Source organism: Chanodichthys erythropterus, chromosome 12 (genome assembly GCF_024489055.1).
Source record: "Chanodichthys erythropterus isolate Z2021 chromosome 12, ASM2448905v1, whole genome shotgun sequence".
In the NCBI taxonomy this organism is placed as follows: Eukaryota; Metazoa; Chordata; class Actinopteri; order Cypriniformes; family Xenocyprididae; genus Chanodichthys; species Chanodichthys erythropterus.
The window spans coordinates 19,244,340-19,388,518 of record NC_090232.1 but is presented as its reverse complement, the minus strand read 5'-3'; the positions used below and the strand labels follow the sequence as shown (position 1 = coordinate 19,388,518).

The 144,179-nt window shown below is 36.6% G+C and overlaps 9 protein-coding genes across 12 annotated transcripts in view; 7 read left to right on the top strand and 2 right to left on the bottom strand.

Moving 5' to 3' along the window:
- The window catches only part of gtf2e2 (general transcription factor IIE, polypeptide 2, beta), a 21,294-nt gene extending 7,847 nt beyond the window's left edge, over positions 1-13,447 (bottom strand). Inside the window, exons 1-2 of the mRNA XM_067403415.1 lie at positions 13,281-13,447; positions 12,279-12,442 (exon numbers count right to left, since the gene is read on the bottom strand). Coding sequence (XP_067259516.1) covers positions 12,279-12,441 — 163 coding nt within the window. The 5' untranslated portion in view covers position 12,442; positions 13,281-13,447. The remainder of the gene's footprint in view (positions 1-12,278; positions 12,443-13,280) is intronic.
- On the top strand, positions 2,225-6,642 carry smim18 (small integral membrane protein 18). Its single transcript, XM_067405067.1, has 2 exons — positions 2,225-2,286; positions 5,556-6,642. Exon 2 carries the CDS (start codon positions 5,557-5,559, stop codon positions 5,767-5,769), a length of 213 nt encoding a protein of 70 aa, XP_067261168.1. The 5' UTR covers positions 2,225-2,286; position 5,556; the 3' UTR covers positions 5,770-6,642.
- Positions 13,448-13,733: 286 nt separating the features above from the next.
- On the top strand, positions 13,734-17,604 carry qdprb.1 (quinoid dihydropteridine reductase b, tandem duplicate 1). The gene is made up of 7 exons (XM_067404500.1): positions 13,734-13,849; positions 14,082-14,174; positions 14,751-14,847; positions 15,564-15,704; positions 16,913-17,021; positions 17,109-17,192; positions 17,288-17,604. Exons 1-7 carry the CDS (start codon positions 13,754-13,756, stop codon positions 17,388-17,390), a joined length of 723 nt encoding a protein of 240 aa, XP_067260601.1. The 5' UTR covers positions 13,734-13,753; the 3' UTR covers positions 17,391-17,604.
- Positions 17,605-33,400: 15,796 nt separating this feature from the next.
- On the top strand, positions 33,401-45,853 carry ldb2b (LIM domain binding 2b). Of its 2 annotated transcripts, XM_067403973.1 has the most exons (10): positions 33,401-33,622; positions 35,228-35,330; positions 37,116-37,288; positions 38,358-38,480; positions 40,860-40,943; positions 41,046-41,169; positions 41,968-42,021; positions 42,828-42,952; positions 44,787-44,846; positions 45,307-45,372. In XM_067403973.1, exons 1-9 carry the CDS (start codon positions 33,491-33,493, stop codon positions 44,844-44,846), a joined length of 978 nt encoding a protein of 325 aa, XP_067260074.1. In that variant the 5' UTR covers positions 33,401-33,490; the 3' UTR covers positions 45,307-45,372. The 2 variants fall into 2 exon arrangements, with proteins under 2 accessions (XP_067260074.1, XP_067260073.1); XM_067403972.1 differs by lacking the exon at positions 44,787-44,846 and having other exon boundaries at positions 45,307-45,853.
- Positions 45,854-47,312: 1,459 nt separating this feature from the next.
- Positions 47,313-67,853, top strand: tapt1b (transmembrane anterior posterior transformation 1b). 2 transcript variants are annotated; one of them, XM_067402763.1, is made up of 15 exons: positions 47,313-47,520; positions 51,697-51,827; positions 52,624-52,742; positions 52,976-53,008; positions 55,129-55,291; positions 55,380-55,515; positions 56,875-56,972; positions 57,152-57,221; positions 57,317-57,397; positions 57,477-57,586; positions 62,777-62,836; positions 63,080-63,148; positions 63,433-63,509; positions 65,075-65,241; positions 65,341-67,853. In XM_067402763.1, exons 1-15 carry the CDS (start codon positions 47,331-47,333, stop codon positions 65,571-65,573), a joined length of 1,737 nt encoding a protein of 578 aa, XP_067258864.1. In that variant the 5' UTR covers positions 47,313-47,330; the 3' UTR covers positions 65,574-67,853. The 2 variants fall into 2 exon arrangements, with proteins under 2 accessions (XP_067258864.1, XP_067258865.1); XM_067402764.1 differs by lacking the exon at positions 52,976-53,008.
- A 6,131-nt stretch (positions 67,854-73,984) lies between these two features.
- Positions 73,985-114,306, top strand: prom1b (prominin 1 b). Its single transcript, XM_067403747.1, has 25 exons — positions 73,985-74,231; positions 86,317-86,378; positions 86,516-86,542; positions 86,879-87,084; positions 95,500-95,620; positions 95,844-95,907; positions 96,409-96,498; positions 97,451-97,668; positions 98,141-98,215; positions 98,318-98,381; positions 99,256-99,264; positions 99,458-99,617; positions 100,221-100,373; positions 100,527-100,650; positions 103,620-103,723; positions 104,230-104,314; positions 104,408-104,554; positions 104,628-104,699; positions 105,258-105,350; positions 106,290-106,343; positions 106,537-106,617; positions 107,996-108,064; positions 108,177-108,266; positions 111,512-111,627; positions 114,285-114,306. Exons 1-25 carry the CDS (start codon positions 73,985-73,987, stop codon positions 114,304-114,306), a joined length of 2,553 nt encoding a protein of 850 aa, XP_067259848.1.
- A 1,847-nt stretch (positions 114,307-116,153) lies between these two features.
- Positions 116,154-123,118, bottom strand: zmynd10 (zinc finger, MYND-type containing 10). 2 transcript variants are annotated; one of them, XM_067404787.1, is made up of 12 exons: positions 122,941-123,118; positions 122,694-122,802; positions 121,949-122,065; positions 121,801-121,854; positions 121,494-121,646; positions 121,026-121,114; positions 120,776-120,867; positions 119,941-120,113; positions 119,501-119,626; positions 117,981-118,102; positions 116,733-116,858; positions 116,154-116,527 (listed from the first exon to the last, which is right to left on the bottom strand). In XM_067404787.1, the coding sequence occupies exons 1-12, from the start codon at positions 123,024-123,026 to the stop codon at positions 116,428-116,430; spliced, it is 1,347 nt and encodes a 448-aa protein (XP_067260888.1). In that variant the 5' UTR covers positions 123,027-123,118; the 3' UTR covers positions 116,154-116,427. The 2 variants fall into 2 exon arrangements, with proteins under 2 accessions (XP_067260888.1, XP_067260889.1); XM_067404788.1 differs by lacking the exon at positions 122,694-122,802 and having other exon boundaries at positions 122,941-123,025.
- Positions 123,119-124,432: 1,314 nt separating this feature from the next.
- fgfbp2b (fibroblast growth factor binding protein 2b) lies at positions 124,433-129,337 on the top strand. The gene is made up of 2 exons (XM_067404071.1): positions 124,433-124,495; positions 128,486-129,337. The coding sequence occupies exons 1-2, from the start codon at positions 124,433-124,435 to the stop codon at positions 129,335-129,337; spliced, it is 915 nt and encodes a 304-aa protein (XP_067260172.1).
- Positions 129,338-134,128: 4,791 nt separating this feature from the next.
- fgfbp1b (fibroblast growth factor binding protein 1b) lies at positions 134,129-135,894 on the top strand. Its single transcript, XM_067404879.1, has 2 exons — positions 134,129-134,164; positions 134,289-135,894. Exon 2 carries the CDS (start codon positions 134,299-134,301, stop codon positions 134,923-134,925), a length of 627 nt encoding a protein of 208 aa, XP_067260980.1. The 5' UTR covers positions 134,129-134,164; positions 134,289-134,298; the 3' UTR covers positions 134,926-135,894.
- Positions 135,895-144,179: the final 8,285 nt, after the last annotated feature.

The following is a 144,179-nucleotide window of genomic DNA, read 5'->3' as shown; positions in this document are numbered from 1 at the left end:
TTATATTATATTATATTATATTATATTATTATATTATATTATATTATATATACACACACACAATATCTCACAGAAGTGAGTCCAAATTAGGCCCAATTAGCCATTTACTCTCCCCAGTTTCATGTGACTCAGTGTTACAAGGTCTCAGGTGTGAATGGGGAGCAGGTGTGTTAAATTTGGTATTGGGGGGGGGGGGGGGTTCAGCCTGTCAGTGCTCAGACCATACACTGCACATTGCATTAAAATGGTCTGCATGGCTGTCGTCCCAGAAGGAAGTCTCTTCTAAATATGATGCATAAAAAAGCCTGCAAACAGTTTGCTGAAGACAAGCAGACCAAGGACATGGATTACTGGAACCACATCATGTAATAAATGTTTTTCTCCAAAACACGTCGGCCACAATTATTGGCACCCCTATAATTTTTTATAAGTAAAATATCTCTGAAGTATATTCCCATTCATATTTAAATTTTTTTAGCACACCAGGGAGATCATGAACCTGAAATTGTCCAACCATGACTTCCTGTTCAAACAACACATACATCCCCACATGTTGTTTGGGAGGGTTTCAAGAAAAATCCTCTGCTCTCATCCAGAAACAATCTCCAGCATATTCAGTTGTCAGACACGACTGGAACTTCAAACGGGACCAGCTTCTATGGTCAGATGAAACTTAAAAAAAAAAAAAAAAAAAAGCTTTTTGGCAGCAAACCCACCAGATGGATTTGGTGCACACATGGATAAAAAGTACCCCATGCCCACGGTTAAATATACTGCTGAATCTTTAATGTTGTGGGCCTATTTTTCTGCTGGAGGTCCTGGACATCTTGTTCAGATTCATGGTATCATGGATTCTATCAAATACCAACTGATTTAAAAAAAAAAAAAAAAAAAAAAAAACCTGCTTCTGCTAGAAATCCAATCACGGGCCATGGTTGGATCTTCCATCAGGACGATGATCCAAATCAAACATCAAAACCAACACAAAAATGTGTCACTGAGTACAAAATTAAGCATCTGCCATGGCCGTCCCAGTCCCCTGACCTGAACCCTAAAGAAAATGAGTGGAATGAACTGAAGAGAAGCAGCACCAACATGGAACTCAGAGCTGTTATCTTGGGAAAAGGAGGTTGCAAAAAGTATTAAATAAAAGGGTGCCAATAATTGGCCGTGTTTTGGAGAAAAACATTTATTTCATAATGTGATTTCCCCCCCCACTTTCAATTATTTTCCTTCAATGAAAGGTTAGATTTTTGCTAATTTTATGATTTAAAGATCAAAAGGATAAACAATGCAGATTATCTCTCTCTCTCTCTCTCTCTCTCTCTCTCTCTCTCTCTCTCTCTCTCTCTCTCTCTCACACGCACACACACACACACACAAAACATAACTTGCATGACATTAATTTAATTTAATTTATCTAATATGGTTATATTTACTAAAGGTTTACCTTACCTTACCTTATTAAACAATAGTTTATATGTTAAAATAGATATACTGTATTTCATCCCCAGTGTAAATAAGCCAGTGAAATTAGAAAAAGTCAAGCATCACTCAGCTATGTCACAAGAGAAAAGACTAGTTTCATGCCGACTTGTTTATTCGGATGGGAAAACTTTTGGTATATTTAAATGAGCAGAAAGGGAAGAGGCTGAGAAAATAAATACTGAGAATATAAAAAAAAAAATATCAGCTAGATCCAAAAATTTTATTGTTTTGTTCTAATCCATCATTAGCATGTACAGGAATGTGGTTTAAAAAAAAAAAAAAACTTTACTCTGAATCTAATGCATAACTGGACAAAAACAGAACAATGACGTCATATTTCTCAGATATTCTTTTTGATTGTCAGTGCTCATTCTGTTTCCAAACTAGCTTTCGCCATCTCAAGCTCCTTGTAACTGGTGAAAAGAATACTTTCCTCAGTGGCGTTTAGCTCTAGCATCACATCCTTTTCCTCCTCCACACCCTGCTCTCAACCCCTGGCAACGGGAGCACAGCCAGTCTCAGCCGCATCTTGGCATTGACTCATGAATGATTCATTGTGTGGGCGGGACCTAACACTGACAGCAGATGCATTACATTAGGTTGGATGGCTGATACTCTGAAAGACAGGACAACCAACCAATGGTGTCAAAGCAGAGACTCAGACCGGCCAGTGCAATACACGGTTACAGATTAAGGTGGGGCAGGGAAAAAGAGAGAGAGCGTGAGCGGCAAGAAAGACAACACAGAGAGAAGCAAGAGGCTGCTCCATCACCCTGCATCCCAGACACTCACACCCAGGTACGTCCTGCTTTTATATCACACAACACAAATGCAACTAATAATGAAATTATTAGCTCACACAAGCTAAAACATCTCAGTTTTCTACAAATTTCAAATGATTCCTTTAGTAATTGTCTCTTCATATTGAGAATATGCATCACCAAGGCATGCAGCCATACTAAAATGCAAATAAAAATTAAAAGGCACATTTTGTGTCACAAACACAAATTGAAATTCAAACATCGGATCTTGGTCATAAGTGTGCCTGTACACAAACTTACATTGCACACAGATTGCAAGATCCAGACAGTTGAAGCTGACTGTGCAATTCTAGATCTTTACACTAGTCAGCATCAAACTGATTGTACTGAATATGTAATAAGTAAATCTCATCCATTATCACCTACAATTCTAAGGACAAACACAGGAAATAAGCTTAAAAGAGATGTAGCACAGTACTAAGGGATACTTGGGGTGGGGGTCTCTGGAGACCAGGACAAGTAGAAGCCATCTGTCTGTTTCAGATAAGACTTGGTGTGTGTGTGTTTTGGGGGGGAGGGGGGTGAGTCTACAAGAGTTAATAAAAAGTCACAGGACCAGGTCTCCGAAATGAAGCTTTATAAGAATAAAATAAATCCTGTGAAACATTAGTAACAAATGAATGTGAAAAGAAGTTTAAATCTCTTGTGGAGATGCAGGACTCTCATCTGTAAGTCCTAGGTGGATTGAAAGTGAAGCTGTATTCCTGCAGCGTATCGTATGTGCTCAACAATACACACGTAGGAAATGCTTTCACATAGCTCACGTTACAGTTAACCCAATTACATCTAAATACCTATTGCATTCCTGACAAGATCCTGCTTTGGTGACCTATGCAATACAGAAAACCTTTGAAAAATCTTCAGATTGAATTTTAAAGTCCATATAAATATATCAAATTATCTGAGAAATGTTTTAAAAGCCTACATCTAAATAATGGAATATGTAGTTTTTCAGCTTCCGCTCTGCTCTAAACCTACACAACACACACAATGACCACTTAACCAAACTAGGTCAGCTGATTCATCTCAATTCATGTCTCTAGTATGGCTCCATCCCATTTTGCATGCTATTTGCCCTACATAATATGCAAGATTAGGATTAGTCCATCCCAAACCAAAGTACATTGAAAATAGTATGCTTAAGCTGCCTGGATGGTATACTATACTTGTACTATACTAAGTGGATTTTCAAAGCATGTATCTGTACATGCTTTTTGGGCTGATAATATATTTTAATATCACCAAAAGTCTTTAGTTTTATCATATTTATAAAAAGATACATACGCTGTACCGAGTCTTTCCGAAAACAGCCGAGTGCCTGGAGGCGTGTCGTTGTAAACTATCAGTTTCTATGGTTATTTTAATGACAATTATCGAGAGTACATCAATGTAATGCGCGAGAACGAAACTCTCAGCTCCACTTAACACTGGGTTCTTTGGGAAGCAAGGTTATCTTTCCCTCACAACCAAAAACACACTTCTTTGGTGACATTGTTGATTTTGTGAAGTTCTGTGACGTGTGCTGCCGATGACTTCCGTAAAGCCAAACGCCCATCTGGGAGAAGTGCCCATACAAGGAATCCCGCCCCCATTTACATCACTCAGGCCCATACGGGAAACCCAACTCTCTGATAATCCAACTCTTTAACAGTGTAAATAAGTCAGAATGCATGAAATAGCATTATAAGTGTTTGGCAAAGAATATAGGTGCGTCCCAATTTGCGTACTTATGCACTATTCTATGATGTTTTTAAGGATAAATAGTGCAAGTAGTGTGTTCACACTGAAAATTCCAAAAAGAAAAAGTACACTTTAAATACCCGGATGATGCACTAAATGAACAGAAAAAATGAAGTGTGGAATGTTGGACACTTCTAGCACTCAACTGTCGCAGCGTTAATTACGTAGCAGAGGGTGAGAGGGTATCAGACTCTGATGTTAAATGACAAAATAACCTTGTACAATTCATGCACTACATGGATGAGTACATAGTGCACAAGTACATAGTGTATAAGTGCATAGTGCGTCATTTGGGACGCAACTTATGAGTTTAAGCAACCAAAGTACATTACCGTACCCGGTAATACTTTAATAGTTTTCAAATAATTTTACTTAATACTTTTATTCAGCAAGAGTGCATTAAATTAATAAAAATTGACAGGAAAGACTTTTACATTGTTGCAAAAAAATTTATTGAAAATAAATGCTGCTCTTTTGAACTTTCTATTTATAAAAGAATCCTGAAAAAAAATGCCCATAATTCCACATAAATATTAAGCAGCACAACTGTGTTCAACAGTGATATTATTATTATTATTAATAATAATAATGTTTCTTGAGCAACAAATCAGCATATTAAAATGGTTTCTGAAGGATGATGTGACACTGAAGACTTGAGTAATCATGCTGAAAATTTAGCTTTGCCATCACAGAAATATATATATATATATTTTAAATATATGCTATTATGAATTGTAATAATATTTCATATTACAGTTTTTACTGTATTGTTTAACAAATAAATGCAGCCTTGGTGAGCTTAAGAAACTTCTTTCAAAAACATTATAAAATCTTACTAAACCTAAACTTGTGAATGGCAGTGTAGTTGTGTATAAGCCTAATACTTACTAATACTAAACTAAAATAATAATTCTTAATAATAATTAATTATTAGTAATTATTTTAGCATTAACACAAACAGTAGAAGCAATTTTATGATACAGTAGTACGTCCCAATACTTAATGTCTTTCTACTGTATAGATTTACAGTGCAAATCTATACGTTTTTCTAAGGAGACTAATTGATAAACAACTATAATAGTCGATAGTCAAATATTCTGAAGTAATTCCTGAATAATAATTATGGCTTTGGGTAAACTTGTTCCAAATAAGATGCGTTTCTTTAGAGTAGTAAGCTACAACTCGCATGGTGTACTGAAAACCTACTCTTACTCTGCAAGATACTCAAAAACAATGAGTTGCAATTGCAATGCAACGACTAAAGATGTCTGACTGACAGCTAAAGTACAGTATGAAAAAAAAATACTGTGCCTTTGAGGATGCTCTAAACTATGTCCTTTTCTCATCAACACCAAAAAATACAAATTTACATGTGGAAACCATCATTCAATCTGTCAATCACTCTGCCTCTAGCTCCTTTTTCATCTCTATTCATACCCACACATTATTCAACCCTTCCTCATCTTCCTCTTTAACAACTGACTATATTTATCGGTCTCTCTGCAGTATGAACATGTCCAGCAGTTCTGCTCTGATCCAGCAGATCTATCCCTTCCATGATGGCTGGAATGTTGCCTGCTTCATCATTCTCCTTCTCTTCATCCTCACCATCCTCTCCCTCGCCACACTGGCATTCCTCTACGAGCTGCTGGACTGCGGATGCTTCACCAAAACCAAAACTGTTCGTGATCTGCGCCGCCAGCACGAAGAGGTGGTTTAGTTGTAACCATGGTGACAGCGGACACGTCTCCAAAGGAACCGCAACAGTAGATTGGTGGAAAAGGCTGTAAATTTGGACAGAGCTCTTCGCCAGAATGGAGTCCTTTAAAAACAGGCCAGATATGTACAGAGACAGAAGCACTCTACTCCCATTTGCTCCAACAGCAATAGCACAGGTGTCTTGATGGCTTAAAATATTAAATGAGATTTACATCAGAAAGAAAGGAAATATTTGCTTGTATGTGCACGTCATGGTTTCCTTTGCATATAGTCAGTATTCCAGTACTATTGTGTAATGAGTCGACTATATAAAGCTGTTGAATATTTTGAGATGTGTTTACATGAATATTTCCCTTTGTGTGGGATGACAAACAGATTACATGTCAGCATTGTGGAATTCATAAGCTACATAAAGTATGAATTGACTACTTAAAGCAAATATTTACACACTACAGTTGGAGTAAAGGGAACGTTTATGTGTATATTTACATTCACTGTTAGATGAGATTTAATATGTGAATAATTGTTATGTATAATAATAGATCTATATTCAAAATCAAACTAAAGGCCAATTATTGCATCTTTGCAAATGCCTTAAAAATGTGTAATTAAAATTATGTAATAAAAATCATAAGCACAAAAAATGTGTAGTTTGCATTAGGTTTACAGAAGATATCATGAGCTGATAAAAGTAAATTTAAAAATTAAAATCAGGCCTTTCCTTGAGCACCCTGATCACATTCAGGACCTAGACTAATCAGTGGTGTAGCAGCTGAATATAACAGAAGAAAAAGCAAGACAATTCTACTGGCCTAAAATTCACAAATCATCATGAGAGCTAGATATAATTTGATTGAAAATTATGAATGTCACTAAAAATAACAATGTAGCTGGTTTTTGGTTCTTTAATATCAGGTGTACTGGGGAAAAAAATAAATAAATAAATAAAATCTCACTTTTTGACACCCAACAACACTATATTCACAGGTTTATTAAATATATTGTTTGGAAAGTTACTCAACTTATGTAACTCTAAATGTAAAGACCAAAACAAAAAAAAAACATCTTTGCACATTTGTATGTATATGTATATGTATATGTATATGTATATGTATATGTATATATGTGTATATAAGGCCAACAACAGCAGCAAACAGAAATCATTAGTGTTGTTATTATAACATAAAACATGTCTTAAACAAAAAAAAAATAACCATGCCAGTCCATGTTCCACTATGGATCTTTATATTTTGTTGTAGGACTATATGAGTTTTCATAACTATCTCTGCTTGGGTAACTCTATAAACAAAGGTTGACCAGACACCAGCCGGGATGCCCATGATGAAGGTTTTATAACTTGAGAATTGCTTTTAGATGTTAGGCTCACTGACAGAAAATTAAGTATCCTGACTCAGTGCTATTCTAACTATTGTCACTGGTATTACTCTGAACAGCATGAGAAGGTTGTGGTTTCTTTGTCACTGCAAGCTGAAATGCAGATATTTTTATTTCATATTTGAGAAAATAGGATTGAAAAAAAAAAAAAAAAAAAAAAAATAAGTATAATGGTTTAGATTTAGATATACCAAGGCCATTTAAATACTGATAAAATGTCCATACAGTTAATATCTTCATATTAGGGATGCAATGATTTGATTTTTTGGGGCCGATGCAGATTTTATTGGCAGATACCGATACACTTCCTCTCTTATTTGAAATTTTGTCATCAAAATAGATAGTATATTTTAATGTAGGTGTTTTTGAACTTTACTAGCAGGTTTATTGCTGCATCATCAAATAATTTTTAATGAACATGGATTGGATTAGGGCTGCAACAAACGATTATTTTGATAGTCGATTAATCTATCGATTATTAGAACGATTAATCGAATAAACATTGATTATTGCACTGATTAATCAGTAATCTTTGTTTGATTATTTCACTTTAGCAATTAGTTAACATATTGAGTTATGCTGTACTTCAACTAGTAAATAAAACAAGAAAATCACTTCAGCTTTTGAAAGTGTATTTTTAATGATTTTCAAGCCAACTGAACAGACCAATATCCTTCAGGGTTTCTTTCCCCCTCAGAAGTCATCAATAGTCCAACTGTTACAATGACTGATACTGTGTTTTTAAGTCTGGGAATTGTAATACCTTTTTAATAACAGTAAAAATATTAATGTAATTGTGTGTTTTTTTGTTTTTTTTTTGTTTTTAAATGCCCCTCTCTAGATAAAATTATATTATATATATATATATATATAGACACACACTAACTATCGAGTTTATGGTCATTGAATGGCTGAGGTAAATGTTACATTATGTGTGATATATTTGTTTGCAAGTTTTATTGACTTCTTTCTGCGGTTAAAACTCCCATTAAGTGACTACATCACAGATGGATTCATTTCAGTAAGTTCAGTAAGTTAAGTAGTTTTTGATGTTCATTCATGTCTATTTCGCGCAGTAATAGAGAGGAATAGGTTCACAAGCCGCTTGAACAGAGGTGTTACAGCGATCTGCCGCTCCAAGTTAAACAGCGTCACAACCACAAGTATTGTTTGAATCCCGTAGTAAAATTGACAGAATTTAAAAGCTGAGACTTAGTTTTATATCAAAAGTAACCTTATCTGTCGGGGCGTGTTGTCTGTGTCCTCTTTGCTCTGCGATGCATCTTTCACTGTGTGGGACGTGTGGCGTGAGAACAGTGAGTTTGAATGACAGTTGGTGGCCCTGCATGACAGTATTCTGTAGTTATGCTAAACGTTATGTTTGTTATGTTTATGCTATGTTAATCTGCCACATTTAACTGGTTCGACTTCGTTTGCACTATGTACTAAGGTGACCAGATTTCTGAAATGGAAACCGGGGACATTTCCTATTTGAGTGTTCAAAATATCACCCAAATCTCATTTGTTATTATCTATTAATTAAAAAACGGGGACATTTTTTATTTTTTTTTTTATTGTTGTGGGTTCCAAATTTTAAATTAATAAATATTATGATTTAAGGATTTTTGGTCTGGTTTTAATACAATTCACCAAAATAACTAGCCAGTAGGCCTGCCTACAAAAAAATATAAAACTATTGCACTATTTTGAAAAATCACATTACAAAATATGAGATATATAACAAATAATATTTGAAACATTTATTATTGAATTTAACATTTTTAATTTCATGAGCTATTTATACTGTACAAAATTACAACTTTTGTCCAATGACGTTTTAATTTTCTGTTAACAGCTTTACTGTCATGAAAGGAGCTTTGTTGTAGTATTATTGTATTCTAGTTTTAAGTTAATAAAATGTAGGTTACATAATTTCCCAGTGTAATTTGTAAAATGTTCTGTATACCTCCTCTAGGGGGGTCCGGGGGCATCACTGTAGACTATTTTGCTGCTTTATAAAGGCACAAAGCCATATCACGGTTTTCGATTTTAGTTTGTTGGCAAAATACAATGTAGAGACGATTTATGTTTTAAATTTTCGGTTCATTATGAAACGGTGGCTGCGCACAGTGTCATTAATGGGAAACACTGAATGAATATTTAGCTGATAAATGTGCTAAAGTTGTCATATCAGTTGTTATGTCATAACAAAAACCCAACTGGACCGAAAGAGAGTCTCGAGGCCTAGCGCTGCTGAGTGAGTGACAGGAGGCGTGTCTGTGTTCAGCTGCGGTGTGTGTGAACTCGCTGCCGGTGTATATGGATACTGTAGAAAAGCGGTATTGAACTGTTTAACATATTTCAATAAAGAGATATGTTCAGAAAAAAATATATATTTTGACAGTAGTATTAAGAAACCTCTATGCTGTAAGCTGGCCAGACTCTTTTGCAATGTATTTGTGGATTATTTTGAAGGAGATATAAAACGGGGACATTTCCGGGGACAGCTCCAGTCGGGGACAGAGCACCAAAAACCGGGACTGTCCCCGGAAAACGGGGACGTCTGGTCACCCTACTATGTACTCCAAAGCACTGACTTCTTTTGGATTGGATCCGGGAAGGCTGCATTACAGTAATGCGCTACAGCGCCCCACTGGTAACACTGCGTTATTGTAGGCAAGCGACTATTTGACAACAAAAATATTTTTCGACAATTTTTTATTGTCGACGTTGTCGATAATGTCGAATAATCGTTTCAGCCCTAGATTGGATCCATTTAACTTTCAGCAGGCCTACATAAAAACAACAGGACAAAGATACATATGAAATAAAGGTAGGTTTTTAGGTAGGTTTAATAGTTTTCAGGTACAGAAATAAAGTAAACAAATGTAAAATAGCACTGCATATATTGTGATTTATTGACTTTACACAGACTTTATTGTGATTAATCTTCTAATTTGTTTTTGTATACATTTTAATATTTTTTTGTAAGTTTAAATATGTATGAGATCTGCACTATCTCCTTTACTAAGGTGGGACTCTTATTCTGACGGGTGTTCTAGTCTACGGACCGACAAGGAGAGCAAGCATTTCTTCAGTTATTTTGCAGATTTAAAGTTTGTCCGTTTATAAAGCATCCCCTGAAAAGGCATAAGATCTGTATGTAGTTAGTTGTAATAAGTGTTTTATGTAATTCGCTGTATGTTGATGAAAATGCAATGGAGAGAGGGAGAGTTTAATGTGCACTTCTTGTGCTCTGTAATGTTTAACTTTTGTGGTGATTTGTTTGGAGTGAAACAAAACGGACACAAAATTAATAAAACATCAGTACAATTTTGGTCATCATTCAGATGGGGTCCACCACACTTATGAAAGTTACAAAAGTTATTTAGTCAAGAATAGTGTGCGAGCTTTTGTTATTTGATTAACATTAAAGCGCAGACAGCAGCGCTAGGATTACGCAACAGTCATTATACAGCCCAGTGCCTTCAGACGGTTAATTTATAATATATCTGCCTTTTTCCTGCTACAGCAGATATGCCGATGGTTGTAAATTGAGCAAAAATCGGCCGATACATCGGTATATCCCTACTTCATATGATATAAAAAAGATATACAGTACAGTCCAAAAGTTTTGAACCACTAAAATTTTTGATGTTTTTAAAAGAAGTTTCGTCTGCTCACCAAGGGTTCTTTTATTTAATTAAAAATACAGTAAAAAACAGTAATATTGACAAATTATTAAAATAACTGTGTACTATTTAAATATATTTGACAAAGTAATTTATTCCTGTGATGCAAAGCTGAACTTTCAGCATCATTACTCCAGTCTTCAATGTCACATGATCCTTCAGAAATCATTCTAATATGCTGATTTGCTGCTCAATAAACATTTATGATTATTTTCAATGTTGAAAACAGTTGTGTACTTTTTATTTCAGGATTCCTTGATGAATAGAAAGTTCAAAAGAACAGCATTTATCTGAAATACAAAGCTTCTGTAGCATTATACACTACCGTTCAAAAGTTTGGGGTCAGTAAGAATTTTTATTTTTATTTTTTTGAAAAGAAATGAAAGAAATGGATACTTTTATTCAGCAAGGATGCATTAAATCAATCAAAAGTGGCAGTAAAGACATTTATAATGTTACAAAAGATTAGATTTCAGATAAACACTGTTCTTTTGAACTTTCTATTCATCAAATAATCCTGAAAAAAAATATTGTACACAAATATTTTGTACAATTGTACACATTAAATGTTTCTTGAGCAGCAGATCAGCATGTTAGAATGATTTCTGAAGGATCATGTGACACTGAAGACTGGAGTAATGATGCTGAAAATTCAGCTTTGCCATCACAGGAATAAATTACTTTGTGAAATATATTCAAATAGAAAACAGTTATTTTAAATTGTAATATTTCACAATTTTACTGTTTTTACTGTATTTTTAATTAAATAAATGTAGCCTTGGTGAGCAAACGAAACTTCTTTTAAAAACATTAAAAACATTAGTGGTTCCAAACTTTCGGACTGTACTGTACATACACTACAGTTCAAACATTTGGGGATGGTAAGATTTTTTTAATGTTTCCGAAAGTCTCTTATGCTCACCAAGGCTGCATGTATTTGATAAAAAATAAAATAAAGAATAATATTTTGAAATATTATTACAAATCAAAATAAAAATGTTCTATGTAAATGCATTTTAAAATGTTACAATTTATTCCTGTGATGTCAAAGCCGCATTTTAGCAGCCATTCCAGTCACATAAGCCGTCAGAAAACATCTCTTATTATAAAAGTTGAAAAGAGTTGTGATGCTTTTTGCTTTTTTTATTTTTGTGGAAACCATATTAAATTGTTTTTCATAATTCTTTGATCAATACAAAGTTAGAAAGAACAATTTTTATTTTTAAAAAAAGAAACCTTTTATAAAATTATAAATGTCTTTGTCACTTTTAATTGCTGAATAAAAGAAGAAAAAAAAAACATTACTGACTTCAAACACTTCAATGCTAGTGCATTTTGATGACGCACAGCCAGAGAGTTATTGAGACTTGGTGAGGAGTGAGTCAATTCCAAAGATTACAAACACACACATGTACTTTCTGACCTGTGTTGTTTTTGGAGGATGATGATGACTCTTTGTCTGGTCTGCTCTTTTTCTTCTTGGAGGATCCAGAGGCCTCAGATGTTGCTGATCTCTTCTCTACTGCAGGATTAGATAGGGCTCTCTTTTTAAAGAGCTCTCGCTCTTTCAGCAGAGCTGGATCCATCCTACACAAATCACAACACAAACAATTATTCGACTGATGTCAATGTTATAAACGTATATAAATTATTCATTTTCACCAATGACATTATAAATGTTGCTGGCAATTTAATAAAAAAATAACAATAATCAAGGATCTACATAACTAAACAAATGCTATAGCAGTATAGCATTAGTATGGTGCAAGTCAAAACTATGAATTTGTGCACTATTAAACCAACAACTGAAAATAATACAAAATACAACTATAAATATGTGCATTATTAAACTACAAACTATTAACCGAACGTTTATATTTGGTTACCTGCTACCAATCAAAGGTTTGGATGCTCTTACTAATTATTATTATTTAGACTTAAGAATAAGAAAGCAATAATAATCATAATCAGCCTGATTTTCATGTAGTAACGTTATCTGGTCCAATTAATTCGTTTAATAAACACTTTTTTTGGTTTGTACAGATTTTTTTTGTGTGTGTATATAAGTTCTCTACACATAGTGGTGGATGTCTTCGGACTGTGTAAACATTAATTTCATCTTTCATCTAGAGATTAGACACAATCTAATGCACATTCATCTAACCTAGCAGAAATATTTGAGGTCAAATGGAAGTTTAGCCATATCTAACATACTGAGTTTAATTACTTAATTAACTTACAGCTAACGGGACAGTAAATATCTAACACCTTATAACTTTTATATTTCATAAGATATTTAATATAACAACAACAAAAATAAAAACATAATAACCACAACTAATAAATGAGCCAGAAACACCTTACATCACATACAACATGCAGCAAAACATTCAAAACATAATGAAGGAGTAACTATGAGCATTACCTGAATATTTCACTGCCTTCTCTCTCAGAGAGAAACAGTTTAGGTAAAGATTAAATATTATTTTAAGCGACCATATGCTGTCAGCTTAGTGATAAAGCTAAATGAGAAGCTTGTCAAGGAATGCTAACGACGCTGGCTACACAGCTACATGAATTTCCTGCGGAAAAGCGACCTTCTTCTTCTTTGTTTTTAATTGTGGTTCGCAAAGACGTCCTGTGCCACCTGCTGGTCAAACAGAGTATTACTTGTGTTGTGCCGAACTTGACATATATTGGTCTTAGTAAAATATTTTCAAGCATTCAGCTGGGGAAAAAATAAATAAATTGATGATAAATTCATACAAACATTTTAAAATGTCTGAACAACAACCAACTCTAGTAAAATTCTAGTTGCTCCTCTCATCTTTTCCAGTAGGGGGCGCATGTGAAGATTTCTTTGCATAACACGGTTTCATGTGCTTCTGAAGAAAGAGCATGGCAGCTACAGAAGCAGCTCATAAAGTGATTGTTTACGGAGGAAAGGGAGCTCTGGGCTCTGCATGTGTGCAATACTTCAGAGCTAAAAATTGGGTAAGTTGTCTCAACCCAAACTACAACTCACGTAATTGAAAATAAATTGCTTTTTTATTGTGCCATCAGACATGCTCCATGTGTTTAAGTGATAATTAATGTTGTTAATAATGTTGTTTGTCACAGTTACCAGTGTCATGCATTTTTTATTAAATATACCTATAAATTGCATTTCTTGTTGCCTGTCAATAAGGTCGATAATGGAATTTAAGCTGTGTTTTGTGATTTACAGTGGGTTGCCTCTATAGATCTCAATGCCAATGAAGAAGCCAATGCAAATGTTACAGTTAAGATGACTGAATCCTTCACTGAGCAAGCCAGTCAGGTACACTGTTTAAAAAAAGACATTTTATGTATGACAATTGTCAAATATGGCACTAGCAACACCAGGGTCATGGGTTTGATTTCCAGGGAGTCCATGAACTTATAAAAAGTGTATGTCTCCAACCAATGTAAGTTTTTTTGGATAAAAGCAAATGTTGCAATGCTTCTGCATGTACATTTCTGTTCATACGTATATATATATATATATATATATATATATATATATATATATATATATATATATATATATACATACATACGCACACATATGTCAATTCTTTATCAGGTTACTATATATATATATATATATATATATATATATATATATATATATATATATATATATATATATATATATATATAGTGGCAGTAACTACCATTTATTTTAATTGACTTAATGGGCATGGATTTTGAATTTCGACCCATGCAGATATTCATGTAATTCCTAAATATTGGCTGATTTCTTTGTCTGTCTCTAATCAAGGATCAACATACTTTGGATTCATAATATTGTTTGATGTGTTCAAAAATGTTACATCTCTGTCTTTCTTTTTTTTTATATATATATTTCCGTTAGGTGACAGCTGATGTTGGTGAGCTGTTAGGTGAAGATAAAGTTGATGCCATCTTGTGTGTGGCTGGAGGTTGGGCAGGAGGCAGCGCCAAGGCCAAAAGTTAGTACATACTTAGTACATGCACAAACAGAGGCCACACATGAAAGTGAAAGTAAAATGAAAGTGATGTGACGTGACGTGTAGCAAAGTATGGTGTCTGTGTCCCATACTTGGAATTTGTGTTCTGCATTTCACTCATCCAAGTGCACACACAGCAGTGAGTATTGAACACACACCTGGAGAAGTGGGCCGAGGTTTTTGCTGCGGCACTCTGGGAGTAATTGGGAGTTAGGTGCCTTGCTCAAGGGCACCTCAGTTGTGGGTAATGAGAGTAAAAGAGAGCGCTGTTCATTCACCCCCCCCCACCTACATTTCCTGCCGGCACTGATACTCGAACCCGCGACCTTCGAGTTACTAATCCGACAGTCACTTTCATTTTTCACGTTCACTTTCTATCATTTTAAATCATGCTGAGGCCCCTTGGAAGTTCCCAGTGGGCCCCGGCCTCTTAATTGAGAACCGATGATTTATGGCACACTAAATCTCAAGTCGAGAACTTTGTCACATCTTCTAAAAGCCCAAAACACTTCACAAATGCACACATTCTAGCTATGCAAAATTAATCTTTTGTTATTGCTTTCTGGAATGTATTGCATTCTCAGTATTGTCACAAGGAGGGACTAATCTCTTAAGTCTAATTCTGTCCCAGAAGTGAGCATTTTTAGTTATTATTATATTAGTTTATACTTTATATGAATGTATTCTATGTGCCTCAGCTCTGTATAAGAATGCTGATCTGATGTGGAAGCAGAGTGTGTGGACCTCCACAATTTGCAGTCACCTAGCAACCAAACACCTGAGAGAGGGGGGGTTGCTCACACTAGCTGGGGCTAAAGCAGCACTGGGTCCAACAGCAGGTATGCTTGTATTTACTCCCTGACCTTTACAGTATATATATATATATATATATATATATATTATAACATAAGCATAAGCAATAAGGTACGAGAGGACATGCTGAATTGTGTGCTGTGAATACAGTCACGTCCGAAGGGCGTTGTTAAGCATGAAGAAGAGTGCCTGCATCCCTTCCGTTTCTCGTACCTTATTGCCTTTATAAAATGGTTCCCACACAATATTACTTTTCTGAAGCAAAATCATTAAATTCTGTCGTTCCGCCATAAAAAGAGTCCCGGATTGTGACTAAAATGCAAGACTATTTTTCTAGATGTAATGCCTCATCTCATGGAACTGTTCTCATGACCAGTGTCAGTAATTTTTTTACACAATTTCCTCACATACATACATACAAATGCTTGTCTCTCAGCATGAGAAAACATCCATTTTACATCTTATAGTTCAAAGTTCACCTAAGAATCATCATTAAACGGTATACCTCGATGAACATACAGTACCATTTCTGAAACAGAAAGCTTTTAAATAATATTCCGTCCACACACACATAATTTTGCATTTTTGTATTGGGATATATTGTGACACGATGTATTGTTACACTCCTAAAAGTAAAAGTAAAAACACTTAAAAGTACCTTAGTAAAAACCTGTAATAGCTAGTTAATAATATAAAAACACCAACCAATACATTCTCACCTGTGAAAGGCAATCTCATTTCTTCAGGAATTTTAAATCTCGCAGTTTCACAACCAGAAGCTGTGCAATGTTGTGGCATCATTGATTCTCACTGTTAGTGATGACACGCTGACCGTTCCGACCTGTCTTGGCCGGTTGAATGTGGCATCTACGTATACATAACTATGCACAGATCTAGTCTTTTAAGTTAGTCATCCAAGACTGATCATAACTGTTTGTTTTTTTTTTAAATCAGTTACATAAAAAGGTAGATAATTTGAATCCAAGAAGTAAGACTGATTAGTCCTAACTAATTACTAATTGGTCAGACAGTCTTAACTTAGCGGCTATGTTTATGCAACTGGCCCCTGTTCGGTGAAGCGCATGACCATGCTTTATCATAAATAAATCATAGCTATTGACCAATCATCAATGACCAGAACTCTCTGTTTATTTATGTATGTATGTTCGTGTGTGTGTGTGTATGTGTGTATATATATCAGTATCAGTACAGTTCTCTCTCATTGTCATTGTAGGATGCATTGGTTATGGTATGGCTAAGGCAGCAGTACATCAGTTGTGCCAAAGTCTGAGCGGGGCAAATAGTGGTCTTCCTCCGGGATCTGCTGCAGTAGCAATACTCCCGTAAGGAACAACAGTAGACCAAGTAACTTATTTACATCCATGCAAATTTTTCTGGTTTTAAAGACGACTAATAATTACTCATTTTAGAGTGACTTTGGATACACCTATGAATAGAAAGTTCATGCCAGATGGTGATGTCAGTTCCTGGACACCACTAGAGTACATAACAGAGTAAGTATGTATATTTGGGAGCATCTGTAGTTTTAGGTGATTGTGTAGGTTGATGTGTGTGTGGACAAAGCCATGATGCATTTCCTGCATTTTAGGCTGTTCTATAAGTGGACTACAGGAGACAACAGACCTCCTTCAGGTACTCTGATGCAGCTTGTTACTGCAGATGGAAAAACAGAAGCTACACCGATGTTATGATCAATTTGATGTGATGTATGGTAATCAAAACCCTTCAAACCAAGCCAATAACCCACCACTGTCTCTGCATTAGTGATACGTTTTACCTTGCTGCCTTTTTGTTTACATGTAAACATCAAATCACTGTAAATCCTAACTCCTAATAGGATAGTTGCATAAAATTGATATAAAGATATTGTTTTGTAAATGTGATGGCAAATTAAACTGGTTTATTCTGATGAATGTTGTTTCTTTTTTTTTTTTCTTCTTTTTTTTTTGTCTTTATCAAATTTGACAGTCAGTCTGTTTCTCACCATTGGGTGGCGCTGATGATCAATTTAAATACAGGTTCTCCTTTGAGTCCGTACAGTCAAAAAAGTAAACTTTATGATCTGACTAGAAAAGTGAGTCAGCATTAAAAAAAATTGCATTTTGTAAGTAATGCAGATTTTTGTGATAACTATCAGATATTAATTTAGAGGTAGTGAAGTAGTTGCCTTATCTTTTTAAAGTGGACTTTATTGTAACAAAGTACAACAATAAATAGATCCTGAAATTAGCCTTTAATTTTCAGTAATTTAGATTAAATGGAAACATTAAAATGGGTTCCTGACCTACTAGAAAAGAGATGCACTTGATGATAAAGAAACAAACAAAGAAAAGGGTTATTTGAAATAAATTCCATATTTTTAGGAGCAGCAAAGACGTCATTTCAATCACCATTACACTCATAATGAGTTCATTTTGCATGTAAACAGTATATTTATTTATTAGCTTAAATGGCTACAGTTAAAAAAAAAAAATGTAAAAACTTTATGATTTTAATGTTTTTCAACACTTGACGACACATTCTCTCCTGTCTAAATCACTATAAAAACATGACACACATGAGAACAGAGATGCATTTTCCTGTTGCTATGCATGATTTGTAATGTCACTTGAGAATGCTATTCCAGGAAAGAATTTATTGTGGTTTTTGAATTTAGGGTACCTTTCTCTATAAATCTATACTAAACATCCAGATGAGTGCTGGGAAGTGCTATTTGCTGCCTGAAAAAAATCAAGACATGCCCTAATGTTTGCCCTGAAATTGAAAATTCTGTAATTTACTCACTCTCATGTTCTCAAACCCATTATATATATATATATATATATATTAGTAGTGAATGTGAACTGTTCTGTATTTCAAGCCATATGATAGCTATGTAAAGAAAAGACTCAAATTTATTCACTGGAAATCCCCTCTGCTCTCAAATGATATTCATGCAATTTGAATAATCACTTAGACAGACCAGAACAAGAATACTAGTGAGAGGCAGTTAATACACCTTTTGCATTACAAAAAATAATTTACTCACCTTTTTTATTGTTTACCAGTGTATTATTGCAGCATTTAAAAAACATTATGGTAACAGGTTAATGTATTATGTATGAATGTGGTAACATTGAAGTAACAATGAATAATTTGAATAAATATCTTTATAGCAAGTATTAATCTAGGTTAATGTTATTTCTGCATATATTAATACATTTAACATTTAATTTGTATAAATTAACATTATTTAATGTGTATGAGCATGAATTCCCTTTAAACAATAGTAGACTATATTTATTAAATGACATTAACATACGTATATGAATGCTGCAAGATTCCTAGTGAGGTTTATAGTTTCCTTTCGATACTACACTCGTACTGCGTCTTGCAAGACGCTATGAGGAAAACTTATTTTTCTCAGATAACTGAAGTCTTTTTCAATAATGTAGTGAAACTACACTGCCATTAGTTTGTTCAGTGAGATGGAAATGAACCAATGACGGTGCGGCAGAGCTGCACAAGCCTATGGCAGAGCGGCCCGCCAGAGCCCGCCAAAATGGGTGGGGCCATCTGGCTATATAAGCGGCAATTCTGCCATAGGATTCTCAGAGCAAATTTCCTGAGCAAATTTCTGTGGCGTTGATGCAAATGCCGCGCCACAGCTGTGGCTCGTGCAGGGCGCCCCTGCACGATGATGATAGGCACAGCGCGTGTGTTTCCTGCCTGGGGAAATCCCACGCTGAAACGGCACTCACTGGGACGTCATGCTCTTACTGCAAGAGCATGAGTCTCACCGCTTTGCGCTCGCGGATCACTTTCTTTTCAGAGAGCGACTCCGCTCCTCGTGCCCTCCCATTTTCTTCTTCCCAGGAGCCTGTGAGGAAAAAACACAGGGGCAGGGTATCTCAGCGCTCGAAGTTGAGTGAGCTCAGTCCCAGTGTGCCTTGCTCTCTCCACCAAGAGGGAACGCCTCGTCCGATTAGACGATTGTTTTCTGCTGGGGCGCCGTCAGGCCCCTCACCATTCTTTCTTGAAGACCACGAAGAGCTCACCATATTGTGGTGTGCCCTCTACTCAGCCCGCCTGCATACGTCCACTCACCTCCGTTGACGGCATTGAAGAAAAGGGCTACGAGAAACTGCCTCCACTGGACGAGTCCGTGGCCACGCACCTTTGCCTGCCTACCGCCATGGATGAGTTTGGACCAGACCCAGCCGCTTTTAAGGAGCTGCGCAGCGTGACGGACCTGGCTCTACACGCTACGAAGACGATGACCCAAGCTATTGGCAGGTCGATGGCCAGCCTAGTGGTGCTCAAGCACCACTTATGGCTTAACCTGACTGAGATCAAGGACGTGGATAAAATCCCCTTCCTCGACTCTGTGGTAATCTCTGTGGTAATCTCTGCTGGCCTCTTTGGACCCGCAGTAGATGGCTTTCACTTCACTGCCACCCAGAAGTCGTCCCAAGCAATGCGACACTTCCTGCCTAAGCGCTCCAGCTCTACAACTGCTGCCAGTCGCCCCAGGCCTGCCCCGATTTAGCAGCCTGCCAAAACCACTCCCTCGATGCCTTAGCCTACCTCTCAGCCTGAGCCTCTACAGCGTTCTCATTCGGCCAAACGTTACCCCTTTCCAAAACGCCAGGGGCCCCGGCCTAAGATAGCGCTGGACCCTGTGACAGGAAGAGGGGGGGAGGGGCTAAGTCTCCCCAAACCCCCTCGTTCAGTTCTCCACACACCTCGTACAGTTACAGGGTGCTGGGAACAATGTGTTTGTTGCATGTGTCGGGACTGTTCAAGCGCCCATGTGCCTTACAAATGTTGTAGCGGACAAAATAAAAAAACATACTCAAAAAGAACAGTTCCAACCCCTTGCCACATGGGCCGAGGCCTGGCAGGCCATCCCCAGAGTGTCGAGTTGGGTTTTGGGGATAATAAAACAAGGTTATTAATTTCATAGCAGCCCTGGCCCCTTGGAAGAACCCTTCATGGTTCAAACGGGGCACAGCCCTGGGTATGGTCAGCAGATGGAAAGTAGTCTAAACAGACGCCTCCAACACGGGTTGGGGAGCTCTGTGCGAGGCAATGTTCAGCCTCTGGTCAAACGAGAAACGTTGGCTGCATATCAACTGCCTCAAGATGCTGACAGTCTTTTGAGGCCTTCATACTTGCCGGACCTAGAGGGTCTTAGTCCAGTCGGTCAGTATGACGGTGGTATCCTATATAAATCGCCAGGGGGGTCTCACCTCATGCCGTCTCTTTATGCTGGTAGAGCGCCTCTTGAAATGGGCCCGGTCTACATGACGCACGCCTCTATGCCCTTAAGTGGTCTATTTTCTCTGCCTGGTGCACTGCCCATGGCAAAAACCCATCCTCTGACGAAATACTGACAATACTGTCCTTCCTCCAAGAGTTGCTGGATAGGGGTCACACCCCTTGCTCTCTCAAGGAGTATGTTGCAGCCATAGCAGCTTCTCACGCTCCTATAGCTGGATATTCTGTGGGACGAAACAACTTGGTTGTTCGTTTTTCTAAAGGGAGCTAGGAGGTTGAACCCCCCTTGCCTCTTCACAATACCCACATGGGACTTGTCTGTGCTTCTCAGGGTGCTCAAGAGCAATCCCTTTGAGCCATTGCAAACAGCTGACCTTCGGCCACTGTCGCTTAAAACTGCTCTGCTTTTGGCCCTGGCGCCGGTCAAGCAAGTAGTTGACTTACAGGAGCCCTTCCTGCCTGGAGTTTGGGCCTAACGACTCCAAAGTCGTCCTAAAACCAAGGCATGGTTATGTACCTAAAGTTCTCTCAACTCTGTTCAGAGCACAGGTCATTACCCTCTCTGCCCTCCCTTCTTCTGGGAACCACGCACTTGCCTGTGGCAGGACCTTTTCTACAGGGTTTAACTCTTAAACTCGTCCGAGTTGCTAGCTGTTAGTGCATGACAAGGACCCTTGCCTGAGGTGTCCATACTGTACTAGAACGTTGATGGAGCTGAGCTTGGCCCCAGGGGCCAGCTCGCTTCCTTTTGTAGTACTCCGTATCTGGCCCTCTGTTGTACCTGTAACAAGTAATACTCTTCAGTCATTCTCAATCATAGCACGGCGTGATTGTACTGGTTCCCCATTGCGTCTAGAAAGACGCAGTACGAGTGTAATATCGAAAGGGAATGTACTCGGTTACTAATGTAACCTCGGTTCCTTGAGATACGGGAACGAGTACTATAACTAGCCATGCTATGCTTATGCATGATTTGGATCATCACTTCAGTCGAATGAACCTGAGAATCCTATGGCAGAATGCCCACTTATATAGCCAGATGGCCCCACCCATTTCAGCGGGCTCTGGCAGGCTGCTCTGCCGTAGGCATTGATTCGTTTTCATCTCACTACACAAACCAATGGCTATGCAGTTTCACTGTGTTATTGAAAAAGGCTTCAGTTATCAGAAAAAAAGTTTTCCCCATAGCATCTAGCAAGATGCAGTACTTGTTCCCGTATCTCAGGGAACCGAGGTTACACTAGTAACCAAGTACGTTTTTGCACTTGTTTTTTTTTCCCACTGTTTCCTTGGCCAATAAATAGCAAAAAAAAAAACAATAGATTTTAGTCTGGTAGTACCATTTTTTTAACATTTGACAAATGAAAATGAGGCTTTGAGGATAGCAGTGTGTTCAACAACAACATGCCAAATGTTCGGCTGATGAAACTGGTTGACCGATTGATCAGTTTTGCTGATTAATCACTACCAATAACCGATTGTTACAGCAAATCCATACTGAGAGGTTTTTTTTTGGGGTTGCGTCCATTGCTAGAGTGGCTGAGAAGTGTGCGCTGTCATTATACAGTACGACAGTGGTCTCTAGTGGCAAAATAAAAACTATCACTGACGCCTCATGCTGTTTGTTTTGACACGTGATTCTGCGGTTATACTAAAGATGCAGATTTAAAACATAGACAAATGGTATGTATACAGTACAATTACATTATAAAGCAATTTATTTGTTGTTTAGATGCTGCATTAGCAGAGAAAGAACAGCAGTATGTTTTGCCATCGAGGCTGAGAAGACGCTATCATTAGTAGTACCTCAAATGGTTAAAACCGGGGGTGCTTCTCAATATCCCTCCTCGTTTCCTCGCTCCTCCGTCCTCCATCCTATGACCCGGAAAACAATCAAGCTCAGCCATCTTGAAGGACATCTCAATTCTTTAATTGCACCGCGAGGATCGAGGAGTGAGGAGGCTTTCTGAGGAGTTATGAGCGAGGATACACAGGTGCATCCTTTGCGGAAGTCGTTCTCATTGAGAAACGTGACGCAGGCATAAATTCTCCTCCCCCTTCTTATCTGTCACAATAATTTAAATGTATGCTTTACTTTTACAGATTAAATAAAATTTATATCTCATATATTTCAACTAGGCATCTTGCTTTATTAATATTTATTATATTTTTTTAAATAACCAAACTTTAAGAACATGTGGGTAGATCCCTCGAGTGTAGCTGACGACGCTTTGAAGTGACGCTAAAGGGAGCGAGGATTTATCATTTCACTTGATTCAATTCCTCCGTCCTCTCGTCTTTTCCTTGCATCCTTCCCTCGCATCCTGGAGGGGTGGAGCTAAGACGCGAGGAAAGGAAGCAAGGAAAGGAAACGAGGATGCACAAATAGGAATTGAGAAGCACCCCGGGTGTGTCTCATACGTCCTGAAAAGTGAAGCTGCGGGCTCTTTGATCGCCCCCTGGAGGCTGGATGCAGTACAGGTCATAAACCCCGCCCTCTCAATGCAGTCGAATGAGACTTCAGTGAAAACTTAAAAATAAATTCTGCTTCAAATAAAACTTTCTGAAAGATGGTTTTTGAAATTTGCTGTTTCAAAAATATTATTGCTCTAGAAACAGAATAGCCTATTATTTTATAGGTAGAATTTTAAATTGTGTATAATTTTTATAGTCTATTTAAAATACATGAATGATTACGCAGTCGTCGGGGCGGAAGTTTGATATCACGACTCCGCCTCCGGGCTCCACTGACGATTCCTTCTGCGCATGCCCAGGCTCCAATTTTTTTTTTGACGTATTACGTAACGCGTCAGCGCCCATTTATCTGGCCATTTTGGCTTCAGTTCAATACAATGGAAGGAAGCGGCGTCGCGGCGTCCATCTTTTTTTACAGTCTATGGTTAAAACAGTGTGACAAAAATACACACAAGTCCGACCCAAATGTTTAATGTCACGATTGTTACTATCTGTTTGCATTAGTTTATATTCAGCTGGTAATTTTTATGCATTTGCTAGCAAATTTGCATATTTAATGCTGTTGACATGAGAAAGCAAATTGATATTTTCATGCAGCCGACAAATCAGAAATGCATCAGATTTCAATTCTTTTTTTATCGTCAATGTAACACATTTTGTTATTTTGATTAGATAATCATCATGTTCTCAAATAGAAGCAAATAAAATGTGAGAGTATACTTACAATATACATGGGTCTGTGTATCTATTTTCAGTGCTATGGCCTTTGTGTAGATAAAGATGGCTATCTTTAGCAATGGTAACATTTTACAATAAGAGTCCATCTGTAACATTAACATTAAGGTTAATAAATGCCGTTCCAAACCCGTAAGACCTTTGTTCATCTTTAGAACACAAACTAAGATATTTTTGATGAAATCCTTAAGGTTTCTGAACCACACATAGGCAGCAACATCATTGCACCTTTCAAGGCCCAGAAAGGTAGTTAATGTAATGTAATCTAGGAGCTTTGTACAGTAAATGCTATTGTTAAAAACTCTTAAGTCTATCACTTACAGCCTAATTTTCATCCGTGTATATTATCAATGAAGTCAAACCTGGCAATCTTGACACATTATATTAGAAGATGTACATATACACAAAGATATTGTGTGGCATATTTTGTTTTTATAATGGTCATTTTTAGAATTTGATAACCCCCATACCACCATTGTATGTTAAAAAGCAGCATGAACTTTCTGCCTAACTTCTCTTTACATGATCTACAATGTAAATGTTGATCATTTTTTATTTTCATCACTGTAAATGTAAATTACTATGGTGCATAATGATACAATGTAATACACGATTGCACCAGTGAGAGTTTCTGGAGGTTTATTAACATAATGAGATTCCGCATGATGCAACAACTAAAAACCCTTTCGAAACATTCATGAGTAGGTTTATTTGTTGCTGGATTTTGTGTGCGTTCTTTATGCCTTCAGAAAACCTCCCATTCTACCTCATTCAGTCTTTCTGAATTAAGATCTGAAGACACTGTGCACTGGAGTGAATGTCATATGATGTCAGATGGTGTTTGCTTTTGGATCTACTGGGACTGTGCATCTGAATGCATGCAGGCTTTGCCATAAATGGATGTACTGAAACAGTATTCAAATGATGCTGGCGTTGGTATTAAGGGGTTGATTGAGTGCCAAGAAAACATGCACGACAAGCTGGATCCATTGATCAGCCTGTTTTTGATTCTACTGTATAACAGAATATATTCCTCCTTTCCTTAAATCACATAATTTTGGTGATCATGTGTCTGCTGTATCCATACGATTAGCTAAATTAAAGTCACCATAATATCAAAATGGACAATTCTTATTTATTAGAAATAATTTGTTCATGCACATTTTTTTAAATTCATGCTCTCATAATCTTTAATCAAAATAGCATCTCCCTCTTGCAGTGACATCTCTTCTCTAATGACCATTATAAAAACAAAATAGGCCTAAGTCACACAATATCTTTGTGTATATATCTTCTAATATAATGTGTCAAGATGTCATGCCAGGTTTGACTTCATTGATAATATACACATGATCCACACGAGATCACAGCAATAGCAAACCACAGCCATCCAATCTATTCCCCATTGACAAAATCAAGTAACGCCCTACTTTTTTTTTTTCTTCTTCTTCTTCGAGAAGCCGTTTCGCTCAAATATACACCACAATAAGGAAGAAAACACTATTACAAAATTCGTTTCATGCCTAATTTCAGTGGAAATACCAAGTGTGAAAGACCTGTGTCTTGGTATTTTTAGCAAGCAGCAGATGTTTTTGTACCTGTTTTTATAACCAAAAACCAATAGACTTGAGTATGGTAGCCATATTTATCACCATATTTAACAATTAAAAATTAGGCTTATGGATAGTATGTACAGTGTGTTCAACAAAATGCCAAATGCTCAGCTGATGAAACTAGAGGTCGACCAATTGATCAGTTTTGCCAATTAATCTGCACTGATAACTGATTGTTCCAGCAACTGACGATCCATACCGATGGTGTACTCTAAACATTTATTAACTGTTCTTATTGTGCATTATGATGCTTGAATTTGTCATTGTATCAGTTGCAGGCATTGCATGAAAATAACATTGTTATAGGAATCAAGACATTCATTTAAGACATTCCCAGTCTATAAAGTAATAAAGCCAGGACTTTATGACTTAAGCGGAGACACAAACCTCCCGTTTTCATTTTTTTAAACCGTAATTTGAAATACTCTTTGAATCACAAGGTCACAAATGAAAGTTAATTTATCTCTCATTTAAAATCTCATATTTTCCACCTGAATTTTATTCAGAGTTGAATAAAGGAAGTTATGAGACCACTCTGTCTTCTTTTGTATGAGCCATTCTTAATTTATGAGTTTAATCTGTTATTAATTTATTTACTTGTAATGTTTCTCTTCTGCTGTACAATTACATGAGACTTTGACTGGGACTGTGGACAAATTCTAATGCACTGCCTGCACTTGTATTAATTAATTAACTCTTTCACAAATCAAAGATTCATTCATGAATTTTGCAGTTGATTTATAATGAAACGATTATTTCATAATTTCAGAAATTACAGTATGTCATTGTATTGCAGCAAAAGCAAGAGAAACTAGGGGGAAAATGGTCTCTCTCTTTCTCTGTGCCTGTTATCAGGCTGGGCAGCCCATAATTTCAGAGCTGAAAGAACGAGGTCACTGAGTTGAGGTTGCTATGGCAACGTCACATCTAAAGAATAGTGAATGGTAGGAGCATCCAGCAAGCAAAGCTGAAGTTGTGTTTGTGTTACTCCAGAGTAGATGAAATGCTGCCAGTATTCCTTCTTTCTTTACCACTGTTTACTCTTCTTTTCCATACACCTTTAAATAACCTGACTTTGGTTGGTTAGAATCGTAGCTGCTAATTAGCTGTCAGTAACTCTTAATAATAATTCTTTTGTGTGTATGCTTGTGGGTACCATTTCTTAAATGTCCCCATTGTTAAACTGTGTGTGTAGTCCAGGTAAACCCTGTGTTATGGGGACCAAATATCCCCACAAAGATGGCAATATCTGAAATTCTTGTCCTAATTGGGACATTTTTTGGTCCCTTTGAAGGGGATAATGTAAAAATGCAGAAAGCTTTCTGTGATTTGGTAGGCTTAGGGGTAGGGTTAGAGGCTAGAATATATATATATATATATATATATATATATATATATATATATATATATATATATATATATATATATATATATACCTCCATGAAAAATATCATCATGTTATATTATTGCGGGGCACGAGATCTCGTCACACCCCTAATATATGTATGTATGTGACCCTCTACCCAGGTCCTACTCGCCCCGTGATGCACAGGCCTTGAACCTGGGTCTCTGGCTTGGGAGTCGGACGCTCTAACAAGGAGGCTAAAGGCTGCAACCTCTAGCATCAGTTGCTAGAGCGTCTCTTGACATCAGAGGAGTGAGGTTTACTCACACAGTGCATACTAGCTGGCCTCCATTACAGTCACCACCCTAAACCTCACTCCATCCGGGTTATGGCACCAATGTGACTGTGTCACTCGAAGTTGCTTTACTGGGCCTGGGACAAACACGACCAAAAGGCTGATTAGAGTACAGTGCATCGATGTTGCATGAGAAGTCAGCAGGATGAGATATTAGACTTTGCTGATTACACATTTTTACAAAGTGACCGTGAACATATAGTGGACAAAATTCTACATAAAACATACATTAAAGAAAATAAAATATAAAACACAAATACAGTCAATTCAAATTAATACAGAAAAACTATGAACTTAAGTGACCAATATTTTACATATTTTGTATAAATGAAATAAAGAGAGAGAAGAATGCAGCCTTAAAATGGTGCAGTTACACACTTCAGCATGTGCAAGAGCATGTGGCACGTGTGCTAATAGCTAACACTCATCTAGGGCTGATATTATTTTAACACAGAACATGACAAAATCGAATAAAACACATACCTGGGACAAACTGCTGCAGACCGCAGATACTTCTGCTGATGACGTAGCTCCGCCCTGCAATATCATGTGCACAAACGCAACAACCAATGGCGAGTTTTCCCAATTTATGCATAAATTAAACTAATATCATTTAAACTCTGTTACACACACACATAGATGTGTGTGTGTATATATATATATATATATATATATATATATACACACACACACACGTATATTATGTTGTGTTTCTTTCCTGTGTTTAGTTTCTGTTCCCTTTGTTCCCGTTGCTAGTTTGTTTCTATGGTTACTCATTAGTTAATTGATTATGTTCACCTCTGTCTTGTTTGGTTCCTTATTTAGCTGTGTATTTAAGCTCTCAGTTTAGTTTTTCTCTTTGTCCTATATCAGCTTTACATGTGTGATGCTGTTATGTTGATTCTTGCCTTCTGGATTGCCTTCTTTGTCTTTGTTTTGTAAATAAAAGAAATACTGCTGCAAACATGGATCTAGCCCGTGCCTATGCAAACCAAGAACCCAAAGTCTGATTAGGTGTGTGAGCCAGTCCCAAAGTTCATCCAGGAGCTCGAGCCTGAGCCATTGTTAGTCCCGGAGCCTGAACCTGCACTCTGTACATGCATGAAAAATGAACCAGAGCCCACCACAGACCCAGACCCAGTCTGACCAGAGCTGCTTTTCCACTGTCTGGCCAAACCATTCACATTGCTTAAGCATGCTGATCTGACCCAGGCAGAATGGATATAGTTTAATTTTACATCGTGGTGCTGATGGTGTCAGTAGTCGTGTCAGTTGTTGCCTTGATAACGCAAGAGTTTACAGAATGAGACGTAAATAGCAACCGTGTTGAGGATGATTTCCTGGCTCCACTCGGTCCTCTGAGGCCTGGGACTTGGCCTTTCAACCCATCATCTCCACCTTGGCTCCACCGTGGTCCGTCATCCCTCAGGCTCCATCTTGCTCCCTCGTCCCTCTAGTTCTGCCCTGGCCAATTATTACCCTGGTTGTGCCATGGACTTCCAGGCCTCTGGCTATGCCTTATTCCTCCACCCCTTTGACTTCATCAGGCTCCTCCTTATGAATATTTGAATCAGTTAATCAGATTAACTTGGTGTAGCTACATTAAAATTACAATCAATCAGTTTCATTCTGAGAACACTCAGTATTATTAATTAATTCTAAGAGAAGGGTATTTTTCATGGCCATAGAAAAATAATTATTTTTTAGCATTTACAGCACTTAGGGCTGGTAGCAAAAGGGTTGAGGCCTACAGACCCACAGGCAGAACCCTACACAGATGCAGTTTCGGTCAGATCACCAAGAGAGAGAGAGAGGGAGGAGAACTGTGCGCTGGCTTTTAACCTCTGGAGCTGGCCATTCCTCCTCTGGGTCAGTGGACCAATCATACATGAGCTCCCGACAGGAACGTTTACGTTACTTTGTCTTGAAGATATCATGTGCTTGTAACTAGATTGGTTACAGATGTAGAAGAAACTATTAAAGTTTCTTGTAATACTGATATGTTGCACAGGTATCGACATATCATATATAGAAGCATTTAAATCTTCAAAATACAAACTCATAGGCACCAAACTTGGTATATGTTGGTTTACGTTAACCACTGGTTATTATCATAAAATATGCATAAAACAGATGTCATACAAACAACAGTTTGCAAGATGTGCTGGGATGCATGTTCATTTATAGAACAGTTTGTCTATAAATTAATGCAGGAGAGTCTGTTTTACAGGTTTTGGGTCTCTTTGCCTCTGCTTTTCCATGTGGCCACATAGTTTTGGGCAATAAAACCCAGCCCTTGTCAGATGGTTGGTCTTCTCGGGGATGGGGAATGGGGACAGACCCCAGAGTGAGTTTTAAACATTATTTATTAAATATAACAAATAATTGTGTCTGATTTGTCTCAGTTGTTACGCAGTGCTTGTATTATATTGTTCTGTCTATTACTGTATATGATGAATCATACTCAGAAGGTAGAACTGAAGTGACATTCATTACAAGATGACTAGTTCAAACATTTCAAAATGCTCCTGCGTTTTGCATTTTGACTTTCAAGTCGAATAAAAGACTATTTTTCCTGTCATATATTTTGTCATTGAAGATTTCTTAAAAATATGTCTTAAAATATCATCTCATGAACCCAATATCGAGTATCATTTTCGAGTTTGACAAGGGCCAAATTGTGATGGCTAGATGACTGGGTCAGAGCTTCTCCAAAACTGCAGCTCTTGTGGGGTGTTCCCAGTCTGCAGTGGTTAGTATCTATCAAAAGTGGTCAAAGGAAGGAACAGTGGTGAATCGGCGACAGGGTCATGGCCGGCCAAGGCTCATTGATGCTCGTGGGGAGCGAAGGCTGGGCTGTGTGGTCCGATCCATCAGACGAGCTACTGTAGCTCAAATTGCTCAAGTTAATGCTGGTTCTGATAGAAAGGTGTCAGAATACACAATGCATCAGTTTGTTGCATATGGGACTGCATAGCTGCAGACCAGTCAGGGTGCCCATGCTGACCCCTGTCCACCGCCAAAAGCACCAACATGTGCATTACCTGGGGAACACATGGCACCAGGATTCACTATGGGAAGAAGGCAAGCTGGCAGAGGCAGTATGGTTCTTTGGGCAATGTTCTGCTGGGAAACCTTGGGTCCTGCCATCGATGTGGATGCTACTTTGACACGTACCACCTACCTAAGCGTTGTTGCAGACCATGTACACCCTTTCATGGAAATGGTATTCCCTGTTGGCTGTGTCCTTTGTCCGCAGGATAATGAGCCCTGCCACAGAGCAAAAATGGTTCAGGAATGGTTTGAGGAGCACAACGAGTTTGAGGTGTTGACTTGGCCTCCCCATTCCCCAGATCTCAATCCAATCGAATCTCTGTGGGGTGTACCGAACAAACAAGTCTGATTCAAGGAGAGCCCACCTCGCAACTTACAGAACTTAAAGGATCTGCTGCTAACATCTTGGTGCCAGATACCACAGCACACCTTCAGGGGTCTAGTGGAGTCCATGCCTCGACGGGTCAGGGCTGTTTTGGCAGCGAAAAGGGGGACCAACACAATATTAGGAAGGTGCTCATAATGTTATGCCTGATTGGTGTATATATATATATATATATATATATATATATATATATATATATATATATATAATATGTATAATTTGGCATCTGCAAAAAAAGAAAAGAAAGAAAAAAAAGAAGAAATCTATTGTGGGGCTTGGTTTACGTATAAAAATCAAACTGCCATTCCGTGGAACAAAACAAACTGCATTTTTATTTAAAACGGGTCCTCTAACAAGTCTTCATATGTTTTACAATTTGTTTCTCTGGTAAAATAATCAAGTTTTAAAAAATGATATTTGCAAGTCAAGACAAAAATATTGATTAAGAATATGATTTTTGCAGTGGGTTGAGTGGATTGCTTTAGTATGAGTTTGTAATATGGGAAGAAACAGTTGGAGCTCCTATGAGTATGGGTTTCTTAACTAGAACCTGTGTGTGTGTGTGTGTGTGTGTCTCCTATATTTTGTAGTCTGTGGATTATTTTTAGAGAATATCGGGTTCTATTAATATTTAATCAAAGGATTCAACAATAAAATCTGTGTGGATCTCTCTCACTTTCTGACTCAGCCTGTCTCCATTTTTCTTTCTCTTTGATTATGCGTACAGACAGTATAGATGCATATGTGTGTGTGTTGGGGGTAGGCATGCAGTAATTGCACAAGAAAACACACTCACACGTTACTTAGTGGAAATGCTTGAGCAGGGTCAGAGAGCACATGTCTACTCTAAATGATGAACAACATCTTTTGACATTCATTATGATCTTCGTCTCACTGGAATTTACCTATATTATGTTTCTGTTTTTTTTTTTTTTCTTAATGCGGCCCTCACATATGATGCATATTTCATTTCCAACATTTGTGTTTACCACTTTATTCTATAACATTTTTATTACACATTATATTATAATGAAATCAGACTGAAACATTGAATACAAAAACTAACAAAATTTGTGGTATTTCGTAAAAAAAAAAAAAAAAAAAAAAAACGGAAATAAAATAAACTGCTTTCCTGTTCAAGACAGTTTTTGGCTTTCCCAACAGTTCTGCTATTCTCAATCTTTCTGCCGTTTGCTATTAACTAAAGAGAAATCAGAGAGTGACATCTTGTGGTCATCTTTGATCAAGTCGCCATAGAGATGGGAGGAAAATTGATAAACACAAAGACATGGCTAGAGAGTCCTCTCATTATCCTGCTCTTTCTCTCTCTCTCTCTCTCTCTCTCTCTCTCTCTCTCTCTCTCTCTCTCTCTCTCTCTCTCTCTCTCAGTGGAGTGGGTAAATTTCATTCCTTCAGACCCCCCTCTCCCTCCTCGCCTTTCCCCATGAGACACAACGCACACAAAGAGCCCAGCAACCACTCTTATTAACTGACCTGAAGGGGGAGGGGTGTGTGTGTGTGTGTGTGTGTGTGTATCTCGGATCCTCTTTACTAGTATACGGTTTGCATTGTGAAGCCACATGAGCATTAAACTATCAATCAAAAATGAAGCAACAGGCACTGTGTATATGTGTGCATGTGTGTTACTTTACACTGCTTTGTAAAAAAGAAAAGAAAAGAGGGAGTGTCTTGATTTTGGGCATGAGAAAGAGAGACCAAGAGGGAAAAAGAAAGTGAAGTAAAGGAGGTGAACTTTTGGGGCCCTGCTTCCCCCCCTAAAACAAGAGGGTAATAGAATCCATATGGACTCACTCTCTCTCTCTCTTTACATGTCTGTCTTATTTGTCTCTCTTTCTCTTATTACATAAGATTTTTTACTGAAAATGAATGGAAAATGAAAAGAAAGAGTAAATTGTTTTTAAATAAGAATAAAATGTGCATATATCTCCATACAATGAGAGAGAGAGAGAGTGAGAAAGGGAAAATCAGAGAGAGAATGTGTGTCTGTATGTATGTGGGAGAGCAAGTCTCTTGTGTGAGTCATAAAGAAAGAGAGATGGAAAAATACAAGTAGAGAAGCGCGCGCACACACATACACACACACGCTGTTGCAGTTCTGCATTAAATATGTGCTATGCTGTGCGGTTTATTTACACATTATCAAACTATATTATCTACAGTAGCCAACAGTAGCACATTCTGCAATAGTTGATGAAATGTAATCTGAGCAAACATAATAAAAGCAAACAGTGATTGCATTCCATTGAATTTTGCTCTAATTGGCCAACTTGTCAGACTGTACAGTAAGGAAAGACCTTCCAATTTACAGAAGCCTCTCTCCTTTCCTCCACCCCCTCCCTCGTCTCTCCCCCTTCCCTTCGCGAAGTCCTCCCTCCCCCTCTCCTTCTCTCCTGCTCTCCTCTCTTCTCACAGCAGAGCGCGCGTGTGATTTGACAGTCGCATCTCTCCGTGTGTCCGCGAGCGCGCGTGTGTGTGTGTATGTTTACGATCGTCGTGCTCCACGTGCGGCGTGTGGATGCGCTCCTCGCGCGCTGTCGGTAACAGAAACCATGACCGGCGCGCCGCGCGACCCCTTCTACTCCTCTCCGTTCGGTCCGTTTTACCGGAGACACGCGCCCTACCCGGTGCAGCCGGAGTACCGGATGCACGAGCTCAACAAACGGCTCCAGTCCCGGCCTGAGGTGAGTGATCACCAAAAATAAAACAATAGATCAGGACTTTGCGTTTAGCGTTTTTATATACGTTCTTCATAAAGTGTAAAGTTAATCTTACAACCGCTAAACATTCATTTTAGGTAAGATAATAGATTATTGATCAATAGATTCATCACGCATCTATAAGGAGAACTTTTCTGTCTACTAAGATGATTTTAAAGGGGAATTTTTTTCCCTTCAAAATTACTTTATGATAAAATGATTAGAAAAAGTGTTAGAATCTGAATTTCTAATTTCCACTTTTCCAAAAATGACTTAAAATCAATGTATGTATTTATGTGTATAATATCATAACATTCTGTTCCAAATACTGCTGTTATTTCCATAACCTTTCAAAAAACAATTTTCAAAATATGTTACAATTTGGATATGATGGAAATAAAAAGCATTTAGCAGAATTCTAATCAATTTTATAGGTTATTTGTAAAATTATTTTTTATACATTAAAATACATTAAATAAATACATCAATTGACTACTACTTATCTCTAAAACTGAAATAAATGTCTTCAAACATCATTATTGTTCATCACAAAATGAAAAATCCAGACATCACAACCCATGCAAAACCCATGATCAGATCTTTATAATCCGACATGTTTCACATCTTAAAAGAGATGAAACATAATTTCAATAAGTTAAATTTTTTTTAACATTTCAAGTAGCCAAAGGTCCCCTAATTTAAAAAAAGTAAATTCATTTATTTCTCTTGCATTACCACAGTGTGACCCCACTATTCTGCTACAAACTGGACTTATTCAAGGGCTTTCACTGAATTTGACTGAACACAGCCCTTTGCAATGGTTTGGTAAAATACCAAATGCGCTATTGATTATATGGTGTGTTTTTTTCATGAACACAAACAGCAAGGTGATGTTTATGTGGCAGTGTGATTTATTATAGAACTTGCTATAAGACAAGAGAACGGACAAAACCAGTATCGCTGTACCATGTGTATGACGTATATTTAACATAATTCGTCTACTCAGTAGGTCCCAATTTAACCTGCAGTGCAAGCTGTTAATATTTGATTCTCCTGATGCCGTCGGTGTGTGTAAAAATAATCCACAATAAATTGTACTTTTAGAACATCGCCCATACTCAGAAAAATCAATGCGAATAAATGGGGGGAAATAAAATGGATATAAAATGCTATTCAGCACACCTGGACATAATAATTTGACAGATTTAAGAGAGACTGAACTATTGGAATAATGACCTATAGAAACACCCCTTTCTCACAGTCTAATAATTCTTATAACACGCAAAGACTGAAGAGCTGTCACAATACAGTTTATTGTGGCTTTATGTGCTGCTATAATCATGTCCAATATAGTCAAATGAATGTCAATAGCAAGCCAGCGGTAGTTGGCTGGATTTGTGGTGTAAATTGCTGCCCTTAATGGGGCGAATCAACTTGGGTGTGTGTTTATAATAAACAGTAAGCTTTGAAATGATAATCACTATGCCAGGCCTAATTATGGTCATTTTGGGTCATTCAGGGGCCAAGTACTTCTGTGCCTCTCTTCTGTCTCACTCACTATTAAATGTGTGTTAATGTGTGATCCCATAGGACTGTGATATTCTGTGGTGGGATGCATTCTGCACTGAGTTCTTTGAAGAAGATGCCACACTGACTCTCTCATTTTGCCTGGAGGAGGGACCCAAGACATACAGTAAGTGTGTGCAAAGCCATAAACTGGGAACCCCCACCCGGACCACCGCCACAAAATTCATAATATAAGTGTTTGAAATGCAGGTTTCTATGGTAGATTCTTCAACTTTTACATTTGGCCCCCTAAATATTTAACATTTGGTTAAGTCAGTGCATGATGCTTTTTTGTATTTATTAATTTATTTAAAAAATACATGAAAATGCAGTACATACGTACATGCAGTGACTAATGTTTTTTTTCATTCTTTTGATTTAAAATGTTGATATTTTTGATGGACATGAAATAAAAATATCAGGGTCATACAACTGTCCGAATATCAAGAAAAAAAGAACTATTTTTTTTTTATTATAATCTTGAATTATTATTTCTTGGGGAAAATATTTGAACAAAACTGCTGACCTGCTCATTAATAATTGTGGTGCAAACAACATGCAGAAAAATAATCATAAATCAGAAAATGATATCATATAGAGTGTCATGATTTTGTGTCAAGGTTAGTAAGTCAGCTTTTTTGACATTTTTATGACATGCAAGGTTAGTTCAGGTTGTAAAATGCAAAAAAAAAAAAAGAAAAGAAAAAGATATTTATAAATTCATAATTTCTGGATATTCATAAAAATAATTTTACCTTAAGAAATACATTTAATGTATGTATGAAAATAATGATTAAAATGTGTAAATGTGTTATTAGGTTTTACTTGTCATTTTTAAATTAATTAAATTAAAACTTTTCTTGAAAATGTTATAAAAAAAATTACAAAAACTAAAAAATACACTGAATATTCATGGCCAAGTAACAACTTGGCACATAAGTTGGTTACACTTTATTTTAAGGTGTCCTTGTTACAGTGTAATTATATAGTACTGAGTAATATTAATTAACTACAAGTACTTACTGTAGTGTACGGTTATGGTTAGGATTAGGTTTGGTTTAGGGTTAATTGCATGTAATTATGCATAATTTATAGTTATTACTATAGTAACTACATGCAACGTGTAACAAGGACACTAAAATAAAGTGTTACCCATATGTTTTAAACTAGATTTTTAAGGACATTGATCCAGTCATATCCTTGAGTTTTTGTCAGTGAATATTGTAAACATCAAAACATATTTAAATCATGGTACACTTGATCATGGTAATGATAAATGATTAATAATCAAATAAATGAGAATAAGATCTGCGAGCATATTTGTGTTTGAGCGTAAATGTATACACTTTCTTTTTATCTCTCGCTCACTCTTATCTGCCTGTCTCTCGTTCTCTTTCCAAGGTAGAGTTTGAATTTAGATTAATTTCAGCCTGTTTAGAGTTAGACAGGCACACAGTTGTGCTGGATTTCACTCATTCTCATTCATTCCTTATTCACTGTGTATGTGGTGAGATTTGATTGACAGGTCTGGGGTGTTCAAATAAATATGGGCCTGCAGACTTCACACACCTCTACTGCAGTGATTGACAGCTCCAGAGCACTAACTGTTCTGTGCGCACGCACAGCCTGCTGGACTTAATGCCTGCGGCATTCGGTAGCCTGTTTGTTTCTAACTCTTAGGGGACCACACACAGAGACACACAAACACACACATTTACGGTTTCCAGTTCAGGTGTTTGGCCAGTTCTGCCTAACTTTGAGTTTCATTCGTCATAAATAAATAATTGCTGAGGTATGGAGTCCATACCATTCTTCTCCTTCCATTTGTTAATCAACGAATGCAACTGATGTCTTCAGAATGAAATTTTCCTCTCTGCAAATGTTTCTCTCACTCTCATTCCTTCTTCCCCAGCCATCGGGCGCACCCTGATCCCTCGTTACTTCAGTTCTCTGTTCGAAGGAGGAGTCTATGAGTTGTTTTTTGAGCTGAAACAAACAAAGGAGTCGTTCAACAACTCAACTATTACTGTCGACTCTCATCACTGTACAATGACAACACAACATGGCAAACCTACATTCACTAAGGTACTGCAAGTCTGGCTCACTGAGTCTTTGCTTCCTCATTTTCAGCACTAATGTATTCCTCATTGTGAATTCTGGGCTGGAACTGCACAAAACAAAAAAGGAAAATATAACCCCCACTCTTTCCCTCTCCCTCCCGCTCCTGCTCTTTCTCGGCTTCTTCCTCTCTCTCTCTCTCTCTCTCTCTCTCTCATTCTGCCTTATCCACAAAAACTGCTTCTCTTTTTTTCTATCCTATAGGTTTATGCTTTAAAAATTTAAGATGATCTTAATAGAAAAGTCTGCTAGTTACACTATTTCTAGACCTATTACAATACTGTTCGTAATATGCTCTTGCCTCTATAATTTGTATCAGATGACATAAATACTTTATTCCCAAAGATGTCTTGTTAATAACACCAGTGTAAAATATGATTTCATGAGTGTCCTATGCAATATTCATATGGTACGCCACTATAGGATGCAGAATCTCTCAGTTGTCAATTAGAGAGAGAGAGAGAGTTTTGTCCAACTTTGCTTTTTAGTAAATGAACATTTGTGAATTAAATATTGATTTGGATGTTGTAGCTAAGTTATACAGATACAGTTCCCAAGTGTGTGTGTGTGTGTGTGTGTGTGTGTGTGTGTGTACTGGAGGCATTGATCAGAGCGTGTCTGCTGGGATTACATCCCTCCCGTTGCTATGCCAACCTCGCAGCTACCCTCCGTTCCCCCGGCAACAGAATGTTGGGGTTCAGAGTTCCACACAGAATTCTGCTTGTGCTGAAAATACTGCTTTAATGAGAGAACCGTGTAATTTGATTTGCTTTAAATTAATGAAAAACAAAAAGTCATTAGATGTAATTCTCTCGCATGTTTTTCTCCGGTCAAGTCGGTGTTATGATTTCAGAATTCACATTAACTGTAACAATGACTGGAAGATTATGTCTGTGTTCTTTGTGTGGTGTCTGTCTTATTACATCCTGAAAGTTTTAAACAAAAGCGTTAACTGAACGTCAAGCAAATTGAAGGGTGTAAGGGAGAGTCGTGCAACGCAGACCTGATTTTGTTCCTGCTTTTTTTTTCTTCACAGGTCTGTACTGAAGGTCGTCTGATTCTTGTGTTCACCTTTGATGACCTCATGAGAATCAAAACATGGCACTTCACTATCACACACTACAGTGAGCTCATTCCCCGCAGTGTCTTGGCTGTTAATGTAAGTACATTTTCATGTGAATCAATTAATCGTCCTAATTATTTCTCATACAAGATGACCCGGATGACCTTCTACATTGGCCAAAATTTGCAGCTTTTAGCACACAATTCCAATACCATTTCCCATAATGCAGTGTGCTAGACTTGACCTTTGATATCCATCACTGCAAATGAAGCAGAAGTAATAACAACAACAAATTTATCAGCTCTATCTTGATTATTAAAATGAAATAAATTTAAAAAAATGTTTATGGTTTCATGCTGTACACTGTTTCACATCCTATAAAAACTATATGCAGTATACAGTTTTTACAGTAGGAACTCAAACAGCAACTCTAATCAAGTCATCTTTATTTATATAGCGCTTTATACAATACAGATTGTTTCAAAGCAGCTTTACAGTGAAAATGGGAAAATAATGATTCAATGATGCAAACAGAATTCAATTCTGCTAAAAAGCAGCTCTAAAAAGGACAATACAGTCATTATTCAGTTGAATTCTGTTCAGTGTTAATTCATTTCAGTTCAATAACTATGTAAAGTACATGAATTATGAAATGGATTCAATTCAACTATAAAGCAGACATGCAGAAAACAGTGATGCTGAAATAATATTGCTGAAAATGAAGTGGAGAAATAGCGCAGAAGCAGTAGCTCAAACAGAGCATGAAGCTAGCAACCACAAGGTCATGGGTTTGATTCCCAGGGTATATGTTAATAATTCATTTTAGTGCAATTTTAGATAAAAGTGTCTTTCAGATTCTTTGCAAAATGTAAATGTAAAAGTCAAATACTTTTACTTTTTAAAATACAAAGACTTTTTAATCAGGCGCCTTTCTCTTTGCATCAGTAATTCATGTGACTCATACTCTTAGTCATTGTTAACAAGAGTAAAACATTATTCTTACTATTTCTGACACTGCATATTCTCACAAGTCAGTTTCTCTTCACATGTGCCAAGTGCTGCTTATTTGAGTGCAGTATTGTTGCGCTAAAAGTGAAGTTTTTAGCTTTTAGCTAAACATTTAAAGGTGCCCTAGAATTAAAAATTGAATATACCTTGGCATAGTTAAATAACAAGAGTTCAGTACATGGAAATGACATACAGTGAGTCTCAAACTCCATTGTTTCCTCCTTCTTATATAAATCTCATTTGTTTAAAAGACCCCCGAAAAACAGGTGAATCTCAACATAACACCGACTGTTACGTAACAGTCGGGACCATTAATATATATGTCCCCAATATTTGCATATGCCAGCCATTCAAGACATTACACAAGGGCAGCCAGTATTAACGTCTGGATGTGCACAGCTGAATCATCAGACTAGGTAAGCAAGCAAGAACAATAGCAAAAAATGGCAGATGGAGCGATAATAACTGACATGATCCATGATAACATAATATTTTTAGTGATATTTGTAAACTGTCTTTCTAAATGTTTCATTAGCATGTTACTAATGTACTGTTAAATGTGGTTAAAGTTACCATCGTTTCTTACTGTATTCACGGAGACAAGAGCGATCGTTATTTTCATTATTAAACACTTGCAGTCTGTATAATTCATAAACACAACTTCATTCTTTATAAATCTCTCCAACAGTGTAGCATTAGCCGTTAGCCACGGAGCATAGCCTCAAACTCATTCAATATCAAATGTAAACATCCAAATAAATACAATACTCACATAATCCGATGTATGCATGCAGCATGCATGACGAACACTTTGTAAAGATCTATTTGAGGGTTATATTAGCTGTGTGAACTTTGTTTATGCAATGATAGAGTCGGGAGGGGGCGGAGAGCGCGAGCAATTAAAGGGACCGCAGCCTGAATCGGCGCATTTCTAATGATGCCCCAAAATAGGCAGTTAAAAAAATGAATTAAAAAAAATCTATGGGGTATTTTGAGCTGAAACTTCACAGACACATTCAGGGGACACCTTAGACTTTATATTACATCTTGTAAAAAAGTGTTCGATGGCACCATTAAATGTAAATAACATTTTACATATATAACATTTACAACACTATTTTAAGTTTTACAGCACTTTCATTCCAGAATAATCAAAAACTAACTAGTTGTATCCCTAGATAATACAATTTCCTTTCATGTTATGTTAACTATGCATTTGTCTGGCATGTTAGCAAACTCTTATTTTCAGAAGAATTCACAGGTAGCAGTTTATGGTACAACAAAATGTATTTCAGCTCTTTTTTTATCAATCAAGGTGAAAGCATCCAAACCTTTTAGCTAAGCTGTCAGGATGTTGCTATGGAAACATATCCTGTAATGAATTAGAGCTCTATCTGGATGGAGCACAAAATAAGAGAGAGAATAAATGGACTTGTGTGTCCATGTGTGCGTGTGTGTCTTTGTCAGGCACAAGACCCTGGAGCTCTGGAACAACTGTCCAAAAACATCAGTCGAGTTGGACTTACCAACCTTACACTGAACTACCTCAGAGTAGGTTATAATCACAAATACACACATTTAAACACACTTTTACGGATGGTCATTAAACTGTGTCAAACAACTGAATGAAAAGATTCTTTTGTTTGTGTGCAGTTGTGTGTGATTCTAGAGCCGATGCAGGAGCTCATGTCTAGGCATAAGACATATGGACTGAGTCCCAGAGACTGTCTGAAGACCTGCCTCTTTCACCAGTGGCAGAGGATGACAACACCACCAGGTACCACATGCACACGCACACACACACACACACACACACACACACACACACACACACACACACACACACACACACACACACACACACACACACACACACACACACACACACACACACACACACACACACACACACACACACACACTCAGAGTGCCTTTTCAGTTAACGTTTAATTTATTTCAAGTAACAAAAATCTTTTTTAGGATTAATTTTTAGTTATTAACCCTGGCTCCAACATTCTTAGTTTTCAACATTTTTAATTCATTAGTTTTCGTTTCTTGGCTCCTCTTAGCTTACTTTTTCTCTTAAATACAGTCTGTCATGAAAGATTAATACAGTAACACCAGCATTGTTTAACTACTCTTTCCCCCCTCAGCGTTTCATTTCTTTCTGTTGTTCTCCTCTGTAAGAGCTACAGAATGTCATTAAATTTACAGTAGTTTGTTTCATACATTGTAAACACATTTCATATTCCTTATTAACATTTCAAAGTACTGAACAAGGCTGTTAGGGGTTTTGTGATCTGAAGTAATTAATGAAGGCTTTGACCTTGTGTTGTTATTTATGTTGTTTTTTTACTGCTCTTTTTAAAAAAATAACTACCACCTGCTGTTCTTTGACAATTTTTCCTTCACTTTGCCTGAACAATAATCTTAATGTTCTTTTCAGGCAACTCTCCCTCAATTTTTCCTCTTTACTGTTTTGCATCCTCATTATTATTTACTGAAATTATATGTTAATGTTTTTTTCTGAATTGCAGTATTGTGGTTTGACTGTTATTCATTTCTTTCATTTCAGTTGGACCCTCACCAAACTTCAAGACAGAAATATTTCCCTCTAATTCCAAAAAATGTATGTATGCTCATCTTTGCTCTTTCATTTTTTACATTTCCTTAATCATTCTAGTTATGGTTTGTTCTACACTCATAACTCTCTCTCTATCTCTCTCTCTCTCTCATTCTGCATTAAAAATGTAATCAACAGCAATGATGTAATATTTGCATAATGTATTGAGATTGGTCTTCTTTCTTATATCTGTTACATACTGAATTGTGATTGATCTTGCAGTTCTTGCATACATTTCACTGTAAAGCCACATTTTCACTGCGCAGTACACTGCACTTTGGCAGAAATCAAATAACATAATACACTTAGTATGAATTAGAGTACTATGATAGTATGCTATTCATAATTCAGCCAAAATGTTGATTCCTGTGTGCAGCTGACTGAAAAACGAGACGCATACTCAGTGTCATGACTTTCATTTACTCAAATCCGAAGCCTAAAATGTAAAATAAACACTATTCTTTTGTTGCCGTGTAAGCACTGGCGTTCTCCTCCATAAATTGTAAATAATATCATTATAATATCATTGTGACTTTTGTTTATTACTCCACCACCACTCTTTTGTTGATTTAATTTGCACTACTGATTGATTAGTGTTTTAAAGCAGAGATACAGTATATATATATATATATATATATATATATATATATATATATATATATATATATATATATATATATATATATATATATATATATCTAACCACCCATTTCTGAACAGGTTCACTCTGTTTTCATAACTTTTTTCAACACTTATTAAATGCAATGTTGATTCGATTTGCATTATGCTGCTTTTATGTTTTAAATTGACAGCAGAGCCAGCCAAACCAGCAACAAAGAGAAGGAGGAGGAGGAACTCAGCTGGTAGCGCGTCCAATAGCAGCACAGGAAACAGCAAGAAGCGCAGCCCAGCCAATAACTTCAGCCTACCCTCACAGGTACATCACACTCTCTAAGCTTGCTCTAAGCCTATGTTCAGAATGTATATATAGCATACTATCATACTACCCTCATGATTATTGCAGTATATAGTATTTATACTGTGAACAGTATGCTAATGTTCTGTATCGACAGAATACTCGGTCCATTTACATATATTAATGTACAGTGGGCTATAACAGAATGATAAAAAAAAAAAAAAACTTTATTAATCCTCTTCATATAGCAAACAGACATTAAACCCACAATGTTAAACAAGCCCACAATAAATCCAAACAGCATATATATATATATATATATTAGTGCTGTCAAATTGATTAGTCACATCTAACATAAAAACTTAAGAACTTACATACAAACTTTTATGTTAGTTGCACTTAATCATGCTTAATCGATTTGAGAGCACTTATATATATATATATATATATATATATATATATATAGCCAGGTATAAGGTGTATATATATATATATATATATATATATATATATATAAATATATATATATATATATATATATATATATATATATATGCACTCTCTAAAAAATGCTGGGTTAAAAACAACCCAAGTTGGGTTGAAAATAGACAAACCCAGTGACTGGGTTGTTTTAACCCAGCAGTTGGGTTAAATGTTTGCTCAACCTGCTGGGTAGTTTTATTTAAGTCAACTATTGTTTAAAAAATACTATATGGATGGCTTAAAATGAACCCAAAATAGGTTGGAAATTAAAAATCAGACACATAATTACTAGAGGCAACAATAATAATAAAAAAAATTAACATGCATTAATAAACAATTTAATAAACATTTATTGTTTAATTATTTTTTATTAAACATATTAATAAAGGTTCATTTCTAACAAACTGACAACTTGGGTTGTTTTTAACCCAGCATTTTTAGAGTGTATATTAGTGCTGTCAAATCTGTTAGTCGCATCTAACATAAAAGTTTGTAAATATATGTATATGTGTGTGTGTGTATATATATATATATATGTATGTATATATATATATATATATATATATATATATATATATATATATATATACACACACACATATATATTATATATTTACAAACCTTTATGTTAGATGCTATTAATCACAAATAAACGCACAAATATGTATATGTATATATATGAGAATTGAAAATATAATTATTTCTAATTATTTCTAAATGCTGCAATACTTGGAGTAACTTCAATTGAATTAAATATTTAGGGGTGACGTGACAATTGTAGTGCATCGTACTACTGTTTGAAACACTTATTATGCCTATCGCTTCACTTAACATTTTTTAAAATTAAGTATATACTGAACAATATTCAGTACATACTAAGCAAGTATTCCACTCTGAACATAGCCACAGTCACATAAACACTTGCAGAGAAGCAGTGGTCCACACTGAATGGATCATATAGGAGAGATATACTAAAATGAATATATGGAGAATGTCTGGATGTCTGTACATATATGTGTGTGTGTGGGTGTGTGTAAAGAAATAACATAAGGAATAAGCAGTATAGAAAGGAAAGGACAAAGAGAGCAGCTTAGTAAATTAACCCATCTTATTTTTTTCTATATTGTAATATTTTGTGCAATGTATTATTTATTCAAATATTTATATTACAAATCAATACCTGAATTATATTGTTTGTATTGTTTATAATAAGTAACAATCAGTTTCCAGTGTGGTTGTAATTTGTAATGTTAGAGTAATTTTTTGAATATATATAATCATTTGTCTATTCTGATTAATTTGTTTGTAATTGAGACTAATTAGCCGTAATTGATTTTGATGATAATTAGTATTGTCCGTCTCTGGTCCCCAGCCTAAACGTGTCGCCGGGGAAACGAGGGGTGGCGGGTGGCTGGAGGCGGAGCTTAGGTAGGTGAGTGACACATGCAGACAGTTATCACGCAGCATGTGCTGTCTTAACGAGCTACTTAGCAATGCAAATTTGCTTAATTAGCACATATGTTGTTATTTAGGTGTTCTCTATCTGAAAAAAAAAAATCTAATTAAAGACCAAAGAGCTAGTGACTGGAGACAAGTTTGTGTATGTGTATGTGTGTGTATGTGTATGACTGCGTATTTAACAAAGAGTGTGTGTTCGCCACATTCATCTTTGTATGTATCAATATTGATTATCATACACATTTTTTTGTAGTTGTGCACATTTTTATTGTATGCCTGCATTAGTCCTATTGCAAGAATAACAGCCATAAATGATTCTGCTTCTCTCTCTTTCTACACCCCCACCATTCTCTCTCCCTTCTCTCTCACTCGACCCCCTGCGTCTCTGTTTACGTCAACTCTCTCTCTCTCTCTCTCTCTCTCTCTTACTGTAGGATGTGATGGTGGTAGGGGAGCCCTCTCTAATGGGAGGGGAGTTGGGTGACGTGGACGAGCGTTTGATCACACGCCTAGAGAATGAACAATACGACCCCGTCAACGGTCTCCATGATGACGGTCTCCATGACTTCGCCAACTCACCGACACTTGGAAACGGCAGCTCCTGGAATGGCCAGCACCCTAGCAACCAGGACAGTAAGCCTGATACCATGGCAACGCAGCAGTTGGAGTAATGTGATCTGACAGTGGGTAGCTATGGCAACGGTGCTGTCAAGGGATGGGGGTATTTTCAACTGTAGAGAGGAGGCATTGCTGGAGAGAAGGTGTGTGTGTGCGTGCGTGTGTGTATGTATGTGTGTGCATGCTTGCGTTTATGTTGGTGTGAGACGGTGTATACTTGAGACTTACAGCTTCAACCATTTAGTTTATGTATTCAAAACAAAACAAAAACAAAACAAATCACTGCAAGCCTTGTACAGATATTAATTCATTTCATATCAGAATTTTTCAGCCCTTTTTTTAAAGCTCAGTGGATGTCTCGGCTTCATTCTGTACCGTACTGTTTGGTTTCGCTACAACAACCTGATGAAAAAAGTCCCATTGTGAACGCTATAGCGTTTTGAGCATAAACGCAGATATCTTTATTGCTCTAAAGTTTAATGCATATTGTAAAACACATGCAGATCTGTGCTGTAGTTGTGTATTTTATGTATGGTTTTCAATAATTTGCATTAATAAAATGATTCTGTGTGTTTGGTTATTGATATCAATGTAAAATATTTTCATTGTTATAATCCAAAAAGTAAAAAGAAAGAAAAAAAAAACCTTAAGTATAGGGAATAGTATTTCTATGATGTTAATGTAAAGTAATCTCTAAATCTATTACCTCCCTCTAGTGGTTTAAGAAATGTGGTACATGCACCGCACAACATTTCTGATATTATATTATATTATATTATATTATATTATATTATATTATATTATATTATATTATATTTGACCCTGGACCACAAAACCAGTCTTAAGTTACGAAGGTATATTTGTAGCAATAGCCAACAATTAATTGGATGGGTCAAAATTATCGATTTTTCTTTTATGGCAAAAATCATTAGGATATTAAGTAAAGATCATGTTCCATGAAGATATTTTGTAAATTTCCTGCTGTAAATATATCAAAAATGTATTTTTGTGAGTGGATATGCATGGCTAAAGACTTAATTTGGAAAACTTAAAAGGCGATTTTCTCAATATTTTGATTTTTTTGCACCCTCGGATTCCAGATTTTCAAATAGTATCTTGGCCAAATATTGTCCTATCCTAACAAATCATATATCAATAGAAAGTGTATTTATTCTGCTTTCAGAAGATGTATAAAGCTCAATTTCATTTTTATGACTGGTTTTGTGGTCCAGGGTCACTATATTATATTATATTATATTATATTATATTATATTATATTACATCCTGACACTGAGCAGTTTTCTGCTCTTGCTATTTTGTTCAGCTGAGCTCAAAGGAAAGGGAAGAGCGTGCACAAGCATTCTGTTCATTTTTTGGTTTGTCACATAATCCGAGTCATATGGAATTGAACCTCTGAACACATACTAATCCAAATTGTAGACTTAGAGCTAAGAACTGTCACAACTGATATAAGAAGAATAAAATCATTAAAATATGGTTTAGAAGAAGAGGAGTAGTTCTCAACAGGGGGGCGGAGGCCCACAAGGAAGCCTCAATAAGACAAAATAAGCATTAAAATAAGTTAAAACAACTAAAAATCAAGATAAGATATAAGATAAGCCTTTTCCAGGTGTGCCAAGCTCTAAAATACTTTAAGTAGAAATTGTGAATTTTTGTGGGTGGGGAGGGGGGCCTTCGAATATAGTTGTGGACAGTGGAGGCTTTGGGGTTTTAGAGGGTTTGCTTGTCTGTGTATGAAATTTTTCAGCTGCATTGTGGGAATTGTAGTCATGTCAGGTGACGTATGCCATGACGCCTGAATGTTGTGTCTGCGGTGAAGATGGCGGACTCAGTAACGGCGGGGCTTGGGGACGAAAACGAGACTGAAAATGAGGATAATGAGAAGGAGAAACGACTCTTCAGCGGCGTTAAAAAGACGGAGAAACAAGCCGCTGCGTCAGACGTTACAGAAACTCTGGGGTTTTACGAGAGGAAGGCGAAATGCAAAGAGAGAAAGAGCAATGTGTCAGGTAAGTGTGACAGACAGCGGCTCTGTGCGTTAAACACACATTGTTTTTAACCTAGTGAACTGTTTACATAGACAGCATGTATCGGTATCATAAACACGTCACGAAGATCTAGATAAGTGATGTTAGATTTAAACGTTACAACGCGCCAAAATACTGTCTAGGTAAGAAGCTCACTGGGAACGTCAGGCAGTTTTTGAAAGAGCCACACGCATCAAAACTGTCTGAAGCATCATCGGTTACTAGAGTTTATTTACCTTTAACAAGATAGTTCGGCATCTATCAGTTTATTTAAGATGCCGAACATACCAGTGTGGCTCATGTGACACCTTCAGCCGCTTGCATAATGAGACTAACTTAGAAGCACGAGGATCAAGACCGCTGATCAGGTGTGAAGATGTAAATAAAGACCCGATGTTGGTGTTGAGAATAAAGCTGATGTGTTCTTAGATCTGTTTACCCGAGGTTGCTTAGGAATAGTAACTCTTATGATCAACATTAGGCCCATGCAATCCAATATTTAGTGGTAACATGCACCATCAGAAATACCATAGGCTATACCATATAACTTTGATATTTTTTATATTACATGAATGTACATGAATCACTGATATGTTAATAGATTATTAATTGAGGTTATCATAAAGCAGGGTTCCTGCAGGAAATTTAAAAATCCCACTTTTTATTAGGTGTCTCTTAATGTAAAAAAAAAAAAAAATTTGTTAGGTTCAATGTTCATGTTGTATTTCAGAAAACTTTTGCTTCTATTGAGGTGGATTTTAGGGACAGGTTTGGTTGTATGGTAGGTTTAAAGGTGGGTTAAAGGGTTAGTTCACCCAAAAATGAAAATTCTGTCATGAATGACTCAACTTCATGTCGTTCCAAACCTGTAAGACCTTCGTTCATCTTCAGAACACAAAGGCTCAGAAGGCCCAGAAAGGTAGTAAAGACATCATTAAAATAATCCATGTGACTACAGTGGTGTAGTCTTTCCTACCTTTCTGGACCTTGAAGGTGGTAATTGTGTTGCTGTCTGTGGGGGATCAGAAAGCTCTTGGATTTCATCAAAAATATCTTAATTTGTGTTCCGAAGATGAAGGAAGGCCTTACGGGTTTGGAATGAAATGAGAGTGAGTACTTAATGACAGAATTTTCATTTTTGGGTAAACTAACCTTTTAAGGTGTAAGGGAGGGTCAGTAGTGTAATAGATGTAAATACAGAATTTAAATGTATTTACATGCAGGTATTTTTAAAAATAAGTGCAATGTAAAAACATGTATTTATCACAATAAGTGCATTGTATCAAATGATTAATTTAAATGTTACTACCTAGTAGTATAAATACATAATATAAAGTGGGTCCAAACTAATGTCCCTGCCTGGAAAATTCATAAAAATTATTAAGGAAATGAATTGCTTTATGTTCATAAAATAAAACAGTCTTTATATAGTTATCAATAATGCTGGCATTTTAGTGTGGGTGTTTGATTATATGACGTTACTTGATCGAGGATAATGCTTCTAGAATTGCAGAGGCTTTCCTTCAGACAAGACATTTAGGGTGTGTTCACACTTGGCAGGTTTAGTTTGATTAAAACGAACTCTGGTGTGATTGTTCTGTTAGTGCAGTTCCTTTGATTAAGTGTGAATGCTGTCATCTGATCCCTGGTATGCACCAAACAAGCAGGCCGAGTCAAAAGGTGGATCTTGGTCCACTTCCAAATGAACTATGGTGTGGTTTGACAGAAATATGAACGCAACACGAACCAAAAACAGGACGTGTCACAAGATGCGACCCTAAAAAGAACAGAATGCTGAAGCATACCTGTTTTTTCTCATCATAGTCGTGATGTTGCCCATCACAGTTCAGTGCAGGCGTCTGAAGCATCATCTCCTTGCAGCAGATCTTCGTTTGTGTGCAACGGAGGAATTCCTACTGTTTTGACTCCTTTACACAGTTTATAAACTCTTCAGCAGTTCTCAGCTAGTCAAAATGCTATCATACGTATGCACATACAGCAAGTGCATTTAGCTCAGCACACATCGTTGTTTTGGATTCTGTCGCAAAATAATTTTTTACAAATATTTTTTTATTTGTTTATTTATTTATTGTATCTTTAGATTCATTCTTAAAAATGACAGTGTAAACGCTAAGCGAACCAGGACTAAATGTATTATTTTCTTTTTTTTTGGACCAGACCAAAAGAACCAAGAGAACAGAGCAACAAATGTGTGAACACACCGTTTGCGAGTTGATGAAATGCTAACGATTTATTATTAAATTTAAATAATAAAAATGTGATTTAAAATAATTTTAAAAATAAAAATTATCAAAATGAAACACTAAAAATATTTTATTTGTTTATCTGGATGTCATGTAACCAACATCAGACAGAAACTGAACTTGTGAATATATTGTTAAATTACTAAAATTAATTTAACTTCAAGTAAATATTTTGCTGCAAAAGATTGTGAATCCATCCATCCAAACAAACGCATCAACCTTTTAAATGGATGGAATATATGAAACCGAAGGCTTCTTTTCTGTGTTTTTCTTTTGCTGAGGTCTTCTTGTCAAAAGCTTTTAGAGGTTGTGTCATGAGCTCAGATAGCAAAATGGATGACGGGTGTTCATTGGATGATAGATTTACTCATTTTATCATGTAACTTAGTTATAAGACACTTACACAACAGAGGAGAAGCTGTTATCTCTCTGGCTCTCTCTCGCTCTTTCTCTCCACTCTGTTTGTTTTTCCACTCACTGTGTTCATCCTCAAGTTTATCCTTCTCTATTACTGTTAAAAATAGAAAGTACTGTGTGTGTTGGCCACAGAATGCATTTGCAATGTGTGTTTTTCAACTCAGGACACTGTCTTGCCCTTATCACAACACGTTTGGCCTTAGGTCAACATAAAAATGCACTAACAACAGTCCAGGACTTTCTGTTCCACTTTTATGTCACTGATCTGCTCTGCTGTAGATCAAGTGTGTGTTAACAGAGAGCCATCATCACACCACAACTGTGTCAACAGTGTTCCAAATCAAATCACAAAACCTTTACTGCTGTGATATGATAATATAATGCAAAGAAAAGTTGCTTATTGTAGCTTTGCGAGAAGATTGCTTAAATGTACTATTTAAGTATGTGCAATGACCACAGTGTCCATTAGAGCTGATTCTGAATAAATTGAGTCTCATTTTTTTGTTGTTGTTGAAAATGTAAATCATGATTCTCCCATTATTCAGAATACACAACTAAACAAAATAATGTGTAATTTAACATTCTGACAAAATGTAAAAACATTCTGAAATATTTTTTAACACCTACTCATGACAACTGCTCTCTCTGGGTCAGCGTCAGCTCAAACGCAGTGTGATCGAACTTGTCAAAGGTTTAATAAACAGACGAATCATAGTCATTAAGTATAAGATAGCATGCGTATTTGAATCGAGATTGCGATCTTTTAACAATTTAATCTTGGAGCTGTAGTCTGCACGTATGGAAAGTGTATGATCTAAATTCTAATTTTAAACTTTAACAAAGTTTAAGAGTTTTAAAAAATGTAAAATAAAGAATCATGGACAAAAACATATGCGCTGCATAATACTAAAGGGCTGAGTGATTTTTTTTTTTTTTTTCCATCCAACTTCCTTTTTTTTTTTTTTTTTTTTGACCTTTCAGCATTGTTACAGATGGCTGAAGACAATTGTCATTAAAAACACTGAATTACTTTGCTGTTACAATACGAACAGTACTAAATAAATAGGCCTACAATTTTTTCAACAGACAAAGTTTTAGAAATAGTGCAAAATATAAAATAAATGATGACTAAATGATAATTTACTAATTCATTTTAAATAGTAAATTATCTAACATTATGTAAAATCTTCTATTGGAAAACTGAATTCTAAAATCTACAATAATTTTTCATCACAGCATTTTCACAGGTGGACTTTTTTGTAATGGTACATATTTAAGAAAGGAGGGATGTTTATGCTGGTGCACCTGTTTATTCATCCTCCTTTCACACACACAGGAACGTTTTGAGCTTCCATCCTTTGCACTTCTCTGTGTTTACTCTGCAGTATAGTGCTAAATAATGAGTAAAATGGTTTCATTGTGCTGGATGCTGTGACTACACATTCATGTGTGTGTTTATTTGTATGTCTGTGTGCAGATCTCTCTCTGGTGAGGTTTATTAGTGCTGAGTTGACTAGAGGATATTTTCTGGAACACAATGAGGCCAAATACACTGAACGGAGAGAGAGGGTCTACACCTGCCTGCGGATTCCAAAAGAACTGGAGAAGGTACCAAACACAGCTGCACAAAATTACATCCATACACAAATCCATACACAATGAAATAATTAATGCACTCATCTAATCAGTACAGTATAGTACATTGGTTTATTTGTCTGCCACCAAACAGAAATTACAACAATAATGATATATTATATTACTAATTTTTTTAGAATATTTTCTAGACACTCCCCTCACTGGAAAAATGGATGTATCCCAAACTCATTCCATTGGTTGTTGTTGTTTCAGTGTTCTTAATAAGCAGAGTAATATTTTGATAGCTTCACAGTGTTTACATTTATGTTTTTAGTGGAAATCAATATATGGCTTAAATTACATAAAAATATTCATAAACAATTTATTATAAAAATAAGATTTTTTATAATTTCTACATTAATATTGTTAAAATGTATCTAATAAAGTATACATTTTAACATTTTTAGTGTGTAAATTATAAAAATAAATATTTTTTAACAATATTCAAGACATTATTTTTAATATTGAAGGAACTGATCAGTCATGTGACACACTTGTCGTCACATTTTTGACATGATGCATCTAAATGCTGTATGTTTGATTGGATGGGAACAAGATTTTCCTTAAATAATAATTTAAATTTCAGTCTGTTCTTTACACAGAGCTATCAAATAGCTACAACAAGACCTGGAATACAGTGCACAAGTTTCATCTACTTCTTTTATGAAACTTTTTGTTGCATTTTTGTAATTTTGGAGTTTGACAGACTTTAAAGCCTTTAAAGTAAGTTATATCACATCTTGGACTATTTCTCTCTCTTTCTTTGTAGCTGATGATCTTCGGGTTTTTCCTGTGTCTGGATGTGTTTCTGTACGTGTTCACTTTGCTGCCCCTCAGAGTGCTGCTGGCCCTGATCAGACTGCTGACACTGCCCTGCTGCGGCCTCGGGTAATACACACACACTGTACTTAGGATATGCATAAAGGAATGTTCCCAAAGTATGACTTTAATACGATTCTGATAAACCAACAGGTTAAAACATCTGAGCTGTCCACTTTCTTTCACAGTGTTATTACACACACACACACACACACACACACACACACCTACACACAATTAAACCCAAAATGATTGTGAATATGGGTGTAGCTGCTGTTTACTGTATATTCTTCTGCCTGCAGAACTAGTATATGCCCCTACTGCAAAAAGAGCAGGTATGCAGAAAAAATGACTGCAGCTGCTTAAAGCACACACCCGTGCTGGTATGATTGCAGCGGCTGTGTTGGAATATACATTCATACACACACTCTCTTTCTCACACAGGCTTCCGTTGCCATAGCTGTCTAATTTTGCACTGTTGTGCTTTGATTTAACTCTGGACTACTAAAATCATCTGGGATCATTCCCAGAATTACCATGTTGTTCTTTCAGTGTTTAGGGTGTACTTGCATGATCAGTCACAAGATGGCAGTGTGGTCACAGTAAACAAGTAAAGCTCTGATAAAGGAGAAACAATGATTAATGAAATATATTAATGTAATATGTCATTATTAGGATTGTAAAATGCATCTGATAATGGAAATTTAGTAAGTTGCATTCAGTGCATGTATTACAAGACAATTAATTTCTCATTTTAAAATTAATAATAATTAATTTTAAAATATATTTGGCAGAAACCAATTATGTGTAAAGGAATGCAAATTCTATTTACAGTACATGTAAATAGTTGTAAATACTTATAATGTGCATTATGTCCTGTAACAAACTTTTATAATAGTATTATCAACATGCATTTCCGTTCAAAGGTTTGAGGTTTTTGGGATTTTTTTTAATGACTCACCACTTATGCTCACCAGTGATGCATTTATTTGATCATAAATACAGTAAGTACTGTGAAATATTTTTACAATTTAAAATAATTTTCTCTTTTAATATATTTTAAAATGTAATGTATTTCTGTGATGGCAAAGCTGTATTTTCAGCAGCCATTACTCCAGTCTTCAGTGTCACATGATCCTTCAGAAATCTTGCTGATTTGGTGCTCAAGAAACATTTCAAAAGAACAGATTTTTTGCAACAGTTTTAATTCCTTTAATGTTATCAGTTTAAAGTGTCCTGGCTGAATAAAAGTATTAATTTCTTTCAAAAACAAACAAAAATCTCTTACTGACCCCAAACTTTTGAACTATAGTCTATATACTATTATAATGGTGTAATATTAACACAGTATTTGTATTTTTTAAGAGCTCAGTTCATTTACACAAAAGTACCAAAGTACACGCTGTACCTGCCAGGTACTTTGCCATATTCAAATTTGTATTTTTGTCAGTTATTGATGTGCAAATAGCTGCTCTATGTGCCATTGCAGGTGCCATTTACATTTGTAGCGAATAGTAACTTAAATATGATTCTTGAGCCTGTGAAAGTAAAACCTGCTACATTGTTCTTGTCAGTAATCCACAACAGTGGATTCCTGTTTCCTACCATTAGTCTTTCTAATTACATTTTATGATTTAAGCATATTTATATAAATAATTATGAGTCTTACTGAAACATTCATATTTAAAGGGATAGTTCACCCAAAAATGAAAATTGTCATCATTTATTCACCCCCAAGTTGTTCCAAACCTATATGAATTTCTTTCTTCAGCTCAACACCAAAGAAGATATTTTGAAGAAGTTGGGTAACCAAACAGTTGATGGGCCCCACTGACCTCCATAGTATGGAGGAAAAATACTTTGGAAGTCCAAACTGCTTGGTACTGACAGTCTTCAAAATATCATCTTTTGTGTTCAGCAGAAGAAAGACATTTTTTAAACTTCTATGATGACAGAATTTTCATATTTGGGTGAACAATCCCTTTAATGATGCATCGGATCATTTAGTAAAACTCATGATAGAATTGTTTTTAGAGCAAATATTTACATTTAGTCTTTGTAAGTATTTAGATTATAGTTACATTAGCACAGTTTAAAGTGAAAATTAATAAATGAACTTTTTTAGTGAAAAATGCTAAATATTTTAATTCTATGTTATAGAATAATGTTAATAAATGTTTATTTGATTTGTTTGGGTACATTTACACTGCTGATCTTCCACAAGTCATGTGTTGTGAAATCTTTAGCATGATGCATGAACCACTGAGAGTGTGACTCATGATCACTAACCCAGTGGCTGTGTGTAGAAGATCTTACCAACAGAAGAACTAATCAGCTACTCCTCCATTTCGTAATTCCAGATTTCTATGCAACCAATTTAACCAGAAAATGTTTGTTTTGTGTGTGTGTGTGTGTGTGTGTGTGTGTGTGTGTGTGTGTGTGTGTGTGTGCGCAGTGGATCTCGTATCTTGCAGCCCGCTCAGGTGTGTGATGTTCTGAAGGGTTTTATCATGGTTCTGTGTTATTTCATGATGCATTATGTGGATTATTCCATGATGTACCACCTGATCCGGGGTCAGTCTGTCATAAAACTATACATCATCTACAACATGCTGGAGGTACAGTATCACAACACTCACATTTGTTTATTATATGTCTATTATCTTAACAGTAAGTGAATGGACACACTCTGTGTTTCTCCTCTAGGTGGCAGATCGCTTGTTTTCATCTTTCGGTCAGGATATTTTGGATGCCTTGTACTGGACTGCCACTGAACCAAAAGAGAGAAAAAGAGCTCATATAGGAGTCATCCCACATTTCTTCATGGCTGTTCTCTATGTCTGTATCCTTCACACCAGTTTTGTTTAAAATGCTGCATAGTCATATTTGGATATAAGTAAGGATAATTTTATATTGATCTTTATATTGATAATTTATATTTTATATTATAGATTTAAATAATTAAATATTCAAACTAAGAATTTAAATAATTAATACTGATTATAATAATAACAACAACTTCATTTTATATTTTTCTACTATTTAAAGGTGCCCTAGAATCAAAAATTGAATTTACCTTGGCATAGTTGAATAACAAGAGTTCATTACATGGAAATGACATACAGTGAGTCTCAAACACTGTTGTTTCCTCCTTCTTATATAAATCTCATTTGTTTAAAAGACCTCCGAAAAACAGGTGAATCTCAACATAACACCGACTGTTACGTAATAGTCAGGATCATTAATATGTATGACCCTAATATTTGTATATGCCAGCTCATGTTCAAGGCATTAGACAAGGGCAGCCAGTATTAACATCTGGATCTGTGTACAGCTGAATCAACAGACTAGGTAAGCAAGCAAGAACAATAGCGAAAAATGGCAGATGGAGCAAAAATAACTGACATGATCCATCATAACATGATATTTTTAGTGATATTTGTAAATTGTCTTTATAAATGTTTCGTTAGCATGTTGCTAATGCACTGTTAAATGTGGTTAAAGTTACCATCGTTTCAAGACAAGAGCCGTCGTTATTTTCATTTTTAAACACTTGCAGTCTGTATAATTCATAAACACAACTTCATTCTTTATAAATCTCTCCAACAGTGTGTAATGTTAGCTTTAGCCATGAAGCACCATCAAACTCATTCAGAATCAAATGTAAACATCCAAATAAATACTATACTCATATGATCCAATGCATGCATGCAGTATGCATGACGAACATCTTGTAAAGATTCATTTGAGGGTTATATTAGCTGTGTGAACTTTGTAAATGCACTGTATTATAGTCAAGAGTTCGGGGGGCAGGGAGCGCGAGATTTAAAGGGGCTGCAGCCTGAATCGGTGCATAGATAATGATGCCCCAAAATAGGCAGTTAAAAAAATTTATTAAAAAAAAAAAAGGCATATTTTGAGCTGAAACCTCACAGACACATCTTGTAAAAACTGGTTCTAGGGCACCTTTAATATATAGTGTAATCATATAAATTAATTAATAGTAAAAATTCATACAAAAATACAGAACTAAAAAGCTAGTAAATACTACAGTTTCAAGTTCTTTTGAAATATATTTAACTACACTGAAACTGCTCAGTTGTATTTATAAATTTTTTATCATTTAATTTAAATCAAGTTTTGTGTCATAGTTGGCATATTGCAATTCATAAGTTGTAACTTTCCTTAATTAATAATGCAGTTTTACATGCCATTCTGATTATGGTTCAGGCCACCACACTGAACGTGGCTTTCAATTCGCATAACAAGTCACTGCTCACCATCATGATGTCTAATAATGTGAGTACATGCACAGCTAGCATGCCATTTACAATGCATGTTTTTTTTTTTATTAAATACACAACAGATAACTTTAGTCTCTACATCTTGGTCTCTGTATGTTACATTATACAGCAGCACATACTTTCATACCTTCTTTTGTAGTGTTTATATTAATGTATGTGTTTTCCTTTGTGTAGTTTGTTGAGATCAAAGGAAGTGTATTCAAGAAGTTTGAGAAAAACAACCTCTTCCAGATGTCCAATAGTGGTAAGTCCATGTAAATGTACTAAATGAAAAGATGTCTTCTCAAACTGTTACTGATGAATTGTCTTAGGTGTTCCTTTCTGTCTTTCTCTTTACAGACATTAAAGAAAGATTTACAAACTACACACTCTTACTAATAGTCTGTCTCAGAAACATGGAGCAGTTCTCCTGGAATCCAGGTATCCAGTTAACAACTGACTCATCTCAGAGTTTGTCCATACATTAATGTGTGTATTAATCATTGATCATTGCTCATAGATCACCTATGGGTGTTGTTTCCTGATGTTTGTATGGTAATCGCCTCGGAGATTGCAGTGGACGTTGTCAAACATGCCTTCATCACCAAGTTTAATGACATCACAGCAGATGTGAGTTCAAATTATTGTTGCACTGTATACTAGCCTCAAAATACTGACAGCGCCAAATTATTCTTTAAACGGTAATCAAAAAATATATTCCATAAAATATATTATATGTTATATTATATGTTGTCCAAACTCAGTCCTAGAGGGCCACTGTCCTGCAGAGTTTAGCTCCAACTTGCCTCAACACCCCTGCCTGGACATTTCTATGCCCAGTAAGACCTTGATTAGCTCGTTCAGGTGTGTTTAATTGGTGTTGGAGCTAAAATTTGCAGGACAGTGGTCCTCCAGGAGCAGGATTGGACACCCCTGTTATATACATTACAAATACAAATACACATATAAATATAAAAACATATATCAATCAAATATGATGATGTGCTTGTTATCTTTGCAAAAGATTAAAAGGTTAAGTTGGCATTAGTGTAATATATATATTTTTAATATTTTACCAAAATAATAAATATATATTCATACTGTAGTATCATTAATATTCAAGTATAATAATAATGATGTGATTGTGTAATATTAAATACAAATAAATAATATATAAAAAATAATCAGTGGCGGCTGGTGCTAAAGAAATTTTGGGGGATGCAAAGTAAACAAACTGAATAACACTGCTAATGCAGGACTGAAGATAATTGTTAAATAACCATTTAAGAAGTGATATAATAATGTGTTATTACTGCTTAGCTAAAAATGGAAGTTGAAAATTCTACTGTTAAAGCATGAAATAAGGTACCTCGGATCAGTGAACTAGAGTTTAATGTGGGGTAGAGGGTATGCATCAATGTCACTTTCCCGCCGGAACGTGCTCCCTCAGCTGGACTGAGTGGCAAAAGAACCTGCTGCATGACTGGATTTAATAGGGGAAACTGCAAAAACACGAGTAAAACAAACGATTACTCTAAACCTTGGGCTCGAAATTGTTCCTTATAACATGTCAAAGAAACCTAATCCATGGATATTGACATGCAGCCAGGAATCGTGTTTCCAGACATTTATATGGGACTGATTTAGACGCCGGGGAAATACATGAAAGCCAATGAAAGTCTTATATAACTACAATATAAGTAGGTCTAAATTGGAGTGATCACTTATATCAATGTTATTTTGTATAGATTTTGTCAGTGTTTATTTAAAAACACCAAATTATGCAGAATATGAGATGGTAAATATTTAATTAATGAGTTGTCAGCGCAATATATAAAAATACAATAGGGGGTTATGTATGTTTCTCTGTCTGGAGTCCAGTTGTTTCTGTGAATTGCAGTGATCCATTTGCTTCTTTTTTTCTGTAGCTTTCGGCAGTTTTTAAATATATACCTCAGATTTTGTGTCAAAGTTGTTTGTACAGTCAATCGCAAAGCTGTCGCAACCGTTTTGGTTGTGTGTTTTTCCGCGGTATTCACCCTGAAAACCAATGCTGCCACTCAGTCTTTTGCCGTAACCGCAGTCATAACGACCGTCAGTAACATCACGTGCAAACCCTCTATTATCGGTAATAAAGTAATCATTTAAAAAATTGTAATCATTCAAAAAAAAAAAATGTTGCCATTTATGTCAGTGTGATTCAGAGATGAAGGCCATGCTAATGCTGTCCACTAGAGAGCCACAGGACTGCAAATCCTTTAAGATCTCAGTTTAAAGACTGTGAAAATTGTTCAGTAAATTGACTTGGAAAAAAATGCATATAAATTCATTATAGTTTCATGAAGTTTAATAAATCCTAATATAATAAGTTTGCAAAGACTGTGATCTTCAAAATACTTATAGACCTTTTTTTATCTCAATTTTAATTTTAATGATATTGACAACATACTTGTCAAGTTACCAGACATGATTGAATGTATGACCAATTGAGGAAGAGACTCTGTATTATTATTATTTTAATATTGTACATGTAATAATACTTCCATAAAGAGACACTTAAAGAAGCATATTTTATTTAAAAAGTCCATTGTACAACTATATCATCTACACAAGCCATTGTGCTTGGACCCATTGATTGCCTCAAGTTAAACTGCATCAATATTGATTCACTAAAATCAAAAGTGGGAGGGTCTGGACAATGTGAAACAAGCCAATTAGAGCTCAGCCTCAAGTCACATGCATTTCAAAAGTTTTCGGACCTACGTGGACACCCATTTGTCTGGTGCCCTGCACACACGAAATGAACAAACTACAGTTTTGATTTTTTTTTTTAAGTTTTAATAGGTGCTAACATGACTACCAGTTGAATAGTATGACTAAATAATGTTATTTCGTAATTATTTTGCAATATATATTTAGCTTAATTTTAACATGTTGAAGTATTCACCTTCCCTTCATTGGATCACCTAAAAATGAACTATGGTAACTTGAAACAGTAGGGCTCAGAGTAAAGAGAAGGTTTTTCTAGTGTGACCTAATGCCATCTAATGACAATACATGGATACATCTAACTTTTAACTAGAATAAACTTAAGAAAAACAGAACATGAGAACTATGACATGACCTAATTCAATAAAAGGGCTCTCCCATGCACAGATTTTAGACTGTTCTTTCTTGTCTAAAAAAAAAACAAAAACCTCTATCTGAGTCTAGAGGAAGCCTTTACAAAGAGATACAGGTTTCCTTTGGGGGTGTGATTGAAAATCAGCACCGCTCTCAGTGTCTTGGGTAACCCTGACAGATCCACTGACCCAAATCTATCAGCACACACAGAGCCAGAAGTGGGCTGCTACTGTTACTCATCAAATGAAAGATCAGTGACACTACAAACTAAACTGTCCCTAAACAAGTGCCTGAAAGAGAAAAAAATATATTGAACAGATGAGGGAAAATAGGGGTTAAGCAGGCAAAATACACTGTGGATGGGGGTTAGAGCGATATGTAATGACAGAAAAGAGGAGTGTAGTTACTGGCAGGGATTAGAGACAGATCTGCTTAGTTTAGGCAGGAAGATTAGTGTCACAGTACACACATGCACACTTTTCTTTCTCTCCTGTACAGTATTTTTCCTAAAGGTGGACACTACCGGGGGGGTACCACCACCACCACCCCAAAAAAGGGGATAATTTCCAACAGTTTTACCATATAAATCTTAATGTTTATTTATTTTTTATTAAATGGCTCAAATGGATTTTTTTTTTAAATCAGAACCAGCATTTCAGCCAAACTGTAATTGTTAGAAATTACACTTCCATTCAAAAGTTTGGTGTCAATAAGTGTTTTCTGAGAAGCAATAATACTTTTATTCAGCAAGTGAAAATTGAAAAAATTGATCAAAAATTACATTTACAATCTTACAAAAGATTTCTATTTTATATAAATGCTGTTCTTTCTATTCGAAAATGTATCACAATTTCCACAAAAATACTGAGCAGCACAACTGTTTTCAACATTTTTGATAATGAGAAATGCACCAGATCAGCATATTAGAATGAAAATTCAGCTGTGTTGTCATATAAATAAAAAACATTTTAAAACTTACAAAAATAGAAAACAGTTATTTTAAATTGTATTTTTTATAATATTACCATTTTTATTGTATTTTTAATCAATTCAATTCTTTCACTGAAGAAGGCTGATTGCCGAAACATTTATTCATTTAACATTTATTATTTGATCTTGATCCATATGTGCTTTGTTGCATAATAAAAACTAATAATCCATTAAGAAGACACAAGCGAGTGCAAATCTTTTATTCTACATTTGAAAGTATTGCAATGTCCACTGATCTACACACCCAAAGAAAATGGTTGAGTGCAGTGATTTTATCTTTTTTTTTTAATCAAATAAATTCAGCCTTGGTGAGAGTCGTCTTTAAAAACATTTTTTTTTTTTTTTATTATTAAAAAACAATATGTACATTCAAATGTTTAATTTAACTAAAAAATAAAGTACAAAATTAAGGGCATGTTTCCAAGCTAAGTAATAAATGAGAAACCATGATAAACTGAGACTAAACATAGGGAAAGAAACTGAACCAAAACCACACACACACTGACAATATTTCATTAAATGAATACAAGGAAGAATTATATTTATTCATTTTCATTTGCATGCACCATTGTAAAAAATTTTAGCAATGACGCAAACAAATAAGAGAATCATGGTTATAATTTGACTCACTGAAATGGGCAATTTATTTGAATTGATTGACAAAAATGAATATAACTTACCAAATATTTTTGCTACTAAAGATTAAATAATAGACAATTAAAAGTCATGAGACAAGGAAGGATTGTAAATCTATTTAGAACGTGGTTATGTTAAGCTGCTCGACCCCCTGACCGTAATTAACCTTGTCAGTAGTGGATCATTCAAACATTCACACGGCAAGCCTTAATGCTCAATTCTGATTTATTGCTTAGATTTAGAATTTAGGGTTTTATTCACATATAAACATTGATCAGCGAACATAAACAGAAGCTAAACCGTACTTGTTTGATGCACGAGAACAAACCTCATTGGTTCTTGCAGAAGCTCAAATGTACTGTGTAACACATGAGAATGAACCTCATTGGTTCTTGAACGTCAAGCAAGACGTTGTTTGTGTTGATGCATGTTTATACTAACATTGGTGAACTAACCCTTTAAAGAATTATTCAAATGAGTCATTTGATGGAATCATTCTAATGTACCTTTTACTGAATCTTTTTAGTTTACCTATTTAATATTTGACTTCGTTACCGAATCACAAGTCATAATTACTTTTGTCCGAATTACTTTATGTCCGAACTGTTTGCACTTTTATACATATTATCTTTTTATTCTTTTAATTCCTTTTCCTGTTTTTATTTCATTTTTAATGTATTTTATATCTTTTATGTATCATCTTGTTATTCTGACTTTTAATGCATTTTAAATATTGCTGTCTGGTTGAAAGAACTGGGAGAATTAGGAAGAAAGTGCCTTAACAGGTAGCAGTCCTGTTGGATGAGGAAGATCCATTCTGATCCGCTCTGATGAATAGATCTGTTTAGATCCAACTCTGATGGACGACAACAACAAACTCCCTGAGACTTCCTAGCTCTTCCATCCAGATAGCAAAATTCTCTGTTTTTACTGTTATTTCTATTCCTTATGTTCTATTTTTATTATTCTTTTTTATGTAAAGCACTTTGAATTACCATTGTGTATGAAATGTGCTATACAAATAAAATTGCCTTGCCTTGCCTTGTCATAATTACGCTTGTGTTTGTGCAGGTCTACAGTGAATACAGAGCAAGCTTGGCCTTTGATCTGGTCAGCAGCAGACAGAAAAATGTAAGTGCATGTGCATTTATCATATAAGAGACCCTTTTTAAGCAAGACTGAAATCTTCCAAACGTTTAGCTAAGTGTATGTCAATATGTCGAATTATGTATCGAAGACGATTGATTATTTTACTTGAAAGGCATGACTTCATTTTTTCAGTGGCTTGTCTCCTTCTGTTCATGGTTCTGATCACATTGAAGAGCATTTTGTCCAGCTTTATTAATCAGATACTGATATATGTGTGTTTTCCAGGCATACACAGACTACAGTGACAGTGTGTCCAGGAGGATGGGCTTCATTCCTCTTCCTCTTGCTCTACTGGTAACCTGCCACCTCCTCATTTCATCACAATCACAATACAAAATCTATCACACAGTACAATGTAAAAGCAAGAACATAAATCCTTACAATATTTGCATTCATTTAAAATGTGCATTTTGTTGTTTTAACACAAACTTAACCCATTTAAAGTGACTCTTGTAGACTGCACTGCATTTTCTTACAAAGCTGTTTTTTTCAATACTTTTAAAGCCATTTACAGTGAAGGTACTGTGATGTGTAGTAATGGTTATTACAGTTATACTCATGTAGTATGTGATTGACAGTTGATCCGGGTGGTGACCAGTTCTGTGAAGATCCAGGGCTCTCTGTCCATTGTATGTGTCGTGCTCTTCTACCTGGGGTATGAGTTCACATTATTTGTAACTGTTCAAAAGTAGTGTTTTAATAAATTTATATTTTAATAAATAGATGCAAGTAATATTGTTTTAACAGTTTCTAAATGTATTCATTTTAATTTATTATTTCTTTGGGATTAATATGTTTTTTCTTTAAAGAAATCAATACTTTTATTCAGCAGGGATACATTAAATTGATTAAAAATTACACTAAAGACATTTATAGTGTTACAAAGATTTCTATTTCAAATAAATAGTTCTTCAAACTTTCTGTTCCTTAAAGGAAACACTGTATTTTCATGCTTTATTAAGTAGCACAACCATTTCCAACTGTAATAATAATAATAAGAAGAAGAAGAAGAAGAAGAAGAAGAAATGTTTCTTGAGCACCGAATCAGCATATTAGAATGATTTCTGAAGTATAATGTGACACTGGAGACTGGTGTAATGGCTACTGAAATTTCAGATTTTCCATTACAGGATAAAATTACATAATATATTAAAATAGAAAACAGTTCTTTAAACTAAATGTTTAACACTTTATTTTACAGTGTCCTTGTTACACATTACATGTAGTTATTATTGTAATAACTATAAATTATGCATAATTACATGCAACTAACCCTAAACAAAACTCTAGTACATTATTATTACTCAGTACTTAAACATATAATTACACTGTAAAAAGATCACCTTTAAAGGGTTAGCTCACCCAAAAATGAAATTTCTGTCATTAATTACTCACCCTCATGTCGTTCCAAACCTGTAAGACCTGATATTTTTGATGAAATCCAAGGGTATCTGATCCACACCTAGGCAGCGATGTCATTGCACCTTTTGAGGTCCAGAAAGGTAGTTAAAAACATGGTTAAAAGAGTCAGTGTGACTGCAGTGGTTCAACCTTAATGTTATGAAGCGACGAGAATACTTTTTGTGCAAAAAAACGAACATTAAGGTTGAACCACTGTATTCACATTGACTATTTTATAAATGTCCAAAACGTCCAGTTGCTGCCCATGTGTGGATCAGATTTCATCAAAAATATCTTAATCTGTGTTCCGACGATGAGCAAAGGTCTTACGGGTTTGGAATGACATGAGGGTACTTAATGACAGAAATTTCATTTTTGGGTGAACTAACCCTTTAAATGAAGTTTAACCACAATATTAATGTATTTTTGATCAAATAAATGCAGGGTTCTCACTAAAAACTAACTATTAACTATGTCTTTTGCCTTAATAAACTCCTAAGTACTGCTTATTAATAGTTGGTAAGTTTAGGTAGGATATAAGTTGGATTAAGGGATGTAGAATATTGACATGCAGAATAAGGCATTAATATGTGATTTAAAAGTACTAATAAACAGCCAATATCCTAGTAATATGCATGCTAATAATTAACTTGTTAATACTAAGAATTGGACCCTAAACTAAAGTGTTACCAAATGCAGCCTTGGTGAACAATTGATCAGAAATTTCCAAAAATTGTTCTGATCGATCGCATAATTTTGAACAGTAATGTACATAATCCAAATGTTCCACTGAGTCTGTGTTTCTGTGCGTTTATTCAGTATGATCACCCTGAAGGTGCTGAACAGTATTGTGCTGTTGGGGAAATCCTGTATGTATGTGAAAGAGGCCAATATGGAGGAGAAGCTGTTTCAAAATCCCCCATCTGCAGCTCCCAGCAGAGTGTCCAGCAGAGCAAACCGTACCAAACACACACGAGAACCACCAGGTAACACACAAGAGACCCTGAAAACAGAGAAAATTGTTTAAAAAAGTTTTATAAAGGTTTTGTTCTGACTGACTAATTGTGTCCACACTCCCTCTGAAGGTGAGCCAGCGGAGGAGGGCATGTCTGCTTCAGTCACCACTCAACCCACCCAAAGGGATGAATGCCCCGCCCCTCAGCTCCCCACCAGCGAATCAGATCAGTTCCTTACTACACCAGATGAATCAGAAGATAAAAGCCTTATTCAGGACGATACTGAACTTAAACACAGGGCGCCCAAAAAAGACTTGCTGGAGATTGACCGCTTTACTATCTGCGGTAACCGTATCGACTGACATTAACACGCACCCTCAAGTTTTATGCCAGGTATGCACTGAAATGCCCACCCTCTCTGCCAGCTTGATTCGTTTGACATTTGAACTTGAGCTCGTTGGAATGGGACAGCGAGAAACTGCAGGATATTTATTAATAAGTGATGCACCTAATTTATTTAAGACTTAAACACACTCATACACAGACAGTCATATCAACACACACATAGTTTTACCCATTTGGAATCCATCCAGTCAAGCTTCAAGATCACCGGCGGAGGTTACCTTTGGATGGCGGGGGAGATCTTGGTTCAGCGGTCACTGCGCTCTCCTTTCATGGGTCAATCGACTGAAGAAAAGAGAGAAGGGGATGGATTATATTCTAAAATTACAGATTCACATGTCTGCAGTACTCCAAAACAAATGACAAGACTGGGTTTAAAAATTCTTGTTTAATTCTCTTCTTCATTAATAATTTCTGTATTTGGAATTGTCCTCTAAAATCTACAATCCTTACTTTCAATTTAAAGTCTTTTAATTTGGCAAATCACAATGTTCGTTGGCAGTCAGTACCGGAGTGTAGTCTTGTAATTACAGATGTGTTACGCAGATTTTCTTTGTGTCTTTGAGTGAAAGCAGGCAGCAGGCTAAAACACCTTATTACATTTTTATTTATTTATATTTTTAAGACTGTTCTTTCTTTGAGTTTGAAGACAGGGTTTCCTACGACAAAAAAACAAATAAACAATTTGTTTGAGGTAATGACCTTTTAAAGGGCCATCACGAGTATGCGATACTGTGCTAAAACGCATGCTTTTGATGTGCCGATTGATTTACACCATAGAATAAGAGTTTTATAAGTTTACGTCTGAATGAAAGGATCATAGATTAATGCAAGATAGTCGCATGGAAACATAAAACTGAATAAAGTCCAGTAGCATAATGTGATTCACCAGCTAAAATGAAGGAATGAAAGATTTTCCATTTAGTGCATCTTATTGTACCAAGAGTAGCAGATCTAATGAACAATCATACATTGGTGCTGATGTTGGGAACAGATGCTAAATAGTCAATTAACAACATTCCAGAAGTCAGAGTCTTGACCAAAGCAAAGTTGAATATTGAACCTTTTGCTAAAATCTTGAGAGTATTTGAAAAAAGGCCTCTGTTGAGCCCCAATGGACAGTTTTTACAGCTATGAGCATCAGAAGCCAGTTATGTAAGCAAAAAACAATGAGTCAAAGTTTCATAATAACCAGCTTCTAAACTAGTGTTGAGTGCCCATAATCAGTAATAATGCATGAATAGTGCTTAAAGAACTTGTTGGAGTACATTATCGTCATAGGGAATAATGTTTTATACATTTACTTTGCATAACAGACCACACTGTCTTAAACAATATTTTTTGTGAACCACTAATGTCATATCTTTTAGTAGTACTGGAGGTCAGAATTTAAGTTTTGTTTTGTTTTTTTTCTCAGTAATGACATGTTTTGTATTTCCACTTTTTTTGACTTAATTAGGAATTTATATTACTTGTATTACAAATGTGTGGCTATAATTGCTTTGCTTTGTAATATGGTGGAATTCAGTCTGACAATTTACACTCAAGTCAGCATGTCGACAGTCGTCATATAAGGCTGTCATATTATGTAAGGTGCTGTTTCATTTAGCTATCATTTAGGAACTGCATTAAGTTGAAAATATCAAATATGCCAAGGAATCGTTTTCCCAATCGTTTATCAAACTAATGCAAACACTTCAAAACATTTTCAGAAGCATTCACTTGACTTAAACTGCCAAAATGATATCAAAGAGCATTTCTCATTGTTTTCCATTTGAAACACTGTTAGGAATACTTTTGCTTATTTTTGAAAGAGAGACCACTATAAGCATTGTTTGGTTTTGTTGTGCTTTTCATTGTAATTGCATGTGCATTCCCATGGGTTAAATCATCTTTTGACTTTTGAAATAAGGTTGAAGTTTGACTGGATTAGTTTTCAAAAGGACTGAGGTTTTGCTTGACTAAACCTTTGTAATACATACTCATATCCATTTATTTGGAAATAACTGAAAAACACAACAGGAATTTCTTTCCAAACTGCTGGACTTCACAACTGTTTTCTCTCACTGGTCAATATCAGCTTGTTGTTTTCGGTGTGTTTATGTACCCATATTGGCTTCAGCATTTAAGGTTCTTACAAACTTGTGTTTCCAGTAGAAACTGAAGAGGAATGACGATGTCACATTCCTTGTATGGGATGTTTCAGAGACGGAATTGGGGAGAGGAATCAGGGCGTTGAGTTGATTAAAGTTTTGTTGTTTTCTACCTTTGTTGTTGTTGTTAATGTAATTTTTAAGTGTGTAGTGTGGAGCCCTAATGGACACTTTCATTAAGTGTTTCATAAGACACCAGATAAGGTTACAATGCTCATATATTCATAACATTTACATATAATAAATAATTATATGGCTTTATTAATGTAACGTGTATACCAATCAGGCATTATGAGCACCTTCCTAATATTGTGTTGGTCCCCCTTTTGCTGCAAAAACAGCCCTGACCAGCTGAGGCATGGACTCCACTAGACCCTGAAGGTGTGCTGTGGTATCTGGCACCAAGATGTTAGCAGCAGATCCTTTAAGTTCTGTAAGTTGCGAGGTGGGGCAACCATGGATCTGACTTGTTTGTTCAGCACATCCCACAGATGCTCGATTGGATTGAGATTTGTGGAATTTGGAGGCTCAACACCTCAAACATCATTCCTGAACCATTTTTGCTTTGTGGCAGGGCGCATTATCCTGCTGACAGAGGCCACAGCCACCAGGGAATACCGTTTCCATGAAAGGGTGTACATGGTCTGCAACAATGCTTATGTAGGTGGTACCTGTCAAAGTAACATCCACATGGATGGCAGGACCCAAGGTTTCCCAGCAGAACATTGCCCAAAACATCACACTGCCTCCGCTGGCTTCCCTTCTTCCCATAGTGCATCCTGGTGCCATGTGTTCCCAAGGAAAGCGACACACGCTGCCATCCACGTGATGTAAAAGAAAACATGATTCAAGAGCTGCAGTTTTGGAAATGGTCTGACCCAGTCATCTAGCCATCACAATTTGGCCCTCAAACTCACTCAAATCATGATGCTTGCCCATTTTTCCTTCTTCTAACACATCAACTTTGAGGACAAAATGTTCACTTTCTGCCTAATATATCCCACCCACCAACAGGTGCCGTGATGGAGAGATAATAAGTGTTATTCACCCGTCAGTGGTCATAATGTTATGCCTGATCGGTGTGTATAAAAAACTAAATCACTCAAACACACACACACACACACAAATATATATATAGATATATATATATATATATATATATATATATATATATATATATATATATATATATATGAAGGATCAAGATACATTTACCTCATAAAGTTCTCATTTTTTGCACCTATTTTTAATAAAGTGACTGTTTTCAGTCACTCTTACCAACAGACTGCTTTCTCATCAAAGTTTTAGTTATTAAAATGGACATCCCCACTGACACCTGGAGCTGTACAACTATCTTAATATTCACTCGAAAACTTTTCACTGTATGTCTTGTAATACAGTTATGTTAATGCATTTTCAAATCTATTTAATATATATCTTTCCAACAACTGTCCACTGAATATTCAAAAGTTAAATTTGTGCAGCAGCCATGATCCTAACAGTCACTAGATCTGAGTGGCAGCAAAAGCAAGAGGTGATGTAGCTGTCAAGGACTGGATTAAACTCAACCTCTCTGACCCCAAGCCAAAAATAGTCACCTAAAGATTATGTAACGCTAAACTGATCTGTGCTAAAACCATAGAGATCTGAACACTAAACCGATTGAGATTTTGACTTGGAATGTGTGTAAAATTAGATCACAGAATGAAGGAATGAATGAATACCACTATGAGGCAAGTCTATTTAAAACTGGATTAGAAATCTCCAAATACTTAGGCTGTACACAATCTCTAGAAGGCTCTCCGTTGCTAGGTTGATATACAGTGGAGTTCCAAGCTCAGTCTTTAAAAAAAAATCCTCACTTTTTCATTATATTACTTTACATTTGGTTTGCTCTCCATTTGCATTAATAACAAAACCACTGCTTGAATGAATAAAATCTGGTAATCATGTTCTCAAAGGCTGTACCAAAGAGCATCTTGCACTTCAGTCAATGAAAGAACATCACATTAGTATGCTCAATATCCTCCTGGGACCCAGGAATAGACTTCTGTCCTCTGTAGTGGATATTATATTTTAGTGGTTTTCTCTGACATCATACATGTCACAGTTTTAAGTCTGGATGTCCTGTAAAGAGCACATGCAGGGCTTTGCAGAGATACCAGATTTTTAGAGGTTTCCCCATTACAACAACAACTTCTTGGTCTTTAAATACGACTAAAAAATGAAAATTAGCACTCTTATGGAAATATGATAATATTTTGTGATTATTTAAATCTGATTAATTTTCAAATTGTTTATTATAAATCAACATCTCAGGAAAATGTTATGGGGTTTCAAATCAAAATATGACTTTATGTTATGAAACAGAACATTGATTACATGTCCTCTGTAGAGGACACCAGGACTTAAATCATGTTTATCAGGCATTTCAGGAGACACAACAAGTGAATAGGGAAAGAAATTATATATCAATATTCCTAATAATTATTAGATATTATTATGAAAATGTTGCCAATTATTGCTCTCATTATTACACTTCTTTTTTCATTGCATGTTGCTCCAATAATACATTAATATGCAAATTAGATACAGTGTATAGATACATTGTATTGAATGGGAAAACCCATGTATGGCCATTTTACCCTCATACTGCATAAAGTAAAATGGTATATCAATTAATTCCATTATATGTTTCATAACATAGTTGAGAATCATCTTTATACAAAGTTTGGTTAAAAACAATCCTGAAGCCTAAAAATTGATTGGTGATTAAAAAAAATCCCATTGTTTTTGCCTATACATGTCATTTCATGTCATTTTATTTTTTAAACAACTTAGTCCTGGTGTCCACTACAGAGGACATAGCATAACATATGAATAAAATATAATTTTTTTTAAATGTTATTTTTTCATTTGTTTCTTATGCTTTAAACCAGTGGTTCCCAAACCTGTCCTGGAGGACCCCCAGCCCTGCACATTTTCCATGTCTCCCTATTTCTGACACACCCATTCCAGGTCTTGCTGTCTCTACTAATGAGCACATGAGTTGAATCAGGTGTGATATATGAGGGAAACATACAAAATGTGCAGGGCTGGGGGTCCTCCAGGACAGGTTTGGGAACCACTGCTCTAAACAATATAATGACATGAAAAAATACTTAATTTAAAAAAAAAAAAAAACATTTGGGGGTCTCAGGAGGATATCACAAACTTACTTATTAATTTAGCTTTCTGACCTAAAAACAGTGCATAATCTTGAATATATTTGACATACAGTGTCTTTAACACAGTGCTCAGCGTAAATGAGTACACTACCTTTGAAAAGTAACATTTTAAACAATGAACACAAAAACAATTTCCAAAATGCTGACTAGACTAAGTTTTATATAACATCTGTTTAACTTATAACATGAAAGGTTAATAATATAACTTAGAGAACAAAATTTTCAGTTTTACTCAAATTAGGGTGATGCAAAAATGAGTACACCCCACTGAAAGTCTCTGAGGCAAAGCTACATTTTAGACTACAAATGTCTAATTTAACAAGAATTTAAAATGTCTAATTTAACAACAATCACAGGTGAGTCTAATTATTCATTACACAGATGTCCCGCAGACAGTATAAAAGGGTGTTAAAACCCCTTCCCATTTCATGCTGTCAGCAATGGCACCACATGGAAGAAAAATATCACAAGACCTAAGAAAATAGTTTCTTTACACCAGAAAGGTGAAGGCTACAAGGAGATCAGCAAATCTTTACTTATCAGTCAGAATACTATAGCAAAACTGATATACTAAAAGAGAAGATGTTACCATCACTCCGTGCCCTTGGTCGTCATGCACTTTTCCAACATGACAATGATCCTAAACTCACATATAATGCCACTGTTGGATTTCTGAAGAAGAACAGGGTGAAAGTGCTTCATTGGCTCCTGATCTGAACCTCATTGGCTCCTGATCTGAACCCAGTCGAACACCTATGGGGAATTCTGAAGAGACAAGTTGAGCATCACTCTCCATCCAGCATCCAGTCTCTAAAAGAAGTCATTCTTGAAGAATGGAAAAGGATAGATGTTGCAAAATGTCGCCAACTTGTTCAGAAGACTTGGTGCTGTCATTAAAAATCATGGAGGCCATACAAAGTAGTAGATGTAGTAGTTTTTGTTGTGGGGTGTACTCATTTTTGCATCACCCTAATTTGAGTAAAACTGAAAAATGTGTAATCTATGTTATATTATTAATCTTACGTTCATGTTATAAGTTAAACAGATGTTATATTAAACTTAGTCTTGTCAACATTTTGGAAATTGTATTTGTGTTCATTGAGATATTAAAATGTTACTTTTCAAAGGGGGTGTACTCATTTACGCTGAGCAATGTAAGTTTTTACATTTCAGGTATTTATTTATTCATATTCACCTCTTTAATACATTGTTTTACCCCTTGAACATACGTATGTTAAATTTGTGTAAATATGTTTTTTTTTCTCAACCTAACTCTGCATTTTTACATTTATTATTTATTTTTAATCATAAAATGTTGTTTATATCCAGGTTTAAATTAGGTTTTGACTTTTGGACTTCACTGTATACTGAATAGAATATGTCAGTCCCAATTAAGAAGAATTAATGTGTCTAGTTGAATTTTGAGAGACTTGTCTCAGGGTGATACACATGCCTATTAAATATTAAAATAATCCTTTCCTTTTTTCTTCCCTTTTTTTTTTTTTTTTGATAAGAGCTATTATTGTTTAAAAAGAATAGAACAGTTGGGTTTATGGACGAAAATAGGAAAAATATAATCATTATTTTGTTCTATTTTATTGTCCTATTTACACCTGATCAAAGCTCTCTTTCTCTTCTTCTGCAATGTGTGTTTGTGTGTGCACATCAAATTTGGTTGTGATGTCTGACATAATACAAATTGTGGCCTCTTTCTCTGTCTGTCCTTCTCTCGCTTTCTTTTCTGTTTGTTGGTATTCATGTCCATGCACACTCAACCGCACAGAGGCTTTTCAGCTGTTCCAAATGTAGCTGTGGGACATTTCAGGGCAGAGGACCATCAGCTAGTGTCTTGGCAGTCTGGAGTTGCTGCTTTTCAACTCATTTGACTTTTTGACCATACTTAAAGAGAATAGAACCACGTATTTATGTGAAAAGGACTGGTAGTTAAACTTTTCACGGCTCTGAAGTATCCCATATACTCAGAATTTGTCCTCTGCATCTAACCCATCTAAGTTAGTGCACAGACTGCACACACATTAGGAGTAGTGAACACACACAGTGCAAACCATGGACACACACAACCAGAGCAATGGGCAGCCATTTTGGGAGCGATTGAGGGTTAAGTCCGTCCATGCCTTGCTCAAGGGAATTGAACCCACAACCTTCAGGTTACCAGACTCTAGGCCACAACTGCCTAATGGGGATTAATTATATGCATGTGATATAATGTATAACATCCGATAAAATGTATCTGGATTTGTTCTAGAGAAAATAAGATGCATTTATTTGATACTTAGCTAGCTAGCTAGATAGATAGACAGATAGATAGATTAGAATGAATGAATGAATGAATGAATGAATGAATGAATGAATGAATGAATGAATGAATGAATGAATGAATGAATGGTTTTGTAATCTTCATATTTGGCCGCAAAGACAAATCTGTTTTTTTTTTTTTTTAAATAAAAATCACCCCCTGCGCCACATGTTTAATTTATTGACAGTAGTTATATATTAGTAATGTTGTTGGACGGTTATATGCTCTGTGCAATTTTAGAGAAGACATTGTAGTTGTTAAAAACTACTTTGACTTGGCTTGACTCATCTAGACATGATTTCCCTCTAAAACCATCTCCAATGCGCGTGCACAGAGACTCCTCTGGCCATCAGACAGAAGTGCAGCGCGCAGCGGGAGGCGCAGGTCAGAGTCAGACAAACACTCAGCTCATCCTGAGCTTTCCAGACCGCAGGGATGTGTACCATGATGCCATCAGAAGGAAAAGGGGAATAAACGCATAAATTGGAATATTTTTTTCATTATTGATTTTCTTTTTCTTTTTTATGTGTCCCGGGTTATTTTTTAATTTTTTTTATTTTTAATGTCGAGGACTAGAGAGCATTCCAAACAAATATACTTTTCTCTCACTTAATCTGTCCTTCCCTTCACTTTCCATCCTGTTATTAATCAAAATCATGCCGCGAAAAGGACTGATGGACATGTGGTGGAAAGTAGGGCTCGTGCTGGTGATGTGCTGGGGTCTCACGAGCAGCGAAGCCCGGGAAGAGCACCATAACTCGTCTTCGCGCACCTCGATGTTCAGAGCGCCATTGGATTTTGGCTTTGTGCCGTCGGTGGTGTACGAAACGCACGCGTATTATGAACCGGGTCCCATCGGTGTTCTTTTCCACATGGTCCACGCGTTTCTGTACGTGGTTCAACCCAACCCTTTCCCCAAAGGTGAGATGCACACCGGCTTGGAAACACTCAAAAGTTCTCCACATTCTTGCTCGTGTATCAGATTCACATGGAAAACTTCCATATATACTTACAGAAGTGTGTTATAGACTTTTAGATAGATTAATATTGCAAGTGCCTGCTTTAGTCAGTATCAGATGGAAGTCTTAGGCATATCGTATGGCAAGCCGTTTAACACCTATTTCTTAAAACTAATATCTTTGGTAACGTTTTATTGTAATGAGTCCTTGTTACAGTGTTATTACACAAATAAGTGCTGAGTAATATTAATTAACAACACCGTTAACTTACTATAGGGTTAATGTTAGGGGTTTGGTTTAAGGTTAGTTGCTTGTAAGTATGCATAATTTACCGTTGTTACTACAGTAAGTACATGTGTAACATGGACAATGCAAAATATAGTGTTATATAGTGTAACCAATTCAATTGTACTTCCTAGTAATCTAATAGTGACTAGTATGTTTTTAAATTTCACTTGCTTTTCATTAGACGCAAGTAGGCATAGGCCTACTTATTCCAGCAGAACATTCAAATAGTCACTAGTAGGCTACTTCATTTCTTGCTGCTAATAATTATTAGTAGTAGTAATAAATATTCTATTGTTCTTGGTACCAAATGACTAATAATACATGACTAATATAAATTTGATATTTGCATATTTGTAGATTAGTAGATATGAGACACTAGTATCTATCCCATTTGTTACCTGTAACATGACTAATTGAATAGATGTTGATTGCTATTGGAATAAGTACTAGTATGTATCTAATTAATGGTAGGGGTCATGTATGACATTACTATTTAAGTCAAAATTCAGTATCATTGTTGTTGTTTTTTTGTTGTTTTTTTCATTTTGTGATTGGTTACAGTGTAATTCTGAGCAGCACATTGCAGTCCTATTCATCAGACAGCATTTACACTGCAAATGATGAGGATTAGTCAGGAATGGCAACAGTTCTCAACACTTTTAAAGAGCTGCACACATGTAGCACGTTCTTCCTGAATGGACCAGAACACAGGGTCTTTAACTACAGTATTTTTAACCTGACACGCAATGGTTAGTGGCAAATTCGGTCAAGCCAGTCGCAGTTAAGATAATTACAGTAATCTGCAGGAAGAGCAGAGACCTGAAGCCTTATGTTTTGATTTTGCAAAATCAACAATGACTATTAATATGCAATAACAGTGAGGCGAAATGGTCTGATTTACACAGACACATATTTTTAGATGATCTGCACTACTAACATAACAACTAATAGAAGTGAGTTTTAAGGAATAAATGTTAAAACAGCTTGCCATAAATGCATTAATTGAAATAATGTGTTATGATGTTTATTGTTATGCCTGGATGTGCTCAGTGATCTGCTCATGAATCATCATCATAATCCTTTTGCTTTCTGAACCTGCAGAACCTATGTTGGTTTGGAAACTATTCACTGGATAAGTTTGCACTTGTTTGTACTGTTTGTAGTAAGCTGGAGAAAGGATGTCTGGCTACTATAATAGCTCTGGAGAGTTCATTAATGTACAAATTACCAGGTGTAATTCAAAAAGTGATGTTTTAATCAGTGAGTTAATGAGGAGTGCACAGAGACTGGAATAGTGTGCAACATACTGTACCACAGCTGTTACATTACAGTGTATAGTGAGACCTGGGTTAGCTGACACGCAGAAAATTTGGCAGAAGTCACATTTTTATTGGGGTTGATATTTTTGTACATATCAGGAATAATAATTGGAATGAATTGCTTTGTGCAATTCTTTTAGTTTTTGAAAGCCTGTGAAAGACTGTTTAATGGCAGGTTTCGATGTGACAACTTACCCCATTATCATGTGGCAACATGCTTTAAATGTGTGAGCAACAAGCTCATTGACTGCACATGTGACATGGACCAATCAGCTTGTGCCAATAGTTAACGCTGTAATTATCCTCTGCCTGCACCATCAGAGTTTCATGACTGAACTATGTATAGATATATATTTTTAATTAGACTTTATTGTATGTGTCTTCACAGAAATTAAATTTCAAAAATACCTAACCCCATATATATATTTACTGGGGTAAAAAGTGTGACAAACCTACCACAATGTGTTTAAGGTCAGGCTGTTGGCAGGTGGATTTCTTTGTGAGGTCAGCATGTTGAGCATAGAGGAGCGCTTGTGCGTGTGTGTATGTGTGTTTTTGAGTAGAATAGGATTGCGCGGTTAAGTCCCTGCAGCCTAACCAATTAGCCGATCTGCTCTATGAGTCACCTGCCCAATCAGGTAAGCTGATAATCTGAGTGCCATATGCTCCAAAGGTACATGCAATACAAATGCCTCTCCTGACAAAACATGCCTGCAAGAGAACAACGCCAAAATAACCATTTCATAACATTTCTGATTTTATACCACCGCTTACTTAAAAATAGCACATTTTAAGAAACGGGATGCCGTTTTTAACCTGTAAACACGTGGGTGTGGATTTACAGACAGAAATAGATCAAACACAAGCCACTGACTAACAGATATTATTCCTAATGCAATCTCTTTTGCTAAAGCATTCTTTGGAGTTTTTTAACTCCTGATCTTAAAGACAGGTACTTCTGATGTAGAATTAAGGCTGGATTACTGGATTAAACAGCAGTAACATTGAGCACATGGTTCAGGTTAAACGCCACTACATTTCTCCCTTCCGTCTGTCTGCAACTCATTTTCCAGATGAGTGACAGCTCACAGGTTTGAACACAGTTGAAGCATTTTGTCTGTGAAGGAAGTGGTGGATTTATGCTTGATAGACATAATGCAGCTTAATCTAGCCGCATTTACGCTGTCTGAGGAATGGACAGATGAAAGAAAAGAGGGATGTGAATATAAACAGTCTAAGTCTGAGGTTTAATCCAGGGACTCCCTTTGTCTCAGCCCAGATAAAGCTTAATATCTCTGATCACTGGATTTAAAAATCTGCACTGTAATTGAAGGACAGGGAGATCAACACCCAGATATGACCCACTTATACTGGCATTGTCTGTGTGTGTATGTGAATTGAAATCTCTCTGTTAGTCAGTGGTTTAGTCAATGTTGTGTCATATAATATACTATATTGCTGTCAAAGTGGGTCACAGTTCTAGTCATAAACATTGCATATGTGCTTCATTAGCTTCAATGTTTTTGAGTAGCTTTCTTGTATCTGTGAGAAAGGAGGGTAGGAAGTAAGAGTGTGTGAAAAGGGGGTGAGGATTAAATAAGAGAGAAATAGGGTTTGATAGAAGAAGGGAGAAAAGGGGAAAGAAAGCATTAGAGAGGGAGAGGGACCACTTAACTGCCCAACAGCAACACTGTAAGAGGATTAACCATATGCCATTATAACCAGTGATACCCTTTCTTGTTCACCCAGGATTTCTCTTGTTCTCTCGTTCTCTCTTATACACAAATGCACAGTTTGAGATAAAGGGTTGCCATATCTCACATACATATGTGTAATTCTATAGTATATAAGCACTTAGATTCTCAACCAACACTTGAACACCCTAAAATTTAAATTCTTGATTTTCTTGGTAACACTATAATATAATATAAGAGGTAATGTAATTAAAAGCAGAGATCAACATTAAACAGATTTAAATAAATACATTTGCAATATACTGTATTACATATACTAAAACTGTTGATTCTGCTTTGTTCTCTTGTATATATATGGTTAATATTTTAATAACATTTTTTTCCTGTGATGGCAGAGCTGAATTTTCAGCAACCATAACCCATAACTCCAGTGAACTACAGAGAACAAATTAAACACATAATAAAAATACATTTAATTTTGTAATGTACTAAATATACTAATGCTGTATATTCTGCTTTGTTTACAGAGTTATACCTATTATCTCTCAAAAATCATTCTAATATGCTAATATAACATTTCTTCTTCTTATTATTTTTTTATACTGATTTCTTGATTAAATGAAAGTTTTAAAGAGCAGAATATATTTGAAATATAAATCTTTGTAACATTATTATCTGTACAGTCACTTTTGATCAATTTGATGAATCCAAACTGAATAAAAGTATTGATTCCCTCCTCAGAAAAACAAACAAAAAAAATCTTACTGACCCCAAACTTTTGAATGGTAATATATTATAATTGTATCTATAATATATTGTATCTACAGAGACAGCTGGGTCTTTCAGTTTAGTCTTACCCACCCTTACACAATAAAAACGTCACCTAAAAAAGTTGGTCAATGGTCAGACGTTCTCTTTCTAAGTGGACAGATCTTTACTACAATAAGCTAGTCAGTGTGTCAGGCTCTTGTGTGTCAGATATTGCTTATGTGTAGCTTTAAAATCTTACAAAGTGTGTTTACATGCATAACTTAAACTATTATCAGGAAAGACCTACTGGGTCAGTTCAGTAAATAGCAGAGTGAATTCTGCTTTGAAAAAATGTTATATTGTTTTGACTGGGCAGGTATCAGTGACCTGTAGTAAAGCAGTTCTGCTAGTGTTTTAAAGCACAGTCTTGGCAATGGCGTTATATTTTGGATCATGTTCTGTTGACCTCTGTAAGGTGTCATGCCAGAAAAAAATACCTGCTAAGTTTAGTACAACTGAAAAGAAGCTTATCCTTTTATGCAAAGGTGTTTTAGGGTTAAGTGTTTGTTTATGTTCAGTGCAGTTAACATCTGCAGTACTTTGCAGAATCGCCACTAGGGGAGGAGATGTTTCATAAAGAATGCTGTAGCACTTGCATTCAATCATTAGATGAATATGGAAATATTGTGTATTACTCATTATTTTAGTGTGTATTACAATATATAGTATCATATATACTACTAGTATTCTTTGTTTGCTAAACTCTCTGAACCTTAACTTTATTCCAGAAAACTTCCTGCATTTTTATGTTTTCATTTATTTAGTATGTTTATCAAATCATTAACCTCATTAGGACTATTGGCTTTTTATTTTTCATTTATGTAAAATGGTTTGATAAAGATATAATTGTTACGGATGCTGGTGTAGAGATGAGGCTGATACGGATTTCCACAATCAAACAATACTTTAATGAACACAAAGGCAGAGTACATCCAACATACGGTAACATAAACAGAGAACGGACAAGGAGTGAAGGGAGTGAGTGCAATATATAGGAGTGCTAACAATAGAGTCCAGGTGCAGGTGATCCGTGATGATGAGGAACTGACGAGGGAAGTGTGTGCAGGTGAGGAGAACAGGAGGATTCTGGGAAATGGAGTCCAGGGAAACAAGGGATCTGTAACAGTACCTCCCCCTCCCGGTAGGCGCGTCCTCGCGCCGTAGATGTAACAACCGGGAGGGGGGCGGGTGCCCTGGAGACCTCAAACCGGAGCAGGGGGAGGAGTAAACTGGAGTGGAGGTCTCCAGGGCAGGTCCAAAAACCATGGCGGGTCAGGAGCCGTGGGCAGCCATGGGGGGTCAGGAGCCGTGGGCAGCCATGGGGGTTCAGGTGCAGCGGGCAGCCATGGCGGGTCAGGTGCAGCGGGCAGCCATGGCGGGTCAGGTGCAGCGGGCAGCCATGGCGGGTCAGGTGCAGCGGGCAGACATGCAGCGGGAAGACATGGCGGGTCAGGTGCAGCGGGCAGACATGGCGGGTCAGGTGCAGCAGGCCGCCATGGCGGGTCAGGGACCGAAGGCTTCATGCCGTAGTGCCCAGGCGGCGCTGAAGGACCGGCGGGAGATGGCGGAACCAGCGGCTCCGCCGACCGAAGCGCAGCCGGTGCTCCAGAAGGCCGCAGTTGAACACAGACGACAGACAACAAAGTGAACACCAGGGGGAGTGAGGAAGCCAACTGGAAACGAGGGATGGAGGGACGGAGCGGAGACGGAGGAGTGCAGTCCAGAGGGGAGGGCAGGCTGACGAGGGACCAAGGTGTGAACGGGGGCAGGATGGAGACTTGTGAGGCTGGAGGACTGATGGGCAACGGTGGAGCAGAGGGAGGTTGGAGCCAGGGTGTAGGTAATCGCCCAGAGGTCCGAGGTGGAGATCTGGGCGAGGGGGCTTGAGGTGGAGGTTCAGTACAAACACAAATGGATGGAGGTGGGAGAGGGAGGCAGGGAGGGTAAACAGTCTTAGGGCTGTAGGTTTCAAAAACACAGTTCATAGGAGCAGTTGGTTCGGCGGCGGCGGCGGCTGGAGCGGCTGGCTCGGCGGCGGCGGCCGGAGCTGAGGGCTCGTAGGCGTCGGAGACTGGAGAACTTTGCTCGGCGGCGGAGACTGGAGCTGCTTGCTCGGCGGCGGAGACTGGCGCTGCTTGCTCGGCGGCGGAGACTGGCGCTGCTTGCTCGGCGGCGGAGACTGGCGCTGCTTGCTCGGCGGCGGAGACTGGCGCTGCTTGCTCGGCGGCGGAGACTGGCGCTGCTTGCTCGGCGGCGGAGACTGGCGCTGCTTGCTCGGCGGCGGAGACTGGCGCTGCTTGCTCGGCGGCGGAGACTGGCGCTGCTTGCTCGGCGGCGGAGACTGGCGCTGCTTGCTCGGCGGCGGAGACTGGCGCTGCTTGCTCGGCGGCGGAGACTGGCGCTGCTTGCTCGGCGGCGGAGACTGGCGCTGCTTGCTCGGCGGCGGAGACTGGCGCTGCTTGCTCGGCGGCGGAGACTGGCGCTGCTTGCTCGGCGGCGGAGACTGGCGCTGCTTGCTCGGCGGCGGAGACTGGCGCTGCTTGCTCGGCGGCGGAGACTGGCGCTGCTTGCTCGGCGGCGGAGACTGGCGCTGCTTGCTCGGCGGCGGAGACTGGCGCTGCTTGCTCGGCGGCGGAGACTGGCGCTGCTTGCTCGGCGGCGGAGACTGGCGCTGCTTGCTCGGCGGCGGAGACTGGCGCTGCTTGCTCGGCGGCGGAGACTGGCGCTGCTTGCTCGGCGGAGACTGGCGCTGCTTGCTCGGCGGAGACTGGCGCTGCTTGGCTCGGAGGAGACTGGAGAACTTGGCTCGGAGGAGACTGGAGAACTTGGCTCGGAGGAGACTGGAGAACTTGGCTCGGAGGAGACTGGAGAACTTGGCTCGGAGGAGACTGGAGAACTTGGCTCGGAGGAGACTGGGGTTGAGGGCCATTTCATCCCCTCAAATACAATTAAAATCCCCACAGGCACTGGAGCTGGCTCTGTGGGGACTGGAGCTGGCTCTGGAGATACTGGAGCTGGCTCTGGAGATACTGGAGCGGGCTCTGGAGATACTGGAGCGGGCTCTGGAGATACTGGAGCGGGCTCTGGAGATACTGGAACGGGCTCTGGAGATACTGGAACGGGCTCTGGAGATACTGGAACGGGCTCTGGAGACACTGAAGCGGCTTGCTTCCTCCTCCTCCGCTTACGGGACCCAGTTGAGGATTGTGGGTCCCGTGTGGGGCAGGCAGGGAGTTCGCTGGAAAGGTGTGCGGAGGAAGCCGGAGGTTGACTAACTGGCCCGGCCAACCGTGTTTCTGGATGGACCGGACGACAACACTGATCCTGAACCTCTTCTACCAAGAATTTGGAGCCATTCAACCACAAAATTAAATTGATAGTATCGCTTAAGGAGAAACAAAAAACAGGTTCATCAAAACGGATAGTGTCGTCATCCAATCCATCCAAAAACAGGGAGATCAACTGAGCGTCGGGCCAGTTAGACAAGCAAGCAAGCTCAACGAACTCCTCCACATACCTCTCCAGCGAACGTCCTACCTGCAGGAGCCCGATAATGCGTTCGCTGGCTGTTAGGGTGAGAGGCGATGGAGGAGCTGGATCCAGGGAGCTGGGGAAAGTCTCCATTTTTTTTTTCTGTGGAAATCCCAAGTTTTGGTCCGTTCTTCTGTTACGGATGCTGGTGTAGAGATGAGGCTGATACGGATTTCCACAATCAAACAATACTTTAATGAACACAAAGGCAGAGTACATCCAACATACGGTAACATAAACAGAGAACGGACAAGGAGTGAAGGGAGTGAGTGCAATATATAGGAGTGCTAACAATAGAGTCCAGGTGCAGGTGATCCGTGATGATGAGGAACTGACGAGGGAAGTGTGTGCAGGTGAGGAGAACAGGAGGATTCTGGGAAATGGAGTCCAGGGAAACAAGGGATCTGTAACAATAATGTCTTACAGTTTTTTACAGACGCTAGGACACATTTCTCAATACTTAGGTCACTTTTGCAAAACTCTTCACACAGTTCTCCTAACCAACTTTCAGCTTGGCAAAGCAGTTCATTTCACATTCAAAATGCACTAAATCTACCAAAACACTGTATTCAGGTCTCAAATCAACTCATTCTTTCAGAACACTAGCAAAGGTTGACAGCCGACAAACACACTCTGTCACCCACAAAACAATGACCTAAAAAACACTAACAACATGTAGCATTATACAATGTTTTCTTGTGTAAAACAAGGACACATCTCTGTTTATAATTCACTGCAATATATGTTACTGGAATGAATCAGACGTGATGCAGAATTCGTCAATATTTTATGTCGTTTATTTATTTTTATAATTTTTTATAATTCCAAAATACAAGAATTTGTATACACACCATCCACTGATACAGATACAATTCAATTGTTTTTATAGCATTTAATTTTAAGATTTAAAATATATTTCATTAAAATATTACTGTAGGAATGCAGCAAATTGCTGTCTTATTCAGTTTTGTATTATGTTACTGTTTTGAACACAAGTTTAACAGTTTTGAAAACAGTATGTAAGCGTGTGCAAATTGGCCTGTACGTACACAGAGTTTTGGCAGTTGTTGTGTCTGAGTGAGAAAAGAATTCATGAAATTTGAGAGATGTAGTCAATGAATGCATTTTGTGCCAAAGCAATGATAAATGATCCTCAGTTTAGCCCACATAGACTTCTGTTGTGCTCACTGTGTGAAGAGTTTTGCAAAAGTGACCTAAGTATTGAAAAATGTGTCCTAGCGTCTGTAAAAAACTGTAATGAAACAATCCAGAAATTCCACTATTGCTATCAGTAACACCCTCACCTGAAGGAGGTGAGGTAAAGACTATGGTTAGTTCAGATCAGGTAAAACATGATAGATGAGGCTGTGCTGTAGGATATTTACTGTAGGTAAATCTGTTATATATATTAGGCTAATGTATTGATCTAAATTAATAGCTTTTTATTAGTACCATAGATCATTGGATAATGATAAATAATGATGTGCACGGATGAATCATTCATAATAAATACTGCAATATCCCATAAGAAATTTGAATTCTCAATTTTGAATTTGTGGTGACTTTAAGTGTTTTCACTATGGTCTACTTAAAATACCAAAGTTTGTGTGTGTGTGTGTGTGTGTGTGTATAGATGACTTATAATGGCAATCATGTGGTGTATAACCTGCATGGGAGTCCTGGGAAAATTCGGTTGCAGCTGGAAGAGGTGTTAGGCCAGTAGGGTGTGCTCACCCTGTAGTCTGTGTGGGCCCTAATGCCCCAATATAGTGATGGGGTAACTATACTGTCAAAAAAGCACTGGCCTTTGGATGAGATGTTAAACCGAGGTCCAGACTCTCTGTGGTCATTCTGGCCAAATTTGCCCATTGGCTTCTGTCCATCATCATGGCCTCCTAATCATCCCCATATATACAGCGCCCTCCACATATATTGGCACCCTTAGTAAATATGAGCAAAGGTGGCTGTGAAAGTAAATGTGCATGGTTTATCTTTTTGATCTTTCATTCAAAAATTTCACAATTTTTTCTTTTACCTTTCATTGAAGTAAAACAATTGAAAGTGTGCGAAAACTCACATTATGAAATAAATGTTTTTCTCCAATACATGTTGGCCACAATTATTGGCACCCCTAGAAATTCTTATGAGTAAAATATCTCTGAAGTATATTCCCATTCATATTTACATTTTTTAGCACACCCGGGTGATCATGAACATGAAATTGTTCAGCCATGACTTCCTGTTCCACAGGAGAATAAACATGAGGAAAAACAAGGCCAAATTCCTTAATCATTCATCACAATGTAACCAAAGAATATATTTCTGATGTGCAGCAAAAGATTGTTGAGCTTCAAAAAATAGAAAGTGGCTGTAAGAAAATAGCTAATGCATTGAAAATAACCATTTCCACCATCAGGGCAATAATTAAGAAGTTCCAGTCAACTAAAGATGTTACAAATCAGCCTGGAAGAGGACGTATGTCTAAATCGTCCTAATGCATGGTGAGGAGGAAAGTTTGAGTGGACAAAGACTCTCCAAGGATCACAGCTGGAGAATTGCAGAGATTAGTTGAGTTTGGGGTCAGAAAGTAAAAAAACAAAACTAGGGCTGCCCCCAAAAACAAAAAGCACCTACATCCCCACAAGTTGTTTGGGAGGGTTTAAAAAAAAATCCTCTGCTCTCATCCAGAAACAATCTCCAGCATATTCAGTTGTCAGACAAGACTGGAACTTCAAACGGGATGAGCTTCTATGGTCAGATGAAACTAAAAAAAGAGCTTTTTGGCAGCAAACCCACCAGATGGGTTTGGTGCACACAGGGATAAAAAGTACCCCATGCCCACAGTTAAATATACTGCTGGATCTTTAATGTTGTGGGCCTATTTTTCTGCTGGAGGTCCTGGACATCTTGTTCAGATTCATGGTATCATGGATTCTATCAAATACCAACAGATAAAAAAATCAAAACCTGACCGCTTCTGCTAGAAATCCAATAATGGGCCGTGGTTGGATCTTCCATCAGGACAATGATCCAAAACAAACATCAAAACCAACACAAAAATGCATCACTGAGTACAAAATGAAGCTTCTGCCATGGCCGTCCCAGTCCCATGACCTGAACCCTAAAGAAAATGAGTGGAGTGAACTGAAGAGAAGAAGCACTGACAGCTGGGAATCTGAAGGATCTGGAGCGATTCTGTATGAAGGAATGATCTCTGATCTCTTGTCAGCTGTTCTCCAAACTCATCAGGCATTATAGAAGAAGACTCAGAGCTGTTATCTTTGGAAAAGAACATTACAATAATTGAGTGCCAATAACTGTGGCCAAAGTGAACTAGAAAAAAACATTTATTTCATAATGAGCCTTTTCCCTCATTTTCAATTGTTTAACTTCAATGAACAGTTAGAATTTTTTAATGAAAGATCAAAAGGATAAACAATGCAGATTTATTTTCACAGCCACCTTTGCTCATATTTACCAAGGGTGCCAATATTAGTGGAGGGCACTGTATATTGATTGGCTTCATCACTCTGTCTCCTCTCCACCCCAAAGCTGCTGTGTGGTGGGTGTTGTGGCACAGTTATGTTTGCCGTCGCATCATCCAAGTGGATGCTGCACATTGGTGGTGGTTGAGGAGATTCTCCCTTTCGTATGTAAAGTGCTTTGAGTACAGAGAAAAGTGCTACATACAGTAAATGAATGAATAACAAATTATTATAACCTTCTGTAATACATGAGCATAAATACACACACATTGGATATGTATATTCTATTCCCTAACCCTAAGCCTACCCATCACAAGAAAACTTTCTCTTTTTACATTTTCAAAAAACATCACTTAGTATTTATTATAAGCTGTTTTCCTCATGGAGACCGGATTTCGGATATTGCCATCTGTGTGGGGACATTTTGTCTGCATAACGTAGGGTTTACCATGATGACATGACCACACACACACACACACACACAAAGAAATGTAGGTTGAGCAGATGGTTTGAAACAGAAGCTAATGTAGCATTAGCACTGACAGCAAGACTCATGCCATTGCCACTGCACTGTTATCACAGCATTTAACAGACACCTGCAGTGCTTTACGCAGGTCTGTAATTAACATTAATCTAATCTGTTGCTTTGGCATAACGATGCATGACCAACAGATCAAATAAAGAATAAATAACTATTTGTTTCTTAGAGTTAAACTTTCAACAGCAAACATTTTACTAAATCTTACTTGCTTTCTCACAAATGTTACACCTGTGGAAGTAAGATGCACAGGGCAGTAGAACTTTCTTGTATTTTGAAAAAATCCCTCTCCATGAAAATTATATTTTTTGAAGGTTTCTCGAATTTCCAGTTTATAGTAACCATAACATTTTATTTTCTTCTGCTAAATTTGTTGTTACAGATCTCATTGTTACGATGGTCCAGCAGAACATGGGAGGACTCAAAGGGGATGATTACAAGAAGGTGTGTGTGTTTTCGCTAAGGATTTATGTGCTTATATAATGGCCATACTGTATAAAATACAATACAATAAAGTAAGATTTCTTTCTCTTTGTCTTCGCCATGCCCACTGATGTCTCTTCAACTCTACAACAATGCAGCCAGAGAATGTTGTATTACTATTACAGGTACTGTTTAAAAAATTGAAAATTCTAGTGACTTGTCCATGTCCATTACACGCTCACATGCACTGTCTGCCACTCTTTCCATTTTAACTACAATTTAACTGTTTAAATGCAGATGTTTGAAGTAAACGTTACTGATATTTGTAAAGAAATAAATAATGTGATAAAAAATTTATATTAATTAATTAACAAATAATTTGTACCTGACACATATATAAATGACATAATAAAACATTTGTCTATTATTGCAGCAATTCAAGCTTTGTTATCTTTATTTGGGGGCTTTGCTCAGCAAATATTAAGACTGATTATGATTAAATGCTCTCCTCTCCTCTCCAGACTATCTACTATGAGCTTGGCTTCATAGTCCTGACGGTACTGGGAGTGTTGTTTGTGCTGTTCATGCCGATAGTGGGTCTATGTTTCTGCATGTGTCGATGCTGTGAGAACTGTGGGGGTGAGATGCATCAGAGACAGAAGAAGAACGGCGACTGCTTACGAGGATTTTACATGGCCACACTCGTCGCTACCTCTGTCTTCCTCGCGTGAGTCTTCTTCACCTTCAAAAAGAGTTTTTACCCTTTATAACTATATATTCCACATGCTTGTAAAAGTGATTTGATATGCATAATGTCATATTTGGTCATTTTGAGTTATTGGCACCATCCAATAATCTCTGCCTGTTAACAGTAGTGGTACTTGTGTCAGTTGGACAGACTTGTCAGTGGATAATTATGGATAATGTTTTTTTTTAATGAATTTTGTAAAATATATACTTTAAAAAAGTTCTCATTTAATTAATAATTGAATATTATGTATACATTGCATGCTGAGTATTCTTACTCTTACTCATTTGACATATGACTTTTTACATGCTTTGTAACAGAAAACTACACATATTTGAATGCAGGGTTAGTCATTTGGCAGTGGCATTTACAGCTCAGGTTATTGGGACAAAAAAACCTGGACTTAAAACATACAATTTCGCATACAGGGTCCTTCAATAGCCTATATGTATGTTTGTGTATATATATATATATATATATATATATATATATATATATATATATATATATATATACTTTTTCAGGTAGATATATATGTATATATTCAATGTACAGAATATTTAAGGAATGTTTAAAAACATACAGATCGGTAAATAAATGTGTCTGTCTGTGGGCCAGTTTGCGTGCAAATGTGAACAGGGATTCTGGTAAAGAACAGAGGTCACAGCACAGGTACACTGAACCACCATCATCCTATCACTGCTCTCTCTCTCTGTAATAAACACAAGCTGCTCAACACTAATCTAGTCAAGGCTAGTTACTGGGTCTGTGTGTGCACTTGTGTTTTCTAATGTATTCTTTTCTGTCAGATTTGGATCCTTAATGACTGTTAAAGTGAAATTTTAGGAAATAAGAGGAAATTGGAAAAAAGAAACAAATTGTGCTTATTGTCAATTAATTTAGAGGTTTGTTCTAACTAGAGCTGCCCCCAAAAAGTCGACTAACCATTAGTCTACGAAACAGGGCCGTCACCAGAACATATAGAATGGGGGGGCATTTTGTTTACATAGGGGTGCACACATTTGTATCTGAGAAAAAAGACTTTCACCAAAACAATAACATCCCGTATTTATTATTAATGAAATAGAGCAAGTTCTACACAAAACACAAGATAGTCCATCCTAATTAGACCAAACTACACCAAAAACGAAACCCTTTTGCATTATGCCTATATACTTTGCAAACACGAGGCACAAAAGCTTTTCAATTCCTCGAACAACACAAGAATAAAAACGATACAATAGCAATAAAAATATGTAGCCTATTCTGAGCATATTAATGTGTAACAAAGACTTTGAGTGTACTCACCATTAAAGTACTTGAAGGCGGCGGGTCTCCGAGTGACGCTAGTCATACTAGCCTACTATTATTTGTGTACACTCACAATAACAACAAAACGTGCTTTCATAATGAAAGCAAACAGGGTGCGCTTTTTGCCGTCTCTGTAAATTTGAGCGCACCCCAAAAAAGAAAAAAAGAACCGAAACTTTAAACTTGCCTCACAGACATGAAAAATATATTTATAGAAAGCTAAATGTCTACTTTAAAGGTCCCGTTCTTCGTGATACCATGTTTCAAACTTTAGTTAGTGTGTAATGTTGTTGTTAGAGTATAAATAAAATCTGTAAAATTTTAAAGCTCAAAGTTCAATGCCAAGAAAGATATTTTATTTAACAGAAGTCGCCTACATCGATCGGCCAGTTTGGACTACATCCCTCTACTTCCTTCTTTAATGACATCACTAAAACAGTTTTTTTTGACTAACCTCCGCCCACAGGAATACACAAAAAAGGGGGCGTGGTCTTGTTGCGCTCCTACGGAGAAGAGCAATAGTTGCGTTTGTAGATTGTGTTTGTCGCCATGTCGTCGAAACGGTGTTATTTTTGTCCCGCAGTCCAATCACCTGTTTGGCCTTCCCAGGGACGCTGTACTTAGAGATCAATGGTTACAATTTATGTTTAACTCGGTTCCCGAAAATTATAATTGTGGTATCCTTACTGCAATAGTTAATGTTGGACTGCAGTGCACATAATGGCCACAAGAGGGGACTATGTTTATGTTTATGGCTGTTTTCCGTATGAGGTACTCTTCTGAGTGAGGGCTAATGTTGTACATTTTCTGTCGCTGCTTGTGGAGATTAAAGAGTTCAGTCTCTCGGGAATTATTGTCTTTTGTGTTCATTCGGCACAACACCACAATAATCCGCATGTAAAACTATGTGCAGCACACGTTATGGTAAGAGGCGGGACCTTTCCGGGCAAGGTGCGCTCTCTATGGCTCTGGTCGCGCTAAGCTGCTGTCGAATCACAACACAGGAACCGCTGGCACAATCAGAACTCGTTACGTATTTCTGAAGGAGGGACTTCATAGAACAAGGAAGTCATCAGCCCGTTTTTATGACAGTGGAAACAGCAGTATTCAGATAAGTAAATTATGTGAAAAATACTGTGTTTTTTTACACGCGAAACATGAACATATGTTATATTGCACACTATAAACACAATCAAAGCTTCAAAAAAACACGAAAAACGGGACCTTTAAATGAACCAATTTAAATGGAAAACATTCTCAGGTTATGTAATCCGTATGAAACGTGTAGCGACTGACGCTAGAGGCTGCGGTCTTTAGTCTCCTTGTTAGAGCGCCCGATTCCCGGGTTTCGGCACCAATGTAACCCCTAATGTTCGATCCACCTGCTCTAAGTGGGACTCAAACCCGGGTCCGCCAACACTGGTGCCGTGACCCGGATGGGAGTGAGGTTTAGGGAGTGAGTGTAACGGACGTAGGCCAGTAAGAGCTGTGCTTAAGAACCTCCCTCCCCTGATCTCAAGAGGCACTCTAGCAACTGACACTAGAAACTGTCTTTAGCCTCCTCCCAAGCCGACATACCCAGGTTTGAGTCCGGCTTAGAGTGGGCGATTCGAACAAGACGGATTACATATGCACATATGCGTGTCCACTACTGCGGAGATGACGAGTCAGCATCGTCAGCTATCAATTAATTATTAAAATGTTAAAGCAATCTCCCCCAACACATTCGTAATCATTACTTCTGCCAATGCTCTGTGGCAAGCTTTATGCGTGTGCTTCAATGCTGAGTAGGCTGTAGGCATTAAAGGCTTTATATTATGATTTATATGGTTTATTAATAAACGTGCGATTAGTCGACTAATCTCTTAAGATGAACGACTACTATTCGACCAGAAAAATCTTTAGTCGAGGGCAGCCCTAATTCTAACCAGCTGATTTGCACCATTGCTAGACAGCGTGAACACACCTGCAGTGGTCTAGAATGACACACACACAGACACATTCACACATGTGACATTGATAGCCCTGAGTGTGTCCAGAGAGAAAGTCCCCTCTTTATTTCTATACCCCATCCACCTCTTTCTTTTTGCCTCTCTTTTTTTTTTTTTTTTTTCTGTGACAGTGCTGACAGCAGTTGCTTGGGTCACAATGGGCGTTTGTGAGGCATAGACTGTACTGTGTGTGTGTGTCTGTGTCTTGATGGACTTTCAATGACTTACTGAGAGGTTTGCAGTAATTGTGCTGGATGAGGCCTGGGAGCAGAGAACATGACTGTGCAAATCTCCTCTGTTTCTTTCTTCACTCTTTTCTTTTTCTCTCTCTATGGCTTCCTTTGTTGAATCACATTTCCCCTTTATTAAATCTTTTTTTTAACTGAGAGAGAGGGAGTGAGAGAGACAGTGAAAGAGGAAACAAGAGAATGGGGGAATGGGGAAATTATTTCTGACAATAATCTGTAATCAGATGCCACAATTTAATATGTATCTGCACCACTCAATTAGTAAAGTGTTATCTCTAGATTGTGGCTATGTGAGCACCAGGGAATTTGTGCATGTGCATTTGCTGGTTCATCTCATTTTGTGTCTCAATGTGACATTATAATTTAATAAACACTTTTATTGTATTTGTAAATATGTAACTATTATTTAATAAAACAATTATTTAAATTATTTTTTATATTATTTATTTATTTATTGAGTGAGATAGTCTGGAAACAGTACCTTGCTCTACTGTCTCCAAGGAGTTCTGTAATACCTGGAGAAGGCTATCTGTTAGCATTCCCATTCATAGCAATGCTGTTGTTTGGCTAGTGTAGGACACTGAGTACAGAAATCTGCCATCTTTGTTCCAGGTTTTTTTAACCAGTCACCTGAGCTGTAAATGTCTCTTGACTAACCCCGAGTTCAAATACCTTTTTAGCTACAAAGTATGCAAAAAGTCATATGTCAAATAAGTTTTTGATATCCCAGTGCCTATTCACGATACAGTAGTCAATTAATACCTGACTTACTGCATCTGCTAAGATTTGGAAGTGTGCAACCAATGGATACTTTGCTTTCCAATTAGGGTCACGAGGGTTGAGAAGCCATCAGATTTGTAGGATCTTTTCAGTAATGCTGACTGGGAAATACCTATCAAAAAAGAAAAAAAAGAAATGTTTAAATGTTCTATAATATAATGAAATATTTACAATTTAGGTGTTGCTTGAGAAATATATTATTTAATGAGAACCTGCTGCATCTATTGAATGGTGAGAAATATGCTATTTTTGTCCAAATGGTGAAATTTCTACCATGGGCAAAAAAGGCCAAGCTAACTGTACCCTAAACTTTAACCCCTTGAATCACAATACTCAAACAAGGGTGTGTGTCCTAAAGCAAACTATGGTCACAAATTCTGTCATTACAGACACAATTCAATGGAACTTTTGACCATAGTTGGCTAATGATGCTTTTTGGAAACGCACCCCAGTTTGGCTGCTCTTAGTATGACAACAGCACCACACTGAGGAGATTTGATATTACTGCATGTCACAGACAGCAATATATAGAGCAGGCATATTTGAATTGTAAATATTTGTAAAATAAATAAATAAGTTAAGAATTATATATATATCCAAAAAAGTTTGGAACCACTAAGATTTTTATGTTTTTAAAAGAAGTTTCGTCTGCTCACCAAGGCTACATTTATTTAATTAAAAATACAGTAAAAACAGTAATATTGTGAAATATTATTACAATTTAAAATAACCGTTTTCTATTTGAATATATTACACAAAGTAATTTATTCCTGTGATAAAAGCTGAATTTTCAGCATCATTACTCCAGTCTTCAGTGTCACATGATCCTTCAGAAATCATTCTAATATGCTGATCTGCTGCTCAAGAAACATTTAATGTGTATAATTGTACAAAATATTTGTGTACAATATTTTTTTTCAGGATTATTTAATGAATAGAAAGTTCAAAAGAACAGTGTTTATCTGAAATCTAATCTTTTTTAACATTATAAATGTCTTTACTGCCACTTTTGATTGATTTACAGTATTTCTGAATTGCTAAAACACTTTTTTTGAATGTTTCTCTCGCTTTCTCAAAACCTTAAACACAAATCACCAAACTTAAGCTATACTGTCAAAATCTTTGACTTGTCTTACTATATCAAACAATTGCTTCAGAACTATGTTATCTTTACCCAAAACCAAACACTGTTTTCAAATAACACACACATCCAGCTAATGCATAAACACTACACAGCAGTCATTACACACTACAGAGATAAATGCAAAACACTGCACTCAGGGCAGAGCAAGGAAAAAAAGTTTTTATTATCAAGTACTTGCACGCATAAAATGTAGTCACAAACTAAATATGCAACAGATCGATAGTAAGCAATGTCTTGAAATCATTCTGCCTCAGCATCATGCCTCTGGGCATGGTCAGGCCACAGGACCTCATCAACGTCACAGGCAATCCTGTCCCTTGATAAACAACGGGGAAAGAATCCTTTAGCATGCCGAATCCAACCTTGAATTGCTTCCACTCCAATGTTGTCACATGCTGCATCCATTGACTGAAGGAGATTTTCCTGTGCATAAGGATTTCTGTCATAGACCTTCCACCTCCATGCAAAAAAAAATTATTCAATGGGATTAAGGAAGGGCGAGTATGGTGGGAGGCACACATTTATAAAACGTGGGTTATTTTCAACCCACTCATGAATTCTAGGACCACGGTGAAAGTTCACATTGTCCCAGATTACCACATACATGGGATGCTCTGCCTGCTCATCACCTCTCCGTTCACGTCTCAGTAGTGCTTCCTGTAGAGCATCCAGAAATGTTAGAAGATGGGCAGTGTTATAAGGCCCTAATGTCACATGGCGGTGAATAACCCCGTAGCTGCTGATGGCAGCACATATGGTCACGTTGCCACCACGCTGCCCTGGCAACTCTACAATGGCACGTTGACCAATAATGTTGCGGCCTCTCCTTCTCCTCTTGGTGAGATTGAAGCCAGCTTCATCCAAGAAGATGCACTCATGAGGCCTCTCCATGGAATCCAGTTGAAACATTCTCTATAGAAATTAACGAAAATTAATTTTTGAAGTAACGTAAATGACATAGCATTCCAGGCTTCATGCCTCTGTATACATGTGCTACATTACATTCAACACAGTAAGGATGTACAGTAACTCAATAGTGCTGTATAATCGCTGGACATGATTACTTACTTGTACATATTGATATCGTAGCTCTTTTACCCTTTCAGAATTTCTCTCAAATGGTACTCTGTAGGCTTGTTTGAGACTTATCAGGTTGCGTTTCAGGACACGGTCAATTGTGGAGAGACTCACACTGTTGATTCCTTCAAAATTCACGTTGTCTTCCTCAACTCGCTGTTGTATTTCACGCAGACGAATGAGATTATTTTGAAGGACCATATTGACAATAATGGTCTCCTGCTGTTGTGAGAACATACCTCTCCTTCCACCGGCATGTGGCAGTCTTTCAGTTCTATCAAATAAAACCTCTTGTTAGAATTGTACAGACAGGCCTAATGCATTGAAATGTCACCAAATATGTACAATCTCCTCCTCCTCCTCCTCCATCTCTTCCTCCTCCTCCATCTCTTCCTCCTCCTCCTCCTCCGTCTCTTCCTCCTCCTCCTCCTCCACCTCCTCCGTCTCTTCCTCCTCCTCCTCCTCCTCCTCCGTCTCTTCCTCCTCCTCCTCCTCCTCCTCCTCCTCCTCCTCCTCCTCCATCTCTTCCTCCTCCTCCTCTTCCTCCTCCGTCTCCTCCTCCTCTGTCTCTTCCTCTTCCACTTCCACTTCCACTTGCTCCTTCTCTCCTGCCCTTCATTGTGAAAATCACACATGCCATTTGGATTTGACATGGCTTTATATCCTGATTACTGATTAGGTGCAACACATTACTGATTTGAAATAGGTGTGTTCAATTTTGAGTGCTTGTGTGTTACCGATGACAACAGTGTGTTGCTCGTGTTTCACTTTCGGGGGCTGTGTTGTGCCATTCTGAGTTAAGTGCACCACAATGCTACATGTGCTTTGTGAATGACAATGTGTTTACAGTTTTGCACAAAGAGTGATTCCGATTTGCTTGTTGTGTCTAACCACATGATAAGTGTTTAAAGTTCTGCAAACTGTGTGATTCAATCAATAAAGTGGTTTGTACACTTGCAACTTTGGTTTTGAAAATGGATTTTAGTGTTTTAGCAATTGTGAAATACTGTAATGCATCCTAGCTGAATAAAAGTATTCATTTCTTTAATTTCTTTTCAAAAAAATAACAATAAAAATTCTTACTGACCCCAAACTTTTGAACGGTAGTGTATAATGCTACAGAAGCTTTGTATTTCAGATAAATGCTGTTCTTTTGAACTTTCTATTCATCAAGGAATCCTGAAAAAAAAAAACTACACAACTGTTTTCAACATTGAAAATAATCATAAATGTTTCTTGAGCAGCAAATCAGCATATTAGAATGATTTCTGCAGGATCATGTGACACTGAAGACTGGAGTAACGATGCTGAAAATTCAGCTTTGCATCACAGGAATAAATTACTTTGTCAAATATATTTAAATAGTACACAGTTATTTTAAATTGTAATAATATTTCACAATATTACTGTTTTTTTTTACTGTATTTTTTAATTAAATAAATGTAGCCTTGGTGAGCAGACGAAACTTTTAAAAACATAAAAAATCTTAGTGGTTCCAAACTTTTGGACTGTAATATATATATATATATATATATATATATATATATATATATATATATATATATATATATATATATATATATATATATATATATATATATATATATATATATATATAAAATAAAACAACTATACAACAACAATTCACAAACTACCTCCCTCAGTCATTGGTTAGACCAGACTGTCCAATTTACTCCAATTTATTATTTAATTTTTACTGTCTTATTTCTAATTTACTAATTCCTAAATTTGTCATATGTTTCACCAACATAACAGATTGTCATATAACAATACCTGTAAGCATATTATTTCCCAAAATATGTATGTGTTGCTTTGTTTACAGAGTGGGAGTGGCGGTCACTTACGCAGCAAACCAGAACATCACATCTCAGATCAAGAGCACCAGACGTCTAGTCAACACTAACATAAGAGACCTGAAATCTTTTGCCAACTACACACCAGCGGTAAGCTGTTAACAGATGGAATGGTAAAAGTGGTAAAATTTGTGAGCAAAGCTAAGAGTATTACATTGTTATTGTTAGCTGCAAAGCTAATACTCAGATTAGCTAAAACATTGAAATCTGTTGATTCTGTGGGTGCAGATTCTATGACAACATAGACATATTTGCAAACATTACGTTTAAGTCTGTTTGTCTTTATACTTTTTTCTTTTGTTTTATTTTCTAGCAAATAGACTACCTGGCTGCACAGTACACAACAGCCAAGAACAAAGTATTATCAGACTTAGACAGTAAGTATTCTCTTTCTTCCTCTGGTGACTTAATACACTAAAGTACAAAAGTCAGTAAGAATTTTTTATTTTTTGAAAGAAGGTTCATGTGCTCACCCAGGCTGCATTTATTTGATCAACAATACAGTAAAAAGAGTAATACTCTGACATTTTATTAGAATTAAAAATTATTTCCTCCTGTTAAGCAGCCATTACTCTAGTCTTCAGTGACATGATCCTTCAGAAATCATTTTAATATGCTTATATGCTGCTCAAGACACATTTCTAAGTATTATCATTGTTGACAGTTGTGCTGCTTAATGTTTTTGTGGAAACCACAAATCCTTTTTTTTTTCAGGATTCTTTAAAGAATTGAAAATTCAAAAGAACAGAATTGATTTGAAATAGAAATCTTTTGTAACATTGTACTGTAAATTTCTCCAACCTTTTTAACTGTAGTGAACTTTATGCTGGAGCTGTATTTAATATTTTTTACATTTATTATCAATGTGTTTTTATCAGATATTGGGATTCTGCTGGGTGGACAGATTCATAATCAGCTGGAGAGAGAAGTGGTACCTGCTTTAGACAACGCTCTTCGCATGACAGCAGGTGCAAAAACAAACATACATACATACACACAGAGGATGAATTTTCTAAAATGATCTGATATTTTAACATGGCATTTTAATGCGAAACCTTGAGTCTTATTCACTAATCATTCACTATCCAGTCTAACTACTATAGGTGCTAAATACATTGAAGTGTCTGTCGGAAAATAGTGTGTGCAAAGAAATGATGCAATGGCGCAATTTACATTCTCTGTTACTCTCTTTCCTTGTTGTGAATTCAAGATACATTCAAGTTACAACAATGGGGTTTCATAGTTTAGTCTGATAAAAAAAGACACTGAACTGATAAACCCTAAATGTGATACCCTAAATGTTCGCCTTTATACTTTTCCTCTTTCCTGCTCACACATGTATTCTGTGTATTTAAGCAAGTTGACCAAGACTTGAGATTTATGATTAAAATCTCTTTTGCAAGAGTGAACTGGTTGAACCCATGATCTTTATATTGTTAGTACCTTGCTCTACTGTTTGAGCTATAGGAACACCACAAGACACACTCGCACTGATACTATTCTTATAAATTTGTTCCTTTCTGTTTCTGTTGCTTGTGATTGTGGACAAAAGTTAAAGTGGAGGGTGCTATTAAAGGTAAAAGTCAGTGGTTTCACCAATGTGTTTTGTGAACATAGAGATTGTGGTTGTTGTTCTGTTGTTGTTTTAAGTATTGTTGATTTAAGCAGTATTGTGTATATTTATGTAATGCTGCCATATTTTTTACATTTCATCATATTTTTGTTTTTATGATGAAATGAGAACCTAAATAGCTGAATAGGGGGAACAAATCTATTTTATGTGAATGAGAAAATGGCATATACATAAAAATGTTTTGTGATCAGTTGTGTATTTGCAGTAGTGTAATCCCTCCCAGTGGTTCATTTATTTATTTTCTGCATGTGAGCGTGTTATAATGAAGGTGATCTGTGTGTGTACAGCTATGCGGGAGGCCAAAGAGTCATTAGAGAGTGTGACCACATCACTGGAGACCCTACAGGAAGGCACGGGCAGACTCCAGAACTCTCTACAGTCTGAACGTGCGTCTCTCTCAAACACACTCAATGACCCGGCCTGCTCTAATGGAGACGTAACACACACCTGCATCACCATCCGTGGGACACTTAGCCAGCTCGCTCTCAGCGCAAACTTTAATGGGGTAACACTCACACACACAACCCACATTTACATGTATGTATATCAGGGTGTCATTGGTATAAGAATCTGCCAATTATTATGCAATAGTTAAACATGAAATAGGTACCTTTTTAAGTTTTCTATGTTAAAATACTGTTCGTCTATCCCAGTTTATGTGCACATACAAGAAAAATTAAGTCAATGACTCTTTAGGTGAAATGTCCACTGTGTGGCACTAAAAGCGAGGTTTATTTAGTTCAGTACAGATGAGGCTTCTAATTCTATACCTGAATTTTAAATTTAGTAATTTGTAAATTAATATATAGTCATAGATTTTCCCATGAGACCTAGTAAAGACTGTATCAATTTGCTTAGTTTAGACAGGACATATTGAGGGCTCATGCATTCACCATGAAATCATTGGGTCTTTAGGAACATGGTACAATATGTTGCTCTGTGTGCTGTATTTGTGACTCCTGTATGTCATTCAACAGTTGCCTGAGGTTGAGGCGCCTTTGGCCAATCTGGACGCTGTGCTTGAAACAGACCTCAGCAATATTGTACAGAAGGTCAGATGGGTCTATCTCTCTCACTGTTAGCTCACTGTTAGTTCCTCTGTAATGTACTGTGACAGTTTTTTCACCACCTTTTATTTTTGTTAATCTCTTCAGGGCTACTCTTCTTTTAACGACACACCAAGGTTGGTCAGGGAACAGACGAAAGATATTGTGTCAGGTGAGGGCATCCTCTCTATTCAACTATCTAGATTTGTACCAAAACCTGGTGTGTTGCCTTGTTGCCTACATAGGGAGTGTTGCCTATGATGCCTTAAAGGGTAAGTTCACCCAAAAATGAAAATTCTGTAATTTATTACTTACCCTCATGCCATTCCACACCCGTAAGAGCTACGTTAATCTTCGGAACACAAATTAAGATATTTTAGTTAAAATCCGATGGTTCCGTGAGGCCTCCATAGGAAACAATGTAATTTCGTCTCTTAAGATCCATAAAGGTACTAATAACATATTTAAATCAGTTCATGTGAATACAGTGGTTCAATATTAATATTATAAAGCGACGAGAATATTTTTTTTATGCTCCGATGCTTCCTGAAGCAGTGTTTTGAAATCGGCCATCACTAAATAAGTCGTTATTTTGTTATTAAAAATATTCTCGTCGCTTTATAATATTAATATTGAACCACTGTATTCACATGAACTGATTTAAATAGGTTTTTAGTACCTTTATGGATCTTGAGAGAGGAAGTGTCATTGCTCCCTATGCAGGCCTCACGGAGACATCGGATTTCAACAAAAATATCTTAATTTGTGTTCCGAAGATCAACGAAGGTCTTACGGTTGTGGAATGTCATGAGGGTAAGTAATAAATGACAGAATTTTCATTTTGGGGTGAACTAACCCTTTAATGTGGTGCCTGTATAGGTGACTCATTAGGATTTGCAACAGAGCATCTGTCTGTACTCAACATGTTAACTTCATTCGTTCTTTAAAAACTAAAGAAATCACAAAAAATATATATATATATTATTCTGTTCTCTTTTCTATTCCTATGCATTCTGGAAACTGTCTGTCTCTTTTTAAAAATGAAGCTCTACCCAGTAAGTGTGCCTCATGTACTGTGTCGCTTCAACATTAATCCTCACAGAGATGTTTTAGTGCTAGAAATTGTAGTCATGTCACGGGAATACTGGGGAAAAAATATGTTTCTGCCTCATTTTACATGTTCATATCTCATCTTCATATTCCCAAACAAATATTCATTTGATCTTTCTCTGTCTCTGTCTGTTAAAGAAGTGAAAGGGCTGCTGGATAGGTCATGTGGAGAGATAATTGGTTTCACAAAGATGTTCCCGGTAGAACCAGCACTTGAGAACTTTACTAAGTTCCTGACGGAGAGCCAGAAAAACATTGAAGCGTACTACCCCCAGATCGACCAGCTGGACTTCTACAGGTAGCTTACTATTATGAAGCTGACGCCACATACATTTTACAGATTTGTTCAGCTGTCACTCCTTTTTTGAGATCTTATTTATGTGAGTGATAACCACATGATGGAGCCGAATTCAGTCATATAACATCCAAGTAGAGACAAACGCATTTACAGTAAATGCAAATAGTGTGTGCAGAACCAAACTCAACAAAATATTAATGACATATTTAAAAGTTAAAAACAGCAGTCTATGTGGGCTACACTGTATGTAAACGTGCCAATTGGCCTGTGGATACCTGTAGTTTTGTTGGTGTTTGTGTCTGAGTGTGAAAAGAATTTATGTAAATTGAAAGATGTCATCATTGAATGCATTTTGTGCCAAAGCAATAATAAATAATCCATAGTTTAGCCAACATAGACTGTTTTTGTGCTCAGTGTGTGAAGAGTTATGAAAAGCGACTTAAGTATTGAGAAATAAAAAAATCTGTAATTCATTCTTGCTGAATATAAATATAGATGAATATAAATATATATTAATTTCTTTAAAAAAAATAATAAAAATCTTGCGGTGTACACTCTCACTTTCACTCAATATCTCTTTTATCTCTGTCTTTGTCTCTGTAGATGGCTAGGGTGTGTAGTGATCTGCTGTATGGTCGTGTTGATTCTGACCTTTAATTTCCTGGGTTTGCTGTGTGGATCATGTGGCTATGATAAAAATGCCACACCCACCACACGTGGCTGTCTGTCCAACACCGGAGGAAACCTACTGATGGCGTGAGTTGCCGTGGAAACACCAAAACAACATATACTATAATACTTATCTGCACAATATCTTCCCACAAAGTGCAAATCAAAATATATTTGATTATAGTTAAAAGTTAGATACTAACTTTCTTTTTCACTTTTTTTCGCTCTGTTGGTGATCAGTTCTGTTGGCTTCAGCTTCATCTTCTCTTGGGTGCTCATGGGAGTTGTAGTCACCACATTTGTTGTTGGAGGAAACATAGAGAAGCTTGTGTGTGAGCCGCTGGCTAACAGAAAGATTTTTGAGGTACTGGCACACTACCCTGTGAGAAACAATTAACAAACTTTGAACAATTTGAGGTCCCGCTTTATATTAAGTGTTTTTAACTACTATGTACTAACATTTAATTTAAGCATGTATTGCGTACATACATTTTTACATTGTACTTGTATTTAAAAATAGCTGCATGTAATTACACCTGTAATTAATTTCCGTAATTGCATCTATAATTACACAGTTGACCCTTCCCTTACACCTTATCCTGCCCTTAAACCTAACCATACCACCAAACCTGTCCCAAACCTAAGTCGTGTCTCACTTCAATAGCAGCAACATGAACACAATAAGTACACTGTACTAAACATTGTTTTATGTAAGTACATACTGTAGCAGTAAAAAGACACCAAATAAAAAGTGTGACCCAATTTGATTCCTAGTTTAATAATAGTTAATAAATAAACACACAAAATAATAAATAAATAAATAAAAACTATACATAAGTAAATCAACTATCTTGGGTCGAATCTTACACGCATGTAAGTTCAGGTGTAAGTACAAATCCTGTGTAGTTTTTGGAAGGGAGAAGAGAAGCAGACCAGTATAATCTTACATAACGTATACAACACTGGATCCCTTGTATTTATGTTAAACTGTGGTTTAGCTAGGAGAGTGTGTGTGTGTGTGTGTGTGTGTGTGTGTGTGTGTGTGTGTGTGTGTGTGTGTGTGTGTGTGTGTGTGCGCGCTTGAGCAAAAGTTTTAAAAAGGGGGTTGAAAAATCATGGGCAATTCTGGGTTAGTTTCAGCTCATACAAACATCAAATCACGTACACACACACACACATGCATGCGTTTGCTTTTGTGAATTGTAGGGACATTTCATAGGCATAATGGTTTTTATACTGTACAAACCGTATTTTCTATCCCCCAAAACTACCTCTACCCCTAAACCTACCCATCACAGGAAACTGTGCACATTTTTACTTTCTCAAAAAAACTCATTCTGTGTTAGGTTTAGGGTTTGGTTTAAGGTTATTTGCATGTATTTTTTTCCTATTCATTTTATAGTAAGTACATGTTACAAACCCGATTCCAAAAAAGTTGGGACATTGTACAAATGAATAAAAACAGAATGCAATGATGTGGAAGTTTCAAATTTCAATATTTTATTCAGAATACAACATAGATGACATATCAAAAGTTTAAACTGAGAAAATGTGTCATTTTAAGGGGAAAAATAAGTTTACCACTGTGTGGCATCCCCTCTTCTTTTTATAACAGTCTGCAAACGTCTGGGGACTGAGGAGACAAGTTGCTCAAGTTTAGGAATAGGAATGTTGTCCCATTCTTGTCTAAAACAGGCTTCTAGTTGCTCAACTGTCTGAGGTCTTCTTTGTCGCATCTTCCTCTTTATGATGCGCCAAATGTTTTTTATGGGTGAAAGATCTGGACTGCAGGCTGGCCATTTCAGTACCTGGATCCTTCTTCTACGCAGCCATGATGTTGTAATTAATGCAGTATGTGGTCTGGCATTGTCTTGTGGGAAAATGCAAGGTCTTCCCTGAAATAGCCGACGTTTGGATGGGAGCATATGTTGTTCTAGAACTTGGATATACCTTTCAGCATTGATGGTGCCTTTCCAGATGTGTAATCTGACCATGCCACACACACTCATGCAACCCCCATACCATCAGAGATGCAGGCTTCTGAACTGAGCGCTGATAACAACTTGGGTTTTCCTTGTCCTCTTTAGTCCGCATGACATGGCGTCCCAGTTTTCCAAAAAGAACTTCAAATTTTGATTCGTCTGACCACAGAACAGTTTTCCACTTTGCCACAGTCCATTTTAAATGAGCCTTGGCCCAGAGAAAACGCCTGCGCTTCTGGATCATGTTTAGATATGGCTTCTTTTTTGAACTATAGAGTTTTAGCCGGCAACGGCGAATGGCACGGTGGATTGTGTTCACCAGTTTTCTGGAAGTATTCCTGAGCCCATGTTGTGATTTCCATTACAGTAGCATTCCTATATGTGATGCAGTGCCATCTAAGGGCCCGAAGATCACGGGCATCCAGTATGGTTTTCCGGCCTTGACCCTTATGCACAAAGATTGTTCCAGATTCTCTGAATCTGTGGATGATATTATGCACTGTAGATGATGATAACTTCAAACTCTTTGTAATTTTTCTCTGAGAAACTCCTTTCTGATATTGCTCCACTATTTTTCGCTGCAGCATTGGGGTAATTGGTGATCCTCTGCCCATCTCGACTTCTGAGAGACACTGCTACTCTGAGAGGCTCTTTTTATACCCAATCATGTTGCCAGTTGACCTAATAAGTTGCAAATTGGTCCTCCAGCTGTTCCTCATATGTACATTTATCTTTTCCAGCCTCTTATTGCTACCTGTCCCAACTTTTTTGGAATGTGTAGCTCTCATGAAATCCAAAATGAGCCAATATTTGGCATGACATTTCAAAATGCCTCACTTTCAACATTTGATATGTTATCTATATTCTATTGTGAATAAAATATAAGTTTATGAGATTTGTAAATTATTGCATTCCCTTTTTATCCACAATTTGTACAGTGTCCCAACTTTTTTGGAATCGGGTTTGTACGTTTAGCAAGGACTTGTGGTTACACTTTATTTTAAGTCTAATTATACAAATAAGTAATGAGTAATATTAAGTAACAACATGTACTTACTATATAATTAGGGTTAGGGTTTGTTGCTTATAACTGTGCATAATTTACTGTTATTACTATAGTAAGTACATGTAAAATATGTAACAGGGACATAGTAAAATAAAGTGTTGCCAACATATCTAATTTTGTTACTTGACAGTTTGTACACCTTTAATATTAAATGAATAGTTCAGAAGAATAAGGAAAAGTCATATGAGTTTGCAACAATGCAAAGGTGAAATGAAACTGAAGATAATCTCAAATGTACTGATTAGCATATGGAAAATTGACTCTTTTGAATTTAATGCTGTGCAGATTATTGACACACCATACATGGTCCATCCTGCCAAAAAGAACTTCCTTCCTGGCATGCTGTTTCAAGATCCAAACATCGACCTCACTTTGGGCAGTATGTACAGGTAAGTGAGCAAAGATCAATGCTAAAGATCAATTAGAAGTAGTTATTTTAAATCTTTACTTCACCCAAAACTGAAGATGCTGTCATAATTAACCTTGTGTCATTCCAAACCCTTAAGACTTTTGTTCATCTTTGAAATACAATGAAGATATTTTTATGAAACCTGAGAGATTTCTGTTTCTCTGTTGAAAATATACGCAACCAATACTTTGACACAGTTCATAAAGACATCGTAAAAGTAATGAATCGAGCATTTTTAGTCTTCTAAAGAGACACAATTACTTTATATGATGAGGGACCAAAATCATATGGTTTTATTAAAAATCTGGTTTTATTAAAAAAAATATCTTCATTTGTGTTTCGAATATAAGTTTGGAACAACATGATAGTGAATAAATGATGATAGAATTTTCATTTATGGGTGAACTATCTCTTTAATTAACAATTTATTTGACACTGGAGCCTGTTTGCTGTGTTGATTTACTTCTCACTTTTTCTCTTGCTCAGAGATTGTTATGAGAATAATGGTTTATATTCAGCACTACAACTGGAAACCAAGTTCAACTTCAACAGGTTTCTCAATGCCACAGTGGTGCGTGAAAAGTCATTTCACATATTTTTGTGTATATCTACATACTGCGCATGACATAAGTACTCTAACCATGTGTTTGTGATTTCTTAACAGTATAACCTGGAACTGGCCAAGATATTTAATAGTGTGAATGTGGACCTCCAGGGAATGCTTCTTCTGGAACAGGAGGGCAAAGATAACCTCATTGACTTCGCCAACACAGGCATTGGAGAAATTAACTATCAGGCTTATCTAAATGAGGTAACCCTCACACTCTCATAGACACTTACAGGCACAACGGTAGAACACACTTTAAGGATGGTTTCATTGACAGGTGAATAAAGGAGTGACAGTTGTGGATCTTTTGTCCTACGCAAATGAACTTGAAGCTCATGCAGACCAACTGGTGAGTCAAATACAAATGAATAACTTTCAAATGCCAGCCAGTTAATGTCTTGTTTTATAACACATGAAGATATTGCCAGTTCATTAGAGCAGATATTATTTACTCTACGTATCAAAGTGAGTCATGTCAGTTAACACTGGGAGGTCAGTCTCTGGAACATTTTGAAACCTTATATGGCAGTCTCCCCTCCAGTGTAGAGGGACACAGGCACTGCATTCATGAGGTGGAAACACACATCTACAGGATGTGTGGTGATGCAGTTTGTGCATGTGCTTATGGGAATATGACTGAGGGCCTTTTACAGCACTTAAAATGGGCATAAAATGTTAGTCTGAGAAGTGAGTCTACTTGTTAATAGATATTATGGTTTATAGTTAATAAATAAGTCAAACTCCTCCTCTAGTATTGCAAGTCATTTTCAATAAAAAATTATGTTAAAGATGTGGTGAAAATTATTTTTTTTTTTTATTATAAAGTGAGGGCTTTTAAAAATGTGTTTTAGGGAGGGACAGTTCTATACATTTTCAGTGTATCTCTCTCTTTCACTTTCTTTCTTAGCCACGTGGGGCTCTTGAGAATGCGCTCAAGGGTCATGCAAGCAGTATCAGACAGATCCACAAAGATCAAGTGGTGCCAATGGAACAGGCTATGGTAAAACACACACACACACACACACACACACACACACACACACACACACACACACACACACACACACACACACACACACACACACACACACACACACACACACACACACACACACACACACACACACACCATTTACTTAGTCTTCTATTGTTTTTATTATACAGCTAGTTAACAATCCTGTAACCTAAATCTAACCCACATTCTAACACTAACAGAAAACTAAACTGCATTTTTTACAATTAAGAAAATATTTTTTATACAATTTTACATATGGGGACATACTCAAAAGAAAGTTTTGTCAGATTTAGCTCACTTATGGGTGCAAATTTGTCCTACGAATTTGGTACTTTTGGTACACATACTGGCATATATGGTTTAGGGGAAACATAAGCTTCACAGACAACCTTTGTAATTTTTTGAATTTCAATAAAAAATGTTCGTATGCGTTAAGGCATTTGGTTTATGAGGACACAGAAAGTTTTATTCTAAGTTTTATTCTTTATTCTATTTTGTATCTGTTTTTCAAATGGAACCAAAGAAATTTGTGAAAGCAAGGGTAAGCCAACAACTGGTATCATGTGACGTGACAAAATAAAAATAAATGTACTTCTAAAAACGTGTTTCAATAAATGTGGACAGCTTTAGTAGTTCAGAAGTGTTTTGTAAATGTTTGTGTTTGTGTAAGTCTGTGTAAGTGTCTTCTTTTTGAGTCATTGTGTTTGTACTGTGTGATTTTTCAGCAGTTTTTGCTGTGAAATTATATTGCAACGACTAAAGAATTATGTTCAAAAGAACACGCTTGAGCCTGACTTACTAAAAATATTTAATTGAATAAGATTCATAGGAGAAACCAGTGACTCATTGAGGGGTTGACCAGATTGTAAGAGTTTTATATAGTATTTATTTATGTAGGATGTATGTTTTTTTTTTTTCTTGTAGGGCACTCTAAGTCAAAGCATCAAAATGCTTCAGAAAACATCCAGAGAACTACCTGTAAGTCCAGTAAATACATGCAATTTCATGTAAATCTTTCTATAAAATAAATGCCACTTGGTTTTAATATTTAGATAATGCAATGACATTTATACGTGGTTAGGATTGGATAAAGTGTCCAAATAGATTTTAGGGACTCTGTATAATTATTATGTGAATAATTATGTAATATTTCTCACGGTTTTTCCTCTAGATTAAAGTGACAAATGTCCTGAATGCCATCGAGGCAGCAGAGTATCTCATCTCCAACAATGTCTCACATGTGGTCAAACAGGTACAAATACATTTGTTTCATTTTTTTAATCTATTAATTTATTAATTTACTAATTATTAATCTTGATCAATAGAAACATAGACTGCAAACAAATCTTATTGATTGCTTGTTTTCCAGTAAAAAAAAAAATCTAAACATCATCAAAACAAGATATATTTACTTGAGAAGCCAACTGTATGAGACATTAAGCCTTGTGATAGGGTTATTTTTCTTGTTTTAAAGCAGAACTAAGTAACTTTTTTTACCTTCATAAATAGTTTTCTAAGTCCTTACGATGGTTAATTGACTTGTAGTGGTGTGTTTGAGGCGCACTTGCAAGTTTAGCTTCGCCGACCTGACACAATCTCGCCTCATGTTCATGTTCACGTTCACGCGAGAGTGACAAAATGCTTTACGGTAATTCAAAAACAATGTATATATTATGACTTTATAAGACAATTTCGAAAATTAACCACCTCCATCGAGATTTCTTGTACTGTATTTGTACTGTATTCGCTGGTGAGCGTTGTAGTCGTTGTAGTCCAGAGCTGCGCTTGGAGTATTTACGACAGTGTGATTCACTGAAGGAACCTGTAGGGGGAGCTTTGCAAATCTTACTGAGTTACGCTTTAAGAATAAACCACATGAACTCCCGGTTTCACAGACAAGGCTTAAGCTAGTCCTAGACTAAAATGCAATATTGAGCTGTTTTAACTGAAAGCAACTTGCACTCACATATCTTAAAATATGTCAGTTCCATTGTTTTGTCTCAAGATGCACACCAGTAATGTTTTTTTTTTCTAAGGCATGTGGTAAGGCCTAATCCTGGCTTAATCTAAGCCCTGTCTGTGAAACCAGGCCTAATTGTTTTATTAGATTTATGGGTAACACTTTACAATAAGGTTTATTAGTTAACTACTTTGTTCATGTTAATTTCAACATTTACTAATACATTATTAAAATCTTGTTAACATTAGTTAATGCACTGTGAACTAACATGAACAAACAATGAACAACTGTATTTTCATTAACTAACGTTAACGAAGATTATTAAATACAGTAACAAATGTATTGCTCATGGTTAGTTCATGTTAGTTAATACATTAACTAATGTTTAACTAATGAACCTTATTGTAAAGTGTTACCGATTAATGCTTAAAACACACTCACAAAAAAATTGTAACAAATGTTGTAATGTGTGAAAAAATAATATTAATTGAAGATATATTCTCTGAAAACAAATCTTACCTTGCACAGTTTTGTTTCTCAAGTAAATTTATCTTGTTTTAAAGACGTTTAGATTTTTTATGGACAATAAAAGTATATATTTTTAATAGTTCAGTTGTAAATGCTCTATGTATGTATTTTAAATATTTTTTGTATTGTTAAAATGTCACAGGAGACTGAAAAATTCATTAAGAACATTATGGGATACTTTTCACAATATACGGAGTGGGTCAAGCACTCAGTGAGTATGCTAAGATAAGACAAAGTCCAGCATTTTCCTTAAGAGCAGCACTTTGTCATGTTACACTGCAACTAAATCAGTTATATACTAATGTATGTCTCTTTATGTGCAGCTGGCAACGGAGGTTGCCCAGTGCAAGCCCATCAGCAACATTGTGGACTCGCTAGAGATCGTAGCCTGCAGCTTCATTGTTGACTCAGTGGTAAGATATACAAAAACACATAGCACATGTAAGAACCCGAGATACTCGCGAGACATACTGGATATACCCAGTGCAGCATATGCATGAATATTCCCTAACACACACACACTCAGAGAGAGAGAGCAGAACAAGATTGTCACTGTTCACACTCTGAGCCCCCAGATGCAGCGGAAGAGAGATGTTATTGCAGTGTGAATGCTGGTGTGTGTGTGTGAACAAAAACTATGAACTTACAGAAATATACAATCCAAAGGCAAACACACACACTCACAGAGCTATGTAATTGGGGACTTTCCAAGTTCTGATTTCTGCTGTTAAATTAAATGGATAGTTCACGCAAAAATTCAAATTGTCATCATTTACTCTCTTTCAATTTGATCCAAACCCATATGACTTTTTTTTTTCTTTTCTTTTTTGATCGAAAACACTGCTCGGTACGGCACGGCTCGGCTCGGCTCGCTTTACCTTCGGTTTGCTTTCCCATTGCAGTTAGTACCACTTCAAAGTGGGTAGGATTATAGACTGATCATTATAGTTGCAGCACCTCTACTGTCATGGATCCGCTCCTCATCTACCAACGAATCTGCACCTCATCTACTGACCACAGTACAGCCATTTCTTTTTTCAAGTTGCGTGCGACAGTCATTTAAAGTGAATTGTTTTGCGAACAAATGATACTTCGGTGACTGTTACTGACTATTTAAAGGTGCCCTAGAACTTTTTTTTAAAAGATGTAATATAAGTCTAAGGTGTCCTGCATATTTTAAGGCATATTTAGAAACGAGCCGATTTCAGGTTGTGGCCCCTTTAAATTCCCTCCTGAGCTCTCGGCTCTATCACAGCATAAACAAAGTTTACACAACTAATATAACCCTCAAAATGGATCTTTAAGTGTTCGTCATGCATACTGAATGCATGCGTCGGATTTTGTGAGTATTGTATTTATTTGGATGTTTACATTTGATATTGAATGAGTTTGAGACTATGCTCTGTGGCTAACACTACACTGTTGGAGAGATTTATAAAGAATGAAGTTGTGTTTATGAATTATACAGACTGTAAGTGTTTAATAATGAAAATAGCGACGGCTCTTGTCTCCGTGAATACAGTAAGAAACGATGGTTAACTTTAACCACATTGAACAGTACATTAGCAACATGCTAATGAAACATTTAGAAAGACAGTTTACAAATATCACTAAAAATATCATGTTATCATGGATCATGTCAGTTATTATTGCTCCATCTGCCATTTTTCGCTGTTTTCCTTGCTTGCTTACCTAGTCTGATTATTCAGCAGTGCACATCCAGACGTTCTGCCCTTGTGTTATACCTCAATCATGGGCTGGCATTATGCAAATATTGGGGGCGTACATATTAATGATCCTGACTGTTACGTAACAGTCGGTGTTATGTTGAGATTCGCCTGTTTTCCAGAGGTCTTTTAAACAAATGAGATTTATATAAGAAGGAGGAAACAATGCAGTTTGAAACTCACTGTATGTCATTTCCATGTACTGAACTCTGGTTATTTAACTATGCCAATATAAATTCAATTTTTAATTCTAGGGCACCTTTAAATCTAGCGGGTTTGGTGTCTTGTGTTTCAAAGCCAATGACGCCGGTAGTGACGATTCTCTCTGACCAATCAGTGATCTGCTGTGTTTACACATCACATTTAGTATCGGTATGGCTCGCTTAAATAGTACCACCTCGGTTGAGTTTCCAGGTGAGCTGTACCGATACTAAATGTGACGTGTAAGATACCGTTCCATAGCAAGCCGTCCCATGCAGTGGTAAAGCGCCAAAAAGTGAGCCGTATCAAGCCGTACCAAACCGTACAATGCAGTGGAAAAGCGCCATTAGACAAGAAGTTCAAAATGCTCTTTTTGTTACTTGGAATATAGCGCATTAGTCATATGGACTACTTCTATGGTGCTTTTATGTCATGTTTGGAGCTTGACAGGCACTGTCAGTTATATCAGCATTCTGAAATATGTATTGACATTTATGTGCTAACACTTTACAGGAAGGTTCCATTTGTTAGCTTTGTTAACATTTCAATTTCACTTTATTGTTGGAATTTCTTCCAAAAATTGTCTCGCATCCAACAGCGTTTACTGTCTCACATTAGTTCACATCAAATAATAAGACTACAATAGATATACACTACAATAGACACACACAAAAAAACAAAACAACAACATTCAGAATCCTGAGGCCCACTTAGACCCCAAAATCTGATTTATTAATTTTACCGACTGATGAACAAACGATTTCCTTAATCTATTCATTCTAGCATATGGTACTCTTAGTCTTCTTGAACTAAACATGAAAAAAATACCTCTAAATCAATCTTATTTAATGTTAATTTAAACATTTACTAATACATTATTACAATCAAAAAGTGTATCTTTTAATATTATTTAATTGACCTAAGCTAACACAAACTAACAATGAATAGTTGTATTTTTAAATAACATTAACAAACAACAAATGCATTGCTCGTAGTTAGGTAATGCATTAACTAACGTTAATGAATCTGACCTTATTTTAAAGTGTTGCCATTTATGTTGTACTTTCAACAGTATTAAGTTTGGTAGATGGATGTTTACTACCATACACAGAACATCGCTGCAGACTGGGTCAATCCATTTAACACAGATTTATCACACCAAGACAACAAGATGAGCGTTAGATGAGGATAGAAAAAGCATTCACACAAGTTATTTTAAAGTTTTTGAAAGAAGTTCCTGTTATTAACCAAGGCTGCAAGGCTTTATTTAATCAAACATACAGTAAAAAGAGTTATATTGTGAAATATTATTACAATTTAAAATAACTTTTCTGTTTTTATATATTTTAAAATGTAACTAATTTGCAATGACAAAGCTGAATTTTCATTCTAATATGCTGATTTGGTGTTCATTATCAATTTTGAAAACAGTTGTGCTGCACAGTATTTTTGTGTCAAAAGAACAGCATTTATTTAAAATAATAATCTTTTGTAACAACTTTTTTCAATGTCTCTACTGCCACTTTTGATCAATTTAATGCATCCTTGCCAAATATATATATTTTTTAAATATTGCTGACCTCAAGCTTTTGAATAATGTACTGTCTCACATTCCTTTTTCATAAGACACTTTTTATATATATTTAAGTTTTTTTTTTTTTTTTACTTATTTTTATGAGGTGTTTATGGACATGTATGCTAATGTGTTCTCTTGTGAATTTGTGTTTTAGAACACATTCTGGTTTGGTCTGGGAGGATGTTGTGTGCTCCTCATTCCCAGCATTATCATGTCGATAAAACTTGCCAAATTCTACCGCAGGATGGACACTGAGGACGTCTATGATGAGTGAGTTAATATTTAATTTAGTTCCATCACTACAAGATCGCACTACCTGTCATATGTAAAGTGAAATATGACCTTATAAAATGGATCAGACTTTTTCTTAAAAAACTGCAACTGAATATCTTACCAAAATTCAAAAATGATTTTCACTCCACAGGTGTTTGAAACAACCTTATTTCCTTCTTTTAAGAGTCATCTTTGGTCTCTTATATCCTCAACTTCCACTCTTAATTTCCATATTCAACATTTGTTCACGTTCTGATAACCAACCACTTCTTTCTATTTTGTTATCAACAATCTCATCTTTTCCATTTTTCTTGTTATTTTTCATCTTATCACTGCACCTTTGAAACCTTTAATACTATCTTTATGTTCACTCTGTGAACTATTCACTTTCATTCATACATATCATGTTCATTTTACAAGCAGTTGATGTTTGCATTTATATTCACTGTTTTACAGTAGTATGGATGTTGTTGTCAGTGGTTATCATAGTGAGCCTTTATATGGCATAAACAACCCCGTGATGAGCAGGTAGAGTTTATTCCACCTCTTCATCTCTATGCATGCTGAAATCATCAGTCTTAGCTGAGTGTCTATAGAAATCAATTGTGTGCATGGATGTTTTTATGAGTATGTACTGTATGGACCCTTTTCACAGACTATGATGGACTTCCATAATTATTAACATTGTGAATCTTGCAAAGTTTTTTTTATATTTAAAAATTTCCTTTTTAATTTAACTGTACATTTAAAACTTATACTTAGCATTAACATTGGTGTTAAATAAAAAACAAAAACTTAGTTAAACTAGTTTAAAAATTAACAGCTATGCGTCTTTCATACTGTACATTATTATATTTTGCCTCAATGCACTTACAAAGCAAAACTCTAATCTGTTTTTTAGTGTTTCTGTTGTCATTTTTTTTATGTATTTAGTTTTAAACACAAAAATAGCATAGATGTATAGCATCGTATTATTTCACTGCCCAAAGCAAGAAAATAGATGTCATGTAACTATCAGCATGGTTTTTATGTCAGTGGATCCCTACTTGTTTTGATTGATCTGTTATAATTCATTATGAAATCTTATTAAATCAATCAAAATACATTCATAGATACAAAATCAAATAGACTACATGAAATACAGGGAAATATTGAATAGTGCAATAACATGACATTCGTTTCCCAGCATGCATCTACTGTATATCCATATATATTGGCTGCATCTGAAAACTTATTCAGCTGACTTGTTGCCTGATATGTTTTTGTAAGAAAATTATTTAAAACTTTATAAATTCAAATAACTAGCACCACATGCATACTGCGCAAATGAGTAACCTCTGAAGCGATGTATGACGTAGGATGTAGGAGTATTGTAACCTTAGACAACTCTTGTGGTTCAAACAAATAGGGCTGTGCAACAAACTCAAGCTCCTCTTCTCTTATATTAAAATCCTCTGGCATTTCTCTTTAAAATTATTGTTTTAGACTTCTAATTCATGACCGGTGTCTTGTTTTGCTCTATTCTCTGTGCTTCTATGTTCACCGCAAATTGAGGTGTACGGCCGACTGTCGGAAGCTAGTTACTATAGTTAGTATTAAGTTTTAAATATGGATATTTTTATTACAAAAACCCATCACTTCACTTCAGAAGGCCTTTATTAACCCACTGGAGCCATATGGATTACTTTTATTATGGATGGATGTATTTTATTTTTGCTTTAAAATGTGGCCCCCCATTCACAATCATATTTAAAAAATTGATCAGATGAAGGTATCTCAGAAGACAGGAAGTGAAGCTAACATTGGATTCAGACATGCCTTGCACTGTATCCTCTGAAGGCAGCATTTTTAGGTTTTCAGACGCAGCCATACTCTGCATGACAGTTTTCTGTGCTTTTTGGAGCTAAACTAAAGACTCCACTTTATTTTTTCTTTCCAAATTATACTGCCATTCAAAACTCAAAAGGTTTATTCAAATATTAACCTGTATTTTTTTTCAGCTATCCATCTTATGACACAATGAGGTGGTATCCTCGGGCCTCAGCCCCCCCGAGACAGCCTGAGTGGTGACACAAATTCACACACACTTTACACACTTTCACACGGGGTATACAACCGCACATGCAGCCTACAGGTACAAAACATTTCAACAGTTCATCTGTTCGTCTCTTATCTTTTCACTATCCGTCTCCTCTACAAACACATTCGTTCATGTCAGTGTTCCTCTTGTTGATTCTTTTTCTTTTATTGCTGATGTCTGAACTGTCTAAACTTGAAGTTTTCTCACTTTGTGTCCATTCATAATCATTCCTTCTTTCCATCTTTCCTCTTTTCTTTGTCACTCATATTATACCTATTAAGAATTCACAATTATTCCATGTTCTACAGTCATGTGCATGACTCATAAAGTTGCTTGCGGACTCTGTTCTGCCACTTGTGTGACATTCATCTTTCACTAAAATCATTTATGTTGTCACTGATCTTTCACATGTTCTTCTAGTCACATGTCACACTGTTTATGTAACATTGCATGACTTCCTGTCACTCCTTTACCTTTTGAGAAGTTTTTACCTGACTCTTCATCTATGTGTACTGGAAGTACTGACATTTTTGTGGAGTCTTTAGTAATTTTTTTTCTTCTTTTTCTTCTACAGTGGTGCTGAGAACTGGAGCTAAATAGAGCTTAGCAAGGTAAGACAATCACATTGTGACCCATGTTACAGTATCTCAAGCTTTTAAGGCTTGAATGAGTCTAAATTAATATTTGTTTTTGTTTTTTAATCAGGGATTGTCTTTAAGTCAGATTCAAACCAAGGACGACAAACGAAGACAGGAAAAAAGGGAAATAGTTTTTTCCAGTTTCTAACAATAATACATACTCAGACCTTAACTGAAGGATTTCAAGCATATTCTACATACAATTCGTTATACATGGTAAACATCAATGTGTTCTTTTTTACACTTTCAACAAGTTTTTGAAAGTTTTGTATGTATTTTGTTAATGTCTTATTTTATAAAATGTCCTTTAGACATAATTGTGGGTACATCTAGATTTTGTACTGGTCTTTTTAACATTTTAAGGCAATATAAAGGGACAACAAAGGTCTGCGATATCTGTCTGCGCACTGTGATATTGTATTGATTCTTGATTATGAAACCATGAAATGGTGTTTCTGAACCAAACATCCCAAGTCTGATGGTCAAAGAAGATTCGGAAGCATTTACAGTAGTAAATGAAGTACTTCATTTATCAAGTTATCTTTTACGTTCTTTTGTGAAATGTTACTTTTTTCTACATTTTATTGTTCAATGAATGAATCAAGTATTAGTTTCAGAAACGTTTCTTCTTAGTAAAAGAAAAACTGTTTGCTAATGTTATGTTAAATGCACTGGAAAAGGCTCAATTTCTTTAAAGACAAATTATCTGAAGCCAATGTCCTAAAAGACTGATTGATCCTGTATGTTTGAAATGTCAGTACTTTTGAAGATAATTACACAACTAAATACAAAGGTAACACTTTATTTTAGTGTCCTTGTTACACATTACATGTACTTACTGTAGTAATAACAGTAAATTATGCCTAATTACACGGAGCTAACCCTAAACCCAATCCTTAACCCTATAGTAAGTACATGTTAATTAATATTACTCAATACTTAAATGTATAATTACACTGTAACAAGGACACCTTAAAATAAAGTGTAACCAAAATTACTATTATAGATCAGTTAATCTTGAGCAAAGATTTTTGTTTCTGTTGTATTTCTGTTTTATTCTTTTGAGTGTCTTAAATATTTTTTTGTGTCCACATCAAATTAATGAAAATAGTTTAATATGTCCAAGTGTGTGTAATTTCTTTTAAATGCATGTCTCAGTACAGCATACAGTGGTCATACAATTCTACATAGTTCTATGTTGTACAAACCAAATGTTTTTCTTTTTTTGTTGAATGAAATTCAAACTGTTAAGGTCCAAATCTTTTACTGATATCCACAAACCCAAATATCTCTCTCATGGCCTTTGTTCTTTGGCAGAGTTACAGTACAGATTTCTAAGGTCTTGTTGTCACCCAGGTTTTGAGACTCACAGGCACTTGTACCAAGTGTTTTGTGTTTTTACAGTGTGTGACATGACAGGTCAACATGGCATGGGATCCCACTGCAAAATGGAGGCTGTGTGAAATTTACAATAAATCAATCAGCTTAAAATGGTTTGTGGTGTCCTTTGTAAAAGGCACAAATATAATTACTGGTCCTGGATTTATTGTGTTTTTGCATCCATTTTAAGAAAGGATTAAAGTATGTTTAAAAGCTCCAGACACCATTCATTGTAACTACATGGAAAATAGTGGCAAAGACATTGTTCAAAGTTTCTTCTTTTTGTGTTCCATGAAATAAGGTCCTTTACAACAAATGCAATAAAGTTGTGTCAGTAAAAATGAAAGTGACTGGATCTCAAATGTATTTTAATAACAATATGTCAGTATAATTATCAATCAATCAATTTTACAATGTGTGCAGATAATAGTTTTATGTCAAATATAATCATGTTCATATTTACAAAGAACATGTACTATATATGAAAGATTTCATCAGGAATGATCTAATTACTTTCTTTGAACCCAATATACAAACAAAGAGCAGCTAATAAAAGAAGACTGTCAGGAACAGTTTCTTGTATCTTTTTTCCCCTTTCCATTAGTGTGCATATAAATATTCATAGTGAATGTGTTCTTCTGTACTTCTGAATCCCACAGCATCTCTCTCTCCATCCCTTTCATTTAGCAGTGCTGTAACTCAGCTGCTGATGTTCAGTTCTTCCTGTAGTCTTTGTATGGCTTCTGCCATGAGTTTGCATGCAGGCTTGTGCTTGGGCCAGTGTTTCACCTGACACTCTCTACAGAGAAACACCAGACAAAATTATTAACAATCATATGATCCTGAACAAATACTGACGAAGCCAACACGTGAAAGGGCAATTAAAATGTATTATTTTTACTAGTTTATACATTAAGGACATTACTATAGTAAAGGACTGATAAGTCACATAAAGGGGTCAAATCTATTACACAAACAATAACACAAAAAATGTGTTGCTTCACCTGTTGCAGTACCACTCCCCCTGACAGCGGGAGCAGCGTTTTGCACCCGATCTTCCACAGGCTCCACACTTGGGTTTGTCTGGGATTAGATTCTCCATCACATCCAGATTATATGTCTGCGCCAACCTAATCAGAAGGGCACAGATAAACAACTCTATCATGACAACTCTCATAAGACTTTTAGCATGGTAATGGATATGACAAAGTTAATGTATTTGGCCTTGGCGGAATAGATCTGCCATGCTGCTGCTGTTGATTATTGCTGTTGCTGAAGATTATTATTGCTGCTGCAGAGCAAGTACAGGAACTTGCTACTGGCAATACAAACACTGATACTCTGCTGTGGCATGTAAGACATATGCTGCTTCACAAAGAGCATATATATATAAAAATTACCCATAACAGATCTATACAGGTAGATCTGGGGAAGGTGTAGGGTTTCAGAGGAACTGCAAGTAAAAGCTAACCAGCAATTTAAATGTCAAGCAGCAAGCTCATTGGCTGCAGATATGACAGGAACCAATGAGAATGTCCCATGTAGTAAACAATGTACATGTCATCAGGCTGCATTAAAGGTGCTAAAGAGGATCTTTTCGTCAACTGAGAAACCAAAGACTACTGAGTTTTTGAAATGAGCGCATGCGTAAGAACAACCCCCCTCCTTCGAACGAACGCCTCCCAAAACTCGTAAACACTCGTATTGGAACATGAGTGTGTACCACCGGCATTGGCTGTGTCGTGTTAGTGGATTCATTTTGTCGGACTCACCGCAGGTAACTCATAATCTGCAGTTGTTACTCCTGTCTCCGGACAAAAATATTACATGCGGCGCCTGTGGAGGTTGGAAAGTTACTGGAGCGCGCAGCCGCGCACGTCTCTCACAAGGAGCGTCACGGCAGTGATTGACAAGCCAGAGGGACAATCGTTTACACGATGATCGCGTAAACGATTGGCTGATGTTTTTAAGGCCCTATCTCGTGCACAGATGATGTATATTAATATTATTCCTTTCAGTGCACCTAATAAATAGTCTTTTATCAGTTAGTAAAGACAGTTTCAAGTAATATTGCAAAAATGTATAAAACAAAACATCCTCTTTAGCACCTTTAAGGACCCATCAGCCTGTGCCATCTAGAGTTTCATGACAGAACTTGGTATCTATACAGAATATACACATGCTGTTAGACTACTGTACCTCATCTTCTTATCCCTTACAATAGAAATTTCCAAATACGCATCAATTCTCACCTGCTAGCTTGTTCTCTTAATTCACTTTCAGAGGGGTTAAAAACATGCGTCACTTGAAATTTAGCTATGGCTTTCCACTTGTTGCTGTTCTCCGTCACAATATTATTCCAAATCTCTGGCACCTAAATGAATGAGAAAGGTGTTTTGGGTTTGTTAATTTTGCCTTAGGTGACCAAATAGACATGTTATTATCTACTGTTTAAAAGTAAGGATCAGTGATATTTTTTAAAGGTGCCATCGAACGTTTTTTTACAAGATGTAATATAAGTCTAAGCTGTCCCCTGAATGTGTCTGTGAAGTTTTAGCTCAAAATACCCCATAGATTTTTTTAATAAATTTTGCCTATTTTGGGGCATCATTAGAAATGCGCCGATTCAGGCTGCGGCCCCTTTAATTGCTGCATTACATTTGATTCTGAATGAGTTTGATAGTGCTCCGTGGCTAAAGCTAACATTACACAATGTTGGAGAGATTTATAAAGAATGAAGCTGTGATTATGAATTATACAGACTGCAAGTGTTTAATAATGAAAATAGCGACGGCTCTTGTCTCCGTGAATACAGTAAGAAATGATAGTAACTTTAACCACATTTAACACTACATTAGCAACATGCTAACGAAACATTTAGAAAGACAATTCACAAATATAACTAAAAATATCATGTTATCATGGATCATGTCAGTTATTATTGCTCCATCTGCCATTTTTCGCTATTGTTCTTGCTTGCTTACCTAGTCTGATGATTCAGCTGTGCACAGATCCAGACGTTAATACTGGCTGCCCTTGTCTAATGCTTGAACATGGGCTGGCATATGCAAATATTGTGGTCATACATATTAATGTTCCCGACTGTTACGTTACAGTCGGTGTTATGTTGAGATTCGCCTGTTCTTCGGAGGTCTTTTAAACAAATGAGATTTATATAAGAAGGAGGAAACAATGGAGTTTGAGACTCACTGTGTGTCATTTCCATGTACTGAACTCTTGTTATTTAACTATGCCAAGATAAATTCAATTTTTGATTCTAGGGCACCTTTAATGTTTTTGAAAGAAGTCTGTTATGCTCACCAAGGCTGCAATTATTTGATCAAAAATACAGTACAATTAAAATTTAAAATAACTGGTCTCCATTTCAATATATTTTAAAATGTATTTTAATCCAGTGATGGCAAAGCTGAATATTCAGCAGCCATTACCTCAGCCTTCAGAATTTATTCTATTATGCTTATATTAATATTTGGTGCTCAAGAAACATTCCTTATTATTATTATTACTGTTGAAAACAGTTCTACCTAATATTTTTGTGAAAACCTTGATGCATCTTTTTCAAGATTCTTTGGTGAATAAAAAGTTCAAAAGGACAGTATTTATTTGAAATAGAATTTACAATGTAAATGTCTTAACTGTCACCTTTGAACAATTTAATGCTGAATAAAAGTATTCATGTATTTTAAAAATATTACTGACCCCAGACTTTTGATTAGTAGTGTACTGTATGTGTGTGCATTTGCTGGAGTACCTGTTCCAAGATTAGATCTTTTTTAGGGGCCACTGGATCTGTGAGAGCAAGTTGACTGAGGAACTGCTTGAGATCAAGTAGGTTTGGTAACTGATCTATCACAACCTCCGTCAAAAACCCACAAAGCTGCACACAGAGTCATATCAAGAAACATAAGCTGGAATTAAATAAATCATATATGGTGTCAAAGAACACGTACATATCCAGATATTGTATAAGAGCTTTAAGGCTAAGTGAAAATTTATAATTCAGCATGAAATAAAGTGCCTCTTCTTCCTCCAATATTTTGTGTTTCATAAATATATTATTAAACTAATATTCTCTCAATATGCATTTTTATATATATGTATATATGTTTATATATACCAATTTAAAACACTACAGGAACACTATAGTGGCTCAGCCAGCAACGATATTGCCCCAACTATGTAAAGTCTTACCTTTAAAAGTTGTGTTTTGTTAAAGCTATTGAAATCATATTTTCTTTGGCAGTCTGGTTTGAGCATCAGGTTCAGTAAAGCCATCCACACCTGGCCATCATGTTTATTTAACTTTAGCTGATCTTCAGGCAGGACGGGCCTCCACTTTCCTTCTGTGTATTTCTCTAGGGTACCTACATGGGAGAAAAAGACTATTCAGTCAAAAATGTTACAGATCAATCCTATCTTGTTCATCATATTATCAGACAAGTATGGAAGCTTGTTTCCACCATTCGAATAAAAAATAAAAAAATGTAATTATACATTTTGTAACATTACAATACAATTATACATACATAATAACTGTGCATATGATTTTATTTTATTCTCAATTAAATTTTGTCCCACTTTATGAGCACTTTTCCTGTGCAGTGCTGCTCATGAAACTATTTGATCCATTCCTATGTGACATTGTGTAAAGCTTGCAAAGGGGGATGGAGCTTAGTATAGGGTCAATTGACCCTTTGCCGGCAGTTTGATTGACAAGCGATCTAACCAATCATAACGCCACTTTGTCCGACAAAGCAGTCAGAAGTTAGAAGATTAACCTCGGTGGACTTGAACTTGAAAAATGGTGTGTACTGATGTCTTTCTGCGTTTGAAACAACATTCCTTCTGATGTTCATTCATGTTTATTTGATGCTATAAATGAACTAGTAGGAATAGATGATCGGTTCACAAGCCGTAGTGTTCTGTAATTTGATCCCTATGTATTCTGATTATGAGAGGTTCTTGAATGAAAAAGAGAATAAATATATGATCACACATACGCTTAAAACACCAGGGAGAAACTAACCTCTGTTCCAGGGGCAATGTTCCACTAACTGTACCAGCACACAGGGCATATTATGAGTGCACAGCATCCTCGACAGCACACTCAAACTCAAACTACATTAAAAGGGGAAATTTCAACATTAATTAGTGGGCATTTGTATTTAAAGTGTATATATATTTTATAATTTATTTGTATTTAAATATGTATTTTATCATTTGTTTTATGCAAAATGTTTACTATTGTCTCTTTAAATAACCAGTAGCTGCAATACCTCTCAATGTGATCGGTGATGTAGCACAGTACTGACAGAGCCTTGATAGAGATTTCAAACTCTAACATGTCACTTTGTCTTTGCAGATCCTACAACAAAAATTTAACAAGTTCTAGTAAATCTAATGTAAATGTAAGCTATGGTTAACTTTTAAGAGTAAAGGCCCATCTCACCAAGAATGATAACTATAACAATAACTACATTAGCGTCCACACGAGCAGACGATAATGTTCTGTTTATTAAATGCTCAAGCTCTTTAAACTAGGATGGATTCTGATAGACTGTCATTGTTTTTATTTTTCATCAAAATTGTTCTGAAAGTGATTCCAGCGATATTGTTTCTCTGTGCCATTATCGTCATAGTTGTGGTATGAACTCTGCTATTCTTCTGTATTTCGAAAGATTTTTAGAACCATATCTTTATCGTTATCATCCTTGGTGTGAACAGGTCTTAAGAGTGTTCTTTGCCTGCACAGATGCCGTGTCTGGCAGCTGTGTGTGTGTAATTCGGTCCTCAGTTGGGATCTCTCCAGAGACAGAACGTCCTGCCAGCAGTGTGAGTTTGCGATGACAGTAATCGACTAAATCAAGCACACTATCACCAGCAGCTTCACTGGACTCCTGAATGTGTAACACACAAACACACATCAACATTTAGGTTAACATTTATAATGTGGTCTTAGTTTCTACTTTAGGTGCAAACAATACAATTCTTTTTGAAAAATTACAAATCTAGATATATAAAAACCTGTTTTCTCAGAGAATATGTACTTACTTTGTGGTACATAATTGTCTCCAGCAGGTTTATAATGGTAGCCTCATGGTGAATCTGAAATTAGGAGAAAATGCAATGACCTAAAGAGACTGGAAGAAAATGTATTTAAATAATAGCCTGACATGGTTTTGAAGCTGAGTCCACTTACCACCATATAGAGTAGAAACGTACTCTTTGGATTAAAGTCCTGGAGTTTGCAAATTATGGGTAACACTTTATGTTTCCAGACTTCTGTAAGTATCATTGCATGGATCAGTGTGGGTATCTGGAAAAAGAAAAAGACATTCATAAATTTGGGGGCAGTAAAATTCATAATATCAAAAGAAGCCTCTTCTGCTCATCTAGGCTTCACTTATTTGATCAAAAATATAGTAAAAACAGTAAAAAATATATAGTTAATAATATAAAAACAATATATAACAATAATAATAATGTTTAATTTATATAGCGCCTTTCCCAAACTCAAGTACGCTTCACAATAACAGTAAGGAACAGACAGTCAGTCAGTATTATATATATATACAGCTATGGAAAAAATTAAGAGACCACTCCAAGTTCAGAAATCAATGTTAAGTGGTCTCTTATTTTTTTCCATAGCTGTATATATATATAGGAAATGATTTTATGTGTGTGTGTGTGTGTGTGTATATATATATATATATATATATATATATATATATATATATATATATATATATATATTAACTATAAAAATGTATCCTTAGAAAATCAATAATAATAGATACAGCAAAATATTTGGAATTAATAGCCCATTTTTATAATTTATTTGTAATTATGCTCAGTAAGTTACTTGTTTTTAAGTAAACTGGTACATCAACCCACTTTCCGCAACAAATTACACCGATGAATAATCAACAAACGATAAACAATACCTTTCCAAGAGAAACAAAGAGGTCTTTTATGAATTCCTCCTGATTGGCACTGGCATTCAGAATTGCTTGCATATTCAGCTTCTCAATGAATTCATGCTGTCGAAACCACCTACACACACACACACACACACACACACACACACACACACACACACACACACACACACACACACACACAGTAATAATGGCATGTGTATTCTAGATGAACGTGTTTATCCTAGTTTACCGTTACTTTTATATTAGATACCTTGGGCTTCCGATATCACGCAGTGACATATTCTCCAGACTTTGAATGTATCCTTCAGCTTCTCCGTATAGAAGTACTGAATCCATCGCTTTTAAATGTCCTCAGCTGTCGAATGTGAACAAACAGGTTTAAACCATAGACTGTAAAAAAAGGTTTAAACTTGTCGGCCACCTCTCTATTAATTCTACTTCAACAATCAGCGCGGATAACACCTTCCGTTTCGTCACTATGGTTACAGGTACACAATGAGTGCGGAAGTGACGGAGTTCTAATGACACTGATGCTGGTTGGTTAGTTCAATTGAAGATGGTGAAAATTGTATGTCAATACAAACATTTACATATACGTTTTCTTTATTGTTTTTTTTTTTTTTTTGTTATTCATAGGCCTAACTGCTAAGGTTTTATTAGCCCTGAAAAACGTGTATCATTTCACTGACCTTACTAGCCTATTTCTGTTTACTTTTTTTGTCTGACATTTTTAAAGCCTTCTAAATATCGGTAAAAATCATTTAACCAAAATGATTAAATGATATGGTCCTCTTCACTCCAGTTCAGCATTTTCATTTTTTCTCTCAGATGCTGAAGCAGAGCATGATTTCCTGTTATACAAAGTGAATGAATAGCTTATTTAATGAGGTGAGCTGCATCATTTACTTCATGACTGGCTGTATAACATTTTAGCAAAATATTGTTCCAAACCTCTTTTAAAAAAGTTAAATGTTTACTAAGTCTGACTAAAGGGGTCAACAGGCATAAGAGCTGAAGTGACCACCCAGAAACGGTAAACACTCTCACATTTTGTCTTAAATGGGGAGTGCACTTCAAAAACACAATCCAAACCACAAATCTCAATTGATTTATACCAGTAATTATAAAAACTGTCAATGAATTCATTTGTCTAACTGTTTATATTTATGTTAAACTCATGCCTGGTGCCAGATGTAAAAAGTGTAAAAAGAATTACCAGCTACAGCCTGGCAAGCTTTTGTTTTTAAATATAAAGTAATTCCTACAAAATGATTGCTCTGGTGGAGAGAAAAGGCATCTGCCTTGCTGAGTTGCTACATTTTGTTCAAAACGTTTATTTGTAGTGCAGAAAACTAGGCCTACTCACATGATGTTAAAAGTTACAATTTACAGCATGTGTGTATTGTAAGATAATATACTGTATGAGTGTCATGACACACACCCACACAACACCTTTCCTTCTACACTTTTTCTTTCTACATTTCTTCCTTTCCTTTTAACTTCTAATGTTTATATAGCTGATCTCTGCAGTAGCTAGAAGTATTTTCATTGACTGTCTGTTTAAAAAAAAAAAATTTCCCATGACTCCTCATAAACCATTCTAGTAGTACATGTAGTACTTCACGCAAACCAGACACTAACCACATTGAAGTCGACAAAACACAAATGGGTTCCAGGTGAATTCTTGTGAAACTAAAATGTCTTTCACATCAATAGTCAATAGCCCACTTATGTTAGCACGTATGAAGACCATGAGTCTAACCACACCCGTGTCCCTCCCTCAAACTATCAACACACTCAGAGAAGTAACCGAACCACAAAACCACCTACACAAAACACACACATACCTACACAGTATCATTGTAACTATTTTATGTTTTGGAAAATTAGAGGCTAAACCATATGATCTCATTTATACGTTTTCCATTTGCTTACACCTGATTGAGGGACATATTTAAGGGTGGATCTTCAAGCTTACTTTTTGCTTTAAAAAAATGACATTTTCATATGATTCAAATTGTGAAAATTAATATAAATTTGTAAAACAGTTACATTTGAGATCAGGTTGCAAATACTGTACCAGACAGTAGATCAGTGGCGCCTGCAGCTGTATGGCTGTACGCACTGTGCGTACCATGAGAGGGCGCTAATTAATGCCATTTTTATATTTTACATAATTTTTAAATTGATTATCAAAATCTATCTGCGTACACTCATGAAATATTAAGAGAGCAAGCGAGAATGAGAATAAATAAAGGTGTACGTTTGTGTGTTGTAAAGTCAAATGCGTGTATGTGCGTCCATGGGTGGGCGTGGGTGAAAAGAAATCTGATTGGCTAGCTTAGTTTCCTCATTTTTTCCACACATGAAAAATTACTTTACAGATAGTTAATGTTTAATAACAGGCTCAAAATGAGTAAACGCTCTCTAAAACAGCTAAATTCGACTGAAACATTTGCAAAAAGGCCTAAAACTGTTGAGTAGGGATGGGGAAATGAAGCCTCTTAAAGGGTTAGTTCACCCTAAAACTCACCCTCATATGGCGTTCCACACCCGTAAAACCTTTGTTCATTTTCGGAACACAAATTATGATATTTTTGTTGAAATCCGATGGCTCAGCCTCCATAGCCAGCAATGACATTTCCTCTCTCAAGATCCATAAAGGTACTAAAAACATGTTTAAATCAGTTCATGTGAGTACAGTGGTTCAATATTAATATTATAAAGCGACGAGAATATTTTTGGTGCGGCAAAAAAAACAAAATAACGACTTATATAGTGATGGCCGATTTCAAAAAGCTGCTTCAGGAAGCTTTGGAGCGTTATGAATCTTTTGTGTCGAATCATGATTCGGATCGTGTATCAAACTGCCAAACTGCTGAAATCACATGACTTTGGCGCTCAGAACCACTGATTTGACTCAAAAGATTCATAACGCTATATACTATATAAGTCGTTATTTTGTTTTTTTGGCGCTCCAAAAATATTCTCGTCGCTTTATATTAGTATTGAACCACTGTACTCACATGAACTGATTTAGATATGTTTTACAGTTTTTTCCAATTGCTAACACACTAAAATGACATGCACAGCACAATTATTTAAACTGACACACAGAGAGCAAAACTTCTTCTCAAGTCTCCAAAAGTCTAAACACCTTTTCTGTTTTACACACATTTTGCATTTCAAAATAGCACTTTTTAAATTCACTAAATACAGTTCTCTGCATAAGACACAACAATCTGACATAAAGTCACATGTTTGCCATTTCAAAACACTGCCATTCAAAATGACACTACATGAGCTAATTGGCCAATTACATGTGCCACCATGTGCACCTCAGTGGTTAATTGTTAACACTTCAATCAGGATGTAAGCACTATGAAAAGACCACAGGTGAGAACCTTTTTTTTTTTTTACAACAACAATGGAAGACATTGCAGAGAGAGGAAGAGGAAGAGGAAGAGGGAGGTTGAGAATAAGAGGGGGAGGAAGAGTGAGAGGTAGGGGTAGAGCAGGTAGAGGAGTTCATGGCCAAAGAAGACAAACACTTTCAAATGAAATCAGAGCAACCTTAGTAGATCATGTCATCAACCATGGGTTGACAATGCGTGAGGCTGGACAGAGAGTGCAGCCAAACTTGAGCCGTTTTACTGTCGCCTCTGTCATCCGGACCTTTAGACTGGAGAACAGGTATGTAACCAAAATTTCATGTAGTACACATGTAGTATACCCCATGTCATAGTGTATCAGTTGGGTGACACCTGTTTACTTAGTGTATGACATCAGCCATTCATGAACTGTACAAGTTTCCTGTACAATGTACTCTACTGTGGGGGAAAATATTTAGGCTGCATTGTCCAAGCCCTATATATATTTTTATTTTATTTTTTCTAAAGGACTGAGAGACGACACCATGGTGGAGGAAGGGGCCAAATGTTCACCGGGGTACAGGAAGCTGCCATTGTAAACTTGGTTTTGGAAAATAATGAAATCAGATTACGAGAAATTCAAAGCCACATCATCCAAGACAACACCTTATTCAACAACATTCAACGAGTTAGTCTGTCCACATTGGCTCGCATTCTCAAGCGAAACCAAATCAGAATGAAACAACTTTATAAGGTGCCGTTTGAGAGAAACTCTCAAAGAAACAAAGAGTTCAGACGAGCATATGTGGATGTAAGTACTATATTGACTGCAGTACACTACACACAACATTGTTTCCCAGTGTACTGGATAACACCATATTGAGTGATTTTTGTTCTTTGTTTTCAGGGAGTACTGGAAATGGATGCTCATGCAATCCCACATGAGTTCATCTTTATAGATGAGGCTGGGTTCAACCTAGCAAAGACCAGAAGAAGAGGGAGAAACCTCATTGGCCACAGAGCCATTATAGATGTTCCTGGCCAACGTGGTGGGAACATCACAATGTGCGCTGCCATCTCCAATATGCATGGTGTCCTCCACCGTCATGCCAAACTTGGACCATACAACACAGCCCATATTCTCACATTTCTGGACAGACTTCACAACATTCTCATACCACCAGAGCGTATGAATGATGCAGACCATCAAAGAAACCGGTACGTTGTAGTATGGGACAATGTGAGCTTTCATCGTGCAGCCCCAATCCAAAACTGGTTTGCTGACCACCCAACATTTCTCGTGCAATACCTCCCACCATACTCACCATTTCTGAACCCCATAGAAGAATTCTTTTCGGCATGGCGGTGGAAGGTATACGACCGGCAGCCCTTTGTGCGCATGCCTCTTGTGCAGGCCATGGAAGAGGCATGTGATGAGATTGATGTGGGTGCAATTCAGGGATGGATAAGGCACTCAAGGCGCTTCTTCCCTCGATGTCTGGCAAGGGAAGATATTGCCTGTGATGTTGACGAGGCGTTGTGGCCAGACCCGGCTGTGCGGCAAGATGCTGCCTAATTATTTTTCTTGCCTTTTTTTTTTTTTTTTTTTTACTGTAATATATTTTTTTTTCAGAAATTTTCTTTTTCAGTTTACAATATTTTAGTTCAGTCCCATGTAAATATATCTGCTGTGCTTATGTTGTACTGACTTGTTTACTGTAGTGAAGGAAAAAAAATAAAAATGTTGCAACAGTATGTGTGTATCTGCAAATATTTCTGTGCATGTGAACAATCTGATACATATTTTAGTATTATGGCAAAGCATACTAAAGATGGGGGTGCTTTTCATTATGCCCAACAGTGTGTAGGTGGTTAGGCAAAAATCTGGTAATATGAATGAAGTGTGTGCCATTTCATGCAAAAGTTTGATTTTGATAATGCTCTGTGTAGTTTCGGTTGCAGTGCTTCATTTTGCAGGATATATGAGGTATTTTGCAGTTTGGGTGTGTGGTTTTGTGAATTGTGTTAAGTGTTTTGATAAAACCAGACTAGTTTGAAAAATTGTGTGTTAGCAATTGGAAAAAACTGTAGTACCTTTATGGATCTTGAGAAAGGAAATGTCATTGCTGGCTATGCAAGCCTCAATGAGCAACAAAAATATCTTAATTTGCATTCCCGGGTTTGGGGGTGCTAGTTCTGTGCGTACCCTGAGATAAAATCCTGCAGGCGCCCCTGCAGTAGACCATGCATTTATTATATTACAGGCATACACTCTTGAAACCACTTACACACTGATCCCATATAGAATAAATTGCTCATATACACACACACACACACTTCTCTAAAGATTCCTACAATTAGTTCTTTCAGGCAACTCCAGACTAGAGGCCCCCCAGTCTTGATGGATGTGTGCACTCTGCCCAGCTCAAAGACCTCTTTGTGGGACTTATATTTATAAAGCCAGCCTGCACCTTCTGTTCAGTCCCTTTTTACACTTCCATCATGAGAGCCATATGCAGTGCCGCTCTCCTTCTGGTCTGCTTCATTTGGGCCATCAATGCTCAGGCTCAGAACAGCAGCAACCAGGGGAACAGCATTAACAACATCGAGAGCACCCAACACAGCCGACAGCAGCCTCAGCCTAAAGGAAACATCTGGGATGAGCCCATTCGTTTCAGCACCAAAGCAAAAGATACCTGCACCATGGTGATCTCTGGCCAGGCCAACTTCACCAAGCTGCGTGTCTCCTGCAAGAGCAAGGGCAAGTCATACTGGTGCGATTTCCTGGGCAAACCTAACCTCTGCAGACCGTACAACAGCAACCCTCGGCACTTCTTCAATCAGATCATGTGGGATATGAGGAAGCTCCACAATGCCTGCCAGGGACCACGAGTGTACAAGCCACAGATGTGCCGCTCTGCTTCGGATGAGGTCCAAATGGCATTCCACGCCTCTTGGCCCAAAATCTCCTTTCCAAAACCAACCCAGACTTCTCAGAACCAGCAGAAGCAACAGCAGCAGGTCAAGTCCAGCATCACCCCTACCAAACCTCCCAGCCACAAGCAGCAGCCTAAACCACAACAACCAGCCAAACCAGCCTCCAAACCAGTCAAGCCCGCAGTTTCCAAGCCCGCTCCACCACGTAAACCTGCAAAGACCATCACAGCGAGACCCACTGTGGCAGAGGAGAGTCAAGCAACCAAGATGGCAGAGGAATACTGCTGGAAAAGTCTCCAGGGCGTCTGCGCATACTTCATTAGCTGGTTTCATAATTAATTCATCACCACCTTTGGTAAGCACATCGTTTAATAGTATAACTAGTCGATGCTTCTAGGATTGTATGCAGAAACTCTAAATAAAGATATACTAACTATATGGCTTGAAGCAACTACAGTACATCACTCGGATGCACAAAGTGCAGGTATTTTACATAAAACTAACTCTTAACTTTGGTTTGAGTACTAGTATAAGTACTAGTCATCATATAAAAGACTGTGATTCAGAAGCTTTTTAGTATGCAGTGGAAAGTGAATAGAAAGAGGGTTAGCCACAAAGCTAACTCAATGAAATATCAACTGCTGCTTTACACACACCTGATGCCTTTCTAATCAAATATGAACAATATATTTATGTTACACCTCCTCAGTTTTCCTAAATAACCCCAATGACATTTTTTGGAGACGTAAATACTAATTTCTATTCATTTTTGTTCATATTTTCATCTTTTCTATACTTCTTTTTCTATTCTTTGTAGGTTAACAGTGTCAGAGACTTTCAGATTGTCTGACCACCGGCCAAGTGTTTTCTCAAGTGACCTGTGTTTGTGTTTGTGTTTGTGTGCGTGTGCGTGTGCATGAGATATTGTAATTATGACTGCACTTGTGTGCTTATGTTTGTTTTTCTGTGAGTGAAATTGAAAACAAACATGAAAAAAGAAACTTAAAACGTTGAAAATGTTTAATAAAAACATATTTCAGAATTCTCTGTATATGGTGTCTGAACAAAATCAATGTTACAATTTTTTTTTTTTTTTTTTGCCTGCTTACTTTCATATCTGGACACAAAGTACAATACAAACTAAAGGTTCTTTATCAACATCTACGGTTTAAAAGGTTCTTTAGATTATTATTTTAAGAAGTTTACTTTCCTTATTTTTATTTTGTGTGTACAGTAGACATGCATTGATGCTCATGAGAACAATAATTTTGATAGGATACATTTTTCACAATATAGTCTCAAGAATAACATGTAAATCTGAATCTAAAAATCGAAATAGCCTAAGTATTCTCATGCAGAAAATTGTTACATTAATTTCCAATTAAATTATTTTGAGAGAAAAAAAAATAAAACAAATCTGGTGCAGATCTAACCTGATTAACATGGGTTCTAATAAATTGACCTAAATGACTGAATATTACCTAAATAATGCATATGCATAATTGACCTAAATAAATGCATATTGCTAAACAAAAATCAAATGTCATTAAAAAAGATCAGCTTTTTCTAGAACACAAAAATAAGGGGTGGGGTTGGGAGTTTCAAAGCAAGTATGATTTTTATTTTACACAACATGTCAGAGCACATCAACAACACTAGGGGGCAATGTTACATCTCATTTATAAAGACTCAAATAAACTGGTTACAAAACCCATGTGATTAATGGATGTTTCATGGAAGTAAAGCAAGCTGTAACCATTGCCATTCATCTGACTGGCAGTTAGTCTACTTGGTCAAACAGAATATTTTGAGCCAATCTCCTGAGCTGAGTAATCACTCTCAAGCATCTGATCTGGAACGTTACCGCTGAAAATCACAAAAACATTCACAATAACAAACCTTTTATTATTGACTATTCTGAACTGTATCATCAAAGGCAGCAGTCTGGGAAAAATGTAATTTTAAAAGGGCTCCAAAAAGAAACATCATAAAGAAACAAAGTGAAACATCTATTGTACTATAATAAAATATTAGCAATTTATTTAAACGTGTATTTATGTGTGTGTGTGTGTGTGTGTGTGTGTATATATATATATATATATATATATATATATATATATATATATATATATATATATATATATATATATATATATATATATATATATATATTAGTCCAAATGTAACCTTTTCTGAATGGCAGTCAATGGAGAAAGATAAAATAAAGCCAAATAGTGCAATTAAAGGGACAGTCCACCAAATACAGTCAATGGAAATGGAAACTGTTTCGTTACCAACATTCTTCCAAATATCTTCTTTTGTGTTCAGCTTAAGAAAGAAATAATACGTTTTTTTTTTTTTTTTTCATTTTTGTTTGGACTATCCTTTTGTGACAGTAGAAACAATTGTTTCTATTGCTGTAGAAATAGGAGCCTGTCAATGGGGCACTACTGATTAAACCCATGTGAGTAAGTGTAGCATTTGAGTTCAGATAAAGCATAAGAGACCAGATAAAACACCCTTTAAGTCAGGGTCCAAAATCAGTCCTGGAGGGCCACTGGCCTGCAGAGTGTAGCTCCAGCTTGCTTCAACACGCCTGCCTGGAAGTTTCTAGTATGCCTAGTAAGATCTTGATTAGCTGATTCAGGTGTGTTAAAAACTCCAGAATGAAAACTTCCTGATAATTTACTCACCCCCACAAGCATTTGTTTAAAAAGTATATACTTTAACTGGGGTTGGAGCTAAATATGCAGGACAGTGGCCCTTTAGGAGCAGGATTGGGCGACCCTGCTTTAAGTCATCTGCTATAACAGGCACTAATGGGGCCATGCTAACAAGAAGCCAAAGCTTAAACCCTAGGGCTACAGAAACAGACTGGATTTTCTAAATTTCACACTGCCATGTTGATCTGTAGACAGCTTCTTTTTTTTTTATAGTATATTCTATAAGCCCTTGGCAAACTTCTAACCAAAAGAAAGAAGAATGCTTGTATTTGCATTACAAATACCTCAAATCCCTCCAGATCCCTGTAATAAATCTGTTATGTTTGAATATGTTGCTCAGCTGGAAGATGACACACTTGTCTAAAACAACTGGTGCTGTATGCCAGTGTTGCACAATTTTTTTTCTGCCTTTTTATAGAAAATATTATTATAAATCATTTATTAGTGCACTTTTTTTTTATTCATTTGCCCTCATAATATTTAATCAAAATAACTTTCCCTCCCTCTTGCAACCACATCTCTTCTCTTCTCTGATGATGTGTTTAGGGCTGCGAGTGCGGGACAACCTGTCACTCACATGAGATCACAGCAATAGCAAAACTACAACAATCCAATCAATTCCCGATAGTCCCACCCTACATTTTTTTTTTTTTTTGAGAAGCTGTTTAAATCTGATTTGCGTCACAATAGAAAAGTAGAGACTATCGCAACTTCGCTTCATGCTGACTTTAAGATCCCCACAGTGAGGCTCAAATGGCACTTCAATGACCAAACAATAGTCCTAATAATTTATATTATACTATGATATATAATTTTGCATATTCACTAATATTATTAGTCAAAACCATATATTTTCTGTTTAACAAAGCAAATTTCCAAATATCCCTGGAACCTGGTACCCCCTTGGGTACACATGCACATTGGGTATGACTACTCTGTCTTAACTCTTTAACACAGCCCATTCCCTTCCTGTAAAATGGGTCATAGTAAAATGATGTCATGTGAAGATGAGCTCATGAGCTTTATCAATGTGTGTGTGTGTGTGTGTGTGTGTGTGTGATCATTGCATTTACTGATAACCAGCACTGATCTAGAGATAGCTTTAATAACAAAGAAATATTCCTTGGTTGTACAATTTCTTCTTTTGATCCTTTGGTAAATAAGTAATGAAGATGCACAAGGAAATTGGACATTTATGGATGACTCATTGTCATAACTCAAAAACTGCAGCTTGCATATTCCATGCAAAACATGTGACTGTAAAGACTTACACATATAAATGTTATTTTAGTTAATATACTGTTATCGTTTTTATGAATATTTTTATTTTATATTTTCTGTTTTCATTTGAAATATATTTCATTTTTATTTTAATGTTAATTTTAGTTATTTTAGTACTTCAACTTAATGAAAATAGAAATCTTGCCTTGTAAACTAATTAACAAATAAATAAAATTTATTTTATTTCTGTTAATGTTTATTTTTTTCAAGTAACTAAAATTTTTTAATTAATGATTTTATTTGTAGTTAACGATAAAGCCTAAAGTAAACACGTGTAAAGGCTAAATGTCCGAAGGACGTGAAAATACAGTACAGTGCAAATACATCTTAAACTCTTGGTCCTGTTTTTTGTCTCTCTGTACTCATATTTCTCTTCCTCTAGCCCTCAAAAGTGAGCCCATTCATTAAACTCCAGTGAACATTCCACACATTTCTACAGATTCACAACACCCCAGGAAGACAAAGAGTCTTTGCAGTTTGCACTAGTGTTGTTGCACTAACACTCATTTTACACTTAACTGTGTGCAAACCAGATGAAAATGCAACATGAATGTATACAGTTAATCACTGTAAAGCACTTTAGAGAGGGGGGAGCATGGTGGTATGGTCATATACTATATGTTCTGCTATATAAACGTTTTGTAAGTGGGTCATTGTGAGTGTGCACTCATGTGATGGGGTGAGGGGTCACTGCGATTGTGTTTTTGTGGCCTAATTTTATAACTGAAATAGCATAAGCATCAGCCCAATATAGCATGTCTAACCACTGTTACATGGGATTCAGGAACAGGTTATGGTCTTGTGAGGCCCTGGGGAACCAGCCGCTTGGAGGCCCTAGGTTTTACATGAACCAGTGCATACTTTTATTTCTGGAGTGAAAAAAACAAAACAAAAACGCATGCCCGAGGACATAACAGCTTTGCAATAGCCTACCTATGTTTTAGTTCAGCCTGCTGTAAAAATGCAAATTTATGAATGACGCAAGCAGTGGATTCATGCATGTATGCAGAAAACATTTAAGGGCTTTTCTCCTGCATGAGAGAATCTGATTGTGCTGTAGTAAGTGGGTGTGTCACTCAACATATAAATACGACGCGTGACTTCATTTTGACGTAAACTAGTCAGGGAACCTCATCACCATCTGTCCTCCTAACTGTTATCGGTAAGATCAATGAGGTTTTTGATGTAAAATGTATCTTAAATATCTTTACTATAACCTTATTTTATAATTTCAAATGCAATAAATGACATGTTATGTATTTAATATCACAATTAATGCTTCTTAGGTCGTTGGAAATGAAGGAAATATCTCTTCGTGGGACTTTCGCGCTCCTGCTGTTCCTCGCGTGTCTTTCACAGCTCATCTTTACTGCTGATAGCATTAGGGGAGAGAAAGGGAAAGGAAAGAGACAAGAGCGTCGAGGTGATGAAAACACTGATGTATTCAAAGGAAAGTTCACAACTAAGGACAAGGCGCGGTGCTCGTGGTTGGCGCGCGGAGAGGACAAGTTCACCATGAATGTTACATGTAAGCCTGGAAAAGGGGATGGATTCACCTGTAAATACACTGCCAAGCCTTCGAAGTGCACCGAATATGGGTCTAATTCAGAGGGCTACTGGAAACAGATCGCCAGATCACTTAAAAAGCAGAAGAAACTTTGCAAGGATCCTCGTGCACTTATCCGGGCGGGCATGTGTAGGCGCGCGCCACTGGATGCGCATTTCAAACTCGCCGAAACGTCACAAGCAAAACCCCCCAAGACAGAGAAGACACCTATAACCACGAACACAACGCTTCCGGACAATAAGCGCCAGTGCACGGAACGCACTGACCACAGTGAGATCGCCAAAGAGAAGTGTGGAGATTCCTGGGCGAGTTTTTGCGCGTTTCTCTTTACTATGATCCAGAGCGGAGACTGCTGAGAGCGCGCGCTTTTACTGACAGCCCCCGGTGTGTGTGTGTGTGTATGTATAGGTACTTTTGTTATAGGCTACTGCTGATATTCAAGTTAAAGTAATTTTTTTTTAAAGATGTAAAACATGTTTTTTTTTTGTTGTTTTTTTATTGTAAACATAGAAAAATGCGCTGTCTACTGATTCTGACAATGGGGCATGGGTCAAGATGCCTCCTGGCGTAAGACGGTTCCACCACTTTTAGTTTTTGCCTTGACCACAGTGACACTAAATGTAATGTCTGAAAGATACCGTTTTTAATGCTGACATTTAATCTAAACGAATCATAATGATGTGTGTATTTATATTATATTAAATATTAAAAGTTGTTATTTATATTTATTAAATGGGAATTTGGTATGAGTACATTTGTGAGAAGAAAACTTTGTTTGGTTACACTTTATTTTGATGGTCCCCTTTAGATATTCTGTTGACACATACATATCAACTAACTCTCATTAGAGTATTAGTTTGAGTCAGTAGAATGTCTTTTGGGGGTCCAAAGTTTAGCAGATATTAAGCAGACATACTATACTTTAATGAGAGTTGTCATTTAGGTACAAAGCCAACAGAATGTCTAAAGGGGACCATCAAAATAATGTTATTTTTTTTAGTTTGAGGTGAAAAGTTTAAATGGACCCTTGGGGCACAATGACCCCCTCAGTGGCATAAGGCCCCCAGTGGCATTTCGTTGCTGGTATTAATTTCATGATTATCATAAATAAGATATTTTATATAATTCCATGAATTTACATTTTAACAAGGAGCAAGATGTACCCTAACATCATTTTGTGCTTTAATAATAATAATTTGAATCATCCTTCATCATCAACATCAACATCATCTTTATGGTACACTCTTATATGTTTATTTTTTTCATTCAGCTTCATTTCACCCATTGTATTGTACTGTATTTATTACATGCAAAATAAACGTGTTGAGAGATACCCCGCTCCTGTGATATGGCCACAAGATATTTCATGAAGACAAGCTTTAAATACAGCTTTGAGGCAGAAATGATTAACAAATATAACAAGGGATTTTTATTTCAAAAGATAACACAATATAGCAAGTGATGAGACTAAACAGGAGATAAACCTTATCCTAATTTTAATCTTAAGTATCTTCCTGAAGTGTTAGGGGGATGTTGTCAGATCCTTATATTCTTTTTTTCAGGCTCTCAAAAAACCCTCCTCATACACACTCATAAACTTTGATTGTCCATGGAACAGCAGAAGAGATAAGGTTCCAAACCACAGATTCCAAACAGGTGTCTGTGTGTGTGACATCTGGTGCACCTCACAAAGTGTATTTGTGTGGGTCACAAATATTTTTTTTTCACAAAAAAAATTGACATTTTGTGGTCCCCATGAGGAAAACCGCATATTTTTTTAAAATGTAAAAATGCAGAAAGTTTTCTGTGATGGGTAGATTTAGGGGTAGCATTACAGGGTTAGGGGATAGAATATAGGTTGTGCAGTATAAAACCATTATGTATATGGAAAGTCCTCATAAAACATGAAAACCTGTGTGTTCTGTTCCCTTCATCAGTTTCTCTTCCAGTCGTACACACAGACTCTTTCATGTATCCACACACTTCTGCAAAGAAGTCTTTTATCAAGTCCTTGGAAATGTGCTTATGTGTTTTGACTATTGATAGGGTGGTCAGATTCAGTTTAGTATTTAACATGATATTTTATCTAAAGGAACAATGTTTTAGAATAAAAGTATCTTTCTAAAAATCAGAATTAAGTTAGATTTGAGAAAAAAAGGGGGGGGGGGCACAAACCATTTTTACACTAATGTACTGCAGTTACGAGTAATAAGTGTGTGATTGGTTGAAAATATTTTGCTTTTATATATATTATGTATATAATATATTGTTTATTGTTTTCAATATTTAGTTTTTTATAGTTTTCCATGGTGATATGACATCTTATGGTAATCTCCTCTGTAAGGAATGCTTACATATTCGAAGATTACATATTAACCATAGCCAGGGAGTCAAATTATGAATACACAAAGTGACAAAGTGTTTCTTTGTCTGTAAAACAAATGTACACACATTATAGACTTAAACGAACCCTTGGCTTTTTGACCCCAAATGATGATTTGTCACATGTGTTGATATGCTGTCATATAATTGGAATGTATTATTTTTATCTCATAAATCTTGGTGACATGATTATGGTCAAGGTTCCCCTTGACAGGAAAAGGGGGTTTGCAACAATATGCTTCAGAAACTACTCACAGATGTGAAAACTACAATATATACTACTGTTTTACATTACAAAAGTTTAGGGTTAGTAAGATTTAAATAATAATAATAATAATTAATGCCAACTGTTATTCAGGAAGAATTAATCAAACTGATCAGATTGACATTAAAGATTTTTACATTGTTACTAAAGATTTCTATTTCCAAAAATGCCGTTCTTTTGAACTTTGTATTCACCAAAGAATCCTGAAATGTATCACATTTTCCACAAAAATAATAACAGACAGAGGCTCAGTTTATGGTCAGGCCCCTCTCTGTCCATAACAGTGGACAAGGTTTTGCTAAATTTTGATTGGATCTTGGTGGACTAACACAAACAAACTGTCAAATGCCATCAAATAAAGATGCTAGGACAACAGCCAGACACCTCTTAGAGGGCAAGAAGAAGACCTCTGGTACCAAGCTCGGGAAGGACAGGACTTCTCATTGGTTCTCCTTGTTCAGTTTCTGCTCTTTACCCATCTAGAGACTAACTCCTAAGGTGTTGGTCTGTGACCGCCATAAAAAATCCCTCAGGACCTCCAGATGCAGTAGTGGGTGAAAGAAAGAGATTACAATGATCCATCGAAATCCATTCATAACTATGTTTGGAAACCTTAAAATTGATGTAAACTACACTATTCTCGGTGACAGTTATTTGTAATGCAACACCCCTATACAAATTTAGCTGTTAATGTACACATGAATGAATGCATGACAGTTCAATCTTTTTCCATCATGTTTGGCCTCTATTTGTTTAGAACATCACCAAAGGTATTCTGGTGGTGGTTTGGAGAGTGGAAAAGGCATCTGTAAACTTTAAAGACACTTTAAAGACTTCCAACTGTGTGCTTTAATCAAATGTGTTCCACAGGGGAAAGAAGGGTGGGCCACACTGTGTGTGCCCCCTCTGATGCCAGAAGCCAATCGGAGCACTAGAAGCGCCAAATTGCAATCTCCTCCTAATCGGAAAGGGATAAAGGTACTCTTTCAACAGACACTCCTTGTTCTGAATCTCAAGCCTGCAAAGGTGAGACATAACAGATACACTGTAATATTCTGAGCCTCTAGTTTGTCTAGAGAGACAACAACAGATTCAATGATCTGAGTCTACAGCTTGTGAGGCAGCTACAGATACGACCACGTACTGAGTCTCCAGCCTGTGAAGAAAGAGACCTTAACAAACACTACATTCAGAGTTTTCGTCCAGCGAGACAGTAACGACTACAGCACGTCCCAAGTATCCATGCCAAAGAGACAAAAGCGGATTGACCAAGTTTTGAGTGTCTGGCCCAGAGAGGAAGAACACACACAGAGACATTTGCAATAAGGTTAAGCTTAAGGGAGCAAACCTTCACTTCAAGATTCCCTTTTCTGTGTGTTCCAGATTGTGAAGGACCTTCTACACCTACTTCAGGGCCTCACCTTTTTCCAGAGACGTACATAACTCTTCCATTGCCACACCCAACTTGTTTAGAGTGTTCTCATACTGCCAAGGTAAAACACCTTGACTGGTGCCCTAAACTAAGAGAGGGTGAAGGTGGTCATCCGATGTACTCATCATAACCACACCTTAAGTGATGTGTGATCCAAAAATCTCAATGTCAGCAGTGACTTGAGTACCAATCACTACATTACTTAACGTCCTTGGATGGACGAAAGTAAAATCACTACAGACGAATGGCGTCCACTATCCAGTGAGGCAATCTTTGTTTGGAGACAGCCTTCCCCTTCTGCTGACTTCCAAAGCAGACAAAGAGCTGATCAGATCTTCTTAAGCTCTGTGTGCAGCCAAAGTATATGTGCAAAGATCGCACTGGGCACAGCAGAGACAGGACTGGGTCTCCCTTGTCACGAGAGAAGGCTTGCAGGTTCACTTGGTCCCTGAGGGGAATAGTGGGAACTTTGGGCACCCTTTGGATCCTTAAGGACCTGCCACCCACCGTTTCATGGTTTGCTGTTATTGCAGCTACATACACCTTGAGGATAGAAGAAGACAGTTGCTTCTCTAGGCCCTTCTCTAGGCATTTCAAGGCATATAGCCGCCTGGTAGAGGGGGCTCTAGCCTGCGTGATAGTGTCTATAGGGGCTTTTGCACCGAATAGTTCTAGGAACTTACAGGAGCTAGCCACTAGGATAGTTCCCCGAAAAAGAATTTCTCCCTCAGGCCATGTTCCTGGTTGTATTCGCACCGGGAATGGGAACTTTGAAGCGGCCGACAGGGGCGTCTTTTAGCGCAGCATTTACAAACACTAAAAACCGGTGGATGGAGGATGCCGTGATCGGAGCTGTGTTTATTGTGTGTCGTGGGTTTTGTAATAACGTTGGAATGTAAACTCATAATTTAAGTGACTGAAAGAGCAAAAAGTGGGGCTACACTGGCAACTTTCAGTATTACATGTCATCGAAGCTGAGAAAAGAACACAGCACTGCAGACAACAGGTAAATGCAGTTATCGCTGTTTTCCATATTCGTGAAGTAAATATGTTTACACTGCTTTTTAAAAATGTGTGTTTGTCATGCGTTTGACCAATTAATGTACACTTACATCGCTGATAGTTCCTATAGTGCTGGTTTAGACCTGGTTTTTTATACTCTAAAGTAGGAGCTAATTTAGTCCCCCAAAAGGATTTCCTAGAACAAAAATATTTCCTAGTTCCTGCGATGCGAACACAGCAAAATACCGGCTTCAGCCAGTAGTTCTTGGAACTATGAAAAGGTTCCTCTGGAGAAAACGAAGAAAGTCCCTTATGAAACCTTTGAATTCCTCTTCATCCTATCCAGGGACCAGAAACCATAGGCATAATGGTTTTTATATTATAGAAACTGTACATTCTATTCCCCTACACTACCCCTACCCCTACCCCTACCCCTACACAAAACATTCTGCATTTTTTACATTTTTAATAAAACATTGTTTAGTATGTTTTTAAAGCTATTTTATATATGAGGACTCATGAAATGTCCTCATAAAACATGTTTACGTTGTAATACCAATGTAATACCCATTTCATTATACAAATTTGTCTCCTCATAAATCATGAAAACAAGAACACACACACACACACACACACACACACACACACACACACACACACACACACACACACACACACACACACACACACACACACACACACACACACACACACACACACACACACACACACACACACACACACACACACACACAATGTTACTGCCAAGAATGCTGTTACAAAGGCAAAGCATAAATGACAATTTCCAGCCTCTACTCTGATTACTTAAATCACACACACACCTTTCCTGAAGATCTCATGAAATGTTCCATTCCCACTGAAGTATGAAACACTTAACATTATATAACTAAACCCATAATGAAACTCATTCTTTTCACCAAAAGGCCAAATAATTGCTCTGTCACATGACTGTCTATGACATTTCCTCTAGCAGCAATACTTTTTCTTTCATTTTTAATTTCCCATGGCAACTTAGACAGACACACAAAAACTGAACATGCCATTCTGTGATAAATCCTCAAATCCTGGTGGTCGAGCATGTGTGCCGTAGTGCATGTGTGAACATGTGTAAGACAGCAGATGTACTCATGAACAGCACAGGTTTACAGCACTGAATTGAAAGAGTGGTGTAATCTTGTACACATTTACTTCATGACTTTTATGTTAAAGAACTTTTATATTATGACTTGGCTTTTATATAAAATTATTTTAAATATTACAAACCCGGATCCAAAAAAGTTGGGACACTGTACAAATTGTGAATAAAAAAGGAATGCAATAATTTACAAATCTCAAAAACTTATATTTTATTCACAATAGAATATAGATAACATATCAAATGTTGAAAGTGAGACATTTTGAAATGTCATGCCAAATATTGGCTCATTTTGGATTTCATGAGAGCTATACATTCCAAAAAAGTTGGGACAGGTAGCAATAAGAGGCCGGAAAAGTTAAATGTACATATAAGGAACAGCTGGAGGACCAATTTGCAACTTTTTAGGTCAATTGGCAACATGATAAAAAGAGCCTCTCAGAGTGGCAGTGTCTCTCAGAAGTCAAGATGGGCAGAGGATCATCAATTCCCCCAGTGGTGCGGCGAAAAATAGTGGAGCAATATCAGAAAGGAGTTTCTCAGAGAAAAGAGTTGGTTACACTTTATTTTACAGTGCCGTAGTTACATTGTAATTACTTAAATAAGTACTGAGTACTATTAATTAACTACATGTACTTACTATAGAGATATAGTTAGGGTTAGGGTTTGGTTTAGGGTTAGTTACTTGTAATTATGTATAATTTACCGTTATTACTGTTGTAAGTACATGTAGTAACATGTAACTACAGCACTGTAAAATAAAGTGTTACCAAAGAGTTTGAAGTTATCATCATCTACAGTGCATAATATCATCCAAAGATTCAGAGAATCTGGAACAATCTCTGTGCGTAAGGGTCAAGGCCGGAAAACCATACTGGATGCCCGTGACCCTTCGGGCTCAGGAATACTTCCAGAAAATATAGGTCAAAAAAGAAGCCATATCTAAACATGATCCAGAAGCGCAGGCGTTTTTTTCTGGGCCAAGGCTCATTTAAAATGGACTGTGGCGAAGTGGAAACCTGTTCTGTGGTCATGCGAATCAAAATTATTTTTTTTTTTTTGGAAAATTGGGACGCCATGTCATCCGGACTAAAGAGGACAAGGACAACCCAAGTTGTTATCAGCGCTCAGTTCAGAAGTCTGCATCTCTGATGGTATGGGGTTGCATGAGTGTGTGTGGCATGGGCAGCTTACACATCTGGAAAGGCACCATCAATGCTGAAAGGTATATCCAAGTTCTAGAACAACATATGCTCCCATCCAGACGTCGTCTCTTTCAGGGAAGACCTTGCATTAGACCTTGCAGACCTACACATACTGCATCAATTACAACATCATGGCTGCTTAGAAGAAGGATCCGGGTACTGAAGTGGCCAGCCTGCAGTTCAGATCTTTCACCCATAAAAAACATTTGGCGCATCATAAAGAGGAAGATGCGACAAAGAAGACCTAAGACAGTTGAGCAACTAGAAGCCTGTATTAGACAAGAATGGGACAACATTCCTATTCCTAAACTTGAGCAACTTGTCTCCTCAGTCCCCAGACGTTTGCAGACTGTTATAAAAAGAAGAGGGGATGCCACACAGTGGTAAACATGGCCTTGTCCCAAAATTTTTGAGATGTGTTGATGCCATGAAATTTAAAATCAACTTATTTTTTCCCTTAAAATGATACATTTTCTCAGTTTAAACATTTGATGTGTCATCTATTTTGTATTCTGAATAAAATATTGAAATTTGAAACTTACACATCAATGCATTCTGTTTTTATTCACAATTTTTACAGTGTCCCAACTGTTTTGGAATCGGGTTTGTATCTTAAAGTCATGAAAAGCATGAAACTGAAGCTCAGACAGTCTATTCTTTCCTATTGTGACGTATATATATCCGAGTGAAATGGCTTTGCATAAAAAATAAAAAAAAATTGGGCAGAACTTGATTTTGGCATATTTAGATTTTTTTAAATATTTATTTTAGAAAGAACATTTGATGTACAAGTGTATAATCTTTGAATATGATAAAGGTAAACAGATTTGATTTACTGTCCAAGATATAGGGTTCAAACTTAAGCAGTAAAGTAACCCAGGCTTTATAATTAATAAATGTACACTAACATCAGTTTAACAAAAGTCTAATATTAATACTACCATTTATTAGAATGACCCAAGAATAAATAATCTTTTGATTATTCACCAACACAAGAACATGTGAGCATGTTTTTGATTGGTTAATATTATGGATCATATATTCACAACCAATAAGAAATACCCAAAATCTGATAGCAGTAACTGCCATCTTCCTCTCTATCTTTCTCACACACACCCAATACAATATTTATATTGTGCATACTTTACAGTTTGTGTGATCACACCACATTCCACTTCAACACACACACACACACACACACACACACACACACACACACACACACACACACACACACACACACACACACACACACACACACACACACACACACACACACACACACACACACACACACACACACACACACACACACACACACACACACACACACACACACACACACACACACACACACACACGCGTAATGTTTACACAGTTAATGGTCAAAGATCACACTGATGTCACCATACAGTTAAGATCAGAGGTTTTTGGACTTTGCCATTTTTATAATTATTATTATTATTTGTAATATATCTTTTATCATCTGTCTGCCAGTGACATTTTATAGTTCAAAAGTTTAGGGGTGGTAAGATTTTAATATTTTTGAAAGAAGACTCTTATGCTCAGCAAGGATGCATTTATTTCATAATTTTATTTATAATTTAGACAAACATTTAGTGCAAATAGATCATTAAGGAGATCATTGGTTAAACTATTAAGAATTTTTGAAAAATAATTAATCAAACTGAAACTATTAATGAATATGAACAATTATTTTAATTTTAAAATACAGACTTTGGAGTAACATTTTATTTGTTGCAATAAAACATAATCAAATATAGTAATTTAAATGTACATAAAATGGGTTTGCCATTTATAAGGAAGAAGGAAGGACAAGGAAGAAGTTTTATATTGCAAGGAGTGGAGGGAATGAGGAGGCCACGAATGAAATATTCAGGAGAATCTTTAAGCTGTATAAGTAAAGAACTCTAATAACATTAGGATACATTTATAATCTCTTCAAACCAAAAGAACAAACAGTTAGAGAGAAACACAGCGCACCTCTCACAGTATCAAATTCAGTTCAGTGTGTGGGTGTGTGTGTGTGTGTGTGTTAAGGGAATGTTCAAGTCTATTCAAGTTGCAGCTCAAACAGACCCAGGCTTTCACTGGAATGGAAAAGACTCTCTGCACACACATTTTTTTTCGCAAATACGTGTGTGTGT

Coding starts and splice junctions, on each gene's coding strand:
- smim18 (XM_067405067.1), top strand. CDS start 5,557: ATGAACATGTCCAGCAGTTCTGCTCTGATCCAGCAGATCTATCCCTTC.
- zmynd10 (XM_067404787.1), bottom strand. CDS start 123,026: ATGGATTCAGTACTTCTATACGGAGAAGCTGAAGGATACATTCAAAGT. Junction 118,103..119,500: donor AAGATCTAATCTTGGAACAG/GTACTCCAGCAA, acceptor TCATTCATTTAG/GTGCCAGAGATTTGGAATAA. Junction 116,528..116,732: donor GGGGAGTGGTACTGCAACAG/GTGAAGCAACAC, acceptor GTTTCTCTGTAG/AGAGTGTCAGGTGAAACACT.
- prom1b (XM_067403747.1), top strand. CDS start 73,985: ATGGACATGTGGTGGAAAGTAGGGCTCGTGCTGGTGATGTGCTGGGGT. Junction 87,085..95,499: donor GCTACCTCTGTCTTCCTCGC/GTGAGTCTTCTT, acceptor CTTTGTTTACAG/AGTGGGAGTGGCGGTCACTT. Junction 104,315..104,407: donor GGTTTCTCAATGCCACAGTG/GTGCGTGAAAAG, acceptor ATTTCTTAACAG/TATAACCTGGAACTGGCCAA.
- ldb2b (XM_067403972.1), top strand. CDS start 33,491: ATGACCGGCGCGCCGCGCGACCCCTTCTACTCCTCTCCGTTCGGTCCG. Junction 33,623..35,227: donor GGCTCCAGTCCCGGCCTGAG/GTGAGTGATCAC, acceptor GTGATCCCATAG/GACTGTGATATTCTGTGGTG. Junction 41,170..41,967: donor GAGGATGACAACACCACCAG/GTACCACATGCA, acceptor CTTTCATTTCAG/TTGGACCCTCACCAAACTTC.
- tapt1b (XM_067402763.1), top strand. CDS start 47,331: ATGGCGGACTCAGTAACGGCGGGGCTTGGGGACGAAAACGAGACTGAA. Junction 53,009..55,128: donor CCCTACTGCAAAAAGAGCAG/GTATGCAGAAAA, acceptor GTGTGTGCGCAG/TGGATCTCGTATCTTGCAGC. Junction 62,837..63,079: donor TCAGCAGCAGACAGAAAAAT/GTAAGTGCATGT, acceptor TGTGTTTTCCAG/GCATACACAGACTACAGTGA.
- fgfbp2b (XM_067404071.1), top strand. CDS start 124,433: ATGAAGACCATGAGTCTAACCACACCCGTGTCCCTCCCTCAAACTATC. Junction 124,496..128,485: donor CTATCAACACACTCAGAGAA/GTAACCGAACCA, acceptor CACTCTGCCCAG/CTCAAAGACCTCTTTGTGGG.
- qdprb.1 (XM_067404500.1), top strand. CDS start 13,754: ATGGCAGCTACAGAAGCAGCTCATAAAGTGATTGTTTACGGAGGAAAG. Junction 14,175..14,750: donor TCACTGAGCAAGCCAGTCAG/GTACACTGTTTA, acceptor TATTTCCGTTAG/GTGACAGCTGATGTTGGTGA. Junction 17,022..17,108: donor GCTGCAGTAGCAATACTCCC/GTAAGGAACAAC, acceptor TACTCATTTTAG/AGTGACTTTGGATACACCTA.
- fgfbp1b (XM_067404879.1), top strand. CDS start 134,299: ATGAAGGAAATATCTCTTCGTGGGACTTTCGCGCTCCTGCTGTTCCTC.